We start from the raw sequence: 139,839 nt of genomic DNA, 5'->3' as shown, positions 1-139,839 counted from the left end.
GATTAGGCCCTCAGTTATTGAAACAATCAACAAAGGGACTGCTTAGCACCAAGGAGTGCTTATTTTGTGATCAGAAGATCTGTCTGCTAGCAAGTTGGCCATTTACATGGCCACTGAGCAACTGTTAGATGGATAATGATTTTTGAAAACTATTGACCTGGCTTGAACAAGTGATGTATAAGTGAAGGGTCTGAATCCTATTCCACTTCCTCTTAAACTTTAATATCTATTTGATGTATTTTGTAATGGATAAGTCCTCTGCTGTACCTTGCCTGCTTTTGTGGCATATATGGATCAGTAGCTGTCCCTCTTTGGTCATTGGGATAGCACAGAACTGCACTAGTGCTTCTTCTAATTTTTTCCATCCATGTGCAGAATAAATGTTGTTATGTGCACCAAAGTATGTGTGGAGGTGCACCACCAGTAGAAACACATGCTGACTGCTGTGGTTGCTCTGCTAATCAGCTGAGCAGCACCTGAATCTCTCCTGTGTGGTTGCCCAAGCGCTCAGCTTACAGGGAACACTCAACTGCACTGTTCTGGAAGGTGGGCGAACAGGTGTCACAAAAAACACCCAATTTTTTATGTGGATTATGTAATTTTTGTGAGACTCCTTTTGTCTCACTGCCTGGTCTGTGCAGATGTGGGGCTTGCAGAGGTGACAGCTGTGACAGATGCTTAGAGTGCAAGAGAAAGAGAATACCTGCAGGTAAGTAATGGAGAGCAGACGCGCGCACAGAGATGTCCATTACATGTGTACACATTGGCGCAGACACCTCAAACGTGCACACAGCCATCGTACCCATCCCCTCAACACATGCATGCAACTGCAGAAGTATGTATAAAGGTACACACACGCCTGCACGCATACTCACTCTTGCTGTGTAGCAGGGGTTCTAGTGGAAGATTGTGTCCTTGTATTGGTTGTCAGTGGTGAATGTGGCATCTGGTTGGAATAGGTGAAAGTGCCCTGAGAAACATCCTGTTAGAAGGACAGGTCTCCTGGCATTTGGTAACTGGGACATTCAGTGGCTCACAGCTCCACCGAACTTAAGTGCATCTGATACACTGTACATGGGATTCCAAAGTTTAATTTAGCTTAACTCTTGGCTGCAATCAACAGCTGATAAATTTAGTTGGGGGATTAAGGAACCTTTAAGACTAATAGCTCCTTAAAAGGAGCCTGAAGATGGGAGAGCAAAACACTGACATCTTCTCAAAACCTGCCTTGAAAAGTGATGCACAAAGCTATCCTATCTTCCTGAAGGAAAGGGGTTGTTCTGGGGGACTTTGCAGGAGGCCAGCATGCTCACAGAGGGGGAGGGAAAGGGAGGTTTCGAAGTATGGACCTTTAAGCCAATTGTTTCCTTTGCAAAGCTAAGCCAAGGGCATTCCAAGTGGAATGGGCTGGATATAGTAAACATCCTCCTCCCAAAGGCACTCCAGCCAACACTTTGCAAGTCAGCTGTTTCCTTCAGTATCAGCCCAACCATGATCATGTTATATCAGGGCTGATCTTACCCTACTTGCCCATTGTAACATCTAAGCAGTCTGGCCTGTCTGGGGAATGTCTTTCTCTGCCCTCCTTCTGGGGCAGCATTGAGACAGGTGTGCGTGAGTGAGTTCTCAGCAGAGTGGCTGAACCCTCTGAACACTGCTGGTGTGTAGCAGTGACTAGCACTGCGTGTGTGCCATCAAAAGTAAGGACACTCACTACATCAGATCTAGGGGGAGGCTCAGCCAGACAGTTCATAGGCAAAGGGACTGTCTTTGATCAGAGATCTCTGTGCTGCTGTTTTTGCTATTTTTATTATGTTATAGTGGGACTTGGAGGTGGCAAGCAAGAACAGGAACCTGTTGTGCTAATCATTGTACAAACACATAAGAGACAGTCTCCACCATGAAGAGGCCCCCAGCCTGCACAGACTCACACACATGCGCTATGAATGGCCCTTTGAAGTAGGAGATAGGGCCTAAATGATAAATTAAGGATTGTTCCATGGTTTGATATTATCTCTTTGCTTGTGTTCACTCTCAGTCTGTATCACCCAAAGGAAGAAGGAAAGGAGCTGGGTGAGAGGGGAGATTCTAGAAATGTATAAAATAGTTAATGGAAGTGAGACGACTGACTAAACTCTTCCTATTTAGCCCTAGCCAAAAAAAGGAGGGACACATGACAAAATTTCAATTTGCATGAAAGGAAATGCATTTTCCCCACAATGCTTAGTTAGCTTGTGGAACTCACTGCTGCATGATTCTATTGCAGCATGCAACCTAGTGATATTTGAAAAGGATGATACATTTATATGTGGACATATAGTAACTGTCATTGACACTAGTGGGAGGTATCCAGTCTTTAAGGCATAAGCCGATTGCCAGCAAGGATTAGAAATTTACTCTCATGTATAAATGTACCCTCTATTGTACTGCAGAAGTGTGTAGATGCATTTTGTTCTTACCCTTGCTCTGAAACATCTGGCATAAATCACTGTTGGAAGGGGGGTACCAGAGAAAGAGAAGAGATCTGCTTTGAAATGTCAAAAAGGGACATACTGGACTGCTTGCACCAAAAGCATGTTTTGATGTAAGAATTCCTGTGCAATTAAACTAGTTGTCTGATTACATGGATCACAAAACTGCACTGGTCAGTCCTAGCTATGCTATTCAGCTGTGTGCAATAATAACTTTTCCATAAGTGACAACAAAATCTCAAGAATCTCTCAGCCAGGAACTTGGAAGTAGAATTCCTATTTAACAGGACAGCTGGCTGGTGCATGTATTGATGTCCTTATGCTTCTTGTTGCCTGATCAATATATATGTGTGACCCTCTGCTGCTATCCTGTGCCTCACGGATCACTGGGCATGAGAGGTCAGATCACATGGAATTTTCGCCACCTCTTTTCTGCTTCACGGTTGGAGTAGGCATGTAATTTGACATAGCCAGACTCCATAGAAACAATTAAGGAGCAGTGTCTTCAAATGTGGCAGTTTATTTTGGCCCTTTGAGGGCTGGGTGCAATGGGTTTAAGATGGATCTGTGAGTGGCGTGGGTGGTGGCTAAGCTCCTGAGACAAAAGAGAGCCACACTCACTGCTGGTAAAAATAAAGCACTTCTCTGCTTGCACTAGCAATAAGTTTGGTCCAAGGCTTCATGTTTGTTGTGTCTGTTCCCCTATTCTCTCTCTCATTTACCAGCATTGAACATGTGCAGTACTGAGCAGTATTTCAGGGCATAGGGGACAAGATGCTCCAGACACTGAAGTCTGCTGCTTATTTTACAAGACTCACTAATGCATACCCAGCTTTCACTAAGATTACCAGGTCAGCCTGTGGATTTCCTGGCTCTCATTCCAGAAGCTTCCTCCCATGCTTGGCATGCCAGATGACAAGAGAGAGCCATCAGGGCAGGACTCGGACAAAAGCCAAGTCATTAGCTGCTGTTAGGGAAGGTGCCTTGAGGAATTCCATTCTCTCTTTCAGGGTACGTCTAGACTACATGGCTCTGTCGACCGAGCCATGTAAAGTAGTTTACTCGGCATAGTCAAAGAAGTGGGGATTTAAATAATCCTCGCTTCATTAAAATAAAATGGGTGCCGCGCTGTGCCGACGATCAGCTAATCTGGCACAGTGCGGCAGTCTAGACGTGGTGCGGTTGACAAGGGAAGCCTTTGTCGACCGCTCCAGTAAGCCTCGTTTCACGAGGCATACCGGAGTGGCCGACAAAGGCTTCCTTTGTCGACCGCGCCATGTCTAGACTACCACGCTGTGCCAGATCAGCCGATCGTCGGCACAGCGCAGCACCCATTTTTATTTTAATGAAGCGAGGATTATTTAAATCCCTGCTTCTTCGATTATGCCGAGTAAACTACTTTACATGGTTCCGTCAATAGAGCCATGTAGTCTAGACGTACCCTAAGGGTCAAAGATACAGTACGGCGTGGAGAGATGGGTAGGATGGGTAGGGTGGAGAGGGGAGGAATCAATGATAGAAAGGAAGGAGTGTGGGGAGGAAAGTAGGTCAGGAGGAGGAGGATGTGGGAAGGGAGCAGGAAAAGGGGAAAGGGGAGATAGTAAGGAGGGAGAAGATTAGACTGGGGGAAAGTTCTTGGAAGCCTAGAGGATATATTCAAAGCAATGATTCAAAGTGAGGGAGGGTCTGGGTTCTGACTCATTCAGCTCTCCCCCTCCCTCTTTGCACAAGGAGTTCCGCATGGCTCAAAACCAGAAGTGATTTACAGCCTAGTTGCTACCTGGTCCAACTTCATGCCTCTCATAAATTAGAAGTCGAGACATATCTAGTTTGGTTTGGAAGTGCATCACATGCCTTTGGAGAAGTGGATGGATTCTCCACTTCCTTCTCTGTTCTTTACCTTCCCCCACATCATGGTCTTTCTTCTCCATTCATGTTCTTCTTTCCTGCTTCCCAAGGTTTTTCCTTTCTCCCTGTCTCTCCTTCTCTGTCTTCTTTTATTCATTTGTGGACAAGGTAGTAGGCACAAGCATTTATCTGTCTAATCTACTCCACTCTGCTCCACTCTAATCAAATCTATCTCAGACCACTCTCCAGATGAGGAACGAGTAACGATATTCTTCACCCTAACCCTCTTCTCCCTTGTCACCAGTCCCGGTTCAAAGTTCACAATAAGGGGAATTACAATGACTGTGTTTTGAACTCTAAAATTCATTACAATACCTTTGATCCCCACAGATGCACTACGTCTCACTTAGAGAATGGTCAGGGGAGAGTGTGTTTGGTCTGTCAGCTCCCTGTACTCTAATTCCTCTTCTGTATTGATGCCTGGGACGCAGTTTTCTAAGGCCTTGGTGCCACAGGATGGCATCAACCCTGGTATAAGCTATGCTGGCAAAAGAACTCTTTTGCTGGTATAAACTGCATCTCCACTACAAGGTCTTGCCAGTATAGCGATACTAGCAAACCCTGCCTAGTGCAGACAGGGCCTAAGTGATCGCCACTTTTTCCACGTTCCAGCATGATGGCTGAGACCAGCTGGGGGAATTTTCCTTCATGGTTCTTGGGTATTATTTATTCATGGCCAGTGGCAGGGCATTGTCAATTGATGGTTCTGCTTTTACAATTCACTTCCCTGATAATCTGTCAGAGTCTGCCTGGGATGCTCTTCAGATAAAACTGCAAAACAGCCAAGCCTTTTCTGGGATTTATTTCTTTTGGGAGGGATGTTTGTGGTAGGTGAATTCTTAGTAACTTTGGGACACTGATGGCTTAGTGGGTTTGTGATGGATAAGAGGAGTGCTGGCCAGCACCCGCTGACTAAGGGGTTAAACTAAGGTAGCTAGCAAGGGTGTCAGAAGGGGCCAGAAGAACCAATGGGGATACAGTGCTGAAATTTGTATTGTATTTAGATATCTTGCCTGCTCTTTTTGAAAGAGCATTCTAAGTTAGGGGCTGGAGGGAACAGATGCAGTAATCAGAATTACCATGCCTATAAGAAATTGAACATGGGAATGAACTGGGCCTCGAAGTACGGATCAGCACGGATCATGAGTAGAGGGAAAAAATGTACTCAGTTGCAATCAGGCTATTTTTCTTGTTTTGGTTGTTTGGTTATACTTCTCTGTGTGAATCTATGCCTTCCTTCCCCCATTCTCTATCTAAGAGCGTACCCAGAGACGTTTTCTGTGTTTTCTTTTCATCAGTTGATCTGTAACACCTAGCAACCAAGTATGCTTTATCAAGTATATATTTTTGTTTTGTTAATAAAATCACCTTTTCTAAGGTGGTGATTTGAGTCCTGTTTCCTGGAAAGAAACAGGTGGTTTCTCTGTGTGTGTGCATGCATGCCTCAAACTAAGAGGTCAGCTACCACAAACTGCAGTTTTCTCTTTGTTTTCAAGCTCTCTTGTGGTAAAGGAGCTTGGGGGTATCCCTCTGGAAGAAGTCCAAGTGCTTTCCTCCTGGGTTCAAGAAGAAAAGGGTTATTCTTTTATTTCACTTGGTGGTGGCAGGTACCCTTCCCCCCAAAAAAACCCCCAGTGAATGTGTGACTCTGGGGAGTTGTTGTAAGCAGAGCCTATAGAGGCAAGATATTTAAGGTCTCTTGTAGGGCCCCCATCTTCTGCACTCGGAGTGCCAGTGTGGGGAACAGCCCTTAAAGGGTCAATGCCTGATGATTTATGGATTTTATGGAAAGTGCTTATCTATTATGCTAAGCTCTTTTGAAGTCAACAAATAAGTAAAAAAAAATACTTGGTAGGATTTTCTCGTACTCATTAGTTTCATCCAAGGGATATCTCACCATCTTTCCTTTTCCTTGAGCAAAAGTTTGCACTAGGTATTACTATTTATTTATTTGTATTACGGTAGCACCTAGGAGCCCGAGTCATGAGCCAGGACTTCATTAGGCTCTGTTCAAACACAGAACAACAACAACAAAAAAAGTCTCAGCCCCCAAAACCTTCTAATCTAATCATAACACAAGTGGCAACAGATGGATATAGAGAGACGGGGCAGTACAAGGTAACAATGAGACCATATTGGTTGGTCAGCATGATAGACAATGGTTTCAGTGCAAGTGGCCTAACTGTTGTCAAGTTTTTTGTAGGTGTCACAGCACAGAAGAATTTTGAGGAGGGATTTAAAGGTGGCTGATGAGGTGGTTTTGCAAATGTTTATGGGGAGCTTCTCCCAAATGTGAGGACAGTATGGGAGAAAACACAAAGGCGCTTGATTGAAAACTTAACAAGTGGGTGATGGAGGCTGGTGTCTTGGGCCAGTCAGAGGTCGGAGTTGACATTTCAACACCAAATGAGAGATGGTAGGTAGGTTGGGGGAAAGGCAGTGAAAGACCTTGACAGTGAAGACAAGCAGCTCATGTCTGAGGCAATAGAAAAAGGTGATCCAGCAAAGGGACGCCAATAGAGGAGAAACATCATCAAGGCAACAGGCAAAGAAAATGATCATCAAGGCAGAATTTTGAATGACTATGAGCAATACAAGTTTGCATTTGTGAAAGCCAGGGAGAAGGATGATGCAGTAATCAAGATGCTGAGAGCAAGGGGAGAGTTTTAGCTGTGTGGTTGGATAGGAAAATCTATACTTTTGAGATGTTAGAGAGAAAAATGGGCAAGGTTTAGCTGCAGCATAGGTTCTAGTTAAAGATGAGGGCCAGGTTATGGAGGTGCTGTCCACAGTGCTACAGAAAGAAGGTTGGGGGAAGCTTGTGGGGAGGAATTGTCATCACAAAGACGTTGTCTTATTGCAGAGGATTCACTGGGATGGAAAAAGCAGGAATAGGTTGGTGTTTTGCCTCAGAAGTACATTAATTTGATTTGATTTTTCTCCTGTGAAGATGGGGAAAGGAGAGGCAGGGTGGATGTGCCTGGGCATGGCAGCTTGCAAAAGAGGCTGGCTGAGAAAGAATAAGAGAGATGATCTCCTTCCGCCATTTCTGCTGGCTTAGCTGCAACACTGTTGTGTCTGCGGTGCTCAGATCTGTTTTTGGATTGGCAGGGCCTAAAAGGCCACTGGCTAGCCTGGAGGTAGCAGGTCAGAGCCCTTGTAAAGCCCTGTAATCCACTTAATACTTGGTTGATCACCCTCTGAAAAGTGACTCCTGCATTTATTAACTCAAATGGTATCACTTGCAATGCACAGCCCCATATCGATAAAAAAGCAGATATTTTCTGTGCATCATCATCATTTAAAAGAATTTGCCAGAATGCCTTAACTAAATCAAAAGAGCTGAGATATTTAGTTTTGCTTAGGAGATCCAGAATATAATCAGTACTAGGCACAGGATAAGCATCTGGCACGGTGACAATGTTGCTTTTCTTACAATCAACACAAAACCTTACAGTGTTGTCTTTCTAGGGATCAAGACCACAGGTGCTGCACAAGAGCTAGAAGAGTCTTTAATTACTGTCTGGTCCAGTATGCTTTGTATTTCTGTGTGAATTTTCTCTTGCACCTTGCTCTGCTGGGAGAGGTCTGTGATCCTCCAGTAATGATTTTATGACAAGTGGGTCTTCCTTAGCTTGCTAAAAAACACTTCTCTGGGTTCTTGTGGCACACGGAACGCCTCTGCCTTTTCAACTGGTGTTTGCTCACTGCAGATATCCATGCTTTCCAGAGATGAGTCAGTTTGGCATTTAGCCATTAAATCAACGAGGTGACATACATCAGTTTACCTGTCAGTTTAGAACAGATGATGTTTACCATGGCTTCCCTGCTGTGATAATCTTTGTTTGTTTACATATACCAGCGGAGGGTCAGCATTAACATGAAGCCTTTTAATGTGATATGTATTTTCATTCACCTCTTCTTTCACCTGTAAAGATCCTTCCCAAGAATTTTGCATTTTGAATTTTTTCCCCTCAGGGCTTAATACTAACACTAAGTCCCCTAATTCAAAAGAGTGTTTACAAGTATGTTGGTCATACCACCCCTCTTGTTTGGACTGACTATTCTTGAGGCTAGTCTCAACGATGCCGGTAATGTCTTTTAACTCTTTTCTTAACCTTTGCACATATTCAGTTACTGGCTCTCCCTGAGCCTCAGTGTCCCCTTTTTAGGAGGCTGAAGAGATCTAGGGGCTCCCTCACTTTCCCTTCTGTGCAGGAGATCAAATTGGGGAGAACATGGCTGATTCTTGGGTCACCTCCTATAAGTGAATAGCAGCTAGGGCAGCATTTCACCCCAGTCTTCAATTTTCTTATTTGCATAGATTTCAGCGTTTCATGGAACTAATCCATTTGTCTCTGGGTGATGTGTGGCAGCTTTTAGTTCTTTCACCTCACACAACTTCCATAACTCACTGAACAGCTGAGACATGAAATTTGACCCACCGTCAGATAACATCTCATTAGGGAAACCCACTGTGCTAAAAATAGTGAAAGGGGCTTTTGCCACAGAATTAGTCCTTGTGTTAGTTAGGGCAAGTGCTTCAGGATATGTAGTGCCAAAGTGTGCTACCATGAGGACATATTTCTTCCCCTTTTCAGTAGGATGTGGCTCCCTGTGATACTTCACATAACCTTTCTTTAATACAGTCTTCATTGTATGAAGGGCATGATTTGCCCCAGATGGGGGTTTCTTGGGTATGATGGAACTTTTCTTGAGGTTTGTCCAGCCTTAGTTCCCCTGTCTTGTTTCCACATTGGCATTTCTTTTTGTTCTCTTCCACTTTCTCTTCTCATTCATTTAAAACAATGAATAGTCCTGCAGCAGCTTAGAGACTACCAAAAAATGTAGATGGTATCAGGAGCTTTCCTGGGCACAACCCACTTCTTCAGTTGGAGTTAAGGGGTCTAGGGTACAAATAAATAGCTGAGAAAGAGAGGGGATGGAGAGGGAAAGAGAAGGAAAAAAATGCTGAAACATATTGGCTGTGTCTACATTGGCACCCCTTTCCGGAAAAGGGATGCTAATGAGACACTTCGGAATTGCAAATGCCGCGGGGGATTTAAATATCCCCCGCGGCATTTGCATGAACATGGCTGCCGCTTTTTTCCGGCTCGGGGTTTTCCTACTTTCAAGTAGGAATAAGGGATCTTCCGGAAAAGGGCTTATTTTCCGCAAGATCCCATCTTGACTGGAGCTTTTCTCTGGCAAAACCCCGAGCTGGAAAAAAGCAGCAGCCATGTTCATGCAAATGCCACGGGGGATATTTAAATCCCCCACAGCATTTGCAATTCCGAAGTGTCTCATTAGCATCCCTTTTCTGGAAAGGGGTGCCAATGTAGACACAGCCATTGTCAATTAGAGTGTCCGTGCTACACGAGTCTAATAGAGTGGGCTCTAAGTACCCAGTGCTTAGCTTTTAATGTCATTAGAATGTGGAATGTAGCAGCCCATCCAGCTCAGGTCTTTGTTCAGACCTTGATTCCAGGTGTCAAACTTATAAATGAAGCCAAATTCTGCAGCTTCTCTCTCAAGATGGATTTTGAAATTGCTTTGTAATAATATAGTCTTTTTAGATCTATTAGTGAGTGCCTGTTGGAAAACATTAGTGAAATGTTTTCCAACGGGTGTCTGTTTGTTACCATGTCGAATATCTGATTTGTGTCCATTAATCCCATGTCATAGAGATGGTCCAGTTTGGCCAATATACATGGCAGAGGGGCACTGCTGGCACTGGATGGCATAGATCACATCGGTGGATGTGCGGTTATATGAGCCTCTGATGTGGTGGCTTATGTGGTTAGGTCCTGTGATGACATTTCTTGTATAGATGTGTGGACAGAATTGTTACTGGGTTTGATTGCAGAGGTGGGTTCCTGGATGATTATGATGGAGGTGTGTGCGTGGTTGCTGGAAAGAATTTGTTTCAGGTTAGGGGGTTAGGGGCAGTGATAGCATAAGTGGGGCAGTTTGAGGACAGCAGTGTTACTGCAGCAAATTGGGGAGGACTAACCTCATCCATCCTCCCCCCTACATCACCGCTTTCCAGGGGCGACTAAAGCACTGCAAAACTCTAGGGGGTTTTGGCAGATAATTTAGCAATTAACCAATGGGAGCACTGTATCTAGTTCCTATATAAAAGAAAGACAATTAAATAAATATTAGAGCCACTCAGCTCCAATATTAACATATTCTGACATCTTGTGGCAGCTCACTTAGGGGAAGCTGTTTCTTACCCCTAATAATTTCTGTTGCCCTTTCTGTACCTTTTAAAAATCCAATATATCTTTTTTTTAGATGGGGTGACCAGATTTGCACGCAGTATGGAAGATGAGAGCATACCATGACTTTCTGTGGAGGCAATATCATATTTTCTGTCTTAGTATCTACTCCTTTCCTAATGATTCCCAATATTCGGTTAGCTTTTTAGACTGCCTCTGCACATTGAGCAGCCGAACATTTATCACTGATGGAGCAGGAGACCTGTCAGGATGCCACACCAGGGAATCCTGAATTTACTACATCACTGTCCTGACGTACTACACTATCCACCATGATTCCAAGATCTCTCTCTTGAGTGGTAACAGCTAATTTAGAACCCATTGTTTTGCATATATAGTTGGGATTATATTTTCCATGTGCATTACTTTGCATTTATCATCACACAAACTCATGTCCTAAATGCTTCAGAATGAAGCTGATGATGGTGGCTAAGTTGGGTGAGAGACTGCATGTGAGGGTAGTACCTGCAAGTGAATTGATAGTTTAAGTGAGAGAGCGCTGTGGTCACTCCTTGAAGGACACCTGCCCAATCCAGCTTGGTTAGTCAGCTGGTTAGTCTGGTGGCTCCTCAGGACTCGCTTTGGGTACAAAGAGGCCTCCTGAGGAAAATGAAAAAGACATACTCCCCGTGCAAAGCTGTAGCTGCAATGATATAAATGCTACTACTTGCCAGTTGCTCCCATATTTCCTCCTCATACTGTGAAAAGGGCTTTGTGACCACAATCCTAAGTGTGCCTTACAGCCGCCTGATGGAACCTGCCCTGCAAACAAAAGGTGATGATGTGTATGGAGGAGGAGGAGGTGATTAGCTAGGCTGCTGCCAGGTGATCTGGGCCAGATCCACTTAGCTAGCTGGACACAGTCAGAGGAGGTGGAGGCAGAGTGAGGGCAAAGGAGGATCCCCAGGCAGAGGAGCGGGAGGCAAAAGAGGGGACACCGGGGGACTCCCCTGGCAAACGATAGACTGTAATCAGCCATACAACACTACACAAATGTAGAGGCTTATCTCTGTCTCGCTCCTTCCCCTCCCCCACTCTTCAGCAGCAGGAGCCGCCTTGGAAGTGGTGTGCACCCTGGCTGGCAGGCTGCTGAGAAGTCTGTGGCCTCAAGTTACACAGCAACAGAAGCCTGGGCATAAAATTAGCAGCAGAGTTTTGTGTGAGGCACCAGGCAAAAATGTCACATTCAGCAGAACTCTGGGCAGAGGGAGAGCGAGAGAGGGAGGGAGCTGAAGGGAGTGGGGGAGGGGAGAGACCATATGCCTGTCCCTCAACTCTCACTTCCCTGTGCTAGGTGTGACCACTTCTCAGACTCGAGAACCCACTGGTTTGGAATAAAGCACTTTTGGGGAGGAGTCGTTTCCCTGTGTGCTTAGAAACAGGATTATTTTGCCTTTTCTTTCATTTTCCCTCCACCCCATTCATTTCTCTCTTATGCTGAAAGCCTCTCTCTCTATTCACATACCTGCTGTACAAAGGCTGCCCAGCACCAGCATGGAAGCGTGTGCTCCATGGGAACTCAGACTCCACAAGCTGTTTGCCATGAAATCTGGAAAACTAAATAAAGCATTGGCAAGAGGGGTGAAGGCACCAAAGCAGAGACTGGCAGCCACTCAAGGACCGGTTCTTCAGATACTGTGCCAACTACAGATGCCTCATTCAGAAAATGTCCTGGTTTGAGTGGCAAATTCCACTCCAGCTCATCTGATGAAATAGGTTTTACCCATGAAAGCTCATGATACTACATGTTTTTGTTAGTCTCTAAGGTGCCACAGGACTACTCGTTGTTCATCTAAAGCTCAGTTTCCATGGTAGTGGCTCAGGGTATGTCTACACTACCCCCCTAGTTCGAACTAGGGGGGTAATGTATGCATACCGAACTTGCTAATGAAGCCCGGGATTTGAATTTCCCGGGCTTCATTAGCATAAAGCCGGCTCCGCCATTTTTAAAAGCCGGCTTGTTCGAACCCCGTGCCGCGCGGCTACACGCGGCACGGGCTAGATAGTTCGAACTATGTAGCCATTCCGATCTATCTGTACACCTCGTTCCACGAGGCGTACAGATAGTTCGGAATAACTACATAGTTCGAACTATCTAGCCCGTGCCGCGTGTAGCCGCGCGGCACGGGGTTCGAACAAGCCGGCTTTTAAAAATGGCGGAGCCGGCTTTATGCTAATGAAGCCCGGGAAATTCAAATCCCGGGCTTCATTAGCAAGTTCGGTATGCATACATTACCCCCCCAGTTCGAACTGGGGGGTAGTGTAGACATACCCTCAGTGAGTCTGGTGCTCCAAAGACAGTCCATTCCTTCTTTTGAACTGAAGGTCACTATGAGTGTGTCCACACTACATCCCTTTTTCAAGAAAGGGATGTAAATTAGGCACATTGACATTGCAAATGAAGCCGGGATTTGAATTTCATTTTTTGAGGAGTACAGTGTCTTTCAAAAAAGGGTTTTATTTTCGAAAGATCCCCGTCTAAACTGCCAGGGAAAAATAGGGGGAGGGGTGGGAGAGGAAGGGGATTGTGCTGAGGGGAGGGGGGCAGGTCAGGAGAAGAAAGGGGAAGGCACCAAGGGACAGTGTGGAGGAGAGACAAATGCCAGGGGGCCAAGTAGAGACAATGAGGAAAAGGGCAGGAAGGGAGGTACAAGTGGGAGGGGGCACAGGGTGATGCTGGGAGAGGAGAGGGGAAGGGCATTGGGGGCTAGAGGGAGGGGGGGAAGTGCTGGGAGAAAGCTTGAATGAAGGGGTGGGCATGAGGAAGGTGGGGATGGAGCAAGTCATGTGTGAGGCCACAGGGGCATGAGGGGAACGGGGGGCAGAGGGTGGTGAGGAGGTGGGCATCAGGGAAAAAGGGGGCAAAGGGGGCAGAGGCAGTGAGGGAAGGGGGGCACCAGAAGGGTGCAGAGGTAAGGGAAGGTGCAGGTGCCAGAGGATGCTGTGGGTGAAGCCAAAGGGCAGACACCTGCAGGGGAGGGACCAGCACCAGAGGAGAGAGGCAGGGCAGATGTATAGAGGGAGGTGTTAGGAGAGGGGATGAGGAGGAGTAGCTCACATGATCACAGTGGGGCCACTGGAGGAGTGGGCACAGGAGGGAGAGAAGGGCTGGTGGAGGGGGGCAGGTCTCAGGAGGGCTGAGGGCAGTGAGAAGGGCAGGAGTCCGAGTCAGGACAGCAGAGACTCCCGAGAAAATGCAAGCCACTGAGGATTATTGTTCAAAGAGTGTTTGGTTGTTTCCATATTCAAAAGAGTATTAATAATGTTGATATTCTTAGTTAAATAATTTTTTCTTACGATAGTGATATTGTGCAATAAAGGGAAACAGTTAAACGCTTACGGTTTCCAGTCTATTTTTACATTATTTAATAAAATATATATTGGCTTACAGGGTGGGTGGGCGAGTGGCGGGGTGGGGGGGGGGGGAACGACTAGACCCATTCTGGGCACCACCAAAAATTACACAAACCTGCCAGCCCTGCCACTAGCTGCATTGCACGCTGTCAAAGCGATCTTGGAAACTGTGCCCTATCTCAACCCAAAGCAAAATTCCATCTTTAGTATTAGTCAATATTCCATCATGTTTCCTCCTCTTCCCTGAATAAAATATAAGATGGAAAGGATAATGCACTGATGTGATTAGAGTCATTAAACATTACTTGGTGAGGACAAAACCATTCAGCTTGCTTGATCAGCTCTTTGTCTCTTTTGGAGCAGCATAAAGAAAATAAAGCAGCTTCAAAAGCATGGAATCACTGGAAATCTTTAAATCAAGATTGGATGTTTTTCTAAAAGATATGCTGCCTAGGCACAGATTTCCCCCCGGTCCCACCCCCACTCCACTCCTCCTAAGCTCTGCCCCTGCCCTACCTCTTCCTGCCCCCATTTCACCCCTATTCTACCCCTTTCCTTCAACCCCATCCCCAAACTAACTGCCTCTTTCTCACTTCCTACCCGAAGCATGTTCCATCTCTGCTCCGAATGCCTCAAAACAGCTGTTTATGGTGTGGAGCTGTGGGGGAGGGAGAAGAGTTGGTCAGTGGGGAGGTGCTGGGGAAAGGGGGGAGATTGGCTGCCAGTGGGTGCTGCACACTTGCTGTTTTTTTCCCCATGGGTGCTCCAGCCCGAGAGCACCCACAGAGTTGGCACCTATGAAATGCTGTAGTTCAAATGGGAATGGACTCAGGAAAAGTGTTTTACAGAAGATCAGACTAGAAGCAACAGTGGTCCCTTCTGGCTTTAGGCTATATGAATGTGTGATTTCTTGGTGGACATTTTCAGCTTACCAGTGTACCAGTGAAAGCCTATCAGACCAGCAGTCCTGGGCAGAATGTGGTGCAGCTTCTATTGAAGCAACTTGCAAAGCAGCCAGCTGGCAAGACACCTACTCCTGTACAGAGTATTGGAAGGTAGGCATTGGCACCTGGGCTAATGCAGCTTTTGTCCAACACATGCATAAAGGTGTAATTCAGTGATCAAATAAAACAACAATAATAAAGATCTTCTATACCTAGTTGGATGTGAAAGACCTTTTATATATTTCATGGAACTTTGGGAGCTAAGGCTATCTGTAGCTAGAAAGTACAAAGTATGGGAGATGAATGGCTTGTGGGAACGTAGTTCCAAATCTCAGGACAGAGGGAAAAAACATAGTAATTGAGGTAAATCAGAGGTGACTTATAGGAAATGATTCATCTCTGAATGTATGCTGACAGCACAATGTGCTATATCTCATAGTGTGGTAGATGCGATATTATTTTGGCCATGCATGCTAGTGAGTGCTGGGATGGTGGCTTCTCTCTGCACCTGTTGTTAGAAAAGCAGCATGTGGCTATATTCAATCACCCCATAAAGAGTCAATATGCTCAGCAACAGAATGAAATGAACAGGGATCACATTCATAAAAGAAAGGCGACCCATTCAGAGACCAAGCTGTAAAGAGAACAGTGCTCCCACATTCAGTTCCGTATAGGTGGCATATATCCAAATGAATAGTGGTTCCTTGTCATATGCTAAGTCAGTAGGATATCAGATTGACAAGGGAAACTTAGGTGATATTAACCACCATACATCCTGTAAGTACTCAGTCTACGAAGGACCCCAAGCTAGCATTAATAGTGGCGGCAGAGCCATATACAGAGTAGTAAAGGTACAGACTACAGCTGCTTTGAGTATCCGTGTCTTGTTTTTCTTTTTCATTTACACTATGGCCAGAGATTATTATATTGAGTAACAGATTTGGCCCTGATCTCACTCTGCTCTTGTAAGGCAACAGGCTCGCCAATAGGGGAATAAAGGGTGTAATTATCCTGGGGTCCAGCAATTCACGGTAGTAGTGGTGGTGGCCGGAGTTCTGGGCCCTTTCAATTGCTGCTTGGGTGCTATGGTGACGCACCGGACCACGTGTTCCGAGAAGAGCTATGGATTGGGGTTGGGCACTGTGCTTCGGGCAGTACTGAGGGCTGGCTGCCTTCAGTCCCGCCCCTTTCACATTCAGTCCTGCCCCTTCTGGGAGGGCAGAGACCCTCGGAGGCTGTTGGCTCCGCTGGAAGGCAACACCCTACCGCACCGGTGAAAACTGAGCAAGCCATCATGCCCTCATCAAGCTCCTTTGTTCCCCTATCTTACATGTCTCTTTTACATACCCTTTGAGAGGATAAGATGTGACTTGTATGGATTTTTTTTTGCTAAGCATGGTGCATTCACCAGATGAGGCCCAATGATCTAAAAAATACTCCATCAGCCCGCTCATTCCTACCAATGGAGAATGCCCTCTGCTGGTGTCACTCCCATTCTTTGCACTCAGCCCTGGGGGTTCCTTTCCCAGTGTACACTATGGCCAACTTAGGTGCCCCTTTCATTTTTCCTGAGCCAGCAGAGGTTGGGACTTGTGACTAAGGCTTGTGTTCAAGGTGACCTGGCCTCATTTCCCTCCAGCTATGAGGAAGAAGCAAGAAGATGGTACTGAAGAAGCTCTATTAACAGGCGCCTCGGGGGAAGGGGAGGGAATGCTGTGTCTGCCTCTTCGGGTTACATGAGCGCTACACACGCAGCAGGGCTTGCAGAGAAAATGGAGCAAGCAGCAGAGCATGAAGTTCCAGAGGGATCCTTATGTCCAACATCTCTCCCCTGTAGTCATTGTACTCTCTGCTCGTGGGAGCGAATGTCAGGGACAACTCAGCAACGAACCTGGGGGGGTCTCCTTTTGCAGTCCCCAGGGATTAGCGGCCATCACCCTCTTCTAGCTAAAATACAGCACAGTCCAGCTCAAACTCTTTGTAATGATGTTTCCGCATTCACCTCTGGGAACTGCACACAGAGTTCTCTACAAAGCAGATTCAGGCTTGACTGTACCAGAGTTGAGCAGGTTTCTACTCTAAAGCAAGCGGGCTGGGTCCATGCAAACCACATGCTTCCTGTCAGCTGGCCGGACGAGAATGAGAAGGAGCCAGATTTGTACTGAATTGGGAGGGAACAGAGAGATCAGGGTTGAAACAGAAAGGGAGGCGGATGCGGGGTGAGAGAGGCTATGCGAGGAAGCTGCTCAGTCAGAGAAGGTCCAGCATATGCGTCCTGCTGCTGGAGTATTATTGAATGACAGTATCTTCCTTCTCTTTTCTTGCTAAGGCTTTGCCAATCCACCGACTGCAGGTGGTGTGTCAGTATCCTGTGTGTGGCAGCCACAGTCGTCTTGGGGTGACAGGAATCCTTGTGGCTAGGAGTCTCAGCAACAATTGTTGCATTAGGCCTACGCAACTGCTTAGTTCCCTGCCCTCCTGGAGATCCTATTTCACTCCCACCAACCCATCATCCCAGGCCCCATCCCTGGTCCCCTGTCCGTGGTCCTGTTTGAGTCCTGCACCAAGGACTTTGGAAGAGGGTGAATTTCTAATGGCTCTTCCTACCCTTGCTCAGAAAGCTGCGCGTTGGCTCCATCTCCTGGACCCTACAAGGGAGAGTCCCTAGGAGGTGCAGCATCTCACTCAGAGGGAGGGATTTACTAGCGCCTGAGGGGGTCACAGGCAGGAGGAAGTGTCTGGCTGGGGTGCAGCAGACACAGGGTTGTGTGGGAATTTGGACATCAGTAGGAAGGGAGCTGGACTGGCCCCTACTGGGTTATTTCTTCTTCGAGTGCTTGCTCCTATCTGCTCCACGTGAGGTGTGTGTGTGCGGTGTGCATGACTGCCGGACAGTTTTTACCCTAGCTGCTGTCCATTGTGTCGGCTGTGGAGCCTCCTGGAGTGGCACCGGTGTGGTGCACTGTATATGACCCTGCCCCTCAGTTCCTTCTTACCTCCAGCGATGGCTGTTGGAACGCATGGCTCTCTTGCTTTGCCAATGCCGCGTCTCCCTAGAGGTTAGTGCTTCCAGCTCTTTTTTATGGAATTAGTTAGATTAGTAGTTGTTAAAATGGTGTTAGAGTTAGGAGGTGGGGGGCGGGGGGGAAGGGTTCCTTTCCTCCTGCCCATGTTCCCTTTGGCCCTGGGGCATGCCAAACTCCCAGGGCTTCAAACCCTGCAGGCAGGGCCGGCCCACAACATTTTGGCATCTGAGGTGGGAAGCTCAAATGACGCCCCTGTGATGACGCAGTCGGGGTTCCCCCAATCCTGCACCCCTGTAGCAGCAAGAACAGACTCTGTCAGCAGTAGACTAGAGAGGGTTTTTTGCCACTCTAGGATACAGCACAGCACAGGCATGGTAAGATTACAGGATTCGGGGGCAGGATGTTTCAGACCCCTTGGGTTATGGGTCCATCATCCCTGGCCCTCAGCCCCAGCAACCTTAGTCTCTCTCTCTCATGGTTCCAGCCCAAGACTCACCCTTCCCCTGAACACTCACTTCCCTAGTTCCCTGGCTCCCCAACTCGTCTGACCGGTTGGGTCTTTGTCTACGTCTCACAGGCAGAGGCCAGTAGGGGTCATTCACAGCCCACAACCCAAGCATAGCAACTAGCAAGATACTAACACTACATCACAACATGTGGGTGAGTCAGTGGGGATCACACATCACAGTGCAGGGGGACCCCAGGATACAGAGCAGACAGAACCCCCACTATACCACAGCCCCCATATCCCCTTTTTTCCTGCCTGCCTGTTATGTCTCTTGTGCCCTCCTTTCTCCAGCACAGCACTCCACCATCTCTGTGCATCTAGAGCAGAGAGAATACAGATGCACCAGCAGCAGACACAATTTTCTACACTCTGGGTCCTAGTGGCGCTCCCTTCCCTCCCCCCCAGTCTGGCAACTGAGACGGCCGCCTCAGTTCACCTCATGGTAAGGCCAGCCCTGCCTGCAGGTCTCGTCTTAGCTCAATGCCCTCGAGTGACCCCCCCACAACTCGTGTCTCCAGTGCCTGGGGGAAGTGCCACTCCAGGGGACTCCACAGCTGACCCAATGGGTAGCAGCTGAGGAAAAACTGTCCGGCAGTCGGGCATGCAGTGCGCGCGCACCTCAGCTGGTATAGCGATGAGCAACACATCTCGAAGAACAACAGTTACAAAGTTTTTTGTACAGAGTAACTGGTTTTTCACACAGAGCCACACCAACCTAGGCCCAGCTCTGTTCTCTGGGTTGCATGTGTCATTATCCAGGGAGGCATGCTGGGAGTGGGGAGCTGGATTGCCTTTTGCCAGGCCTTGCCATCCAGATTTCTGCACAGTGCCAGTCAGCCTTGCCCTGGGGTTTTTATCAGGCCTGCTTCCCCCACTACGCTGCACTCGATTGGCAAGGATACCGGTGCAAAGAGTGTAAAATGCCACCAGCCCAGCCTGGCAGCGTGTGACCGTTCCTTTGCACAGGGGCTGAGCTGCAGTGCCTGTGCAGTGTCTGGCCGTAATGAATCTGGCTTGTTGTTCCTTTTGACGATCTGTCTCTCACTTCTCTAATGAGGGGGGAGGAGGGCGGGGCAATTTCGCCACACATGCTGCAATCACAAAGCTGCCCATCTTACCGGCACTCTTTTGCTAGCACTTCCTCAATCTGGTGGGAGCAGGAAACGACAGGCTAACGCTGACATATTCAGAGTGAAATCCCTGAGGCCCTGCAGAGAAGTCCCAGTACATCCAGACTCACAGAGTCAGAGGGTGCTCCCAGTCCGCTTGCACTGCCTGAGGAAAAACGGAGAGAAAGGGCTGGCCCTTTCCGCGGCTCCCCTGAACTCCAAGGAGCTGAAAGGATGTCTCTTCCCCGTCAGCTGCGCGACAAGAGGTGAGTTCCCCAGACACTACTGCATGAACACTCTACTCCTCCCTTTTGCTAGGACACAGGTCTCTTAGCAGGGCCCCACGAGACACTGGCTGGGTGTGACTGCAGCCACCAAAATATTGGGCTTCCCTTGTGTACGTTTTTGAATAGGAACGAGCCCCTTTGTGCTATCACATGGAAGGCTCCACATCCCGAGGACAGCAGATATTTGCCTCTCTGTCCTCCCGGCAGTTCCACCACAGGAGAGTATCTGTAAACTGCGGTGGAGGCTCCTCAGCATCGGCATGTCCCACGGCTGCTCTTGCCACCTCCCTCCCACAGCAGGTGGTGGTGCCTCCCAAGTTTGGATTGGCACTGACTAACTCCAGTGGGACAAAGGGTCGTGGGCAACTTCTACCCACAACACCTTTCTGGATGGGCTCTCCATTGCCAGAGGAGGCTCCCTTGTTCAAGAGTCTGACGGTGGAAGAGTAAATTGATCCCCCTTCCATACTCTTTGTGGAATGGGAAACTTCCATTTACTAGAATTGGAAACCACCTTCTTCCCATTCCTGCTGCTCCTACACTTCCTCCTCCAGCACTTTTCCTTGAGGATTAATGCAGAGCGAGCCCTCACAGGTGAGGCAAAGTGACTTTGTGCATCTCTGTTTAGGTCAAAAGGGTCGGGCAGAGAAGGGTCTGAAAAGAAAGTGAAAAGGATCTGGTCAGCTCTGTGAGCCTATTGCTATTTATTGTGTATACAGACAAAAGTGAGATAGACACCCAGGCTTGCCTCAGGCTGGTCTATAGGTATTATCCTAATGTAAGCAGGGGAATGGTCCTGCTATTGTTGGGAACTTTCTTGGCTTATATACTATCCCAGTGGACTTAGCAGAAGGATCAGAGTCCCTGCTCCCACCTCCTTTACTCAGGATGATTTGAAGACTCCCGGTGTACCCACAGCTCACACTGATGTCAGTTGGTGTTACTGTATATATATTCAGTGCTCCTAAAAATCAGACTTCAGAGTTCTATACTAAGGGTGGGGAAACTTAGGCCCAGGGGCTGGATGCAGCCCCTGGCTTGCTTGGATCCAGCCCACAAGGCTCAGGACCACCCTCCAGTATTGGGGAGGCTACACTAGCACTCCAGCCCTTCGCCATCCCACAGCGGGGCTGGAGCGCACAAAATCTACTAGCTGGGGCCCCTGTAGGCTCTGGTGTGTGAGGGGAATGTGGGGAGTGTCTATTTGCTTCTTGGTTAGGGCCCATGTCAGTGAGGGTTTGTGATTTTTTTCTTCACTTCTCACGTGTGTGCAGCCCCTGGCTGATTTTTCTGTGGGTCAGTGGCCCCTGAACCAAAAAAGGTTCTTCACCCCTGGTATTAGAATCAGCCTTGTAGTTTGTGGGGGACCCCAGACAACCAAAAACATAGAAATCGAGTCATGAGTTGCCTTCTTCTTGCCTCTGGTGCCTGCAGCAAGATGCTGCCTCTCCTCCCTGGCTTTACTGCCTGCGAGGGAGATAGGATCAGCCATGGGGTTGCAGAGCTTACCTGGAACACAGAGCTTAATGGAGTTGTGAGCTTGTGTGTACCAAAGCCCAACCCCATCTGCAATAACCCAAGTCTTTTTTTTTTCTTTCTTGCCTTTCAGTGACTTTGACCAGCTTCCAAACGACGTGCCCATCTCCGCTAACATTGCCGATGTCCAAGAGAAGAGCGGCTTCTCCAGTTACTATGTAAGAGAGGGGCATCCGCGAGGTGCTCTCAGGTGTGACTGGCCCAGCATTGGGCTGGGAAATAGGATGCAACCTGCCTGGCCTGATGCTGGTAGGCATGGTCCTGCTGCCTATCTAGCCCTTTCTGGTCTCTGGGTACGTCTAAACTACATTGCTCCGTCAACGGAGCCATGTACATTTGTTGTTTTGGCAAAGGCAAATGAAGCCGCGATTTAAATGATCGCGGCTTCATTTAAATTTACATGGCTGCCGCGCTGAGCTGACAAACAGCTGATCAGCTGTTTGTCCGTTCAGCGCGCTAGTCTGGATGCTCCCCTGCCGACATCAAAGCCCTTTGTCGGCAGCCCCGGTAAACCTCATCCCACGAGGAATAACGGGGCTGCCGTCAAAGGGCTTTGATGTCGGCAGGGGAGCGTCCAGACTAGCGCGCTGAGCGGACAAACAGCTGATCAGCTGTTTGTCGGCTCAGCGCGGCAGCTATGTAAATGCAAATGAAGCCGCGATCATTTAAATCGCGGCTTCATTTGCCTTTGCCTATGTGTCTAATCTACATGCCTCTGACGACAGAGGCATGTAGTCTAGACACAGCCTCTGCGTTGCTATGTGGAACCTGCCTTCCTCTGGAGTGGAGAGGTGGCTGTCACAGGTGTCTCCCAACAAGCCTAGTACTGGTGGGCGTGGCCTGACAGTGATGGGCTTTTTGGCGCTGCCTGTTTCTTAAGTCTTTCCATAGCCTTGTTTAGGAGATGCGATGGGGATTGAGAGTCTGAAAGGGAAAAGCCCCTCTTGGCACGTGCAAATTAGGAAGCTCCCTCCTCCGCAGAAGAGGATGTCAGATCTGGAGAGTGAATCAATGGAGCTTCAAGGAAGAGAACAGGAGGGAAGGAGAAAAGAGGGGCATGAGATGAGTAAAGAGTGAGTTCTGGATGGAGCCTGCTCATTGTGCCCTCTTCTGTGTAGACTCTTCTCACCAAAGGTCTTAAGACACCAGTTTCCCACAGGGGGCTGTAGGGTTCAGACTCGGCTGTAAAATGTTCTGGCTGCTGTAGCTTAACTCTCCTTGGAGTATCTGGGTGACACTTGGCACAGGATTCAGTGCTTGGGGGTCAGGCCATCCATTAATCACAGCCAACCAATCTGTTTGGGAAATGGGCCAGAGTATGGTTTGGTAGTTAGAGCAGGGAACCTGGAATCAAGAGGTCTGGCTACTGTTCCTGCTTTGCAGCTGACTTGCTGTGTGACCACTGACAGGTCCCTCTAGGCCAGAATGTGTGTTGAAATCAGCAAACATTATGGGTGCTTAGCACCTCTGAACAGCAGGACCCTAAATTAGGGGCCTAAATGTAGATATAAGATGTTCAAGGCACCCAAGCTTGAAGATCTTGGCTTTAACATCTTGGGGCATTAATGTCCCCCTGTGTCAAATGGCAATACGATGAAAAGGGGTTCTATGAGAGTTAAGTATTATCGTTAGCATTATCAAATGCCTCCCAGAAACAATAAGTAGTCCTGTGGCACTTTAGAAACTTACAACAACATATATATCATGAGCTTTTGTGGGCAAAACTGAAGAAGTAGGTTGTGCCCATGAAAACTCATGATACCATCTACATGTTTTGTTAGTCGTTAAGGTGCTGTTAGACTTTTCGTTGTTTTTTAAGTTTTTCCAGTTTGGACTAGGGAGGCAAATGAAGCATACCGAAGTTGCTAATGAAGCGCGGGATTTAAATATCCCGCGCTTTATTAGCATATTCGCGGCTGGTCGCCATTTTAAAATGCCGATCGCTTGATTTAACTGACCGCGTGTAGACGCGGTAGTCCGAACCAAAACCCTTCCCTCGAACTAACTGTTACTCCTCCTGCAATGAGGTTTACATGATCTTTCGAAAAAGGCTATATTTTTCAAAAGATCAGCCTCTAGACTGCTGCTTTTTCTCAGCAAAGCTCTGTGCCGAAAAAAAGCGGTGGCCATGTTTATGCTAATGAGGCACGGGATATTTAAATCCCCACTTCATTAGCAATTTTGACATGTCTAATTTACATCTCTCTGCCAATAGAGAGACGTAGTTTAGACACACCCTAAGATGCCACAGGACTTCTTGTTTCTAAAGTTACAGGCTAACATGGCTACCCCTCTGAGACTTTCAAATCCTCCCAGGTTTGCTGTTCACTTGATGGTCATGGCAGGAAACAACCACAGAGACTTGATCCATGGGAAACTTGGTGACAAAGGCAAAATCAGACCAATGGGGTTATTATTTTATGGCAACCAAAAGTGTGCCAGGTTTTTAACAGAAGGCTTACTTTCTACTCCAGGCTCCTAAGAAAGCAGCTCAGACACTGGACAGCTGGCTATATGCATCCGCATTGTGCCTCACTTGCAATTTTATATATCTGTGTGATCCTCACTCCCTGATCTCCTTCAGGTGTTTGTCATTGAGGTGAAGACAAAAGGAAGTGGCAGATACCTGATCTTCCGCCGCTACCGTCAGTTCCATGCCCTGCATGGCAAGCTAGAGGAGAGATATGGAACAGAGAACAAAAGCAACATCTTTGCCTTCACCCTCCCCATGCTGCCAGGTAGGCTGTCAAATGCAGCCCTGTGCCTGCCCCCAGACATCCTTGGTACTAATTATTCCAGTCCTAGCTCCTCTGAGTGGGGCTTGCTGTAGGGAAGAGTACAGGAGTACTGGCTGCGTTCTCAGCAATGGGTGTTGTAGAGACCTGTGCTGGGCAGAGGTGAAAGTAAGCAGGTGCACCCTGGTGTGCAGCTCTGGCAAAAGATGGCAGAGCTGTGGCAAAAGCCAGCAGGGAGCTATTTAAAGAGCTGGTAGGGACCTGGGTTGCAATAGGACAGTACCTGTAAGAAATTATATATATATATATATATATATATATATATATATATATTTCACTGCTTGTGCTGGTTCATTGGCTGGGGAATCTCCTCCAGCAGAGGACAGGAAAGGTGGGAACTTGAAATCCTTTTGCTTGTATTTCTTGTCCTGGATGCTATGGACATGTTGCAACCTTCCCATTTTCTTTTGGTATCTCTTATGCTTTGTTGGTTTTATGCTTTCCAGGAAAAGTTTATGTTGGTGCAAAAAAGGAGATTGCAGAGAGCCGGATCCCTATCCTCAATATGTACATGAAGGTAAAGCTACAGTAGCTGTGGCCATATAGAGTCCATAGTTTGGCTAGTTACCATTTGAAATCATCTTGGATAGCTGTGTTCCTCCCAGCAGGGGGTCCTTGGTGCTCTCTATGGCACTCACAAACACCCAGACACCCCACGCACACCATAACACTGGGGAGAGAACTCCTTTGTGTGCAGGTTGATTATGGCCCCTGTATTAAATGAGTGACTGATTGGGACCCCAGCAGCTGAATGAGTGAGAGGCAGTGGGTGGGGAACCTTCCACGGCCTGGGTCTGCCCTCTCCCCACAGGGATCACTATGATTCTGGGGTGGGAGGATGGCAGGGAGAGGGAGAACATCCCTGGAGTAAATCAGACACACAGGCGACACATTGGCCAAGGCCAGCAATGAACGCTCTACCCTGTCTCATCTAGTGAGGGATTTCTGACACACGCCTCCGTGTGTCAGTAGTTTGGAGAGGTGTTTCCATTACCCCAGTAATACACACAGGGGCTCTCCCACACTGCTTGCTACTCTGTTCCCTTGTCTCCCCTGCTACAGAAGCTGCTCTGCCTGCCCAGCTGGGTGCTGATGGATGAAGACCTACGGCTGTTTTTCTACCAGTCAGAGTTTGACCTTGAGCAGGTGCCGCGGGGGCTGCGGCGGCTTCGCCCACGCACCCGACGAGTGTAAGCCTCAGATGCGTTTTCTCCTGCCTCATCCTGGCTTGAGGGGAGGGCGTCAGACCCCTTGTGCCAAGCCCCTTGGGGACAGGGAATTGGGGATTCACAGTATGTGTCCTAAATGAGTCAGGCAAGTCCTATTCCACTGCCTGTTTGTGCTATGAAAACTAGACTTTTCCCACTCCCCATAGCTAAAAACTCTGCAGTATCCAGAGCACATTCCATCTAGGCACGGGAAATGCTGGAAGGCCATTAGCACTGCTTGAAAATGGGGCCTTGCTCACTGCACTAGTGACTCTGTATGGCTGGTGTCATAGGGAGCTGGGTATGGAGGGGGCAGGTCAGGCCTCAGGCCTACTGAATTCAATGGGAGTTTTGCCATTGACCTCAACAGCAGCTGGATCAGATCTTAAATGAATGTGGAGACCCAATTGGTTCCCATACCTCACCTGAGCAGGGGACTATCCTACAGAGCAGCACTATCCCACTGGATAACTGTGCTGGGAAGAACAAAGAAAGGAGAATGAAGCCCAGCAGAGAGAGAGAGAGAGAGTGTGGGGATGGCAGGATGCCTAGATTGAATTAACACAATCCTTAAGGCTGAAATTTTTCAAGGGAACTAACCAATGTTTCCTCTAATCTTTTCCATCCACGTGCAGAATAATTTTCTCTATATGCACTGAGGCATGTGTGGCTGTGCACCACCAATAGAAACACAAAACCTAGCTGTGGGCACTCTGCTAATCAGCTGGGAAGCATTGGAATTTCTCCTGAGTGGTCACGTAAGCGCACAGCTTAAAGGGAACACTGGAACTAACTAGCTCCCCCCAGACTCCCCAGGGCAAATCTGACTTCCCTGCTCAGCACAGCAGGAGGGAGGTGTTCCTCCAAGGTTCATTGTTTTAATTCCCCTCTGTGGTCAGCAGAGGGCTTTATCAGGGAGAGTTTGCTGCTGCGACACATGAGAACTAAGAACTCTGAGGTTAATGGCGTCATGTCTGTGTCTATTTGCTCGACTTGCATGTCATGCACAGATTCTCTGGCACTTTGTAAAGTGACTTGTGTCTTGGATCACCTCGACACCTGCCTCCTAGATGGTGAGGAAGCAAAGACTGTGCTGCTGAGCTGCTTTGTCTGTAGAGAGGGGTGTTTACTTTCTTGTCTCCTTCCTTTGCAGCAAAAGCATTTCACCCCAAGAGCGTGGTTTTGATCGCCTGGCTGCTCCACGGGCTGAGGTGGGTATTATGTGCAGCAGGGAGCAGGTTGTAAACAAGGGGGCATTTCCACTGAGGGATCTCTCTGATTACAGCTGTGGCTTTCTTAGGAGAGGTTCATTGTGGGAGGAGGGAAAATGGAATAAGCCAAAGTAAGAAATTCCTTTTACTCCAGAGCAAGAGAGGAGAAGGGCCTGAGAGACAAGTGGTGGGGCGAAGCAGAGGACTGAAACTATATATAGATGGACTCTCCTTCTCACCTGAATAACAGGGGCTTATTGGAGGATCAGTATGAGCTGAATCTCAGAACTGTCTGAACATAGGGAACTCACTGCCAGCATGTCTGCATTTGGAGGAGGACACCCACAGACTCACTTTCAGGCCCCGATTCAGCAAAGCACTTGAGCACATGCTTAGCTAGAAGTATGTATGTAAGTCCTATTGTGTGCGGTAAATTAAGTATGTGCTTAAGTGCTTTGTATCAGGGCTTGCAGCATTCTCACCCCCAGGACTGGACAAATGAAAAGAACCAACATGATGCTCCTGTTCTGACCCTGGAAGACCCGAGTTGGGAGAGGGAAGCTCTTATGAGCGGAAAGGGGAGCGGGGAGAGAATGTGAAAGGGTGGGGGAAAGGATGGAGTGAGATGAAACGTGGAAGGTAGAAATAGATAGAACAAGACTGAATCAGCCAACTGTTGGGTGTGTCAGCCAACAGATCTCAATGGGAGAGTGTAGCGTGGGGAGAAAGAGGAGAACTTTCCAATAATCTGCAACATTTTTAAAGGGGGAACACTTACAGAGTGAATAGGCCCAGGGAAAAATGGGGCATGGGGAAAGATAAGTTCTGCATCAGGGAAGCTAAATGGAAAATAAGAAATGCCAAGGAAAAGGATGGAGAAGAACACAGGAGAGGGCAAGGTTCTATTCCCAACCCAGCCCCTTGAATTGGATAAAATGTTTGTTTGACACAAGATTTTAAATCTGTCATTTGATGGCAGTTTGGATATTTCTGGCTGATTTAAAAATAAACTTTCCCGGCTTTAGGAATGAAGAATTGACGCCCATAGCCGCAGGCTCCTTTGGGTCCTTGTAAAGCTGATTGCATTCCCTTCTGTTAATTACAGGAAGGAAGTGTATGTTGGGGGGAGGGGCACGGGACTCTCCAGGGCATGTGTCTGAAATCCTGCACTTTCCTATTTGAGTAAGCAGAATTGGCTCAGAGTCTTCCTGAGTGGAAGTGGTTATTTCCGTTATGTGAGACACTTGCACTCTGAAGCTGGTTTGGGAGCTCCTTTTTGTGAGATCCACTAAGCTCTGCTTTTGGGGCCTGTAACCGGGTCGGTAGTTCAGGAGTCCTGGGGCACCCCCAGTTCGTGAGCCCTGGCCGCAATGGGTCCTGAGCTGCCCCTGCTCCCGGCCTCTACCTCACTGCTCCCACGGTCCTCTCTCTGCTGTCGGCTCCCACCGAGCTTGCTACTCTGCTGTCCACTCCGGTCGTCCCCTGGATCGTGGGGCCACCGGCCCCCAACTAGCTGCCCGGCGACCGCTACTGGCCCGGGACTGCGCCGTCCCGTCCTGCTCCTCCCTGGTCCGGCCGTCCGCCTTGAGTGCTGGGATTCTGGCTTTGGGTGCCGCACTGCCTCCCACGGAGTCTCTGGCGTGCCCTGCGGAGGAGGCTGAGAGCAGAAACTGCCCTCCTCTCCCCAGTCCTCCCCCCTTCCTGTTCCTCCCGCCGCCCTTTTGAATTCCCCGCTTGGCGTCTGGCCCACCCCTCTGTCGGCCGCCCTGGGGTCTTAGTGCCCACCAGCTATCCCCTGGGCCGCCCTGCGCATGTGCGCCAGCCGTGCCGGTTTCCCCCGGCTCCTCTGCCTGTGCCGCCGCGCCGCGCCTGACTCCCGGCGCCAGCTGATCGGCCGCACGGGGTGCAGGGCCTCGGCTCCTGGGGCCGAGAGTGCAGGGGTGAGTCCCCCTGTCACAGGGCCTAAGATTGGAATATATGGGTGTATTCCTGTCTTTTGTTTGGGTATCCTTTTGTTTCTCTAAGACACAGGAAAGGCTTCAGACAAGGGGAAACGCCATGGAAAGTGTCCCCCAGACTGTGTTCTGCAACATAGAGCTTCCATCCAGACTTTGCCCTTAAACGGCCTTGCTCTGCGGATGCACACTTGCATTCTGGGGCACTAACAGGTTGGAATTGTCTCAAATGCAGAAATTGGTAGGCCACAGTTTTCTCTCTGGCAAATCTGAATGTTCAATGCAAGGCAATTAGAAACTATGGGTTCAGTTGCTTTGAGATCCCTTGAAGACAGCTGCTCTTGCATCAGTCATTCTCCACTGCATCTATACCCTTTTTATGATAATAGTTACTGTAGGTTTATAAAAGCTTATTAAAAGAGCTATTTATATCCATCCCTGGGTAGGGTTGCCAGGTGTCCGGTATTGACCCAGACAGTCCAGTATTTTCGCCTCCTATCCAGTAAAAAAATTCAGAAAATACCAGACACCTAAAATGTCTGGTATTTTCTGATTTTTTTCCCGGCCAGGAGGCGAAAATCCCGGGTGCTTACTGGGTTCCGCAGAGGAGCTGTCCAACACAGAGCAGGGAGACAAGATGGTGGATGGCAGCCTATTAGGGCCAAAAAGACTCAAAAGAATTTCTTAAAGGGGCCATGCTGTTTTTTACAATTTAAAAAATTTTTTTTGCTTAACAACTCTTAGGGTACTTTTTTTGCTCAACAACTTTGGTCTCCCCCCTTTTTTTTCTCAATAGATTTTTTTCCCGGTGTTTTTTTTTGGGGGGAGGGAGGGAGTGGGGAAGGGTGTTTGGTATTTTTGGTTAAACCATCTGGCAACCCTATCCCTGGCGAGAGGGGATCTGGTATCTATCCTCCATCTTCTGAGCTTTCAGTCTTTATTTGCTATTCTAAATATCTGAAAGGAGCAGAGGGTTCTGGGTTTTGGGTTCAATTTCCTATTTGGCTTCGCACAAACATTTGAAATCTGTGACTGGAAGTACACGATGCTCCAACTCTTACTGCTTTCCTGATTGCTTGGGCACTCAGTGTGCCTCTGAGCAGCAGGAATCTGTTTACGCAATGTACTTCAAGAATGTGAGCACCGGAAGTAGCCAGTCCCCATGGGTTAGCAGGACAGGAAAGCAGGATCCTAGAATTCTGAATTCATCATTTGAATGGTGATTACTTTCCCCAGGCATTGTTTGACTTTCTTGGAACCAGTACCCTGGAGCTGAACTTCAAGAAGGGAGACTTGATCTATCTACTCAGCAGGATCAATAAAGACTGGCTAGAGGTAAGACTGAAGTTATTAGGGTCATGCCAGTTTCTGAGCAGGCAGGTACATCCAGCATTAGTCTTTTAGGGTATGTCTACACTGCCACCCTAGTTCGAACTAGGGTGGTTAATGTAGGCATTCGAAGTTGCAAAATGAAGCCCGGGATTTAAATATCCCGGGCTTCATTTGCATCTTGCCGGGCGCTGCCATTTTTAAATCCCCGTTAGTGTGGACTCCATGCCCGCGGCTACACGTGGCACGGAGTAGGTAGTTCCACGAGGAGTAACGGTAGTTCGAATTAGAAAGCCTAATTCGAACTACCTACTCCGTGCCGCGTGTAGCCGCAGGCACGGAGTCGGCACTAATGGGGATTTAAAAATGGCGGCGCCCGGCAAGATGCAAATGAAGCCTGGGATATTTAAATCCCAGGCTTCATTTGCAACTTCGAATGCCTACATTAGCCACCCTAGTTCGAACTAGGGTGGCAGTGTAGACATACCCTTAGAGACTAAGGCCCAGATCCTCAAAGTTATTTCATCTCCTGACTTCCAGTGAGTTCAATGGAACTTAGAAGTCTAAATCAATGCCCTCTCTATTTTTTTCCATCCATGTGTGGAATAAATTTTATGTGCACCAAGGCATGTGCAGATGTGCGTCACCAATAGAAACACATCCTGCCAGCTGTGGGAGGCTGTGGGCACTCATCTAATCATCTGGGCAGCATCTGAATCTCTCCTGACTGGCTGCTAAGCACTCAGCTTACAGGGACCTCTGGTCTGAATACTTTTGAGGAACTGGGCCCAAGCATCTATTCCAGAGTCCTTCCTTTCTGGATTCTGTTTGGATATCTGGTCTCTTCTCCTCTGACATTTGGGCTTTTCACATGTACGCTCCTTATCTATAATGAACTCTGGAATATGTAGATGTGAATAGAACACTTGCAGGCCATAGAAATGAGAAGGAAACCACTGTTCAGATGCAATGTCTTGTGTTTGCATGACTTGTGACACACTGTACTCCATCCCTGCCTGCCCTGCCTTATTTTGGGGGAACTTGGGCACTATGATGAAATTATGAGAATGGGTTGCAGGATCATGTGGGATATCAGCTGCTGTGGTATCACTGCTTTCTAAAAGAGGAGAGCCTTCATGGGGAAGTATCTGATGTTTATATATCGTACAGTACTCCAGTCCTCCTGTAGCCAGCCACCCAATCCAATATTCCTGTTACAGGTATGACATCAACTCATGCCCATGACACACATCTCCTTATCTTGATATAGTACACTTGGATTTTCAGAAAGTCTTTGACAAGGTCCCACATGTAAACAGTCAGGATAATGAGGGACAGTCCTCTCATGGATCAGTAGCGAGTTAAATGGTAGGAAACAAAGGATAGGAATAAATGATCAATTTTCACAATAGAGAGAGGTCAATAGCGAGATCCCCCCAAGGAGCTGTACTGGGACCAGATCAGATCAGCATATTCATAAATGATTTGGAAAAGGGGGCAAACAGTGAGGTGACAAGTTTGAAAATGATACAAAATTATTCAAGAGATTGAAGTGCAAAGCTGATTGTGAATCTCACAAAACGGGGTGATTAGGTGACAAGTTAGCAGATGAAATTCAGTGTTGATAAATGCAAAGTAATGCACACTCTGGAAAACATATCTCCAACTATTCATAGAAACAGAAGGTCTAAATTAGCTGTTACCATTCAAGAAAGAGCTTTTGGATATCCTCATGGATAGTTCTCTGAAACCATCTGCTCAATGCAGCAGCAGTCAAAAAAGAGAACAGAATGTTAGGAACCATTAAGGAAGGGATAGATAATAAGACAGAAAACATCATAATGACATTATGCAAATCCATAGCATGCCCACCCCTGGAATCCTGCTTGCCATTCTGGTCACCCCATCTCAAAAAAGAAATATTAGATCTGAAAAAGCTTCAGAGAAGGGCAACAAAAATGAGGCAAGATTAGACTGAAGAGACAACTAAGGGATGATATGGTCTATACAATCATGAAACACGTGGAGAAAGTGCATAGGGAAGTGTTAATTACCTATTCACAGAACATAAGAACTGGGGGTCGGGGTGGTCAACCAATTACATTAATAGACAGCAGATTTAAAGGGGGGAAAAAAGGAAGTACGGACTTTGGCAGGGGGAGGAGGAAGTGGCTCTGCATGCTGTTGCTCCCCCTTCCCCATAGCTGGGGGAACAGCAATGCAGGGATGTGCTGCTATGGAAGCTTTTCCCTGCTGCTCCCATAGCAGGGGGAAGGGGGCAATGCCTTGGAACCCCACGGGTGCAGAGCCGTGTGTCCCCAAAAGCAAGACACGAAGTAAGTGCTCATCTCCATTCCCCTCATGCACTTTCTCACCCTGCATCATCCAAAAAATTCCATAGTCTGTCATGCCCTGTTTCCCAGGCTTGCCGGATTACAGAGGTTCAAATGTATTTCCCACAACGCACAGTTAATCTGTGGAACTCACTTCTAGGGCATGTGATGAAAAAAGTACAACTGGCTTCAGAAAAGAATTAGATAATTTCATGGAGGATGGGGTCATCAGCCAAGATGGCCAGGGGTGCAACCCCATGCTCTCAGTGTCCATAAATTTCTGACTGCCATAATTTGACAGTGGATGACAGAGGATGGCTTTCATCTCAATAATTGCCTTGTTCTCATCATTCCCTCTGAAACTGTCCCTGGGCACTGCTAGAGACAGGAGACTGGACCATATGGGCCATTCATCTGACCCATCATGGCCATTCTCACATGACCACATCTGGGGACTTCTGGTGCTCATCTTCATGGAAGTGACTTATATTGCCACAGAAGATCACATGTAACAAAAACAGTTCCCCTTTTATCATTGCCTTCCTTCCTCTTGTCCCAGGGAACTGTCCACGATGCCACTGGAATCTTCCCGGGTGCTTTTGTGTCGATCATTAAAGACTTACCACAGGAGGAGAGCACTCTCAATTGTCTGCGCTGCTATTTCCATGATGACACTGTCAGCATCATCAGGTAATGAGATGATGCTTTCGGGTGACGACTGGAAAGATGGTCTGACTCCTGCAGCCCAATCAGGGATCGTCTCTGTGCATGTCACGTGATGCTGTCTTTTCTCTCTTTTAGGGATATAACAGTGGAAGAGGACCTGAACAGCACCCCTTTGCTCATGGACCTCCTGGGATTAATGAGGTACAGCACAGACAGATGGAGGTATAGGCACTGTTGCAGGCCTGGGCAAAATATAACCCGTGAGCCAGATGTGGCCCGCTAAGCCACTGGATCCAGTCCACAGATACAACGGGGAACCCTAGCAGGCTTCCCTACTTGCCCCGCAGCCCTGCACACCGCTTACAAAAGTGGCTGTGGCACTGCTTCTTTTTAAAAACGGTGACCCCAAAGGGGAGGAGGGAAGGCTTAAGGCATAACTCCCACCCCCAGCACAATCCCATTGGCCAGCTTCTGGCCAGCAATTGGCCAATGGGAGCTGCCTGTTTGAATAACAGGAAGCACAGAAAGCACCACACCTCCCTCCCCTCCACCTTAGTTATTCAGAAAAGCACATGGCCCTGCAGTCTGTTCAGGCATGGGGCAGGCAGGCTGGCTGAGACACTTTTTAAGTTCTGCAAGCATTTAGCTCAGCAGCAAGGCAGGCTGGCTGGACTGCTGGCTAGTAAGTCTCCTGGCCAGAGCCTGTCTCTGGCACCCCAGCCCCTCCCTTCCCCAACTCTCTGCACCTACTCAACATACCCAACCCCCCTGCCCACTTCCTGCACCCATATCCCCTGCCAGATCTGGCACCCAAATCCCCTGCCCCAGATCACAATCCCCTCCCTAGGCCACAACCCAAACTCCTGCACCTCTGTCCCCTCCCCTAGGTCCCAACTGCCTCCTTCACTCAAACTCCCTCTCAGACCCCACTCTCCCTCCTGCACCCCAGTCCCTTACCCCAAGCTCTCTTCTGCACCCAATCTCCATCCCAGACCCTGCATCTTCTCCATTAATATCATGGACGAGTGCGGCCCTCGACCACTTTTCAAAATCTTGGAGTGGCTCCCCATATTGCCCACCCCTGCACTACTGGATGTAGCGATTCACTCCCAGGCGTATTTCCTGAGTTTGTCCCACTCCTGGCTGTGTCAGGGTCTGTCCAGCCATCCCACTATTCTAGCCTGACATACACTTCCCTGTGACCCTGGGAGTTGGCAGTTGTCATAACCTGGCCCTGTAGCACTTTATATGGTCCCCAGTCTGTTGTGAATGGACCCAGTGTCTGGGTCCCACTCCCATGTGCTTCCAAGCCAGCTGGGCCTGGGCAGAGTCTAGTCATTGCTTCTAGCTCTGAGACTCTAGGACTCACTGGCAGGCTCATTCCTGCACAGATCACCATCCTGCTCTCAGACAGACCTCTGTCTCCCTCCCATGTGCTCCACTGGGAAGTTCCAGCTCCTCTCAGTTACTCTTGTCCCACCCCCACGTAGGCCCTTGTGTAGAATTCCCACTGTTCCATTGGCTAGGCCAGAAGTTGAGAGGTTATCAGCATGGGTGGCTACAGATTGCAGTTTGGATGGCTTCTCAGTGGTGATCCTCCAATAAGATGTCCAGGCCCCTTCCTGAGCAGGGCAGTTTTCGAGTGGAGGGAAAGAGACCCCAGCCTCAGCTTCATATCAGTATAATGTTAATACACCGCATAGTATGGGGACAGCAGATACAGAAATTCTTGTTAATGATCTGACACCTCTCATTCACTGGCTGGGGCAGGGTTATATAACTTCACAAAGCTGGGTCTGCTCTCATTCTAGGGCTGCTGTCTCTAGTACATCCACGTTCAGCATCTTCCTTGCATTGTTCGGACCCCAGGGTTTAATCCATTTTTCCTCTCCTAGGAGAGAGTTTAACCGTGATGACATTGTTCTGAATTACCGGGACTCTGAGGGTGACCTGATCCGTCTGCTCTCTGACCAGGATGTCAAACTCATGGTGTCTCAGGGCAGGAGATGGTCCTCCGAGAAACATTTCTTCCCCTGGAAGTTGCACATCACCCACCAAGATGACTTCAGTGTCTACAACATCAGCCCAGGAGGTGGCATGAGTCGTCCTCTAGCAACGAAAGCACGGTGACAGCCCCAGGCAGCTGTATCAGCAAGGGACTGCACCCCTCCAGCCACTCTACTGACTGCTTCTTTTTGCTAGGCTTGAGACAAGCAACAATCACAGCCCGGTGTGAGACAAGGGTGCCCCCGGACATGGAACAACCCGACCAAGTGGACTTACTGCCCTGTGGGAGCAGAAATGCTGAGGTGTCAGCCCAAAGTTCCAGGCACCTCACAAACTCAATGGACATTGTGAGTAAAAGCAGATAGTGAGCTGGCGATAAGCAGCTGTACCTGTGTGTTAGTGCTGGGTTTGAAGTGTTGTTTTGATTGGAAAGAGAAGATGTGCTATTCTGTACTGTGCCTTTAAGGGGTAAGCTCCCCGGTGTGAGATCTGGGTGGACGGAGTAAAGCAGAAGCTCCAGTTGTTGGCATGGGGCCGACTGGCACTGGTCCTGGAATAAAGCAGAGCTCAGTCTAGCACCTTCTGCACTGGGCAATCACTGAACACCACAAAAGGGAGCAGGAAGGCTGCTCGGGGACCCTGAATGGCTCCTGGGATTCCCCAGGCTGCTCCAAGGAGGATCATTTCTGGAGCTCTTAGAACAAGCTGTTCCTGCCTGTCTACACCCAGTATCCTATAGCAACAGCTTTTAGGGGGCAGGAAGGTTCTCAGCTTTTGCATGGTGCTCTGGTGTCAGGTGCACTCCACAAAATGTAGATCCAAATGGGAATGAATCCGTCAGGAGGGAGGAGAAGAACCATAGTGGCTAAGAGGGTGTCACACCCTGGATGGGAGGGAGGAGAAATGGTAGTTTGGGATCTGCTCAGAACTGGCCTGTCTGACGGCTCCTAAGAGCACCCAAGGGCTCTAGTGCTTGCGCCTTCCTGCTGGTCCCACATGATGCAACAATTTGCTGCAAAGCATCTGCAAGGGAAGAGGGGCCTGCTTTTCCCCCAGCTGTCCCACCCACACCTACCAGGCTTGGAACTGCTCATTCATTTGCCTACAAATGTGAACTGATTCTGGGTTCGACTGAGGGCTGTTTCCCCATTCTCCCCCCATGGGATTAGGTCAGAGGAATTCCAGGGCTGGCACTCTGAAGAGGTTACAATGTAACTAGTAGTGACTATGGGATTGTCTCCCACCTTCTATAATTAACCAAGGCAGGTTGGGCTGTTCCAGGGCACAGGGTGTGCAGGAGAAATAACTGCTCACTGACTGAAACGAGAGGCCAAAATGCAGGCCACAGCGCTCTCCTGTTGGGCTTCTTTCTGCTTCAGTAAGGAGTAGCACAGGCCTCAGCATGCAGTGGCCCATCTCCATTCAGGTAGAAAGACACCCTATGTGTACGTACAGCGCCTAGGCCAATGCGGCTCCCCTGAGGTGCTACCACAATATAAATAAGGACAAAATGAACAGAGCAGAGGTGAAAGGCAGCTGGTGGGGGCAGGGGGGGGGGGGAAGGTGTACTCCCCAACATTATTGCTCTGGGTCTTGGGGTTGCAAAGAATGGGAGGTTTGGGTCCACTGGCCTGGCCCTGGTTTGTTGCTGTGCCATGATGACAGGGGTCCGTGCTCCTGAAGAGCTTTGTTTGCTTCACTAATTAGGCCTCCTGCAAAACACAAGGACCCCAGTGGAAAGACTCAGATCATGTCAATGGGCACTGGGATCAGCCTCATATAGATTATTTGGGATACAGAAAACAGGGCGTCTGGGGATGCGCAATGAGTTGATGCACATCCAGGCACCTGGGTGCATGGGCTGAGCTAATTCATGGAGTTATATGGTCCCATTCTAATGCCTATATAGACACATAACAAAACCACAGCCCACAATGGCACACACAGGGTCGTGTCTCTTCGCAAAAGGTCTGGGCCTGGATTAGCAAGTCAGGAATGAGTTGGGCTGAGAACGCTTGGATGGCATTTACTTCCTCTCTGGTCAGTCTGAGGCAGTGCGCTGGGCCATTTGCTTTCAAGAGCAATTAATTCACTTTTCTCCCATGGCCTGTCATCTTTGCTCCCAGGTATATATATACATGTACATTTTAGCTGCATTAAAGAGCATATAGTTTGCTTGTGCCAAGCTTAACAAGTGATCCACGTGGCTCAGAATTAGAGACAGAAGAGACCAATTATATTATGGCTTGTCTATCTTAAGTGCCTCTTCCCCCTGGTTTTTCCTGCAGTAATGTTCTCCAGGCTTTTCTCCAATCTGGGTTTATGTGTCCTGGTGATGGGTCCTTCTTCACCATTTTTCTAAGCACATTATTCTGCAGAGCGTTTTCCTGCTGTTCATTGGGGGGGAAGAATTTTGTTGGCAAAAGTACCAACAAAAAGCATTCACACGTGCCAGTTTTTAGTGACCTGGCCATGTCAACAGGCTTGTTGCTAAAAGCTGTATAATGTAGACCCATCTTCAGTGACAGCGTGGAGCATCCACAGGAAGGCCAAGCCTTTTTCCAGTCCCTTGCCCATACTGATGGGCCATCAGCCCTGTCTGGTTTTTCCATTATAACACGTGAAGTGCTAGCAGTGGGTATGACCCAACAAAGCATAGTTGAAATACAGATACTTTAGTCAATATTCCTAACTTTAGGTACACAAATGATACATGCCTACAAGGAGGATGGTCATTGTAAACGTGCCCCCCATCACCCTCGGGGGTCTGTCTGTTATCCCCCCTTCGGTTACCCTTGTCCCATGATCCCAACACCCCCAAGATCACCTCCCGGCGTCCAAGTTAATTGTACTGTCACTCCCCCGGGTCTCCGCCGAGATGCCGGAGGCTTCGCCACTCGCGATGGGGAGAGGGGGGTCCGGGCCCGCCCCCTATCACGGACCCCAGCCCAGAGCCCTAAGGACTCGGACGTGATTCTCGGCCAGTCTGACTGGCGAGGCTGTGGCCGAAACACGCCAGTCCGCAGGCTCCCTTCACCCTCCCTGGGCTGCTTCCTCTCCCCACGCAGGTCTGGCCCGCTGAGTTGGGGCTTACCTTCTCGGCTTGGGGCCCATCCGTCGACTTCCACAGGGGGAGGAAGCTCTTGGTACTTCTTCCTCGTCTTGCTCCCGATGAGCATTTAAATTCCCGCGCCGCGTCCTGCCAGCATGGCCCTGCCCGGCGTGGCAGGGGCGCGTTTCCGATCCGGCGCCACGCCTCGCCGGTGACGTCACCAGACTGGTGACATCCCAGGGGATCCCTGGCATTCCCGGCCGCCGCGCCGCCGCCGAACAGCAGCTGGGGCAGCGGTTTGCGGCTTGTGCGGGCGCCGCACGGGTGGACGTTCGCGGCTTGCTCCGCTCAGGGCTCCCCAGCTTTCCCCCGAGAGCCGCTAAACAGGCGGTCACCTGGGGGCCCTTAGTGCGTGGCGCCTCTGCCCCGTCACAGTCATATTCAGTAAATCATAACCTTTGCAATGATACCTTACATGCGTTATCTTGCATAAAACATATCTTAGTAATGCCATATTCATATCATAAACATACATATAGTAGCCCATTGTCTGTGTGTCTGTAATGCTGACGTACACGGCCACGCCCCCTGGCCGTGTACGTCCATGCCCCGCCCCCCTTTCCCTCTCTCCCTGGTGGTTTGGCCCAGTGCTGCGCCACTCAGCTGGGCCCCAGCAGACCCCAAACGGCGGTACATCACCGCCCTGAGCTGCCACAGAGGGAGGGGAAGGGGTGGGGTGGTGACGTACATGGCCAGGGGGTGGGGCCGTGTACGTCACCGTCCCCTTCCCCTCCGGCTGTGCCACTCAGCTGAGTGCTGCGCCCCTCAGCTGGGCCGCCAGGGGAGCCAGCAGTGCAAGGGGCTGTTTGGGCTCCCCCGGGGTGGGAGACGAAGGGAGAGCGGTGACCTACATGGCCCCACCCCTGGCTGTGTAGGTCACTGCCCCGCCCCCCTCCTTCACGGCAGCCCAGCTGAGCAGGCAGCACTCAGCCAAGCGCCACGGCAGGAGGGAAGGGGAAGGGAAAGAGGAAGGGGAAGGGGAGAGACGGAAGGGAGAGAGAGGCAGGAGGAGGAGGAGAAGAGAAAGAAAGAGACGGAGAGAGAGGCAGGAGATGGAGGAGAGCTGAGAGAGAGAGGGGAAGGCAGTAGGAGGAGAGATAGAGAGAGAGAGACAGAGCGAGAGAGCTCAGGAGACAAGACCTGAAAATCTCATCTTATGACAGGCTAATTGGCTAGTATTTCATAAAGACTATGGAGTGTAATGTCAAAGTCCCATTCTCCGCAATTTCAGTCCCTCTTTCGTACCTACACCCTTCCAATACCGGATCTCCCGAGTCCCGGATGACATTTATATCTCTAAATAAGCTAGATCTGTTTTAAGAATGGGAGACATTTCATTCCAGGGGCTCGTGTCATCATCTTGTCCGTGACATGAACTTTGATCATCCATGATAGGAAATTTTTATTCAACTCAACATTATGTTCTGCCCTAGAACCATAGCAAGATTAACACGGTAATGGCAGGGGGCTTACTCTGTGTGTCACATACAGATCACTCCAAGGCTGGTGTATTTCCTGCTTTCGGTATCCAAATATACTAATACAGCTGAAGAGGACGTGGTGATGATCAATGTCTTCCACCCCCTTTGGCAGGGCAACAGGCTGGAAAGCAGAACTGCAATTTTTGTTTCCTGTGTATGGGAGGTGGGGAACTGGGGGAAGCAATAGAGGTGACATGCTTTGAATGATGGAATTCTCATCCAGTCACCTGCTCTATTGTTTTCACCAGTACTCTCATGGAGCTAGCAGAGTTCCCTGGCCCTGACAGCTGATTCTTGTTCTTCCCATAGTGGCCATCTGAAGTAAGCATCACACTTCAGAGTTTGGATGAGTGGAATGGGCTGCACAGGGTTTGAGGCTAGGAGAGAAGCAGCATTCCTCCATCTAGTGTAGAAAAACTGGCCCAGTGCCATCGGGGTGGAACATGGGCATGTTACTCTCTTGCCCAGGCTCTGCAGTAGAAGTATGACAGAATGGGGGAGGAAACAACGATGGATTCTGGGGTGCCACAGAGTATCTTGGGGTGCCTCGGGGAACATCATACAACTCCCAAATGCTTCCTGATGTGCTCCTAAGGGAGAAGCTGATGCTGGAGAGGGAACTGGGACAAAGTCACCAGGTTTCTCAGGAGCTAGCGCAGGGCTAGGGGTGTGCTCTGTAGCATGGGGCAGGCATGGGCTGGACATCAACACTCCAACATCTCTGAGCACCCCCCCAGCGGGGCCTGTGCAAGGGAGAGATGAGCAGAGTCACTTGCTGGCATCAGTGACAGACCTTCTGTGGTGACGTATCCCATTGGCCATTTCTGACAGGAGTTGTTTGGGGTGGCAGCAGTCAGTAACCTTTGACCTTCGGCGTCCCCTTGCACCGCTTCCCCAGTCCCCCTGCACTGGCCTTGTGGCCCTTCTTGCCCTCCAGCAGGTGGCTGCTTTATCTCTTCCTGAGCAGGCCGCGAGACGGGGCGGAGCTGAGCTGCTCCTCTCGCCTCCCCTGCTAGCGGGGTCTGGGAATTGGACCCCTCGGGCAGGGACACATACTCCAGCGACACCAGCCTCCCCCTGCTGAGGAATGGAGCAGCGTCCGAGTGCTGAGGAATGTCAGGCAGGGAACACTCGTGGGGGAGGTGCAAGTAGGGACCATTGAAGTCAAAGCAGGACATGGGGGCCTGAGACGCAGGGATCTCAGCACTGCTCCTGCAGGGGAGCATGGCGGGCATCACTAGCTGACTGGTGGCCTGACTCGAACGGCAGCCAGCCGGGGCTGAGGGAGGTGGAGCAGGAGCTGCCGTTTCCAGTGTTTGATACGGGTTCTCTGAGTCCAGCGCACTGAGGAAGCACTTCATCCTCTCATCCATGGCTCCAGGGAGCTCTGCTGAGCTGACCTTCATCAATCTGCAAGGGCGTGGGGTGGAGAACAAGAGGAGACAGAGGAGTCACCCAGCAGAGAGCACCACACAGACAGTGAGTAGAGCTGAGGGCCCCCTTGGAGAAAGGTCTCCTGGGATTAGCAGGAAACTTTCCCTGAGGGCAGATTATCCCATAAGTGCCTATGGCAGAGTTCTTGCACCTCCCTCTGAAGCAACAGGCACTTGGCAGGATACTGGACTAGATGTACTCTTGGTGGGACTCAGTCTCGCAGTTTCTAGGTTTCTGGAGCATAGGGAGCCCAAGTAGCACATCTCCCTTCAGAGACCTTGCTGACCTCCCTCCTGCCCTTCCCCCCACACTTATATAGCACCAGACTTTTCATGGCACTTGGCTGAGAATATAAAAAGACGTGGTCCCTGCCCCCAAGGAGCTTACAGCCACTGAGGGTAGAAGCTGGTGAAGGGAGGAGGCAGGCAACGGGGGAGGGTAGCTCAAACAAATACAAACAACGGCCTGAACTTTGCAAAAATCACCAGTGGTGTTTGGGCAGGCATCCACCTTGACACACTGTAAGGTACGTTTACATTGGCTCCACATTTCTCCTGCAATGGGGGAATTATCCTTTGCCCTACTGCAGCTGCCCCCCGGCTCTTGTAAGCTGCCAGAGCCAGAAATGGCCACAGGGGTGGCATGGGCCTCACTGCCAGATGACAGGGAGATGGGGGGCTAAATGCATGTGTGCTGAGGGTGCTTATTCACCTGCATTTCCAGATTGGGAAATCAAGGACATTGAGATAAACCCATTTCCAGAGGTCAGGGAGGAAGGGGCAGGGTTTGGAACTGGTATTTCCAGCCAAGGAGACGAGGGGCTGCAAGTCCATCCATGGATATTTCCAGATGGGCATGTGGTGGGGGGGGGGGACGTGCCAAGGTTTATCAATTATGCCAGTTACATTTGCCCTCATCCCCTCAGGGATCAGCCACCACAGGAACTGAGATTCCCCCATCACCACATAATGTCTCGGAGAGTCACACCACCAAGCTGTGCACCAACCACTCACCCTTCCAGCACTTGGATGCTGCTAGCCTGGTCTGTCTTCTCGGAAGGGCTCTTCTTGCCAACACCCCCCATCCCGAGCAGTCCTTTCTGAGGAGGGACAAGGGCCGATAACAGCACTCTCGGCAGAGAGAAGGTGATTCTCTGAGGGCAATGGGGAGCCAGGAGTCCCGCAGTAGGGATACCACAGTTTGTAGTAACTCTTTAACCCCTCCTGGGGGCACCATTGCTCCTGGAGACTGGTGGTGGGTTTTATTTCATTCTCTACCTGCCTTTCATTTCCCCACTGTAGGTCTGTCTCATGTAACTCCACCCTGTGTCAGGCAGTGCTGGACATGTGGGAGCAAGTTCTGCCCGAGAAGCTCACGGGAACAGTGTGGGCAGGTGCATCCGGGGAGCAAATCAGCCACTGTGTGAAATGGCAGCCCTGCCCCAGGAGATAATGGGAACGACACAGAATGGGACAGGGCCCAAGACATCAGCCTGTGTGGATGGCATGAGAGCTCTGCACTTCCCTCTCCCCCAGGCTGACCAGGGACACCCCATTTCCTGGGATTTCCAAGCACCTTTGATTGGACACCCCATCAAACATGACAGATGCTTAAAACCACGGGGTAAGGAAGAGAGTCCGACTGTGGAATGGAAACCAGTGACGGAACTGGGAACAAGGAGCATTGGGAATAGCTGCTCCTCAGGGCACAAAGAAGCTCACCACAGAGCTGGCCTGGTGCCTGCCCTGGCAGGTGTGTGGGTTATGGATTTGGAGAGAGAACGGGGCACAAGATGGTTTCAGTGGGCACCAGACAGACATGAGGGCATCTGCAGATGGATATGAACCTACCAAGGGAATGAGCAACACAGTAGTAGGTGCAGTTCAGATTGCACACGTGTGAGGTAAAACACTGTGGTAAAGATACATAGGATACAAAGACTCACAGGCAGGGTCTCTGATGGACAATGCAATGGGCTAGTGATTCTCCAGGTGCTGTAAAGAGTAAAGGCTTGAGAGGCTAATTAATCTGCCTGCTTGAACCTGGCAGATAGGTCAGGCCTCAATAGAAATAAAGCCCAGCTGGGGAGCAGGAGTGGCCACAAAGAGCTGGGTGAATTTAGTTGAGGGAAGGAGACACAAGGGAGAGGAGGGGAAGTTGCCTGAGAAGAGGCTGAGATGGGGGAGGCGGAAGACAGGCTACTCCAGGGCTGAATGGGGAAGCCTGACTGGGGGAAAAGGAGCCTGACAAGCACTAGCCTCTCTGAGGCCCTGAGGAAGGGGAGGAGCATGCAGGCCCTGGACAGTGGGGCTGTAGAAAGCACAGGGCCCAGAGATAAGCTGTGGGGATAAGAAGGGCATATGAGGCAAGCTGTGAGGACGAGGTGGCCAGCTGAGCCCCACCAGGCTGAGGGTTTTGTTTTGTTTTGTTTACACTCCTGTTGGAGTTTGGTAAAGGCTGCTGTTGCCCAGAAGAGGCAGGACCCGGTCCAGGGTCTGACTGGAGGTCCAGGGTACTCTTATGGCTGGAATAGGCCAAAGATGAGTAGCAGAAAACTAAGGCAAAAGTTGCTGAGCTGCCCCAGCCAGCCAGAAGTGGGTGTGCTGGGGTGGCTACTTGATACAGCCAAGCCTCCAGGAATGGTGTAATGGAGGGATCTGCCAGGTGGGGAGCAAAGCTCTAAAAGGCTGCTGTGGAGCATTACAAAGGGAATGGAAATGTGCCTTGTATCAGGCAAGGGGAGGCGCTTCCCTTGGAGCACAACAATTCTGGTCTCTTCCCAGCAGAGAGGGTTTGGCTGAGACAGAAGAGCTTCCGAGAAGGCCAGTGGAGGTGGGTCAAGCAGCTCCAGGACAGAAACAGTGACAGATTTAACAAACTGGGGAGAGGGGGGAATAGTGTCTAGTGCCCGGTGTGGAAGCCCTAACTTTAGGTTCCTGTTCCTCTGTGTGCGTGTCCTTGGGCAAGTCCTTTCCCCTCCTTGCCACAGTTCTGAATCTGTGAAATGGGGCGATAGTGCTGCCCTGCCTCACAAGAGCACTGCAAAGAGAAACGCACGCAGGGTTGTGAGACACCCAGTACTGTGCTGATGGGGGCCATGGAGGCACCTGGCATAGATGTGGCTGACGTCTTTGGGAATAGGAGCACTGCTACTGCAAGATACTTTGGGGAGGGATTGCGTCTCCTGGGGAGGGACTTAGGTAGGTACCTCCATCCTGCAAGTTGGTTAAACGTGCTCACCATAGTGCAACTGGACCGAGGCTGGGAAGGATCACGACTCAGCCTCCTGCCATCACCGGGCCCAGCCCTTTGGGGCTACAACAGGGGAGTAAATCAAACACTGTGACTGGCCTGTGCTCCTGCAAATGAAACCCTCTGACTGACCCTGGAATAGAAATGCATGTGGTGGGAGCTTGCCCTGGAAGACTGTTACTAAAGGGACAGGGCAGACTGAGTGGTGACTCCTTTTCCCCTTACCCATATAAATAAATGGAACAGCTAGTCATGTTGAGGGGAGAGGGAGAAGAAATAGATTTGCTCACACTCTACAGGAAACCTCCCTGCTACAGAAAGGCAGATGGCTGTGACCAATGTTCCCTCTAATTTTTTCCATCCTTGTGTGGAATAAATATTTTTATGTGCACTGAGGCATGTGTAGACATGCACCACCAGTAGAAACACATGCTGTAGGCACTCTGCTAATCAGCTGGGCCGCATGTGAATCTCTCCTGGGTGGCTGGCCAAGTGCTCATCTTACAGGGAACACTGGCTGTGACTTTATAAAGAGGTAGCTGGTGACATGGCTCACAACAGCATGGGTTGTATTGCAAGTTACATTATGCATGAAGGCCTAGGAAGTAATTTTCCTATGCAGGATGCTGCCTGCCTGACCAGACACATTGTAGGGAGCATCAGATTTTGGCCACTCGGAGAGGATGAGAGATGTGAGAGCCCAATGATTCTATCCACTGTTTCTGCTTTGCCCCACACTGGTCTTCCATCCCTGTTGGGGGAGCAGTGGTTTGATCAGATTGTACAGAGCTCACATGGGTGAGCAGCCACACATTCCTCAATAAACCCCAGGGCAGTACGCCCCCTTTCTTTGGTCCATACAGAGCTTCCACTGCCCTTGAGCCAGCCTGGGCAGGGTGGGGTCAGTTCCTCCTTACCTGGAGGTAGCTCTGGATCACCTGACTCTTGCTAGGATTTGGAATCTTTTCTTCCCACTTTTTCTTCTTACTGCAAAAACAAGACAGAGTTTGCAGGGTCACCAGACACAGCCTTACCCTGAGCCTCTTGTCAACACAGAGGTCCCGAAAGCCCTATACTTAAAATGCAGCTCGACATGGAGAGAGCTCTGCTCTGCGCCCCAGACATATTCACGGCTGAACAAAGTCCTAGATCAAGGATAGACATATGCCCATGCAGCACCTGTTCTCTGTCCCTCCCTGCACTCGCTCTACCAATGTATCTCCCACTCCCAGCGCAGACTTACCGCCGTAGGCCACTACAGCCCCACCAGGTAAATGTGATCAGCATGATGGTGAAGACTGGAACCAACAGTGGGAGTAACAGTGGTGACAAGGCTGAGCAGATAAATAAGAGAGAGAGAGAGAGAGAGAGTATGAGAACAACCGGAAATTGCTTAATTCAATATGGACCCTTTTGTTCTGGATACTCTTGAGGGATAATATTGAGCTCAGGAAAATGTAGGCTACCTATCACATCACACGTCCTCCTGACTGAGGTCTGTTAAGATCATGGAATAGTTTCTCTTGTGGGATAGACTAGATGGCTACGTCTAGACTGGCATGATTTTCCGCAAATGCTTTTAATGGAAAAGTTTTCCGTTAAGAGCATTTGCAGAAAAGAGCGTCTAGATTAGCACGGACGCTTTTCCACAAAAGCACTTTTTGCGGAAAAGCATCCGTGCCAATCTAGACGTGCTTTTGCGCAAAAAAGCTCCGATCGCCATTTTCGCGATCGCGGCTTTTTTGTGCAAAACAAATCTGAGCTGTCTACACTGGCCCTTTTGCACAAAAGCTTTGCACAAAAGGACTTTTGCCCGAATGGGAGCAGCATAGTATTTCCGCAAGAAGCACTGATTTCAGACAGAAGGAAGTCAGTGTTCTTGCAGAAATTCAAGCGGTCAGTGTAGACAGCTGGCAAATTTTTCCACAAAAGCAGCTGCTCTTGCGGAAAAACTTGCCAGTCTAGACGCAGCCAATGTGACCTCATCAAGACAATGAATCTGTGAACACATTTGCTAAATTCAACTCATGGTTTGATCTGGTCTGGGCTCTTTTTGTTGGGTTTCCCATGAACTTCTGGACAAACAATTTATGTGTGTACAAATATCTGGTGCTTGGCTTGCATTTAGTTGAGTGCTCATATGCCCATAGACCTCATATGTTCTCAAGAAACATTCACAATTTCAAATTTAGGGTCTCCCAGGAGGTCATGTAGCACTGGCGTTTCCCTCTATAGATTTCATTAGGTCAGCCCCAAAGGAGATATGATCCACAAGCCCCTACTTTTTTTAGTCCCAAGCTAGGAATATTAAAAACAAACAAACAAACAAAAAAAACCCCGAAGAAATCACCACATCAAATACTTTGTTAAAGTTAAGTTCAGACTGAGAGAACTTCAGGGTGAAATATCTTTACAAAAACATTGCAGATATCAACAAAAAAGAAAAAAACATACCAGTCATTAGACATGCTAGGAGACTTGCAGTTAAGTGTAAATTTACAAGAAACACAAACATTTGAGAGCCTGAAAATTCACAATTAAGGCCATATCTCCAGTTTGTCCTGGTCGGGAACCCAATCAGACACCAGGAACAGCGCCATAACACTCAGTTATCCAGACTGAATTCCAAATGTTGAACATCACACCCAAGACAGAATGCTTTTCTGAATGACCAGAGAAACCTCTGGAGGTTCCAACAGGTTTGCTTACCATCAGACATGAAAAAGTTCAGATTGAGCAATTCAGCTAGCTCCACTGATTGATCTCTTTCTTCCCTTAATATCTTCCCACATGGATCATTTCTTCCCTTCTTTAGCCCTCCACTTAGATCCCTGAATTTCTCTAACGAGCCTCCAGTCCCATGTTCAGACTGACCAAATCCAGTGGGACCCAATCTTCCTGGTTCCTTTTAAAGTAAGCTGAACTCCTCAAAGGCTGCAGTGCAGAAATACAATGTATAGGTGTGATGGGGTCGTCTAGGCCCTGAGGCCCCATACTGGGTAGGCATATGATCATGTCACACCTCTCCCCAGAAAAGGGGCAGTAGAGAGGTCCTCCAAGCAGACTAGAGTGGCTGCAGGAGAAGCAGCCAATACAGGGCAAGTAGGGCTATATAAAAAGAGCTTAATACTACAACAATAATTAGCTGCTGTGTGGAGTGAAGCCTGGGTGGCTGGCTAGAAGAGTGGTAGTTCTGTGGACAGCTTAGTGTGGAGAGCTCATGGCAAAAAAGACAGAGCCCTGAGGTAAGAGCAAAGATGATACAGAGTGTGTGGAAATGACCCAGGGAATTAGCCCAGCAGCAGAATGGACATAGCAGACAGTTGCCACCTACAAGGTCCCAGGGCAGGAACCAAGAGTAGAGGGTGGGACTGGATCCCTTCCTATCCCCACAGGTGGAAGTGGCCCGAATCTTGAGATATCCCAGAGAAAGAGAGAATTTGACTCAAGTGACCCAGCCAAAGGTCTGGAACCAGAAGGGCCCTAAAAGGATGAAGATGTTGCCTCCAGGAAGGAAGCCCTTTGGGCACTGGTCTATTCCAGGGGGGGAACAAACTGAGAGACAAGAATTATCTTTCTGGGACCTCTAGGGCACAGCAGTGCTCCGTTCACTGGACTGCGCAGACAAACCATCGCTGTAGTTAAGCTTGGATCGAGAGAGGACCTGTTGGACTTCTACATTTTGCAGATACACTGTGTGTGACTCGGATGGAGGGCTGGGTCACCCAAGTGCCACCATAAACAGAATGTCAGGCACACGCAGTTGACATGGGAGGTGGGTATGAGTGCAACTCTATTACAGTTTACCCTCCTCCCTCATTTTTCGGGGAAGCATGGAACTAAAACTCCTGTAAGACGTTCTGAAAATGCTGGCACTTCATATTTCAGAGCTTCCTTGTAGATTGGCTGTTTCCCCTTCCCATAGTTCATTCACTACCAACCCCTGATTCTCATACTGCTTTCTTGTTGCTGTGGAGAATGGCAGCCCTGTGATTCCATTCAGATAAATCAATTATTTTCTTACCTGGGAACTGAAATGTGTAGCCAGATAGCAAGGGAACCCTGGTCAGGCTTTTAACTTAATGAAGTGTATGAAACCCCAGTTCTTCTGAAACCTGAGCCAAAGGACCTGACCCCCCCCCCCCCCGCCTCCAAACACCAACACAGCAGCACAACTGGGATGTACCACTCTCAGTTTCCCAGGTGCACTCCTCACTCCACTCGCTCCAGGGCCCCTCGTAGGATGAGATTGCATGCACCCTCGCTCGCATTTTTCCTTTATAGCGTGTTGAGGGCTCCAGCACTGGCAGGATGAAGGTGATGGGAGGCTTGTCATTGCTGATGCTTACACACTGTGCATTCTGGGAAGAGAGGAGGAGAAAAGATGGAAGAGGAGTGAGGAACTTTCTATCCCATCCACCCACCTTCCAGGAGTCCTGGACTCCCAGCAGTAACATCACCTACCTCCTCGGGGTCTGTAGTCTTCCAGTACTGGAATTCATATCTCTGGGTTATATAGTCAAAGCTTAGAGCCTGTTTGGTCCACCTCAGCTCATAGTCCTCGTCTTTCGTCTTTGTCACTGTCACGTTGACAGGCACAAGCGGCTTGACTAGAACACAAACAACACTTTGGAACATGCATCCATCCCCCAGCCTGTCTCCCTGCCCTTGCCCTTTCCCACTGAGGGCCGTTGGCAGGACTACAGATACGCTGGTGCACAACTTGCTGCCTCAGCAGATTAGCACCAAGGATTGCTAAGAGCCTGTGGCTCCGGCTGACATATCTGCCCTCACACCCCCATTCTGTACCTCCTCACAGCAGTGCTGTGCCGGTGGGGAGCTCCAGTGCTAGGAGCTTCCTTTACCAGCCACCTGTCCACCCCACCCCACACATCACACTCTAGCTGTTCTGTTAACCATTGCACCTCTCTGCCAACCCAAGCGTTTCCTAGGCCAGATGAGAGAGCCCCAGGTGAGCCAGGGCAGAGTATGCAGATGGGGTCTCACTGTTTTTGTAGGCTGCAATCAGTTTCTCCTCCTCCTTGGGCCGGACAGTTATGAGGTACTGGCTCAGGATGCTGGCGTTGGTGACGTTGATCTCACAGCTCTGGAAGAGGTAGGGGCTGTGAGGCAATTCCTCCTCGTGCACTGGAGAGCATTCCGTCTCCCTGGGGGAGAGAGCAGCGAGGCCTGAGCGAACAGGAGGGATGGTCAGACACAGGGGGACAGACACACGCTGCCAAGGGAAGGTCACTTACTGTGATGCCGGCGTGGCTCTGTAGAAGAGCGTGAACAAGACAGAGCTGGCGACCTCTCTCCTCACTTCCCAGCTGCACGTTAGCTGGTCCACCCCATTGAAGAGGCAGCGAAGGTTCTTGGGCTGAGCCTCATCCCCTAGTGAGGAGCCAGTGGTTAGTGTACGTCTGGGAGGGGCAGGGTGGGAGGACAGTGGATGAAGTAGGGACTGACTGTGGATTGAGGGAGGAAGGGAATCCTTTTAATTTCAGGGTTCTATAGGGTAGTCAAGAGCATTAGACTGGTCCACTCATTCGGGGGATGCAATCCTCCCATCGCAAGAAACTGGCAGACTGACCTCTCTTGAGCCCACATCCCCAAAACCACCATAGCCATTGGCCTTATTGCTGAGAGGCTGAGCCCAGCTGACACACCTGAGGGCTCCATTCAGTTGCCTGCTCTGAGGTGCAATGGTAGGTGAAGTGTGTGGAAGAAGTTTGTGCCAGTATAGCACTGCCAGTATAGCACTCAGGTTTCTATAAACTTAAAAAACAACAAATAGTCTGGTAGCACTTTATAGACTAACAAAACATGTAGATGGTGTCATGAGCCTTCATGGGCACAGCCCACTTCTTCAGATGACCGGAGTTTTGAGTTTAGGATGTGCAGACCCAAATAAATAGGAGGGAGGGGGTGGGGAGAAAGAGGTGGGAGGGGCGGGAAACAAGGAGCAGAGGTATGGAAATATCAAAGGGAAAGACAGGAAGGCAGAACTGGGAATCAGTGAGCACCTGAAGATTAGGTAGTTAAAACAAAGCAGATAAGAATACAGAAATCCATCAACCTCCAGTTATCACCCCTAATGTCATTACCTCACAGACACTAACCTTCCCCACTCACCCCCGCACCCCTGTTCTATAATTTGATTTGTCAATTTTATGTGTTCACTTTTTTTGGTTGTATCACTTTGGTATATATGGTTGTGCCAATTTTCTTCCACATATTGATCTGAGGAAGTGGGTCTGGCCCACGAAAGCTCATCACCTAATAAACCATCTTGTTAGTCTTTAAAGTGCTACATAGTTCTGTCTTTTGTCTTCCTAACACAGGAATTGTATCTGTTGTCTTGCTATAATCAGAGCACTGTGGCCTCCACAGCTACTGCTTTGCTACCTGTCATCGACACTATATGCACTTTACATGAGGATACAAGTGAAACTGCACAATTTTCGTCACATTCCAGAAATTTCCCAATGTCATTAGCTCAGCCTCCAAATCCCCTGGCAGTGAAGTCCAATATCCCTCTGCAGCCAGTAACTAACACGTCCCTCCTTCCCCTGGGCCCTCAGCCTCCAGAATTACCTTCCTGGGAATTCTGGGACACAGCAGGGCTCCGTTCGCTGGACTGCCCAAGCCAACCACTGCTTTGGCTCGGCTTGGATCCCGCATGAGCAACGGAGGTGCTGCTTGGCACAAGGGCATCACATTTCCCTGAGCTGTCGGAGGAACTTGTAACTGACACGGAGGAAGAATTCTGTCAGTGGGGAAGAGATAGTGAGGGGTTCCGGGAGGTGGAGAGAGAGAGACTTGTTAGGGAGTAGAAGGAGGACCCTTTGCTTTTATAATTCTGCTTAGCCAAGCACAGCCAGAGCTGTGATCTGGTGGTAAGATAGAGTCAGATACTGCTTGTGCTGGACCTATTGCTCTCTTAGCGCACAGGCTGCTTTTGACTTGTTAGATCTCTGGCCATGACCAGGCAAGACTGGCATGCATAGATAGCGTGAGGTGAAGAAACAGCCAGCTGCAGCGTGTCTAGATAGGTTTCAGAGGCTTGGCTGGGTTCAGCAGTAGCCAGGCAGGCTAGAATGGCTGCAGGAGAAGCAGCCAATCTGGGACCAGGAGGGTTATATAAAAGGACGTGGAGAATGGAACAGCAGTTGGTTGCTGTGTGGAGCTCAAGGAATGATGTCTCAGTGGCTGGCCAGAAGAGTGGTAGTACTGTGGACAGCTTAGTGTGGAGAGCTCATGGCAAAAAGAGTCCTACGAAGACATGAATTACCTTCCTGAGACCTGCAGGACACCCCCCCTTGTAGGTTACATTGAGCTCCGATGCATTGTCCAACCAGTCACTTTCCTTTCTCCCGCCAGCAGTTTTCCAGGCCTGCAAGAAGTTCCCTGCTTTGGTGACATTGATCAGGTGCATCTGATGAAGGAGAAGCTTGTCTGGAAATGGGAAGGGACAACACGGGTTGTGGTTATTAGTGGATGGGGAGAGGGCAGAGGACCTTTCTAAGTCTTATCTCCATAAGGAAGGAAACAAATCTTCCCAACACATATTTATTGCTAAGTTTTAAAGACTGGCAGACCACTGAACTGGAGGAATTCAGTAATTAGGAATCGGGATTTAGAATTTGTTACAGTGCTAAAAGCAGCTTTTAACAATAGTAGCTTCTTGTGTTGGTACCTAGAAAATATTTTCTTCCTTCCTCTTTATTCAACTAGTTCATTTCACTCCACATTAAGAAACCAACTGGAGTCGAAAAAGCAGGACAGCTTGTTTTCTTCTCCCAGTCTGCACGTGGTCCACAGCCCACGGCCCATTTATTTGCAGCCAGTGGTGCAGTTTGGGTTTATGCGGGGCTTAACACGTGGCCTGCAGGTGGGAGCCAAAACAAAAAAGTTGCCAATATAATGGTCTTCTTTTGATATGCATTTTAGCAGTTAAATTCCTGGACTGTCATTGCTCATTAAAAGTGCTGTCACATGGGTAGAAATTGGGTAAGTATTGCATTTTATTAATATTGGCAGAACTGACTGAAATGGGGCCTGCGTGTTGTATAGTCTTGCCTTAATCTTCGTATTTATGCCCGTCAATGTGAAAGAAACTATTTGCATATATTTGCATAGATATGCAACCACACTTAAGTTGCGGCCCTTAGCATGTGCTGTGAGTATCACTGTGACCCCTGGAGCTTCCAAAGTTGAGTTGCCCTGCTGTAAGGTATAATTATAAAGGTATCTCCTCTGAACTAGTGTGCTCAGATGAGAAGGGTGGCTTCCCTTGCCTATGCAGGTGGACTGTCAACATTTAGTGAACCATTGTAGGACAAAATGTGCTGATTGCCCTGTCCGCTTATAGAGAAATTGGAGCAGAAGACTACGTTCCATGCTGGAGGAGGGAAATAAATATAGTGGAAAGGAAGGTTTTTCATCTCTGCTGTTCTGAATCTGGCAAGGGATGGAGCTAAGAAACAAAAGCAGAGGTTCCCTAGGGTTAACCTGGGATTAGCCCTAAAAGATATTCAGTGCTGACAGATTACTACATCTGTTACCTTTTGAAAGGCTATGTTTAGTTGCAAAGCAACACATGTTAATAGTTACCAAATAATGAAAATCAACATCTTTTGAGAAAAATAACTGGAAAGTACAAATACAAAACAAAAATTCAAATGGAGGATTTAAAGCAAGGTTTGCTGCTTGCTGATTTGTATCATGATTAAAATTTAAATGGGTTTGATTTCGACCAACCCACTCTGACTTGGGATCAGGATTCTTGGTTAGGATTGGAGGGGGGAAGACCTGTGTGGAGGAAAAAGTATTCATTTCAGAGGCTCAAAAAACCAAGAGTTGAAGCTAGCGGTGGGGTCTTGCCTTTATCATTCTGGAAGAGGCTGATGTTCAGCTTGGCCTGCAGCAACCGATCAGGTTTGAAAGTGAAATTGTGTTTTTCCTGAATTGTAAAAAGGGTGCTTTTCCTGTGGCAGATCCAACAGATACAGGAGTCCTGGCAAACCAGCAATCCCTTGGCTTCCTGACGTTCACATGGGACTGGTGTGCTTGTCCTATGTGCAGAGAAGAGAGTAGGGAGCAACTGACGTAGATACAGTAGTAGACTTAGATACTGGTGGGTAGGCAGTGGCTGGCCTGTGAGAACATGAAGTGGCCTTAGGCTGGGTGGGAAGAGGCAACGTCAGGTAGGAGGAGAGGCAGCCGTATGTGTGTGGGTAGGGGGTGAATCTGAAAGGCATTTGGGAGGGATCACTGGGTGCTGATGCTGAAACCCAAAGCCTGAGCCCTGGCGTTCCCCCTGGGGCTAAAGCAGGAGCTGTGGGGCTGAAACCTTGATCCCCAGTGCTCACCACTGGGCTGAAGCCCCATGCTTGGCGTTCCCCCACTTTCTTGCCGCGGAAGCTGGGAGCTGTGGGGTTGAAACCCTGATCCACAATCATCGCCCCTCCCTCCGCTGAAGCTGGGAGGAGCCTGGCAGGATCCTGGATCCCCAGCGCACTCCCTGTGGCAGAAGCCTGCTGAGCTCATGGGCAGAGCTGGAGGGCACCGGGATGTTGCCCTGCATTCTCAGTCCCAGCACTCAGCAGTGCAGCTGCAGGGTAGCCCATGGACAGCCCCACATGCCCACACCCACACCTTCTGTCCCTGCCCGTTGGCCAGCTTGCAGGTGGGAAGCCAGAGCTTGGCAGCGCGGGGCAGCTGCTTTGGCGGGTGCCATGGCACAGGCAGCGTTGCTGTTCCCTCCTCTCCTCCTGCAGCTGCTGCTGGTGCAGGGGGATGAACTGTCCCTCAGCTCCTAACCCCCTTTTCTCACACAGCTGGTGAGAGCTGCAGGGGTGTGGGACCCAGGTCCATGGATGGCAGAGCCCTCAGGGAGGAGGGGATTGCAGGAGAGCCCTCCTGGGCACACGGTGTCTAGTTACCCCCCCCGCTCCCTGAGCTACCCCGTCTGCACACAGCCCCTAGCTACACCTTCCCTGCTCCCTGAGCTACCCCGTCTGCACACGGCCCCTAGCTACACCTTCCCAGCTCCCTGAGCTACCCCCTATCTGCACACAGCCCCTAGCTACACCTTCCCTGCTCCCTGAGAGTATGTCTACACTACCCCGCTAGTTCGAACTAGCGGGGTAATGTATGCATACTGCACTTGCTAATGAAGCCCGGGATTTGAATTTCCCGGGCTTCATTAGCATAAGCGGGGAGCCGCCATTTTTAAATCCCCGCTGCTTCGAACCCCGTGCAGCGCGGCTACACGGGGCTCGAACTAGGTAGTTCAGACTAGGGTGCCTATTCCGAACTACTGGTACACCTCGTTTCACGAGGAGTAACGGTAGTTCGGAATAGGAACCTAGTCCGAACTACCTAGTTTGAGCCCCGTGTAGCCGCGCTGCACGGGGTTCGAAGCAGCGGGGATTTAAAAATGGCGGCTCCCCGCTTATGCTAATGAAGCCCGGGAAATTCAAATCCCGGGCTTCATTAGCAAGTGCGGTATGCATACATTACCCCGCTAGTTCGAACTAGCGGGGTAGTGTAGACATACCCTGAGCTACCCCGTCTGCACACAGCCCCTAGCTACACCATCCCAGCTCCCTGAGCTACCCCCTATCTGCACACAGCCCATAGCTACACCTTCCCTGCTCCCTGAGCTACCCCCTATCTGCACACAGCCCATAGCTACACCTTCTCTGCTCCCTGAACTACCCCCTGTCTGCACACGGCCCCTAGCTACACCTTCCCTGCTCCCTGAGGGTATGTCTACACTACCCCGTTAGTTCGAACTAGCGGGGTAATGTAGGCATACCGCACTTGCAAATGAAGCCCGGGATTTGAATTTCCCGGGCTTCATTTGCATAAGCCGGGCGCTGCCATTTTTAAAACCCCGCTGGTTCGAACCCCGTGCAGCGCGGCTACACGGGGCACGAACTAGGTAGTTCGAACTAGGCTTCCTAGTTCGAACTACCGTTACTCCTCGTGGAATGAAATTCAAATCCCGGGTTTCGTTTGCAAGTGCGGTATGCCTACATTACCCTCCTAGTTCGAACTAGGAGGGTAGTGTAGACATACCCTGAGCTATCCCGTCTGCACACAGCCTCTAGCTACCCACCAGCCCACACACAGCCCTTAACTGCACCTCTTTGTACATCTTGAGATACCCCCTCCCTGCACCCTGAACTGTTTTCAAACTTTTTGAGCTGAGCCCCTGCCTCCAACCTTGAGTTATAATTTTTGGTTGAGCCACCATTCCCACCACAACCAAGACAGGATGGGTGGCCTGCTGAGGTGAATTGGGGGACAAAGGTAGCACGGCCTCCCTAACCTGACATATGGAGCTGGCTCGAGCCCTGCTGTTTCCTGCACCCCAAATAGAAGTCATAATATGCCTATGCCTGAGCTCTTCCCCTCACCCTGGTCCAGCTCCCCTCTTCTGCTGGGCCCTAGAATTTTAATAGCATATTGGGGTAGGAGGCTACTGCAGAGTTCAGACTGATTGCCATTGAACTCACGTGAATTGGAACATTTTTACCAGATGTCCCATATTCAACATAAATAAATAGGTCACCCCAGTAATGTGACTTTCTCCACTCTAGGTGCTGTGATTTAACAGGCCCTGCCATCACTCACACCTGGGATCCCCAGAAAAATAAGGGAGAGAGATAGGAAAGGTAATTAAAACAAACTGAATAATGCAACCTCCTGTATCTCCCCATCCTCCCAGTGTAGCTCCAAAAGAGTCACCAAGTTCCACCCTGTATCAGGTCCTGCCCAAGTGCTCCTCAATCTGTCGGCTCGGCTCCCTGTCCTTCCTCTCACTCCCACCCGTGGGTGTTGGGTGAAAGCCCAGCTAGGGAAGGCAAGCCTCAGCCCTACTCCATCTGCCCAAGGCTCCGCCCCTGGAGACAAGCCCCACCCACTCCCAGCCTAGCCCTACCAGGCAACCCTGTGGAGAGCTGGGGCTGCCCTGCTGCAGCCTCTGCCTGGCCCTCCCCAGTGGTGGAGGGGAGAGCAGAGGTTACCATGCTGCGGCCTCTGCCTTCCCCGGTGGCTGGGTGGAGCCAGGCTGTCACGCCCTGGCCTTCCCTGGCGGTGGCCCCAGCCTTTAGGCACACAGACCTGTAGGCAGTTTTGGGTCTTCTCTTGCCTACATTGCCGACCGCCCGTGCTCCCAGCTCTTAGGTTCAGCAGCCGCAGGCCTCTCGTGTCCTGCGGCAGAGCAGGGGGCAGGCACTTACTTGTTTATACTGTTCTTATGGTGAAGAGTCACACTGAGGAAGCGCTGTGCAGCTCTGCACTCCTGCCACGTGCAGGTGGTCTGGGAGGTGTAGTCGTTGTAGCAGTGCAGGCTCTGCATCGGGAGGCTCTCTGACAGGGGGAGGGAAGCACAATGCAGCTGGTGGCTATTAAGGAACATTGGGCAGTGCTCACTGGGGCCATGGTAAGAAGGGTGGGGGCAATGCCACGTGAATTGGAGAACTCTCTGGGGAGTCCCTGGCATGTCAATCAGCTCCCGAATCAGGAATAAAATCTTCCCCCTCCCCAATCCTCACACTCCAGAGGCTGGGCAAGAGGGTTGCATACCAGGAGCTGTGGTAATGAGAGAATCATCCCTGAGCATTCACCGTCAGGCCAACTGGTGTGAGTCTAGCAGGAGGGTCGGGCTAGTGAGTGTTTTTCTGACAGCCCCAGCATCTGCCTTCAGGTTAGTACCTGGGACTCTCACTTTCCAGGTACAAAGTGTGAGTATCTGACATACCCGGCTGGGAAGAGAAGCTTGAAGGACGAGCCCTAAACCCGTCAACACCAAACAACAAATCAACCCCTCCCCCGCATTCTACAGGCATTCTCCTTCAACTCTCCACATGTGCCAGTCACTCGCGGGATATTTTGGGACCTCACCCCTGCTTTCTGAAGGCTGGGGCTTTGCAGTTCTGGCTGGCATTGTGGGAGGGGTGGAGCATACAGATCCCTCATTGACCGCTAGGTTCATGGGGGGTGCACGAGTATCCTCATAGCATCATGGGTCAGATGACCTGCTCTGCAAATGGGAGTGTCCGTACCAGCTGCCTCCATTCCTTCTCCTGAACGGCTTTATGATGATGGTTACACTATGTCATGAGATGTCACCAGCAACTGTGCACCAGCTGCCATGTCACACCATGTCCAGCCACTGGGGACTTTCTCTCTGCTTCTCACATATTGCTCCCCCCCCCCCCCCCCCCGCCACTCCTCTGTCTCTCCCACACACCTCACACAAAGTCATCCTCTTATTTGTCTACTCCTCCAAGTTTACTTACATTCCCACCTGAATCTACCTGTCATTCTATCCCTCCACTCACCTGCTAAGTCTGTCTATCCCTGCACTTCCCTCTCAGTTCATCCATCTACTCACCATCCACCTTGTTCATACATTTGCCTAAAAGTCCACTTGTCCATTCATGCTCTCCTGCTTTTCCATCCATTCATCCATGTTTTCATCCTCTTACCTTCTACTCATATAACCAATTGCCCTCTTGCCTGTCAGCCCAGTCACCAAGATACTCATTTGGAATGGCAGAGGGAGGGTGGGAGCAGAGGAAGGGGCGGGGGAATGGAGAAGGTAAATGGGCTGGAAGGAGGGGAGGGAAGATGAAGAAAAGGGCAGGAAAGACAAAAGAAGAGGAAATGAATCTGAAACTCACCTCGTGATTCTCCCCTGCTGAAAGCCCAGCACAGAGCCAGCAGAGCACTGCAGAACGTCTGCATGTCCACGCCAGCCTGTGCCCGCCAACTCAGTCCTGTTCTCTGTGCTCTGCGCTGGGCGCCTGCCTGGGGTCCTTGTCACTTGCGGAATGTGGAAACCAAGCTCTGATGATCACATAGAGGAGGTTGGGACTTTCTGAGAGACACAAAATCTATCACGGTGAGAAGGGACCATTAAGCCACCCAGTCAGACCAGTAGTAGGAGACAGGCTGGTGAAGAAAATTTACTTCTGGAATCGATTAATTGCAAAGCCAAGTCCCCACGTTCTGGGGCACTGCAGAATGCCCAGAGAACTGAGAAGCAACTGTGCTCGATTTGAGTAGCACAGGCATTGTCCTTATTAACCTCTCCAGCAAGAAACTATCCTTGGCTGTTGAGGAAGGGGATTTCATTCTCCATGTTCCTTCATCTCTATGTTTTTCCCTGAACACAGGGACACACACAGACACCCCCCCCCTTCACTCTTGCTTCCCATGCGGGTTCTGGAGACACAGCATCCTACCCTGCCCCACCCGTCTCCCCTTTCTTGGGCTGAGTCTTCATGTTCCTTCAGCTCTGGGCTTCTCCTCCACATGTTTTTCCTCTAGCAAGAGCCAGGAGCTGGACAAGTGTCATTCACCACAGAGAGAGACCCCACTGGGACTGGTGGCTCCAGAGCTCACGAGCCCTCGTCTGCCTGGGGACGAGCTCTCTTGGCCATGGACCCGTCTCTCAGCGAAGGCAGAGTTTCCTCACCTGAGCCAAGAGCTATTGGTGGCACAGCTGCCCCAAGCAGGTGGGTCACTGACCCTCTCCGTTCTCACTCCCTGGCTGCTGCAGCATCTTGACACATCCAGGAATCAGCAATGAGCACGGCTGCAATGGATCCCTGTGAGGAAGCAAAGAAGCTGAGGTGTCCCCTGTACCTTTTGCCCGTGGACTCAGTCTGCATCCGGGTCCCGCATATGCTTCCTTTCTGGGAGCAGCCCCAGCCTTGAATTCTGTGGAGCTGAAGTGTGACACACAGACTCTGAACTTCCTACTTTCAGTGTGTTCTGATGTTGTTCTGATGTTGTTCTGAAAATCTGAAAGGGGGGGAGGGAAAGGAAGTATTTCTCATTTCATTGCTATATTATAGTGTCTCTGACTGACCAGTTTCCAGGAATCGAGGCACATTTCTTTCTTGAAATCAGTAGTAACATACTACCAGCTCCTTGCTCCGTATCTCCTTCCTGCCACTGCCCGCTCAAAACGGAGAGGGTCAGTGACCCACCATCTTGGGAAGACCACTGAAGGAAAAGGGAAGCAATTCCCTCTCTTCCTCTCCCTCCTTTGTTGCATCACTGGCTGTATCGCCCCAAAAGCTAAACTGTAGATCTATGGGGGCAGGAACTTCTTTTTACTAGATAGACCCTGGGCCTCCCAGTGACTTCTGTGAGCTTTGACTGAGACTTTAAATCAGCAGTGGGGAATCTTGGGCCCGGGAGTCAGTTGAGGCCCCCAAGGCTCAGACCCTCTCCCTTGCAATGGGGAGCCAGTGCTGGCGCCCCAGCTCTCACCCTGCACTGCCCCGCCATGGGGCTGGAGCACACAAAATCTACTGGGCTGGGCACTCCTCGACTCTGGTGTGCAAGGGGAATAAGGGGAGTGTCTGTCTCCTTCTCAGACAGGGGCCACATCAGTGAGGATTTTTTGTATTCTCACTTGTGTGTGGCCCCCCACTGATTTTTCTGTGGGTCAGTTGCCCCTAACCCAAAAAAGGTTCCCCACCCCTGATTTAAATAATAAAGAGGAGGTAAAAGAAAAATAGAGGGTAAAGGTGTAGGATAACTCACCCAAGAATCCCGCTTGGTTCACATCCATATTAGTGAACATAACAAAATTCATCCCGCACCTGGACAGGATGTGTTGGGGCTGGAGCTGAGAGGTTTGCAGTGTGGGAGTGGGCTCAGGGCTGGGGAAGAGGGCTGAGCTGTAGAGCATGAAGGTCCTGGTTAGAGTGAAGGCTCAGGGGTGGGGCTGGTGATGAAGGATTCGGGATACAGGAAGGAGTTCAGAGATGGGGCAGAGAGTTGGGGAGCAGGGAGGTGAGGGCCTTAGTTTCACACTCACTGGGTGCCTGCTGTAGAAATAGTTCTTAAAACCAAGGAGGGGAAGAAATATTTCTCCTTTCATTGTTACTTTTCACTAATTCTTAGTAAATGGTTTGGCGTAATCAGGACATGTTATTTTCTAGGAATCAAGAGTAATATGTTGCTTCAGCAAGGTATGTCCACACGGAAGATTGAAGTTGCCGCAGTTGATCTTCCAGGTTTCCATTTAGTGGGCGTGGTATAGACCCACTAAATCGATTTCAAAGGGTGCGCCCGTTAGCTCTGGTTCTCCTATGGTTTGCTCCCATTGAGCTCCCACTGGGTGGATGGGATTTAAGATACATCAACTCCAGCTACGTAACTTAGCTGGAATTGCATGTCTTACTTCGACCTTCCCATGTAATGTAGAGCAGGCCAGAGGTTGGCTTTTGCTTTCCATTTCCTTGCCCCCACATCCAGTCAGACACTTGAGAAGAAGAGAGAAAGAAAGGGGAGGTAGCGCTAGCAACAGCAGTTCCATATTTATCTCCCTCACTTTCTGTGTCTAACCATAAGTTAGATGACAAGATTTTGGAGGCCATGGCTGCTTTTCTCAGCTTGTGTGTGCAGTACCTTGCCTCCTGGACTCTCAGGGCATGTCTACACTACAGAGAAGATGGACCCTCCTCCTTAATCTTCTTGCATTTGATTTAGCAGGTCTAGTCTGGACCCATAAATTGAACACCGAGGACAACCTCTGCTGGCGTCCTGTACTCCTCCTTCTGAGAGGAGGAAGGGGAACCAGTGGGAGTGTGTGCTCCCATCATCAGCCCCCTGCATTGTGGACATGGCGGCGACTCAGCTTAAAGTAATCCGAATCCAGCCACACATTTTACGTAGCTGGATGGTTTATCTTTAGCTGCTCTGTCTGATCTACTATAGACAAGGCCTCAGTCTCTTCAATCAGCTTTGCATCATGATGCCAATGATAACTCAATAGCATGTTTTTTCCTTCCCTTCTAAAATTTGCAGACAGTGTCACCTATTCCTCTTTCGTATGTGCCCATGAGGGAAGAGAAAGTCACTCCTGTCTATGACCATTGTATTCTTCCATTTTCATGATGTGGTCACAGCCCTTAGGCCCCCCGCCAAATTATAGTGATTTTAAAAAAATTGCCTTGTTTCTCTCTATGCTTCTCTAACATCAGTTTCTAGCAGGGCAGGGATTCTTGTTTTCAATTTCCCCTTGAACAAAGTAGCAGCAAGGTGACAGCCTGTGCTACAATGGTGTCATTCTGTAATTAAACAGCTCTACGTAGGATCGGAGTCTGACTCTATAGCTTTTTTCAGTAGGCACTTGATTGTTTTGATACTATTTGCCAATGGTCCATTGGATTGGGGATATTACCTGTCACCCTCCGCACTTTATGAAAATTGGCTTATAAATATGCATAGCTCAAAGATGCCTTATGCAAAACAAAGACCTTTTAAGACTACACTTGAAAGAGAATCCTCTGAACTGTCATTCATGCTTAAATTCGACACTTTACATCTCGGTCTAAACAAAGACATTAATTATCTTACTCATTACAAAGATAGCTTCCCTGATTATCACCTCTAATATCATTAACTCACAGACATTTACCTTCCCTCCCCCCCCCCCGATTCCCCTTCTGTTCTGAAATTTGATTTGTCCTTTTTTTATGTGTTCATTTTTTAAATTGTATTCTTTGATTTATATGGTTGTGACAATTATCTTCCACTATTTGATCTGAGGAAGTGGGTCTGGCCCACGAAAGCTCATCACCTAATAAACCACCTTGTTAGTCTTGAAAGTGCTACATAGTCCTGTTTTTTGTTTATGCAAAACAAGTCATTTAACTTATGAGCCCCTGAATGTTTCAACTCTGTTTATGTGCATGTATCAGTCTTGTATGTGAAGTCAGAAATATTAAGTGGGACCCTGTTTTATTAGTCCAGGTCTTCTAGTAAAAGCCATGACTGACACTTTAGGATTTTAATGACTCAATGATTATATTAAGGACTTGTGAATGGTTTTGTTTTTCTTGTAAGCCCAAACTGTGATTGGTCCTGGAAAGACATGTTACCATACCACCTGGTACTAGAATCCATCTTTAATCTGGTGTTTTTTTCATGGGGATGAGGAGACAAAACAAAGGTTTCCCACCCTGGAAAATGTTTGTTTAAGAAATGGAAAGCAATCAGGCTTTTGCATTCAGCTGACTTTTGAAATTAAGAAGACACACACAAAGAAACCTGAAAACAAAGAATTCTAAAAGCACAGAGCTGCACACCCAGGCCAGAGTAAAAACTCAACTCTGCCTTGAAGCTTTTTACCTAAAACAGGGATAATGGGTGAGGAATATATTTTGCACATAACATGTTTCTTTGTGCATTAGGATTAGTTGGCATGTGTTGTTTATTTTGGCTTACCAATTGACTTTGATCTCTTTTTACTTAAATGCTACTTTTTATACTTAAAACACTTTTGTTTATTATCAAGCTCAGTATAAATAATTGTTATGGGGGAGCAATCACTCTGCATCTCTCTTTTTTATTGATAAAGAAAGTGAACTTACAAGCTTTCTCTCTGTAAAACTTTTATAAAACAGAATAAAACAGATTTATTTGAGGGTGTGGGCCTGTTGGGGCTGTGCTATCAACAGCCTTATAACTACGTCCTCCCAGAAATGAGCTGGTTCAGTGTCTCTGTTTGCTTTGCAGGGGGTGGGGTGCAACTGAGGGCTGGAGGGGGGTTCAGTGGCACAACAAGCGCACTGGGTGACAATCCCATGGGGACACCTGTGATCCAAGCTGTCACAATAAGGATGGGGTCACCCACTAAGTCTCCCGACTTTATTGCAAATTACTTAAACTCATGCCCACTAAACTTGGCACACAGTTGTAGATTGTGATTAGATATATCCAAGTGCAGCACAAATGTGGTTGACGTGCACAACCACCAATTTAGCTGTAGTATGTTCTTGTTAGGATCTCTCAGGGCAAGAAGATATTTTTCCTAATCCTAGGATTTGCATGGCCAGTATACGCCAAGAACGTGAGATCCAGGTAAGTAACTATTTTTTTGTGTGGTAGCAGGACAGGAAAGCAGGATGTAGTTGCAAACCCTGAGTTTCTCATGTAAATGTTGGTTATTCCCCCTGGGCACTGTATGACTATCCTGGAATCAGTGCACTGGAGCTGAACTCCAAGAAGGGAGACTTGCTCTAGAATGATCACAGAGCTGTCGGATTGCACAAGACATTAGCCCACTAGGGACTAAGCTTCCATCTCCAGTGTCCAGGGTTCTTAGTTTCTGGGCTGTGTTTGGATTCCAGGTTTTCTTTTCTCTGGCATTTGGGTTTCACTTGTGCGTCTTCCCTGCAACACCATCTGGACTCTGCCGACCTGAGTAGCACGCTCACAGGCCACAGAAAGCAGAAGGAAACTCCTGTTCTGATGTGATTAGATTACTCCTGTTTACATGACTAGATACATGCTGTATGTCATGCACTCTCATGCTACCCTATCTAAAAGGGGGCTTGGGCAATATTGCACGGTTGGGGGTGCATGCAAGGTATTGGCTGATCTGCGGTATCTGTTTCCTAAGAGAGGACAGACTCTGAGGGAAGGCATCTGACTTGTGTCTGTGCGGCACTGCCCCAGTCATTCTGCAACTGTTTGATTGCCCCAGACAGGATTTCTGTTTTAGGGATGGCATGAGGTCACCTCCCTTACACTCATCTCTTTATGTGAGCACTGTCACAGATCCAAACACCTCCTCTTGGACCCCTCCAAATTGGTGTGAGGGGGAATCCAAACTTCTGAATGTCTGGCTGATAAAGTTCCCTGAAACTTAATGAAGTCCAGGCGCTTCCCCAGTCTTGTGGCCTTGTGACAGACTCACCCACCAGTGAGCCCCATTGTGGCTGGGTACAGGGTTGTGGATAAATGTAAAGTAATGCACATCGGGAAAAATAACCCCAACTATATGTACAGTATGATGGGGGCTAATTTGGCTACGACAAATCAGGAAAGAGATCTTGGAGTTATTGTGGACAGTTCTCTGAAAACTTCCACACAGTGTGCAGCGGCGGTCAAAAAGGCAAATAGGATGCTGGGAATTATTAAGAAAGGGATAGAAAATAAGACCCAGAATATCTTACTGCCCCTGTATAAAACTATGGTACGCCCACATCTTGAATACTGTGTACAGATGTGGTCTCCTCACCTCAAAAAAGATATTTTGGCCTTGGAAAGGGTTCAGAAAAGGGCAACTAAAATGATTAGGGGTTTGGAATGGGTCCCATATGAGGAGAGGTTAAAGCGACTGGGACTTTTCAGTTTAGAAAAGAGGAGACTGAGGGGGGATATGATAGAGGTCTATAAAATCATGAGTGGTGTGGAGAGGGCCGATAAAGAAAAGTTATTTATTAGTTCCCTAAATAGAAGAACTAGAGGACACCAAATGAAATTAATGGGTAGCAGGTTTAAAACTAATAAAAGAAAGTTCTTCTTCACACAGCGTGTAGTCAACCTGTGGAACTCCTTGCCAGAGGAGGCTGTGAAGGCTAGGACTATAATAGGGTATGTCTACACTAACCCTCTAGTTCGAACTAGGGGGGTAATGTATGCATACCGAACTTGCTAATGAAGCCCGGGATTTGAATTTCCCGGGCTTCATTAGCATAAAGCCGGCGCCGCCATTTTTAAAAGCCGGCTAGTGCGAACCCCGTGCCGCGCGGCTACACGCGGCACGGACTAGATAGTTCGGATTAGGAAGCCTAATCCGAACTATCTAGTCCGTGCCGCGTGTAGCCGCGCGGCACGGGGTTCGCACTAGCCGGCTTTTAAAAATGGCGGCGCCGGCTTAATGCTAATGAAGCCCGGGAAATTCAAATCCCGGGCTTCATTAGCAAGTTCGGTATGCATACATTACCCCCCTAGTTCGAACTAGGGGGTTAGTGTAGACATACCCATAGAGTTTAAAGAGAAACTAGATAATTTCATGGAGGTTAGGTCCATAAAAGGCTATTAGCTAGGGGATAAAATGGTGTCCTTGGCCTCTGTTTGTCAGAGGCTGGAGAGGGATGGCAGGAGACAAATTGCTTGATCATTATCTTCGGTCCACCCTCTCTGGGGCACCTGGTGCTGGCCACTGTCGGTAGACAGGATACTGGGCTAGATGGACCTTTGGTCTGACCCAGTACGGCTGTTCTTATGTTCTTATGTTCTTACTCTTAAGGCACCCAAGTGTTACAGCGCTCTGAAAATCAAAAGTCCCGAGATGCCTCCTTCCCTGGTGTGAGCTCTGCCCTGCTGTGACTCTGAGGTTTGTCAGTGTTTCAGGTGCACAAAGACCTTCCTTCAAGTTCTTGGTTGGTGTGAGTGCGGTGATGGTTGGCCCTCCTGCTCAGAGCAGCATCCTGCTCTCAGACAGACCTCTGTCTCCCTCCCATGTGCTCCACTGGGAAATTCCAGCTCCTCTCAGTTACTCTTTATCCCACCCCCACGCAGGCCCTTGTGTAGAATTCCCACTGTTCCATTGGCTAGGCCAGAAGTTGAGAGGTTAGAATCATAGAACCATAGAGCTGGAAGAGACCTCAGGAGGTCATCAAGTCCAGCCCCCTGCCCAAGACAGGACCAATCCCAACTAAATCAACCCAGCCAGGGCTTTGTCAAGCTGAGACTTAAACACCTCTAGGGATGGAGATTCCACCAGCTCCCTAGGTAACCCATTCCAGTGCTTCACCACCCTCCTAGTGAAATAGTTTTTCCTAATATCCAACCTAGACCTCCCCCACTGTAATTTGAGACCATTGCTCCTTGTTCTGCCATCTGTCACTACTGTGAACAGCCTCTTTCCATCCTCTTTGGAACCTCCCTTCAGGAAGTTGAAGGCTACTATCAAATCCCCCCTCACTCTTCTCTTCTGCAGACTAAACAAACCGAAACCCCTCAGTCTCTCCTAATAGATCATGTGCTCCAGCCCCCTAATAATTTTGGTTGCACTCCACTGGACTCTGTCCAATACGTCCATATCATTTTTATAGTGGGGCGGAAGGGGGGAAGAACTGGACACAGTCCTCCGAATGTGGCCTCACCAGAGCTGGATAAAGGAGAATAATCACTTCTCTAGATATGCTGACAATGCTCCTCCTAATTCAACCTAATATGCCATTAGCCCTCTTAGCTACAAGGGCACACTGTTGATTCATATCCAACTTTTCATTCACTGCAATCCCCAGGTCCTTTTCTGCAGAACTGCTACTTAGCCATTCGGTCCCCAGCCTGTAACAATGCTTGGGATTCTTCCATCCCAAGTGCAGGACTCTGTACTCGTCCTTGTTGAACCTCATCAGATTTCTTGTGGCCCAATCCTCTAATCTGTCTAGGTCACTCTGAACCCTATCCCTGTCCTCCAGCATATCTACCTCTCCCCCAGCTTAGTGTCATCTGGAAACTTGGTGAGGGTGCAATCTATCCCCTCATCCAGGTCCTTAATAAAGATGTTGAACAAAACTGGTCCTAGAACCGATCCTTGGGGCACTCCACTAGAAACCGACCACCAACCTGACATCAAGCTGTTGATCACTACCCATTGGGCCCGACATTCTAGCCAGCTTTCTATCCATCTTACAGTCCATTTATGCAATCCATATTCCCTTTACTTGCTGGCAAGAATATTGTGGGAGACAGTATCAAAAGCTTTGCTAAAGTCAAAGTATATCACATCCACTGACTTTCCCATATCCACAGAGCCAGTTACCTCATCATAGAAGCTAATCAGTCCTTTGTGAATCCATGTTGACTATTCCTGATCACTTTCCCCTCTTCCAAGTGCTGCAAAATGGATTCCTTGAGGATCCCCTCCATGATTTTTCCGGGGACTGAGGTAAGGCTGACTGGTCTGTAGTTCCCTGAATCGTCCTTCTTCCCTTTTTAAAAAATGGGCACTACATTTGCTTTTTTCCAATCATCCGGGATCTCTCCCAATCTCCACGAGTTTTCAGAGATAATGGCCAAAGGCTCTGCAATGACATTTGCCAACTCCCTCAGAACCCTCGGATGCATTAAATCCAGGCCCATGGATTTGTGTATGTTTAGCTTTTCTAAATAGTTCCTAACCTGTTCTTTCCCCACCAAGGGCTGTCCACCTCCTTCCCATACTGCATTGCCTAGTGCAGGAGTGGCCAACCCATTAGAGAGAACGAGCCAATATAGAGATGGACAGAATGTGAAGAGCCATGTTCTGGGGGGGAAAGTTGTTGAGAAAAAAAACCAAAACAGCTGCACCGGGGGAAAATAGGTACCAGTATGCAGTCCCAGGGAGGGGGCTCCAGGCTGGAGAGTGTTGGGGTCAGGTGTAGCGGTTGGGTTGTTGAGCAAGCTGCAGGCTTGTGGCTGTGAGGGTGCAGAAGTTTGGGCTGGGGTGTATGAGGGGCTCAGGGCAGGGAGGCTGGGAGTATGATGGGCTCAGGACATAGATTTGCAGTGTGTGGATGGTGAAGGAGTGTTGTGGCATAAGACTGGGGATGTGGGGATGCAGGAGTTTGGGGATGTGAGAGGCTCAGGACAGAGGGTTCCAGTGTATGATAGGCTCAAGTTTGGGGTCTGGGGGGTGCAGGAGTGTTATGATGCTGCGGCCAGATGGGGGCTTGGCCCCAACTGGGGATTTGTTGGCCAGGCTTCATTTTTAAATAAAATATTATGTCAAATACAACATGTTTCAGCATTGTCTTTATTTATGAGAGGGGCGGGGAACCTGTTTTGAGTTAGGAGTCACTGACCCATAGAAATAGTCAGGGCCACACAAGTGAGATGCAAAAAACAACCCCTCCAAAAAAAAACCCAAGCCTCACTAATGTGTCCCTAACTGTGGTGGTGGGGGCAGGGGACAGAGTGCTGGGGCAAGGTGCTGGTGGGTGCTGGAGCAGGGGACAGGATGCTGGTGGGGGAGTCTGGCCAGGGGGAGGGGACATGGACCACTCGGCCAGTACCTGGGGATCCTGGGTCTCAGGAAGCGCACAAGCTCCTCCTCCTCTCTTCTCCCTTCTCCCATAAACGGCTGGTGCACTTCCTGAAACACCGGGTCTGTGGCTCTGCCAGGGATTTCCTTCCTCCTGCTGCCTGCCTGTGCAGGGTGTATGTGTGTGTAGGAGTCCTGGGACTGCATGCCAGCTCCAACTTCTCAGGAAGCATGTGTGTTCTTCCTCTGCACCCCATGACAGCCGTGTGCTTCCTGAGAAGTTGGAGCTGGCATGCAGTACCGGGATTCCTACTCCCCCCGCCCTGCTCTAACCCAATCCCCATCCCGCTCCCCTTCCGCAGAGCCAGGCCCCCCTCCCTTCCCTCACCCAATCCCCCTTCCCCCAACCTTATGCCTGGGTCCCAGCGCCAGAGCTGCTATTGCCACTGCTGCTGCCACCATGTGCATCTGAAGTACATGTGCTGAGGCGCTGGAGTACACGTGCTGAGCAGCTAGGTTTGAGCATGTGCTGGCCAGGACGCCATGCACACCCCTCACCAACCCAATCCCCCTCGCCTCCCCTTCCCCAGAGCCAGACACCTCCCCTCCCCACTCTAACCCAATCCCCTTCCCTCCCCCCAACATTATGCCTTATGCCTGGGTCCTGGATCCAGAGCTACCACTGCTACTGCCACGTGCATCTCCCTATAGGTGCTGGGTGCGTGTGCTGAGCACCTGGCTTTGAGCATGTGCTGGCCAGGACTCTATGTTCACCCCCCCACCTGTCCCTCTCCCCTCCTCCAGAGCCAAGCATCTCTCCCCAACTCTAACCCAATTCCCCTCCCCCCTCTAACCTTATGCCCAGGTCCTGGAGCCAGAGCTGTCACCGCACCTGGAGTTGGAGCCACCACCGCCGCCACTGCCTGAGCTCAGCAGCTGGCTGCTAGCATATGCAGGCTGGGACGCTGAGTGCGACCAGGCCTGCACAAGCGGGATATGACGCAGTGTGCTGTGGGCCGTGAGTGGAATGGTGCGGCCCATGAGCACGCATGCAACTCAGAGCAGCCCGGCCGTGAGAGTGGCTGACCTGAGCGGTTCCGGGTTCTGTCCCAGTTCCGTCAGGCGCCGCAATTTTTTGCTTTGTGAGCCGCATGCAGCTCGCGAGCTGCGGGTTGGCCATTGCTGGCCTAGTGCATTAGTCTGGGAGCTGACCTTGTCTGTGAGGACAGAGGCAAAGAAAGCATTGAGTACTTCACCTTTTCCCACGTCATCTGTCACTAGGTTACCTCCCTTATCCGGTAAGGGTCCCACACCTTCTCTGATCACCCTCTTATTGCTAACATGCCTGTAGAAACCTTTCTTCTTACCCTTCACATTCCTTGCTAGCTGCAATTCCATTTCCGCTTTCGTCTTCTTGATAACTGCCCTGCATTCTTGAGCAATATATAGATGACTCCTCCCTAGTCATTTGTCCACGTTTCAATTTCTTGTAAGCTTCCTTTTTGTGTTTAAGCTCACCAAGGATTTCCCTGGTAAGCCAGTCTGATTGACTACCATATTTGGTTTTCTTACTGCCCCTATCCTCCCGGTCTGCACAGCCCTGAATCCAGGAGGGCCAACTGGCCTGAGGACTAGGCCACAAGGCTATATTTGCCCCCAGAGAGGGGACTTCTAAAGACTATGCCAAGAGGCTGTATTTACCCTAGGAGAGGGGAACTCTAAAGACTGTGCCAAGAGACCGGATTTACCACAGGAGAGGGGGACTTTAAAGACTGAGCCATTGGGCCAATATGGGAAAGATCCCAACCAAGGGGGGGGGAACCCCTCGACACCCAGTAAGCCAGTCTGATTGCCTACCATATTTGATTTTCTTACTGCGCTTCGGGATGGTTTCTTCCTGTGCCTTCATTAAGGCTTCTTTAAAATTAGCCAATTAGCCCGTCATAAGACGGGATTTTCAGGTCTCTCCTCCACTTTGGTCTTCTCTCCTGAGCCTCCGGTCTCTCGCTCCATCTCTCTCTCTCTCCTCCTCCTCCTCCTCCTGCCTCCCCCTCTCTCTGCTTCAGCTCTCCTCCGCCTCCTGCCTCTGTCTCTATCTCTCTCTTTCTCTTCTCCTCCCCCTTCTGCCTCTCACTCAGGGGACCACGGAGTCCAAATGGCCATTTGGGTGCCGCACTCCCCGTGCTGCATGAGGGGTGTGGAGCCCAAACGGTCACTTGTGCCACTTGCTCCCACGCGGCAGCTCGGCTGAGCAGCGCAGACGTCAGCCGAGCGCCACGGTGGGAGGCAAAGGAGGGGCGGGGCGGTGACATTCACAGCCAGGGGGCAGGGCCTGGAGCCACTGTCACGCCGCAAGTCACTGCCCCGCCCCTCTTTGCCTCCCACTGTGGCACTCGGCTGACTTCTGCGCCACTCAGCCAGGCTGCCGTGGGGGAGAAAGCGGCACAAGTGGCCGTTTGAGCCCCGCACTCCCCATGCAGCATGGGCCGTCCAGAGGGAACACCCTCCCTCCTGGCCCCACACTGCACCTTCCCTTGCTCTTGCCCCCTTACCTCTGGCCAGATACCCTACTCCCAGCCTGCTCCTGCACCCCACCTCCCACCCAAACCTTTAATCCTCACCCCCATCTGCATCCCGGATCCTGCACCCCCAGGAATGGTACAGGTTTCCTCTCTCCCAGATCCTGCACCCCCATTCCTATTGCACTCACTGGCAGCCTTGTCCCACACATTGCACCCCTGGTTTTTCTCCCCACCCCAGAGCCTTGGGTGAGGGGTCTACAAAATCCACTAATCCTGAAACCCCAGAAAAGTAAATCTGGCCCATGGGAAGCCCTGAACTTCAGTCCTCCCTGTCCCTCCCTCTCCCCCCATGGGGTTGGAATGCCAGAGGAGTGAGGGGTCTCAGTTGGGGGCCACATCAGTGAGGGTTGGGAGTTTTTGGAGAGGTTTTTTTTTTTTGCTTTTCACCTTTGTGGTCCCCAACTGATTTTTCTGTGGGTCAGTGGCCCCCTATTCCAAAACAATTCCCCACCACTGCCCCCAAATAAAAGAATACATTAAAACCATTCATGTTGGACATAAATTAATATTTTACTTTATTTAAAATGAAGTTTGATAAACGAACATGAGAAAATTAAAACACTTAATGGCTGTGTCCAGACTGACATGATTTTGCAGAAATGCTTTTAACGGAAAAGTTTTTCTACTAAAAGTATTTCCGCAAAAGAGCATCTAGATTGGCATGGATGCCTTGCGCAAAAAATGCTTTTGCGCAAAAGCATCTGTGGCCAGTCTAGATGCGATTTTGCGCAAGAAAGCCCCGATCGCCATTTTAGCCATCGGGGCTTCTTTGCGCAAAACAGTTCTTCCCTGTCTACACTGGCCCTCTTGCGCAAGTATTCTTGTGCAAGAGGGCTCTTTTCCAAGTGGGAGCGTGAAAGTATTTGCGCAAGAAGCACTGATTTTGTACATTACAAAGTCCGTGTTCTTGTGCAAATTCAAGCGGCCAGTGTAGACAGCTGGCAAGTTTTTGCGCAAAAGCAATTGCTTTTGCGCAAAATCTTGCCAGTCTAGATGCACCCAATCTGTTTAATAATTTAATGTTTCCTTTCTTGCTGGTTAAATTAAACCATTCTCTTGTGCTGCACCACTAGCAAAATGGCTATGGTGTAATTATGTAATTAATAGCAAGTTTCCATGAGTAACTGGTGGCCCATGGAAAGGTTTGCATTGAGCCAAGTGGGCCACTGACCAAAAAGTTTGAGAACCACTGCTGGAGTTCTGCAGCCCCATAAGAAAGATTGCAAGGGACCAGACTGAATCACACTCCAGTGCAGAGCTCCACTTCTTACATGCTACACATGCTCTTCAAGCTAAGATGTGATTTCCAGTTTAAGGAGACATACTAATGCTAGTTAAAATTATAATGCAGACAGGGGCAGGGTTCCTTCTAGTTTTTTAAGTTCCTCTGAGAAATGCATTTTGTTCTGTGCACCAATTTGGAGATGAGGCATGACACAGCACGTCCATATTGGTGAACATAGCAACATTTATCCCGCATCTGGATGGTACAGTGTGTTGGGGGTGGGGCTCGGGTTTGAAGTGTGGGAGTGGGCTCAGGGCTGGGGCAGAGGGCTGAGGTACAGAGCATGAGGGTTCTGGTTAGGGGTGAAGGCTCAGGGGTGGGGCCGGGGATGGAGGATTTGGTGTATAGGAGGGAGCTCAGGGATGGGGGCAGAGGGTTGGAGAGGGGGAAGGCCAGGGCTGTGGCTGGGGGTGGGTTGGGCCGGGCCAAGGGAGGGGTGTCTCTCCATGGCTACAATAGCTCAAGCAAAGCTGGGCCAAGGGAAGGTACCTCTTCATGGCCATGGCAGCTCTAGCGGGGCTGGGCTGGGCCAGGGGAGAGGCACCTCTCCCTGCTTGCACAGCCTTCAATAGCCAGCTCTGTGGCCACACAGCTTACTTTTCATCATGCTGTGCTAAGTTCCCTGTAACAGAGAGGTAGCCGTGTTAGTCTGATCTTGGTAAAACAAAAAAAGGGCTTTAAAAAAGTTAGTCTTTAAAGTGCTACATGACTGCTTTTTTTGTTTTAACACAGCAGTGAGAGCAAGGGGAAGGGCTAGCAGCCCCAAGTGTATACCCATCCAAGACCCTAAGCACAGTGAAAGTGGATGGGAACAAGATCCAGGGAATGGTTCCCTGCATAGATTATTGGAAGGGACTTTTGTGACCATCTAGTTTGACTGCTTGTCTAACCGGTAACAGCACTTCCCCGAATTAAATTCCTCTTTGAACTAGCGCAGACCTTTTAGAGAAATATCTAATCTTGATTTTAAAATTTCCAGTGACGCAAAATCTGCCACAATCCTTGCTAAATTGTTCACTGATAAAAATGTGAAATAGTGTAGGCCCAAGCACCAACACCTATGGGTTTGACAAGCAATGCCCCCATCCAGTGGTGATTTCTCATTAACAGTTATGTTCTGAGACCTAGCCATTAGCCAGTTTTTAATCCATTTATTGTGCTGTGTTGATTTTGAATTGGTCTAGTTTCTTAATCAAAATATCCGGCAGTACCAACTCAAATGCTTCATAGACAGTAAAGTATAATACATCTACCTATACCTTTATCAGCCACACTAGTAATCTTAACAAATATCAAGTGAATATGGCAAGATTGATTTCACATAAACCCATGTTGATTAATATTCATTATATTACATTTAATTCTTCACTAATTGAGTCTCATCTCTGCTGCTCCATTAATTTAGCTGGGATGAATGGCAGACTGGCAGGCCTATAATGTCCAAATCATTCCATTTACTTTTTTAAATTATTGGCTTAACATTAGGATTTCTTCCAGTCCTCTGAAACTTTTTCATGGTTCTAAGGCTTATTTAAATTCAACATTAATAGCCCACACATCTTCAACCATCTCATTTAAATTCCTGGACCAGCTAATTTAAAGATGTCTAACTTCTGTACCTACTGTCGAATATCCTTTTGAGTTCCTATTAGAAAGAGAATCTATCGTCTTCATCACACAATATGAATATAGCACCCTGCTGTTCCCTCCAGCCCCGGAAATACAGAACAGAAATGATCATAGAACACATCTTCCATTTCTGTATTGCTGACAATTCTACCGTTTCTGTCTAGGAATAGTCCTGTACCATTCCTAGGACTCCTTTCACTATTGTAGCAAGGATTCCACAGGATTTCTGCACTGTTCTGAGGATCTGTGAAGAAGGCAGTGAGGGTCTGTGGAAGAGTGGCTGTGAGTGCGTGTAGAGGAAGGTATGTGAGCAAGGTGCAGAGTGGAGAAGGAGGTTTTCTTTTGTATCACTCTGCAGAATAAAATGTTTCTCTAACTATTGTTCTCAAAGTCCAGCGTGATTTTTCCTAGATATGGGTTTCCTGTTTGCCAGAAGTCACTCTCCCTCCCTTTCCTTCCCCTGAAAAACAACCTCACTTCCCAAACTGGCTTGCAGGATTGGTGGGGGTGGGATGCCTCTGCAAGACAGAAAGCACCTTCAGGTTTCCTTTGCTCCCTGGCCGAGAGAGTCTCACTCCACAGCCCTGCTGGGCATACTCCAGCTGAGGACAAGTATAAAGGCCAGTGGAACTGCTCCATCAGGGCTGACCACTGTGGAGGAAGGCGCTGCTGCCAGAGTGCTGCAGGAAGAGCTATGGAGGGACTGATCCGTGGAGGCCGGTCAGCAGGGAATACCCAGAGAAGCTCTCAGCCTGGAAGAAACTGGAGAAGAAGCTGTTGGCCATGAGTCAGGTAGGAAGTAGCCCGGGGTGGGGAGGTAAATCTCTGAGTGTATGTCTACACTACAGCGCTAATTCGAACTAACTTAGTGGCCAACACCAGGGAAACTCTATGCCCCCCTCCTGGCCCCGGACCCCTTAAAGGGGCACGGGCTGGCTACAGTGCCCGTGCCAGGTGCAAGCCTGCCAGCACCCAGCCAGCAGACCCTGCACCTGGCACGGCACAGAGCTACCCACCCGATGTCCCCCAGCCCACCCCCTCTTCCCGGGACCAGGCTGGCGGCTCCCGGGAGCTTACCCTGGATCGCAAGAGGCGGGCACCTTCCTGGGCTAGTGCGGACATCGTGGACCTTGTCCACGATCTCCGCACTAGGCACAGGAAAGTGGCCGTCTAGGGCAGGAGAGCTGCCAGCCTGGCAACCCAGGAGCAGGTGTGCATGAAAATCAAGGTGGTCCACTGAGACCCCCGACTCAGAGCCCTGAGCTTACAATGGCCGTCCTGGGTCAGACCAAAGGTCCATCTAGCCCAGTAGCCTGTCTGCCGACAGCGGCCAACCCTAGGGACTCTGGAGGGGATGAACCGAAGACAGTGACCAAGCCATTTGTCTCGTGCCATCCCTCTCCAGCCTTCCACAAACTTTGGGCAGGGACACCACTCCTACCCCCTGGCTAAGACTACTCCATGGACCCAACCTCCATGACTTGATCTCACTTCCCTTTCAACTCTGTTCTAGTTCCAGCCTTCACAGCCTCCTGCAGCAAGGAGTTCCGCAGGTTAACTATTTGCTTTGGGAAGAACAACAACTTTCTCTTACTAGTTTCAAGCCTGCTACCCATTCCTTTCCTTTGGTGTCCTCTAGTCCTTCTTTATGGGAACTCAGGAAGAACTTTTATGAATGCACCCTCTCCACCCAACCCCTGCTTTTAGAGACCTCTATCCTGTCCCCGCTCCGTCTCCTCGGGTGTGTCTAGACTACATGCCTCCTTCGACGGAGGCATGTAGATTAGCCAGATCGGAAGAGGGAAATGAAGCCGCGATTAAAATAATCGCGGCTTCATTTAAATTTAAATGGCTGCCCCGATCTGCCGATCAGCTGTTTGTCGGCAGATCGGGGCAGTCTGGACGCGACGCGCCGACAAAGAAGCCTTTCTTCATCGGCACAGGTAAACCTGGTTTCGCGAGGCTTACCTGTGCCGATGAAGAAAGGCTTCTTTGTCGGCGCGTCGCGTCCAGACTGCCCCGATCTGCCGACAAACAGCTGATCGGCAGATCGGGGCAGCCATTTAAATTTAAATGAAGCCGCGATTATTTTAATCGCGGCTTCATTTCCCTCTTCCGATCTGGCTAATCTACATGCCTCCGTCGAAGGAGGCATGTAGTCTAGACACACCCCTCTTTTCTAAGCTGAACAGTCCCAGTCTCTGTAGCCTCTCTTCATCTGGGACCTGTTCCCAACCCCTGATCATGTTAGTTGCCCTCCCCTCTCCCAGCCTTTCTCTTCCCCTCTCCCACCTCCTTTTCCCAGTCTCCCCCAGTTTTGTTCAATAAAGACAGAGTCAATGTTGGAAGAAACATTATCTTTATTTTGTACATCAATAAGAAGGAGGGCTAGGGAAGGGTAAGTGGAAGGAGGTGAGGGAGGAATGGGGCACGAGCCCCCGATGGGGAGGACTGGGCTGGCTCTGCGGGCTTCTGGGGGTGGAAGCTCTCCTGCAGCCCCCCGATTGCCCCCTCTCCCCAGATGGCAGCCTGCGGCAAGTGCAGCCGGGCTGATGGCCGAGTGGTGTGATGTGCCCAGTGTGGGTACTCCGGGCAATCCAAGCCAGGACTGCTTTGCAAGCGGGGCACCCCTTAGAACTGTCTGTCCGGGGTGGGGGTCGGGACCCTTTAAGTGCAGCCCTCAGCTAGCCTGAGACAGCATCTCCACGCTCTAAGTCCTCCTCTGATGCCCTGCCGGCACTGCTTCCGGCCATCCTTAAGCCCTGTTCAGGGTCCATTCAATGTGGACTTGCTAGTTCGAATTAGCAAAACGCTAATTCGAACTAGATTTTAGTTCTAGACACGTTAGTTCGAATTAGCTTAGTTCGAATTAACTAATTCAAACTAAGTTAGTTCGAATTAACGTTGTAGTGTAGACGTACCCTCACAGACTATATGAGCCAGCAAGTAACGCCACTGGAAAGAAAAATGAATGTATTAGTAGAAATGTTGCAAGCAAGACACAAGATATAATTCTTCCACTCTCCTCAGCACTGACAATGACTCAACTGGAAGACTGTGTCCAGTTCTGGGCACCACGCTACAGGGAAGATATGGAAAAACTGAGATGGTCCAGAGGAGGGCAACTAACACGAGTTAACATGAGCTGTGGGGAAAGAAGGAAAAAATGGGATTTGTTTCTTCTGGAGAAGAGCAGATTAAGGTCTGTGGTAGGGTGCCAATTGGGAAGTTCTTAATCAGCTCTTACCACTGCAGCTCCAATCAAAGGGGATGGATGGGGGTGGCTGAAAACCTATGACTACCTGGTAACTAGCAACCCCTGCCAGCCTCATTAGCTCAGAGTTATAAAGGCTGGGAGGAAGCCAGAGAAGAGGAGGAGGGGAAATAGAAAGGTCAGGCAATGCACGGCATGGGAGGGGAATTGAGCTAAACTGAGCTTCCTAGTCTATTGCTGGCCAGGCCTGTTGTAGACAAAGTAGATGTGAAGCCTGTACATAGCAGAGAACTGGTGGTGGGAAACTTCTAGAGAATAAAGAGCACAGGTTGCACTCAGAGCCATTCCAACCATTGGTTGGCTCGGAGCAGCCACTCCTGACCCTGCACCTTGGGGGCCCCACAATGCATCTCTTTAAAATTACACATGTAATCTGCATCCTGCCCATTGGTGCAAGCACAGTTCAGTCTATCTCCAATCAGATGATCCTTAGGTTATATACAAATTATGATGCATTTGAAAAATATGGTGGAAACACAAGTAGCCCTTGTTAAGGAGCACAATATATGGCTTTCTGGGAGGAATTTTTTTAAGGGCCCTGCAACTGAAAACCAATGATTGCAAGAATTTTTATAAAAGTGTTTTCTTCCACCCAAACTCCCCATGCTAAAAAAGGCTAAACAGATTTTGCTCAAACTTTCAAAAATGTAATTGACTTCAAGGCAAAGACCAAGCTTTGCAAATTTCAGCCCTCTAAGTGAAAGTTATAGAAGTAACTGAGAAAAGGGAGTTAAAGGTGCATAATAGCTTCCACTGTAAGGGTGCGTCTACACAGCAGGGCTTAACTCAAAATAAGCGACCCAAATTGAGCTATGTCAATTGCGTAGCTCAGAGGTTCTCAAACTTGTGATACCGTGACCCCCCTTTCAGTTGTTTGCGACCCCCTCCCTCCGGGGGTCGGGACCCACAGTTTGAGAAATGCTGGCGTAGCTTATTTCAAAATTGAGAGCATCTTTACAGAACTTATTTCAAAATAGAGCTCTCTTCCTCCAACATCCCTTATTCCTTGTACAATGAGGGTTACAGGAGTCGGGGTAAGAAGTCCTCCAGCTTGACAGAATTTCGCAGTAACTTAGTCCGCGTCTACACAGCAGGCAGTTATTTCTAAGTAAATGCTTGTTTTGAAATAATGTTTCTGTGTAGACATACCCTAACTCTGTCAGGATTTGATATATAAGCAATGTGATGGTGTCATCTGAGGCTTCAAAAGTTGGTTTTAAAAAAAGGAGGAAGTCAGCAACCAGAGAGTGAAGTTTGACCAAGCAATAACGTCATGGAAATGATCAGTCACCACGGGTCCCATTTCCTAAAAGTGGTAAGAGTTACAGAAAGCCATGGGATTTAACACAGTCAGGCGGAACTTTGATAATCTGATTTTTATGCTAGGGACTTTTAAATATTTTGGCCTGGAGAGGACCAGAAGGAAAGTGAAGTTGCACTCTTTGCACAGGAACAATACATTTCCCTTAGTGTTTCCAGGAGAAACCCTGGGTTCTCATCTGGTCCACTGGTAACATTCCCACCCCCCGCCCTCTTTGGACAGCAAGCAAGACATCAAATATATAGTAGCCCAGGGTACGTCTACACTGCATCCCTAGTTCGAACTAGGGATGCAAATGGAGACAACCGAAGTAATTAATGAAGCGGGGATTTAAATATCCCGCGCTCCATTAACATGATCTCGCCGGCGCGCTAGTTTGAATCACGGCTGATTCGAACCAGGAAGTGCGCGCCGGGACGCGTTAGTTCGGACTAAAGCCCTTAGTCTGAACTAATGTTACTCCTCAAAAAATGAGATCATGTTAATGGAGCGCGGGATATTTAAATCCCCGCTTCATTAACTACATCGAACTAGGGATGCAGTGTAGACGTACCCCCGGTGTCTGTGCGTCTGTAATGCTGACGTCAGCGCCCCACCCCCTTCCCCTTCCCCTTCCCCTTCCTCCGTGGCAGTTCGGCCAGCCCCACGGCCCCCCGGAGGCCCCCATCTTGCCAGCGCTGCTTCCCTCCCTCCTTCCTCCGGCCTCCCCTCCAGTCCCACAGCCCCAAATCCCCCTCCCCCGCAGATCTGCTTTCCACCCCCCTTCCGGCCAGCCCCCACCCCCTTCCCCTACCTGTGTTGCGGGGCCAGGATACTTCTCTGCTTCCCCACCCACAGACCATGATTGGTCTGAGGGTGGGGGAGCACGTGACGTTTTTGCCCCCTCCCCCCGAGGTTCCCTGTAGGCACCCATGCCCCTGGTGGTGGGAGGAGACTTTGCATGCTCCCCCTTTTGCCCCCAGGCCAATCAGGGTTTGGGGGGAGGGGGTGAGGGACTGTGCTGCCAGGAGCCCGTGAGGCTTCTAAGCACCATGCACTCCTGGCAAGGCGGAGGAAACTTTGGGCGCTTCCCCAGGCCCTGATTGGTCTGGGGACAGGAGAGCAACAGGGCCTCCATGGGCTGGATCAACCCATTTGATGGGCTGAATCCGGCCCACGGAGGCCCTTTCGCCCACCCCTGAGCTAGCCTGTAGTTGAGCACTGAGGGTATGTCTACACTACCCCCCTAGTTCGAACTAGGCGGGGTAATGTAGTCATACGGAGTTGCAAATGAAGCCCGGGATTTGAATTTCCCGGGCTTCATTTGCATGAAGCCGGCCAGTGCCATTTTTAAATGCCACGAGGTGTACAGCTAGTTCGGATAGGAAGCCTAATCCAAACTAGCTAGTTCGTGCCACGTGTAGCCGCCCGGCACGCAGTCCGAACTAGCCGGCATTTAAAAATGGCGCCAGCCGGCTTCATGCAAATGAAGCCCGGGAAATTCAAATCCCGGGCTTCATTTGCAACTCCGTATGACTACATTACCCCCCCTAGTTCAAACTAGGGGGGTAGTGTAGACATACCCTAAGATCTCAGGAAGGGATTGTCATGGGTTCCCCCTAGGATGCCACCTGGAACTGGGGTATGACTGAGTCCCCCAACCCAGCAGCCGGGGCTCCCTCTCACACTGTGTTGCTGTGGCAAGGTGCCGTACAAACAGGCAGAGACACACTCAGCTGCAGTTACATGGGAGGCTATAACTAGGTAACTCCCAACTCCTCTGGTACACACTCCCTCTGGAGTATAAGCCCAGAATTATATTGTCTTGTGCCTCACAGGGAACTGCACAGTGTAGGCTCAGAAAATTTGCCCCACCCTAAATGCGGAGGGGAATACGCAGCAGCCTTTTGCCCTAAGCATACACTTCACTCCAACACATTGGTTTAGATAAAACAGAACCACGTTTATTAACTACACAGAGTAGATTAAGTGATTACAAGAGATGGCAAACAGATCAAAGATTATCTAGCAAATAAACAAAAAGGACAAGTTAAGGTTAATGAACAAAATTGATTGGTTATGAATAGATTGGTTATGAGCAAGCCCAACCGATGATATAAGCGGGCTGCAGATTCTTAGGGGGAAGTTGCACTCGCTTTCCAGCTTGGAATCCCAGGTATTTCATTCCCAAGCTAGAAATCCCTTTAGCCTGGGTCCAGCACTTCCTTCAGTTCAGTCTTTGTTGTTTCCAGGAGTCTTCTTGGGTGGGGAGGGAAGAACCCCAGATGATGATGAGATTGGGTCCGGACCCCCTTGAGACTGTTACCTGATGTGCTGAGACTGCACTGAGCCTGTTTTCCCTTCCAGCTTGGGTCCCCAGGACTCTGTCTTGAGTCAGACACACTAGCCTGCTGCAGCATAGATGCAGGGTCTGGGCCACTTTGACATTTTAACTTGATCCTCAAAGTGATACATGTATGGCAGAATCATACCCAATATCTCATGTGATGTATTTTGCATAAAGCATATTCTAGTTATGTTATATTCATGAGCATATTTTCATAAAGTGCATGGAATGCCCCTTCCCAAGTGTCACTCCCTGCCTTAAACAACTTTTGTGTAAGGCGAGAGCTCTTTGTTTCAAAGCATGGTTTCCAGACCACTCTATAGAAAAATACTGACATCCCTAGATAGAGTGCAGCATCATGTGACTCGGTCACATGTCCTTGTAGCGTCATAGCAGCCATTAGGCAGAGTCTGTCTCTAGTGTTCTCGGGAAGGCTCCCCAGGTGGGAGATAATTTCTGCTAAGGCCTCTTGATTGTCCATAATAACCCATTTCCCTGAACAGGCCCTTCCTCGCCCACTTTCTGGACTGAAAGCATCTTTTCTAGTGGGTGTTACCCACGTGTAAATCCATTTAAAACACGGATCCATAATCCATATTTATAACTTCAGATACACAAATGCTACAAGCATACAAAGAGCATAAGCATAGTCAGCAAAACATCACTTTTCCAATGCCACTTCACATGACTTACCTTGCATAAAATGAATCCTAATTGTGTCCTAACCAAATCATAATCCTATCCCAGGGAAGAATAGGGGGCACAGTGCCACAGAGATAACACAGAGCCTGCATCCTGGAAGATGCACCTAAGAATCTCGGGGAGTGCAGATCCCTCCCTCGGCAAGAAGATGCCAAGAGCAATAAGGTACTTGAGCATCCCATCCCACCACATCTGTTAGGAGTGCCATTCTTGAGGAAAAGCCTTAAAACAGGAGACACCTAGCTCAGAAGGAACACAGACCTTTCCCCATTATTTCCCAGAAAGGAACATTGTGGTGGATGAAGCTAATAGAGTCCCTGCAAATAATGCAAAATAGTCCTGAGGATGCTGAGCCAGGCTTCTCCTAAAAGGAAGAAGGCCAAGGACACACATGGACTTTTTCTGTTGCACTTTCCTTTGTAACTACCTGAGTACACCTGGGGTTCCCTCTAGCCCTGTGCCCCTAGCAGAGACTTTGCATGCTCCCCTGCACCCAGGCTTTGATTGGCCCAGGGGCGGACGGAGTGCGCGAAGTCTCCTCCTGCCGCCAGGGGCATGTGGCACCTAGAGAGAACCGCCAGCTGTTTTGAACAAAGGAAAGCACAACACACAAGAGTTGTGAACAGCTGTGGTTCCCTCTAGGTGTCACAAGCCCCTGGCAGGGCAGGGGTGGGGGTAGCAAGTGACTTTGCACACTCCAAGGCCTTGATTGGCTTTGTGCCCTCCTGCTGCCAGCAGCAGGCACCCCCAGCCCTTTCTTGCAACCGTGCAATATTGCTTAAGCCCCCTTTTAGATAGGGTAGCATGAGTGTTCATGACATACAGCATGCATCTAGTCATGTAAACAGGAGTAATCTAATCACATCATAACAGGAGTTTCCTTCTGCTTTCTGTTGCCTGTGAGGATATGTCTACATTGCACCTCTGATTAGCATATTTCCACACTTCAGTTGCATAATTAATTAGGGGCCGTTTTTGTGCATGAGGCTTTTATGCAAAAAGGAGCTGTGTAGACGGCTCCTTTTTGTACAAAGACCCCCTCTTGCACAAGAGCCGTTCTTCCTAATTTTTTCAGGTAGAACGGCTCTTGCACAAGAGGGGGTTTTTGTGCAAAAAGGAGCCATCTACACAGCTCGTTTTTGTGCAAAATCCTCTTGCGCAAAAACAGCCCATAATTAATTATGCAAATGAAGAGTGGCAATATGCTAATCTGTGCTTCATTTGCATAGGCTTTTGCGCAAGAGAGGTGCAGTGTAGACGTATGAGTGTGCTACTCAGGTTGACAAAAGTCTAGATGGTGTTGCAGGGAAGAAGCACAAGTGAAACCCAAATGCCAGGGAAGAGGAAACCTGGAATCCAAACACAGCAGCTATGTCTACACTGGCCCCTTTTTCGGAAGGGGCATGCTAATTTTGAAAGTGGGAATAGGGAAATCCGCGCGGGATTTAAATATCCCCCGCGGGATTTAAATAAAAATGTCTGCCGCTTTTTTTCCGGCTTGGGGAAAAGCCGGAAAAAAGCGTCTGGACTGGCCTGATCCTCCGGAATAAAGCCCTACTTCAAAGTAGGAATAAGAGATCCTCCGGAATAGGGCTTTATTCCAGAGGATCGGGCCAGTCTAGACGCTTTTTTCCGGCTTTTCCCCAAGCCGGAAAAAAAGCGGTGGACATTTTTATTTAAATCCCACGGGGGATATTTAAATTCCCCGCGGATTTCCCTATTCCCACTTTCAAAATTAGCATGCCCCTTCCGAAAAAGGGGCCAGTGTAGACGTAGCCAGCCAGAAACTAAGAACCCTGGACATTGGAGATGGAGGCTTAGTCCCTAGCGGGCTAATGTCTTGTGCAATCCAACAGCTCTGTGATCTAGAGCAAGTCTCCCTTCTTGGAGTTCAGCTCCAGTGCACTGATTCCAGGATAGTCACACAGTGCCTGGGGGGAATGAGAAACTCAGGGTTTGCAACTACATCCTGTTTTCCTGTCCTGCTACCACACAGAAAAATAGTTACATACCTGGATCTCACGTTCTTGGCATATACTGGCCATGCAAATCCCTGCTAGTGAGATGCACAGTGACAGCTTGAATCATCAAGAAAGTGTAGATCTGTTTTTATTGGCGGGGGGGAAAAACCTATTTTCTTACTCTAGGGATAGGAAAAATATCCTCTTGCCCTGAGCGATCCTAACAAGTACATACTACAGTTAAACTGGTGGTTGTGCATGTCAACCACATTTGTGCTCCAGTTGGATATATCGTGATTTTTTTGTTTAAAAAAAAAGGTGCCAGTACTCTAGGGGAAAAGTTGTTTAGCTCTAACTGGAGATGCAGTACTGCATCTGAAGGTGCTGGTACTGCGTACCGGGCAGTACCATCTGTGACGGACCGGGCCGTGTCTGGGCACAGCTGAGGGCATCCGCTCAGGGCGAATTGCTCAAATCCGGGGCTCCTTACAGCCCCCCCTGACTGGTGACCTCTCCAAATAGGCCACAAACCAGTCTCACAGAGCGCTTCAGCTGCCTGCCTGAAGCCTCCCGAGCAAAACCCCTCCGACACCCCCGCAAAATCCGTGCCCCAGATGGCCCCGGGCCTCATACACAGGTGGGGGGTCCTAGCACCCAATCCCACCTACCCCGAACAAGTTCTGTCCGGTTCCAAGAAACCAGCCACAGATCTCTGGTCAATTTACCCTCTGGATCTTACCCACAAATCACGCTGGGCCAATCCTTTAGAATCTATATCTAAAGGTTTATTAACACAAGAAAGAAAAGCCTGAGAGTAAGGTTATTAAAGTACAGTACGTTACATGCACCGAATCTCCCAGTTCTCGATGCAGGCTCTAGCAGAGATGTTACAGCTGCTGGTTTAAAAGTTCTTATTGCACATCCTACAATCAGGATGGGTTCATAGGTCTTCCGGGCTCTTCAATCCCTGCAGTGCTGCCTCTGGGATGAAGTGCTGAGCTGAGAACAAAATGGCATCGACCATATGGCCTCTTTATACTCCTTCCTGGCCTCTTCTAGTATGTAGCAGGTCACCTGGTCCTCAGCCTCTCTGTGTTCCCTGCTGGCTGCTCTCAGGACAACCCCCATTCTTTGGGTGTGTCTTTGGCCCATTGAGAACCATTGTTCCACAGGTAATTAGCATGTCCACAGGCTCCACAGGCTCGGCCCTGCCCAATGCTTAACCACATGCAGGGAAATCTTCAGTTTCCACACAGATTACAGATCTACACACACAGACATTATACACTCACATAAACAGTGTACACAGGATCAGAAAACAACAAGCTCCCATTCAATACCCCACATGGCTCCCTTTCATACAGATTTCTGGGGCCAACACCCCCACCTAGGGGTGCAGCAGCGATCTGGCTGCTTCCCTCCAATTCGGTAATGTGACACCATCACAAAAAAAGCACTGGATATATCTAATCGCAATCTACAACCATGTTTAGTGGGCATGAGTTTAAGTAATTTGAAATAAAGTTGGGGGATTTAGCGGGTGACCCCATCCTTATTGTGACAGGTTGGATCACACATGTTCCCTTGGGATTGTCACCCAGTGCGCTGGTCGTGCCACTGAACCCACCTGTGGCGGATCTCCATATGCTTTATGAAATTGCCTTATAGCTACATATATGCAGAACTCGAAGATGCTTTGGACAAAATACCTCCTGTAACCTGTAATTGTAATGTCTCAATCTGCTGGGTCTGTATTTTGGTGTCTGTATCATTCCTGTGTGTAGAGTTAGAAATATGGGGCATGGAATGCTTTATGGTTTTAAATGTGCAAATTAAATTTAAATGAGGGTGTTTCCCTCAATGTTTGGGTGATCACCTGTAAACAGTCTCCTTTGTTCTTTAGGTCTAAGCAGTAGTTGGTTGTAGGAAGAGATGTGACCTTTCCAATTGGTAGGGTCTGACCAGGTAATTTTCCATTAAAGGGGGGAATATAGAAACAGAATTCCCTCCCAAAAGGAATTTTATTTAAGATGCAAAGATTTCAGATTCTTTGTCTTTGGCTGGCATGTCACGCCCAAGAGAATAAATCAGAGACCCCTGGGAAAAAGATCTTCCCTGGCTTGGAGGTCAGCCGACATAAGAACAATTTTAGGGCAAATTGGCAATAAGCTTCAGTATGTTAGAACTAGCTATATGTTTTTTGTTGTTATAAATTTGCAATTTACTTTGCTCTGCCTGGCTTCACTTGTTACCACTTAAATCCTACTTTTGGTGAATAAAAGTAATTGTATTAAGTACAACCAAGCCCAGTGTAAATAATTGTTACCTAGGAGAGCAATAAGTGCATAGAGTCTCCTTTCCTTGTTAAACAGGGCTTCCCTAAATAATTCATTTGGGGTTCTGACCTCATTTGGGGAGTGGGTTTCTGGAAGCTGAGCCCAAAACTGCATTTTCCTTGGAGCTGAAGAGTTTCTGTGTCTGTATTGTTCTCCAGAGGGGTTGTGATCTCAGCTCTGTGCCTTGGCTAGAGGAGACCAGGTGAGCTGGCCGGGTAGGACAGGGTGGTAAGAAACTCCAGAGAGGAAGAGGGCGAGTGTCAATGGCTCAGTTAGCAGTTTGGGAAGCATCCCGAAAGGATCTTCTGTGACCGCACCGTGTCACAGCTGGGACTTTTTTATAGTAAATAAAAGTGATTTTATTAAGTACAAACAGTAGGATTTAAGAGGTTGCAAGTAAACACAAGGATTAATTCAAATGAATTTAATTCGGGGGAAGTGCTGTGACCGGTTAGACAAGCAGTCAAACTAGATGACCACAAAAGTCCCTTCCAATAATCTGTGCAAGGAACCATTTCCCTGGATCTTGTTCCCATCCACTTTGACTGTGCTTAGGGTCTTGGATGGGTATACACTTGGGGCTGCTAGCCCTTCCCCTTGCTCTCACTGCTGTGCTAAGTTCCCTGTACGCTGTGTGGCCACAGAGCTGGCTATTGAAGGCTGCACAAGCAGGGAGAGGTGCCTCTCCCCTGGCCCAGCCCAGCCCTGCTAGAGCTGCCATGGCCATGAAGAGGTACCCTCCTTGGCCCAGTCTTGCTTGAACCATTGTGGCCATGAAATAACACCCCTCCCTTGGCCTGCCCTGGCCCAGCTCAGCCCCACTGGAGCCATCATGGCTGTGGAAATGCTCCTCCCTTGGCCTTGCCCAGCCCACCTCTAACCAAGGCCCTCATCTCCCCGCTCCCCAACCATCTTGTAAGCGGGGGAATGATCCCGCTATTGTGGGGAACTTTCCTGGCTTCTATACACCCCGGTGAAATGAACCAGCGAAAGGATCTGAGTCCCCGCTCCCACTTCCTTTACCCCATGGCTCCCTGATCCTGAGGGCTCCCTCTCCACTCTCTTGAGTAGCAGAGCCCTTGAAACCCCAACAAGGCTGGGCCCAGGTTTCCTGGGGCTTAATCCCTGACCTTGTAGTCACTAGGGCCGTGTCCAGACTCAGGGGTTTTTTCGGGAAAAGTAGCCTTTTCCCGAAAAAACTTCCCCTGCGTCCAGACTCAAGCCGCGTTCTTTCGAAATTATTTCGAAAGAACGTGGCTTTTCTTTCGATGGCGGTAAACCTCATTTCACGAGGAAGAACGCCTTCTTTCGAAAGTTCCTCTTTCGAAAGAAGGCGTTCTTCAATGTAAAGAGGCCGTCTTCGAAAGAGAGCATCCAGACTCGCTGGGTGCTCTCTTTCGAAAAAGTGGATTTCTCTTTCGAAAGATCCGCCTGCAGTCTAGACACGATCTTTCGAAAGAGGCTCTTTCGAAAGAAGCCTACAGTCTAGACATAGCCTAGGGGCAGGAGTTAGGGTGTCCCCACTCCGAGGTGCTCTCTTTACACTGCAGGCTTTCTTGGCCCAGTGATCACTTCACAAGGTTCAAAGCAAATACAATTTATTAAACATCAACTGGTTAAAGAGAAAAGAATAAGAAAAAATGAGAATGGTTAAATGAGAACACACAGCCCTGCTCTGTAGCACAGGGACATCAAAACAGCAGTCTGCAGGGTGTAAGGACAGTCCACAGTCTCTTCCTTAGAGGCCCTGGATATGCTGCAGGGGGGGCTACAGGCTGGACACGCTAGCTCTGGTAGTGACCACACAGTCTCAAGCTCGAAGTGGCCAGACCCCTCTCCCAGTCCAGAGCCTTTCCCCACACTTTGCTGGTCCCAGGTGCTCACCACATCCAGCTGCAGGCTGTGCTGCTTGGCCAGTTCCAGCTCCTTGTGTTGCTTCTCTGTTCCTTTTGGCTCTCTGAGCACTGCCAGTCTGCTGCTCAACACAGGGTCTGCACTCCTTGAGCTGTGTATGCCTGGCTCTGCTGCTGGCCTGGCGCATGGGGTGATAGAAAGTTCACTCTGGCCTACGTGCAAAGACAAAAAAGCTGAAATGGTTTCTGTTATACAAGATGGCTTCTAGCTAAACATAAACTAACTTCATCACCTCTTTCTCCCCTGCCCCCCCGCTTCAGATTTTTAGAACAACATCAGTGGGCGCCCTGTGGTTGTGAAACACTCTGAAAGTAGGAAGTTCAGAGTCTCACACTTCAGCTCCACAGAATTCGGGGCTGGGTCTGCTCCCTGAAAGGAAGCACACGCGGGACCCGGATGCAGTCTGAGTCCGCGGGCAAGAGGTGCAGGGGACACTTCAGCTTCTTTGCTTCTCCATAGGGATCCATTCCGCTGCTGGGCAGCCGCGCTCATTGCTGATTCCTGCATGTCACAAGACGATCCAGCAGCCAGGGAGTGAGAACCGAGAGGGTCAGCAACCCACCTGCTCGGGGCGGCTGTCCCATCAGCAGCTCTTGGCTCAGGTGAGGAAACTCTGCTTTCGCTGAGAGAAGGGTCCATGGCCAAGAGAGCTCGTCCCCAGGCAGACGAGGGCTCGTGAGCTCTGGAGCCGCCAGTCCCAGTGGGGTCTCTCTCTGTGGTGAATGACACTTGTCTAGCTCACTGTATCCCATCAAAGTCAATGGCATTTAGGAAGCTGGGGGCTGTTCTGGGTGGATCCCCTGTTCCACACTCAGCCATAGATCAGACTTCCCCAGAGCACGGCCACTCGGCTTTGGGGCTGTGCCCCCAGCGGGGTGGGTCTGTTCCACTTTTTAGAAAGCAGGAATCCGGGGCCACATTCTCCAGCGGTGCAATCCACTGGACTTCAGCGGCGTTAGGCCAGTGGAGCATTGGGCCATTGTCTCTGCACCACTCCGTTCAATGCTGGGTCCCACAAAGAGACAATAAAGCTAATCTGGTCTCATGCCTGTGGATCAGGTTCCCCAAGCAGCTCCTGGGCGCTGGCTGCACACTGCCAGGGGGAGTGCAGGGCAGGGCAGCAATTCTCTCCAGGCTCTCGCTGAAGGAGAAAGCCCAGAGCTGAAGGAACATGAAGACTCATCCCAAGAGAGGGGAGATGTACATGCTTGGGGGAGACGGGTGGGGCAGGGTAGGATGCTGCGTCTCCAGAACCTGCATGGGAACCAAGAGGGGAAGGTGGGAGTGTGTGTCTGTGTGTGTCCCTGTGTTCAGGGCAAAACGTGGAGATGAAGGAACATGGAGAATGAAATCCCCTCTCTCCATAGCTGAGGACAGTTTCTTGCTGGGGAGGTCAATAAGGACATTGAGCAACTCAAATCAAGCACAGTTGCTTCTCAGTTCTCTGGGCATTCTGCAGTGGCTCAGGAAGGAGGTGGGGACTTTGCTCTGCAATTAATCGATACTGGAAGTAATTTTTTTTCACCAGCCTGTCTCCTACTACTGGTCTGACTGGGTGGCTTAATGGCCCCTTCTGACTATGATGGATCAAGGCAGAGAGGGGAGGTTTTGTGTCTCACAGAAATTCCCAACCTCCTCTATGTGATTATCAGAGCTTGGTTTCCACATTCCACAGGTGACAAGGACGGAGTTACCAAGTGAGTGCAAGGACCCCAGGCAGGCGCCCAGCGCAGAGCACAGGGAACAGGACTGAGTTGGTGGGCACAGACTGGCGTGGACATGCAGACGTTCTGCAGAGCTCTGCTGGCTCTGTGCTGGGCTTTCGGCAGGGGAGAATCACGAGGTGATTTTCAGATTCGTTTCCTCTTCTTTTGTCTTTCCTGCCCTTTTCTTCATCTTCCCTCCTCTCCTTCCAGCCCATTTACCTTCTCCATTCCCCCGCCCCTTCCTCTGCTTCCACCCTCCCTCTGCCATTCCAAATGAGTATCTTGGTGACTGGGCTGACAGGCAAGAGGACAATTGGTTATATGAGTAGAAGGTAAGAGGATGAAAACATGGATGATCTTACATGGTGGGAGGATGGATGGATGGAAAAGCAGGAGAGCATGGATGGACAAGTGGGCTTTTGGGCAAATGTATGAACAAGGTGGATTCTGAGTAGGTGAACGAACTGGGGGAGGGGGAAGTACAGGGATAGACAGACCCTGAAGGAGAGTGCGGGAATAAAATCACAGAAAGGCGAGAAGTGGAATTGATCACATGGGATTATAAATCACCAAATATCTCTGTTGTAAAGCAAACAAATGGGAAGGCAACTCTGTGTGAGTGTGTGTGTGTGTGTGTGAGAGAGAGAGAGAGAGAGAGCTCAGCACAAACATCAAAGGATCCCTATGAACTACCCGTCTTTTCTATACCACAGCAGAGATCAAATGGGATCTTCTGTCATGCCCAGGGACTGTTGCTGTTTTTAGGTTTAACCTCCCAGGGGCGCACGGGCAGAGCTGTTTGTTTGTTGATTAGGTCTAGTTTAGCCTCTGGGGTGTGAGGATCGGGGAGGGGGAGGATTTTATCCCTGACTCAGGAGCTGACTGACATGCCAGGGACTCCCCAGAGAGTTTACCCATTCACGTGGCATTGCCTCTGCCCTTCCCACCATGGCTCTGGTGGGCACTGCCCATTGCTCCTCTCTGCCCATCTCCATGAACCACAGACTGCATTGTGCTTTCCTCCCCCTGTCAGAGAGCCTCCCGATGCAGAGCCTGCACTGCTACAACGACTACACCTCCCAGACCACCTGCACGTGGCAGGAGTGCGGAGCGGCACGTCACTTCCTCAGTGTGACTCTTCACCATAAGGACAATATAAAAGAGTAAGTGGCCTCTGCTCTGCTGCAGAAGGACACAAGAGGCCTGCGGCTGCTGAACCTGTGAAGTGGGAGTGAGAGGAAGGGAAAGGAGTGGAGCTGACAGTCAGGTTTGAGGAGCACCGGGGCAGGCCCTGATATAGGATGGAACCTGGCAATTCTTTTAGATCTCCTCTGGGAGCCTGAGGAGAAACAGGAGGTTGTACTAGTCAGTTTATTTTCATTACCTTTCCTATACCTCTCCCTTATTTTTCTGGGGATCCCAGGTGTGAGTGATGGCATTTCATTCCAGTGAGTTTCTGGAGTGGAGAAAGAGGCATTACAGTACAGGTGGGTTGGGGTCCATTCATCAACAGAAGAGAGAGGAATGGTTCTTCATTCTTTCAACTTTCCTCTGGGTCTTCTTGGTAGCACGGTTATAAGGAACATAGCTCTAGTGAGATCATGTCCACAAAATAAGGGCGGGTGGAGAGGCTGTGAAAAGAGAGAAGTGGTTATGTCTAAGGCTCTGCAATCAGATTTCCTCCCCGAGTCACTGGGCTTTGCACGTCGGTATTTTGCCTCCGCATCTGTTTCCTTCTGAGAGAGGAACTGAGCCATCATCCGGTCCAGAGAGATAGGGTGGGCAGAGATGGAGAGGGACAGAAAGGGAGCAAGAGATGGGGAGGAGAGGAGAGGGCCAGGGTTTAGGAGTGATGCAAAGTGGGAGGGAATAGGAAGGAATCATCTCTGGTATTTGGGGAAGAGATTATTAGTGGTGTGATCCCACACCTTTTAAAGGAAGGACTGCTGACTTCACTGAGTTTAGATTGGGACCTAAAGGAGGCCACCACATCTGGAAAAACAGCCCGTGCAATGACTTGGCCCTTGAGAGAATGTCCCAGAGCCCAGTGTGAACTTGATCTATGAGGATGGATCCTGGGATGAGCGTGAGCTAGACAGAGGACCTGTACATGAACGCCAGCATTATGCTGATGACACACAACTCGCTACCATCCCTCACCACAGACAAGTGCACCACTTCCACCCAGATGGCCCAGCACTTGGATGAGATCAGCTCGTGTGTGAAGAGCAGCTGGCTGAAGTTGAACCAGAGCAAGGGAGAGGAGATGCGGGTGGGCAGGGGAGACCACTTTGAAGAGTTTGCAGCCAGGGTACAGTCACTTTTGGCTGATGTTGCACAGCCACAATCAATCAGTCCATCGTTGAAGAGTACTCTTGGATTTCTCACTGAGCCTAAGCTCTCATGAGGAAGTGCCACCAAGTAACACATTTTATCTCCTCTGCTTGGCTAGGAGACTTAGCCCCATCTAGATGGGTCCAGCTTCAGTTATTCACACCTTGGTCACTTCTTGGCTGCACTTCAGCAACACAATGTACCTGGGCATGAAGGCTTCCAGGTGTAGGAAACTCCAGCTAGTTCAGAACACAGCAATGTGTCTCCTAGAATAATAGGGGTGGAAGAGACCTCAGGAGGTCATCGAGTCCAATCCTCTGCCCAAAGCAGGACCAACCCCAACGAAATCATCCCAGCCAGGGCTTTGTCAAGCTGGGACTTAAAAAACTCTAGGGATGGAGATTCCACCACCTCCCTAGGCAACCCATTCCAATGCTTCACCACTCTCTTAGGGAAATAGTTTTTCCTAATATCCAACCTCGACTGTATCTTGAGGCCATTGCTCCTTGTTCTGCCGTCTGTCACAACTGAGAACAGCCTCTCTCCATCCTCTTGAAACTCCTTTTCAGGTAGTTGAAGGCTGCTATTAACTCCCCCTTCACGCTTTCCTTTTGCAGACTAAATAAGCTGAAATCCCTCAGCCTCTCCTCGTAAGTCATGTGCTCCAGCCTCCTAATCCTTTTTCTTTGTCCTCTGCTGGACTCTCTCCAATGCATGCCACATTCTTTTTGTAATGGAGGGCCCAGAACTGGATGCAATACTCCATATGTGGCCTCACCAGTGCCGAATAAAGGGGAATAATCACTTCCCTAAATCTGCTGGCAGTGCTGCTACTAATGCAGCCCAATGTGCCCTTAGCCTTCTTGGCTACAAGGGCACACTGTTGACTCATATCCAGCTTCTCGTCCACTGTAATCCCCAGGTCCTTTTGTTCTGCACTGCTGCTTAGCCATTCGGTCCCCAGCCTGTAACAGTGCTTGGGATTCTTCTGTCTCCTCAGCAACACAAGCTGCCGTGACCTCACTACTGCCCTCTGCTCTCCACACAGGCTTCCTGCAGAATTTCAAATCCAGTTAAAGGGTCTCCTTATCTTCAAGGCTCTCCATGGCCTGGGCCCAAGCCTTCTCATAGGCCATCTAATGTTCTGGAACAAAAATTGTGGTTGACAACACTCCTGCTCCTCTGGCACAATGAACTCTGATGAGCCACTAAGCCTAAAGCTCATCTGTGCTGGAGGCAGAGCTTGTCCAAGGGCCAGTCGGAGGCTGTGGAATCAGTTTTAGTGGGGACTTCTCAACAATCACAACTTCACTGCTTTCCACTCCAAGCACAAGGTGATCTCTCTCACGGGCCTCCTCTAATATAAATACACAGCAATACGCGTATACTTAAAAGCCAATCCCACCAAAGAAGACACTGCATTTCACATGCTTTTCCCACTGGGGAGAGGATGAGACCAAACCACTGATGACTGATGTGAAATCTGTCCCCCTTTGCTTAATAATCTACTTTGACGGTGCCCATATGGTACGGTGATGGGCTCAGTGTAAGAATCTGCATTGAATAGAATGTGGAGAAGGTTTTAGGAGCCTAATTTTAGATTTTCTACCTGTACTTAAAGCAGCTTCTTCTAGGCCTCTCTTTTTACACACAGGATAAGCACACCGATACCATGTGAGCCTCAGGGAGCCAATGGGTTCCCGGTTTGCCAGGACTCCTGTATCTGCTGGAGCTGCCGCAGGAACAGCACCTCTTTTGCAGTTGGGGTGAACGACTATTACAGTTTCAAACCCAGTCGGTTGCTGCAGGCCAACCTGAGCATCAGCCCCTTCCAGAACGGTAAGGGTGAGACACCACTACTCTCCACTTGCCAGGAATATTTGAGATCCTTTGAAATGAAAACTTCTTCCTCTGCTCTGATCCCCTAACCAAGAATCCCGATCTCTAACTTTTAACCCTACTTCTGCATGCCAGGCTATTATCTTGCCAGGAATAGTTTAATTCCCATTGTGCGGCCTGTGCGTCTCACTTAGAGGATGATGGGTGGATGGATTCTTCCTCTCCTGCCTACAGTGGAAAAGCCAGATGTATTCCTCCCTGTTGACCCACTCCCTTGCTCTGGCTGCCTGTCTCTGCCATTAGGGAAAAACTGATGCCAAACAAATCTCTTTGCTAAGAAACACAGTGAAATGTTTTCACCTTTCAATGAAGATAGCACTCATTTCCCCTGTAGCCTTGGTGCCCCTCTCTGTTGCATGGCTTTTTTTTTTTTTTTTTTTTTTTACAGTCCCAGAAATCCCACACAAGCCTGATGTTAGGCAGATCTGGGTCCTTCCTTATGGAGATAAGACTTCACTATAGGACCTCTGCCCTGTCCACATCCCCATATACTAATAACCACAGTCTGTCTTATCCCTTCTTATTTTCAGTCCAGCCCCTCCCACCTCAGAAGCTCCAAATTAATGTCACAGAAGAGGGTGACTTCTTGCTGGCCTGGGAAGCAGCTGGAGGAAGAAAAGGAAGCCACTGGCAGCACCATGCACTGGAGTTTGAAGTGGCCTACAAGCGGGAATGGGAATCCTGGGAGGTAGGCATGAGAGATGCTTTGGCATTGGCACATGCTGGTTTTGGGTGCACCTTTTGGAGGGCAGAAGACAGTCCTTTGCAATCCTCTGAACCCTGCTTGGCTGCCACTGAATCCAGACCATCCTCTGAAACCTGGATGACCTAGAGGGTGGCGGGGGGGGGGGCATGCTGCAGCCAGCTATGTGTGCTGCTTACAAATCCCTTGCTGTCCAGCCATGGCTGGGCATGGAGAGAGATTTAGTAAGTAAAAATCACTCTGTGCACTATGGGAGCAATGAACCCCACACAAGCATCTGTCTCCAACTTCACCCTGGGATCAGAGCGCTGGCAGTGCTTGGCTAAGCAAAATTGCCCGAGAAAAGGGTCCTCCCACAACTCTCTAACCAGTCTCTGTCTCCAGCTCCCCTGACTCCTCACTATCTCTTCCTCACCGACAGAAATCTTCCTCCGTGTCGGTCGCAAGCTCCTGCCACTGCCTGCTAAGGCGTAATGCCCTTGTGCCCGGCAGCACCTATCTTGCTCGTGTGCGAGCCAAGCCGAGCCAAAGCGGTGGCTGGTCTGGGCAGCCTAGCGAATGGAGCACTGCTGTGTCCTGGAAGTCCCAGGAAGGTAAGAGGGAGGGGAGGAATAGGGACCATGATGAGCTGCCAGAAGAGGGATATTGTGCTTCACCGATGGATGATTTGGAAGCTGGGTTGATGACACTGGGGAATTTCTGGAATTTGCTGAAAATGGTGCAGTTTCACTGGTGCTCTCTTATACGAAGTGCATTTGGTGTCGGTGACAGGTAGCAGAGCAGTAGTCATGGAGACTGCAGTACTCTGGTTAGTTGCCCAGCACAGTCCCAGTGCAAGCCAGTCTTTCTGTCTGTTGCAATTTATGTATCTTCTGGGTGAATGGACCAGCATAATGCTCTGGGCTCCTCTAGAAAATCCTGAGACTAAGGGCATCTTTACTGTACTAAATGAGGTTGACCTAAGTTACGTTGGAATACAGCCTGCATAGTAATTAAATCACTTTTGTGTGTCCACGCTATGCTTCTTGTGCCGAGGGTGCGCATCCTTATTAGCAGCATCTGCATTGATGCAGAGAGCAGTGCACTGTGTGTAGTTCTCCCAGTGTGCAACTCACCACCCTCTAGCATAGGGAGTTTGAGGAAAGTTTTGCAAAGCCTTGTGGGATTGAAATGAGTGGCACAGCTGTGACTGGGATCACGATCTCAACATCCAGAAAGCAGTGTTCTTCATCCCATAATTTTATCTGCATCCCATAATGTTTTGATCATAATCCCCCCCCACACACACCCCAAAAAATCTGTACGTCTCTCCTCAATGTCCATTATCTGTGTCAGAAGCATGGATCCGCCACAGCTCTGCACTAGTGTGATGAGTGTTGAGCACTGGGTGCTTGATGTTGCAGTATTTGCAGAGCTGCAGGAGAAGCCATGTGGAAACCTAGAGCCATGGGGTTAGTTAGAAGGGACTGCAAGGATTATCTAGTCTAACCTCCTGCCAAGATGCAGGATTTGCTGTGTCTGAACCACCCAAGAATGATGGCTATCCACACTCCTTTTGAAAACGTGCAGCGAAAGAGCTCCCATTACTTCTTTATGCTGTTTCTTCCACTGTCTGTTACAGTTTTTCCTGAGATTTAATCTAAATCTTCTATGATGTACTTTGAACCTACAGCTTCTTCCTTCAGTGTTAGCTCACAGGGTTTGCATTCCACCCCTTTGATCATCTCTGTTGTTCACTGCTGGCTCCTTTTCAGGTTCTCTCCATCCTTTCTATACTTCGGTAACTAAAACTGGACACAGGAATCCAGCTGAGGCCTGAGCCTAGTAGAAGAAAATGTCCCCTCCATTATTTGCAAGCTGTGCCTCTGTTAATGCAGCCTAAAATTGCATTAGCTTTTCTTTTGGTAGCTTCATGATGATAACTCATGTTCAGATTGGGGTCTACCACCACTCCCTGCTCCTTCTCATCAATGCTGCTGCCACGCTAGTTATTTCCCAGACAGTATTTGTGCATTTGGTTTTTCTTCCTTACGTGTAGCACTTTACATTTATCTTCATTGAATTACATTTTGTGTTCAATAGCCAAATTACCAGGATTCATCTGCATCTGAACTGTTTGCTTGCAATCCCCCTCCAAAGTATTGTGACATCTGCAAATTTGATCTATATGCTCTCTATTCCTACATCCAAGTCATATAGAGAAATACGTTAAATAACGCTAGACCCAGAACACATCTCTGTGGAAGCCCACTTGAGACTACTTTCCAAATGGATATAATTCCATTAATGGTTACTCTTTCTTTGTGGTTGTTTAACGAATTAAAGCTATCATTAAGTGGATACCTGAGTCCACATTTCTCTAGCTTCCTTACCAGGTTGTCATATGGGACTGGCTATAGCCTTGCTAAACTATAGGTATGTCCACCATATTCCCTCTATCCACCTGTCGTGGGGTGGTCCTCTCTTATTTCTCCCAGGGGGTAGGTCCTCTCTTATTTCTCCCTGGGGCTGTCTGAGGCTATGTCTAGACTGCAGGCTTCTTCTGGAAGATGCTTTTCTGGAACAGTTGACTTCTGAGTGGGGTGAGAAGTGTCCTACCATAGTGGAAGAAATATACCTTCAGCAGAGGATTGCAGATCTACCTCCAGGAAAGTTTCCTCAAGATTTCTATGGATACTTCCTTGGATATCCCAGTGCACATAAACTGGGTGTTCCACAGCGCACATTCCTTCCCATGTCAAATTAGGCAGAACAGCAGATAGCAACTCTACTTGTATTGGTTATTTCACTACCTCTTGAGTAAAGAGTAAATCAACACACTTCTTCTGTTCCTCCTCTGCCTCCTCTTCACTGTTCGTGACACGGACCTGTTCAGTTGGGTTTCTCTGAAGTATCCACTGAGCTACTGGAGATGGTAGTAGCAGTGGAGTCTCCATCAAGGATGGCACAGAACTCTTTGTAAAAGTGACAGATCTGTGACTCCACACCAGAGTGATTTTTAGCCTTTCTTGCGTTCTTATACAGCGCCTTGGCTTTCACATGGCATTGCTGCTGGTCCTTTCTGTAGCCCTTCTCTGTGCCCTGAGTGATCTTCACCTAGTTGTTGACATTTCTACAGATGAATTGAAGCTGTGCCTGCACTACCTCTTCTTCCCATAGACCCAGGAGATAACTTCTCCCTTTCCCCTGGAAGCACATCTGTGGCATATAGCCAGCACGGTCAGCTGGAGAGTAGTTAGGCATGCTCTAGAATTGCTACGTGTGGTTTCCAGAGTGAGCAAATAGGAAATGGAATTTCAAAAATGCACAGTTTTGACTTCTTGTGCACCTGGCTGCTGAAGAATGGAGCTAAAAGTTGTGATCAAAGTGGTCAAAACTGGGGCATTGTGGAACAACTCCGGAGTCTAACAGCCAATGTAAGTAATGCAGTGCCTTCCCGGACACCTTGTCTAGGTTAAGTCAGAAGAGAGTGAAATTTTAGTGTAGAAATTTACACGTCAACCTTCCATCAACACGATTTTGTGTATAGACAAGGTCTAAAAGGATTCCCTTCCTCCCTCAATCCACAGTCAGTCCCTACTTCATCCACTGTCCTCCCACCCTGCCCCTCCCAGACGTACACTAACCACTGGCTCCTCACTAGGGGATGAGGCTCAGCCCAAGAACCTTCGCTGCCTCTTCAATGGGGTGGATCAGCTAACATGCAGCTGGGAAGTGAGGAGAGAGGTCGCCAGCTCTGTCTTGTTCACGCTCTTCTACAGAGCCACACCGGCATCACAGTAAGTGACCTTCCCTTGGCAGCGTGTGTCTGTCCCCCTGTGTCTGACCATCCCTCCTGCTCGCTCAGGCCTCGCTGCTCTCTCCCCCAGGGAGACGGAATGCTCTCCAGTGCACGAGGAGGAATTGCCTCACAGCCCCTACCTCTTCCAGAGCTGTGAGATCAACGTCACCAACGCCAGCATCCTGAGCCAGTACCTCATAACTGTCCGGCCCAAGGAGGAGGAGAAACTGATTGCAGCCTACAAAAACAGTGAGACCCCATCTGCATACTCTGCCCCGGCTCACCTGGGGCTCTCTCATCTGGCCTAGGAAACACTTGGGTTGGCAGAGGGGTGCAATGGTTAACAGAACAGCTAGAGTGTGATGTGTGGGGTGGGGTGGACAGGCGGCTGGTAAAGGAAGCTCCTAGCACTGGAGCTCCCCACCGGCACAGCACTGCTGTGAGGAGGTACAGAATGGGGGTGTGAGGGCAGATATGTCAGATGGAGCCACAGGCTCTTAGCAATCCTTGGTGCTAATCTGCTCAGGCAGCAAGTTGTGCACCAGCGTATCTGTAGTCCTGCCAACGGCCCGCAGTGGGAAAGGGAAAGGGCAGGGAGACAGGCTGGGGGATGGATGCATGTTCCAAAGTGTTGTTTGTGTTCTAGTCAAGCCGCTTGCGCCTGTCAACGTGACAGTGAAAAATATGAAAGACGAGGACTATGAGCTGAGGTGGACCAAACAGGCTCTAAGCTTTGACCATATAATCCAGATATATGAATTCCAGTACTGGAAGATTGGAGACTCTGAGGAGGTAGGTGATGGTATTGCTGGGAGTCCAGGATTCCTGGAAGGTGGGTGGATGGGACAGAAAGTTTCTCACTCCTCTTCCATCTCTTCTCCTCTCTTCCCAGAATGTACGGTGGGCAAACATCAGCAATGAATCTCCCATCATCTTCACCCTGCCGATGCTGGAGCCCTCAACATACTATAAGGGAAAAATGCGAGCGAGGGTGCATGCATACTCATCCTATAAGGGGCCCTGGAGCGAGTGGAGTGAGGAGTGCACCTGGAAAACTGAAAGTGGTACATCCCAGTTGCGCTGCTGTGTTGGTGTTTGGCGGTGGGGGTCAGGTCCTTCCCTAGAGAGACAGGTCCTTGGCTAGTGTTTCAGAGGAACTGGGGTTTCATATACTCAATTAAGCAAACAGTCTGACCAGTTTCTCTTGATGCCTGGCTACTCATTTCAGTTCACAGGAAAGGGTATAACTATTGTATCTGAATCGAAGCCTGTTCTCCATAGGAATGAGGAAATTATGAAAACCAGAGGTTGGAAGTGAATGAAGTAGGCGAGCAGGGAAGGGGGTCTCCACAAGGAAGCTTAGAAACATGAACCACCTACATTTTCAGAGTGTCTTACAGAGGCTTAATTTCCATGATTCCCAGGAAAATTAGGAAGGTCACTTGACTCTAAGTTTCTGCTACACATTGTAGCTCTGCACTGCAGCCTTTGAGCTGTCCAGGTTACAACTTTTAAGGGGCACTAGGCAGACTTTATCCCACTGGATATGGTCAGACTGGAAATGGTTCTGGGCTAGTGAGAGAAATTCATGAATCTAAGCAAAGGGTTGGAAAAGGGAAGGAATGATCCATGGTAGAAGGTGGAAAAAGAAGAAAGGGATCAATTAGCAGAGCTAGTTGTACTGTTCATTCTGGAACCACTTTCATATTTCTGAAACAGTCTCATTCTTTTCTTTTTAACTAATTTTAAGCAAACCTGTTGGAGCCTACAGAGGTTTCTCTGGTCATTTAGAGAAGCATTCTGTCTTGGGAGTGATATTCAGCATTTGGAATTCAATCCATGTCACTAGGTCTCATCTGTGATCCATGCTCTCTGTTCGATTTTCCTGAACCTGTTTACAAACAGGAGATGTGGCTGAAGAATCTATTAATTGTGAATTTCCACACTATCAAATGTTTTGTGTTACAAGTGCAAATCTCTTGGCATTTATACTAGGTTGTTTGTTTTGTTTTTGTTTTTTGTTTTTTGTTTGATATCTGCAATATTCTTGTAAGGATATTCACCTTGAAGTGACTGATCTGTTCTCAGAGGACTGGTCTACACAAATGCTATTAGTTGACATCAGTTATACTACTTTAGTTATATAAATTCCATGAATGAAGTTGATATAACTTAGATCAACTTACAGCAATGATCAACCATGCTGTTTTGACAGGGGATGTTCTCTTGCTGACTTACCTTCTACCTCTTGCAGAGGTGGTAGAGTAGAGATGTCAATGGGAGAGCGTACTCTCATTGACTTAGCAGGTCTTCACCAGACCCGCTAAATCAACATTGCTGCATTGATCACAAATATACTGATAGACGTAAGTATAGACAAGCCGCATTCTGATCTTCACTTTAACAAAGCTCTTTGCTCTGGGAATTTCTTTAGGTTGTTTTTGGCTTTTTTTTTCAATTCCTAACATGGGACTGGGGAGAACATGGACTTGAGAAACATCCACTTCGGGACTGACCTAATGAGATCTGCAGAGAGGCACTTCACTTTCCCTGCACCCCTTGAGACTCTGTCCTTTGGAATTGAGTAGCAGAGTGAATTCTTTCTTGGGAAAGCATGACATATGTGAGCATACTGGACTCACAGAAATACAAGCTCATCCCCAGATAGTTTCTCAAACATAAACTGAGTGTCCAGATGTTCATGGAAAAGCCAAATGAAGGGGCTCAGATCAAATCAAATACATTGCCCTGATACTTTTGCCCAGGTCTGCTGATAAGGTCACATCTACTCTATCCCATGCAGATGAGGAGTCTTCCATGGTCTAACTGATTTGCCAGTTAGGATACGTAACTTGCTAGGCAACCTACATTTCCTTAACCTCAGTGTCATCCCTCAAGAGCAACCAGAATGTGAAATGTGGTACAGAACGGAGCCATTTTTGTTTCTGCATTTTTATCTCTTTCTCATTTATCTGCTCAGTCCCCTCACAGCTGATTCTCCCACTGTTGATCCCAGTCATCACCATCATGCTGATCGTATTTGCCTGGTGTGGCTATAGAAGCCTACTCCGGTAAGTCTGCGCTGGGAGTGGGGGACACATTGGTAGAGCGAGTGCAGGGAGGGGCAGAAAACAGGTGCTGCATGGGCATATGCCTGTCCTTCATCTAGTCCAGCTGGGGATATGCCTGGGGTGCCAAGCAGAGCTCTCTCCATGTCGAGTTGCAGCTTGAGTATAGGGCTTTCAGGACCTTTGTGTTGACAAGGAGCCTAAGGTAAGACTATGTCTAGTGTAGCCTCCCTGCAGGAGAAATGACCCTGCAAACTCTGTCTTGTTGCAGTGTGAAGAACAAGTGGGAGGAAAAGATTCCGAATCCCAGTAAGAGTCAGCTGTTCCAGAGCTTCCTGAAGGTAGGAAAGAACGGAACTTTCCCCTTTCATTTGGCCTATTCTAGCCATAAAAGTACCCAAGCCTTATGGTCAGACCACGAGAGAGAGAGTCCTGCTCTTTCTGGCCAACAGAGACACTTACCAAAGTCCAACAGGGCTGTCCACAAAATCAAACCCTCAGCCTGACTGGGTTCAGCTGGCCACCTTGTCCTCACAGCTTGCCTCATACGCTCCTCTTGTCTCTGGGTTCTGGGCTTCCTAAAGCCTTGATGTCCAGGGGCTGGCACACTCCTCCCCTTCCTCAGGGCTTCAGGCTGGTTACTGCTTTTCAGGGTCCCTGTTTCCAGTCAGGCTTCCTGTTCAGCCCTGGAGTAGCTGGTGTTCTGCCTCCCCCATCTCAGCCTCCTCTCAGGCTACTTCCCTCCTACCCTTCCCTGGGTCTCCTTCTTCCAGTTAGCCTCACCCCGCTCTTTATAGTCACCAGCTCTTCTCTTCCCCACCTAGTCTCTATTTCTATTGAGGCCTGGCTCATCCTCCAGATTCAAGCAGGCAGATGAATTGGCCTCTCAAGCCTTTACTCCAGGCATGGGGAATTTGGCCCCCAGCTTGCTTTGATCCTACCCACAAGGCTAGTCCGCCCCGCCACACACTGCAGTGCGAGAGAACAGCAGCGCAAAGAAATACTTGCCTGTAGACTCCTTCCTCATCACTCCCATTGGCTGGGAAGGGATGGGGAGAAGGGAATAGTCCTCTAGGTTGCCTGGACGACTTCTCCTCTGCTCTTTTCTGGGGCAAAGTGAGGCCCATTCCAGACCTATTCAACCTCATCCTGCCACCAGTCCCCAGGAGCAAAGTCATCCCCAGGAGGGGTTAAAGTGTTACCACACACTGTGGCATCCCCACTGCAGGACTCCTGGATCCCTATTGCCCTCTGGGAATTGCCTCTCTCTTTGGAGAGTGCTGTTATCAGCTCTTGTCTTTCTACAGAAAGCACCACTCGTGATGGGGGGCTTTGGCAAGCAGAGCCATTCCGAGAAGACAGACCAGGCCAGCAGCATCCAGGTGCTAGAAGGGTGAGTGGTCAGTGCACAGCTCGGTGGTGTGACTCCCCAAGAGATTATGTGGTAATAGGGGCATCTCAGTTCCTGCGGTGGCTGATCCCTGTCGGGGCAGGGGAGGACAAATATAAGTGGCATAATTGATAAACCTTGGCGCATCCCTCCCACCACATGCCTATCTGGAAATGTCAATAGATGGACTTGCAGCCCCTCGTCTCCTTGGCTGGAAATACCAGTTCCAAACCCTGCCCCTTCCTCCCTGACCTCTGGAAATGGGCTTATCTCACTGCCCTTGATTTCCCAAGCTGGAAATGCAGGTGAATAAGCACCCCCAGCACACATTCATTTAGCCCCCCATATCCCTGTCATCTGGCAGTGAGGTCTATGCCACACTTGTGGCCAGTTCTGTCCCTGGCAGCTTAAAAGAGCCAGAGAGCAGCTGCAGTAGGGCAGAGGATAATTCCTCCACTGCAAGAGAAGTGTGGGGCCAATGTAAGGAGCCCAAGACTGCCCTTCTTGTAGCTCCCAGTATAGGAAGGTTGTAGGGTACCCCCTTTTCCCAGGGCTTAGAGGTCTGCAGCCAGGTATCCTATCCCCTTCCAGGCTGGAAAAATGGTTCCAGGGGCTCTTCACATCCTCTGTCCCTTCCCAGACCAGGTGCTGCAGAGATGAGCGGAGGAGCTGCCCCCTCAGAGGGGCTTCCCTGAGCTGCTGGGGTCTTTCTGCTCCTTCCTACCCATCCCTTCCTGTGAGAATGATGTCTGCTCCTGAGGGGAAGGGCAGGGAGCTCTGTCTGACTTCTGCAGCGGCCTTGGCTGGATGCTTTTCCCCAGGAAGCAGGCAAAAGAGGGAGGGGTTTACCTCAGACAGAGTTGAAATGTGTGTCCCAAGCCACGGCTGCTTTAGACGTGCTATATCCCAACTCTGCATTCTAGCACATTGTAAGCGCTGGGTGCAGCTGTTAACGACCATCGGCTCTTTCAGGTGTCTCAGGGTGGGTGCCCGGTCACCACTGGCGACTTTTGAAAAGTTCAGGACATTATTTGTATATATCTGAGCCCCACCTCTCCTTGCCTGCCCCCTCCTTTCTCCAGCTTCTACCTCAGTGGCTGTAAGATCCTTGGGGCAAGGATCACGTCTTTTTATAAGCTCAGCCAAGTGCCGTGCAAAGTCTGGGGCTATATAAGTGGGTCAACGTGGTCTCTGAAGAGTGATGTGCTGCTTGGGCCCCCTGCACTCCAGAAACTGCCAGACTGGGTCCAGCCCAAAGGTTCATTCCAGTATCCTGCCAGGAACAGACGCAGGTTTCAGGGGCTTGCCGGGCTTCTGTCCGAAGTGGGAGGAGGCCAAGGTCTGTGCCCTTCCATGGGGCAGTAACCAGAAGGGGCAGGGATGGGGCTAGCCTCTCATAGCCAGCTCTTCAGGGGCGCCTGGAGCGTGTTGTACAGGGCTTCGGTGACGATTTAAAGATCTGGGGCTCCAGCCCCTGCCATTGGTGCTGTAGCAGCGACCTGGAGACCCAGGCCCTTAAAAATCACCAGGCCCAAATGCAGCTTTTCCCTTTGTGTTTCCCTGCTCCCCATTGGCAGCCCTGGCTGGTGCTAGCTGCTTCAGAGGGAGGTGCAAGAACTTTACCATAGGCACTTATGGGATAATCTGCCTCAGGGAAAGATTCCTGCTAATCCCAGGAGACCTTTCTCCCAGGGGGCCCTCAGCTCTACTCACTGTCTGTATGGTGCTCTCTGCTGGGTGACTCCTCTGTCTCCTCTTGTTCTCCACCCCACCCTCTTGCAGATTGATGAAGGTCAGCTCAGCAGAGCTCCCTGGAGCCATGGATGAGAGGATGAAGTGCTTCCTCAGTGTGCTGGACTCAGAGAACCCGTATCAAACACTGGAAACGGCAGCTCCTGCTCCACCTCCCTCAGCCCCGGCTGGCTGCCGTTCGAGTCAGGCCACCAGTCAGCCAGTGATGCCCGCCATGCTCCCCTGCAGGAGCAGTGCTGAGATCCCTGCGTCTCAGGCCCCCATGTCCTGCTTTGACTTCAATGGTCCCTACTTGCACCTCCCCCACGAGTGTTCCCCGCCTGACGTTCCTCAGCACTCGGACGCTGCTCCATTCCTCAGCAGGGGGAGGCCGGTGTCGCTGGAGTATGTGTCCCTGCCCGAGGGGTCCAATTCCCAGACCCCGCTAGCAGGGGAGGCGAGAGGAGCAGCTCAGCTCCGCCCCGTCTCGCGGCCTGCTCAGGAAGAGATCAAGCAGCCACCTGCTGAAGGGCAAGAAGGGCCACAAGGCCAGTGCAGGGGGACTGGGGAAGCGGTGCAAGGGGACGCCGAAGGTCAGAGGTCACTGACTGCTGCCACCCCAAACAACTCCTGTCAGAAATGGCCAATGGGATACGTCACCACAGAAGGTCTGTCACTGATGCCAGCAAGTGACTCTGCTCATCTCTCCCCTGCACAGGCCCCGCCAGAGGGGATGCTCAGTGCTGTTGGAGTGTTGATGTCCAGCCCATGCCTGCCCCATGCTACAGAGCACACCCCTAGCCCTGAGCGAGCTCCTGAGCACCCTGTTGCCATCCAAGTCCCCCCTCCAGCATCAGCCACTCCTGAATTTGGCAGCTATGTTATGTTCCCCAAGGCTCCACATGGCATACCAGAACCCAGCAATGTTTCCTCACCCATCCTCTTGGAGGAGGTTGATTTTCCAAAAGAAGAGTCTGTACAAGAGGGTCATGTGGTCATGTTCAACCCTGATGGCACTGAGCCAGTTTTTCTACGCCAGGTAGGGGAGTACTGCTTCTTTCCTGGTTGCAAACCCGAGGAGAAGACCTCCGTGGGTGAGAAAAGCCTCCTAGCTGATCAGACATCAGAAGCCAAACAGGCATTTGGAAAATTGCCCTGTGATGGAGAATCTGTCAGTGGGAAGAGGGAGCCTGCACTTCAAATGCAGGCCATTCAGCTCTTCAAAACCCGGAAGTTTGGCGATTACATTGCTTTGCCTTAATGAGCAGGACAGGAACTAGCTGCCAGGACCAGAGAGCTATCTGAGCACTGCGAGAGAAGTGGCAAAGACAAGAAAGCAGGTGAATGGATGGAAATTCCACCGGTTGAAACATGTCTCTTGTTGTCCCCACTGTTTGCTCTCCCGATCCCAGGCAGGAAAAACACAGAGGACCATTCTTCTTCCCAGAATGGCAGATGTGAATTAGCACTGTCCTCCTCAGCTGTATCAATATATTGGAATAGAGAAATCAGGAAACTAAGCTCCCTTGGAGAGATCTGTTCATTACAAAGCTCTAATCCCCCGTCATTATTATGTTAGCTTTGCCTTGGTCCTGCTGTAATGTTATGTTGAGTTGAATGCAGACGTCACAGAGTGAACAATTAAAGTTCGTATTATGGATAAGTCTTTGGCACAAATACCAGGAATGAAATGCCTCACATTCTAAAAACTGTTCTAGTTTATCTAGAAAGATAATACTCATCCAGAAGTATTAAGTGTTGGAAGGATGTAGATACCTAGGAAAGATTGGAACGGTTAATGACGGGACAAGGTGGGTGGGAGGAAAGGGATGAAAGAAATGGAAAAACTTGGCTGCAACTGGAGAAAACTTTCCTAATTGTGACTCTGTCCTGCAGAATAATGTTTCTAGGAAGCCTTATCACCAGGACACAAACCCAGAGTGGACAAATATCAGAGAATATGGATTAATACAGGGAAAACTGGAGTTGGGGTAGGGGGGAAAGTTGTGCAGGTGGACAAACTATGGTTAATGGATCGCTTATCTCTAATTGCTCAAATACTATCATGTACGGGATTCCTAGTGAACTGGCTGTTTGTAGAAGATGGTAGCAGCTAATGAGAGGTAAATGTGCTAGAGAAAGAACTTCACAAGCCACATACACAGGTTTATTCACAAGTTTATTTTGTATGCCAACGATTTGAATCCTGGATGGCTGGGACATTATCTACCAACCAACCAACAAAGGTGCCAATGGTTCTTTGTGTAGATTCTGAGGTTAATATGCTTCCTCTCTAATTGCTAACTAAGGGTACGTCTACACTACAATGTTAGTTCGAACTAACGGATGTTAGTTCGAACTAACATTCATAGCCGCTACACTAGCGCTCCGCTAGTTCGAATTTGAATCGAACTAGCGGAGCGCTTAGTTTGAACTAGGAAAACCTCATTTTACGAGGATTAAGCCTAGTTCGAACTTACTAGTTCGAATTAAGGGGTGTGTAGCCCCTTAATTCGAACTAGTAGGAGGCTAGCCCTCCCCAGGTTTCCCTGGTGGCCACTCTGGCCAACACCAGGGAAACTCTATTGCCCCCCTCCCGGCCCCAGACCCCTTAAAGGGGCACGGGCTGGCTACGGTGCCCGTGCCAGGTGCAAGCCTGCCAGCACCCAGCCAGCAGACCCTGCACCTGGCATGGCACAGAGCCACCCACCCGATGTCCCCCAGCCCACCCCCTCTTCCCGGGACCAGGCTGGCGGCTCCCGGGAGCTTGCCCTGGACCGCAAGAGGCGGGCACCTTCCTGGGCTAGTGCGGACATCGTGGACCTCGTCCATGATCTCCACACTAGGCACAGGAAAGTGGCTGTCTAGGGCAGGAGAGCTGCCAGCCTGGCCACCCAGGAGCAGGTGTGCATGAAAATCAAGGGGGTCCACTGAGACCCCCGACCCTGAGCCCTGAGCTTACAATGGCCGTCCTGGGTCAGACCAAAGGTCCATCTAGCCCAGTAGCCTGTCTGCCGACAGCGGCCAACCCTAGGGACTCTGGAGGGGATGGACCGAAGACAGTGACCAAGCCATTAGTCTCATGCCATCCCTCTCCAGCCTTCCACAAACTTTGGGCAGGGACACCACTCCTACCCCCTGGCTAAGACTACTCCATGGACCCAACCTCCATGACTTGATCTCACTTCCCTTTCAACTCTGTTCTAGTTCCAGCCTTCACAGCCTCCTGCAGCAAGGAGTTCCGCAGGTTAACTATTTGCTTTGGGAAGAACAACAACTTTCTCTTACTAGTTTCAAGCCTGCTACCCATTCCTTTCCTTTGGTGTCCTCTAGTCCTTCTTTATGGGAACTCAGGAAGAACTTTTATGAATGCACCCTCTCCACCCAACCCCTGCTTTTAGAGACCTCTATCCTGTCCCCCCTCTGTCTCCTCTTTTCTAAGCTGAACAGTCCCAGTCTCTGTAGCCTCTCTTCATATGGGACCTGTTCCCAACCCCTGATCATGTTAGTTGCCCTTCCCTCTCCCAGCCTTTCTCTTCCCCTCTCCCACCTCCTTTTCCCAGTCTCCCCCAGTTTTAAAGACAGAGTCAATGTTGGAAGAAACGTTATCTTTATTTTGTACATCTATAAGAAGGGGGGCTAGGGAAGGGTAAGTGGAAGGAGGTGAGGGAGGAATGGGGTACGAGTCCCCGATGGGGAGGACTGGGCTGGCTCTGCGGGCTTCTGGGGGTGGAAGTTCTCCTGCAGCCCCCTGATTGTTCCCTCTCCCCAGATGGCAGCCTGCGGCAAGTGCAGCCGGGCTGAAGGCCGAGTGGTGTGATGTGCCCAGTGTGGGTACTCCGGGCACTCCAAGCCAGAACTTCTTTGCAAGCGGGGCACCCCTTAGAACTGTCTGTCCGGGGTGGGGGTCGGGACCCTTTAAGCGCAGCCCTCGGCTAGCCTGAGACAGCATCTCCACGCTCTAAGTCCTCCTCTGATGCCCTGCCGGCACTGCTTCCGGCCATCCTTAAGCCCTGTTCAGAGTCCACTCAATGTGGACTTGCTAGTTCGAATTAGCAAAACGCTAATTCAAACTAGTTTTTAGTTCTAGACGCGTTAGTTCGAATTAGCTTAGTTCGAATTAACTAATTCGAACTAAGTTAGTTCGAACTAGCGCTGTAGTGTAGACATACCCCAATGGTCCTTATCTGCTCCTTTTAACTATCCAGTATTTAGGTGTCTGTTACATACCACCTCCGTTTTCCCTTTGATATTTATATACCCACTTCCTCCTTTTGTCCCCCACGCCCCTATTTATTTTGGTTTTGGACATATAACACACCAGTCATCTGAAGAAGTGGGCTATGCCCACGAAAGCTCATGATACCATCTACATGTTTTGTTAGTCTATGAGGGTATGTCTACACTACAAAGTTAGTTCGAACTAATAGCCGTTAGTTCGAATTAACTTTCATAGGCGCTACACATGCAAACCGCTAGTTCGAACGTAATTTGAACTAGCGGAGCACTTAATCAAACTAGGGAAACATCATTCTATGAGGACTAACACCTAGTTCAAAGTAAGTAGTTCGAATTAAGGGGTGTGTAGCCACTTAATTCGAACTAGTGGGAGGCTAGTCCTTCCCAGCTTGCCCTGGTGGCCACTCTGGGCACCACCAGGGAAACTCGTCTGCCCTCCTCCCAGCCCTGGAGCCCTTAAAGGGGCACGGGCTGGCTATGGTGCCCGTGCCAGGTGCAAGCCTGCCAGCACCCAGCCAGCAGACCCTGCACCTGGCACGGCACGAGCCAGCCACCTGCTGCCACCCAGCCCTTCTCCTCTTCCCGGGACCAGGCTGGCGGCTCCCAGGAGCCTGCCCGGGGCCGCAAGAGGTGGGTGCCCGCTTGGTCTAGTGCGGAGATCGTGGACCTCATCCAGGTTTGGGGGGAGGCCTCCAACATCCACAGCCTCCGCACTAGGCACAGGAAAGTGGCCGTCTAGGGCAGGATAGCTGCCAGCCTGCCCACCAAAGGCCACATGCAAACCCAGGAGCAGGTTTGCATGAGAATCAAGGTGGTCCAGTGAGACCCCCGGCCCTGGGCCCTGAGCTTACAATGGCCACACTGTGTCAGACCAAAGGTCCATCTAGCCCAGTAGCCTGTCTGCCGACAGTGGCCAACATCAGCTACCCCGGAGGGGATGGACTGAAGACAATGACCAAGCCATTTGTCTCGTGCCATCTCTCTCCAGCCTTCCACAAACAGAGGCCAGGAACACCATTCCTACGCCTTGGCTAATACCACTCCATGGACCCAACCTCCATGACTTTATCTAACTTCTCTTTAAACTCTGGGTATGTCTACACTACAAAGTTAGTTTGAACTAACGGACGTTAGTTCGAACTAACTTTGATAGGCGCTACACTAGCGCTCCGTTAGTTCGAACTTAATTCGAACTAACGGAGCGCTTAGTTCGAACTAGGTAAACCTAATTTTACGAGGATTAAGCCTAGTTCGAACTAGCTAGTTGGAATTAAGGGCTGTGTAGACCCTTAATTCGAACTAGTGGGAGGCTAAGGCTTCCCAGGTTTCCCTGGTGGCCACTCTGGCCAACACCAGGGAAACTCTATTGCCCCCCATCCGGCCCCGGAGCCCTTAAAGGGCCAAGGGCTGGCTACACAGTTTGTGCAAGTTGCAAGGCTGCAAGCACCCGTGCCAGCAGACCCTGCACCTGCCACAACATGAGCCAGCCACCCGATGACACCCAGCCCTCCACTGCTCCCCAGGACCAGCCTGGCGGCTCCCAGGAGCCTGCCCGGGGGTGCAAAAGGCGGGCGCCCGCTTGGTCAAGTGCGGAGATCGTGAACCTCATCGAGGTTTGGGGGGAAGCCTCCAATGTCCATGATCTCCGCACTAGCCACAGGAACGCGGCCGTTTACGGCCGCATGGCTGCCAGCCTGGCCGCCAGGGGCCACCAGCGCAGCCGGGAGCAGGCCCGGTGTAAAATTAAGGACCTGCGGCAGTCCTACTCCCGGGCCTGCCAGCCAGGGGCCGACCCGGAGGCCTGCCCCCACTTCCACGCCCTGGACCGCCTCCTGGGGGCTCATGCCGTCCCTGCCCCCCGGGACGTGATAGACCCCGGGGCAGAGGGCCCGCTCCTGGAGACGGAGGAGGAGGAGGAGGGCTCTGAGAGCCAGGAGCCTGCCGCCAGCCTGCCCAGGACCCGGGACCCCCGAGGCACCCCACAGAGCCACTCGCCTGTGTCGTCCGAGGCCGGGGAGGCGTCCACCTGTGAGTACCATCATGTTCCCCTTATGTGTACGGGGGGCTGGGGCGAGAGGGAGCCCCGGGACCGTGCGCCTGGGCCTTGCCCACCAAGGAGCAGCAGCTGGGGATCCTGCAGGGGCCCTGGCCTTGCAGAGGGGAGCTGGGTTTCACACACCTGGGCCCCTGGGGTAATTGACCGCTGGTCTTGTTGCACCACAGCTGCAGCACCTGGGCCTGCAGGGTGCACCACACCTCCTGCAGCAGCTGCCCGTGCCCGGGCAAGCAGGAGAGCCAGGAACGAGGAGGAGTACCAAAGGCGGCACCTCCGGTTCATGGACCACCAGCTCCGCACCCAGGACCACTGGGTCCAGGAGGACCTGAGGCTGCGCCGGAGGAGTCTGGAGGCCCTGGAGGAGCAGGGCCGTGCCCTGCGAGGCCACCTCCAGAGCCTGCTCGACCGCTTCCCATTTCCTCCTCCCCCTGCTCCTCCTGCTCCCCCTGCTCCTCCTGCTCCTCCTGCTCCCCCTCCTGCTCCCACTCCTGCTTCCGCTCCTGCTTCCTCCACACCCCCTGTCCCTCCTGCCCCCCCCTCCACAACCATTTCCCACCATCGCCCCCGGACCCGCAGTGTGGCGAGACGGGAGAGGCAGCCGGACTCCCACCACTGAGCTTTCCTTTCCCTTCCTCCCTTCCCTCCCCTTCCAGCTCCCTCGTCCCAGGTTTCCCCCTCCCCTCTCCCACCCTCATTCCTCCCCCCCCACCCCACTTATGTTAAATAAACATACATTTTTGTTTGAAAAACAGGTGTCTTTATTTTACAGTAGGTAGGGAGGGGAAAGGGGAAGGGGGTAGGGTGGAAGAAGGCCCCAGTGGGGCATGCAAGGGAGAGGTCAGTCCTCCTCCTCCACCAGGAAGCTCTCCCGCAGGGCTTCCCGGATCCGGACGGCCCCCCGCTGGGCTTCCCGGATGGCGGTGGTGCGGGGCTGACCGTAGTGTCCAGCCATGCGGTCAGCCTCAGCCATCCAGGCTGGCAGGAAAGCCTCCCCCTTCCGCTCACGGGAGGGATGTTGTGCTCGGCCAGGTCCAGACGGGCGAGGAGGCATCGAAAGTGGGCTTTCAGTCGCCCGAAGGCCCCCTCCACCACGATGCGGGCCCTGGTCAGCCTGGCATTGAAGGCCTGGCGGGAGGGATTGAGGTGCCCCGTGTAGGGCTTCATGAGCCAGGGCTGCAGTGGGTAGGCGGCATCCCCCACCAGGCACACGGGCATGTCCACGTCCCCGACCCTGATGTGGCGGTCGGGGAAGAAGGTCCCGGCCTGCAGCCGCTGGCACACGGAGGAGTTGTGGTACACCCGGGCGTTGTGTGCTTTGCCAGACCAGCCCACATTAATGTCCGTGAACTGTCCCCGGTGGTCACACACGGCCTGCAGGATCACGGAGAAGTACCCCTTGCGGTTGACGTACCGGGACGCCTGGTGTTCCGGGGCACGGATGGGGATGTGCGTCCCGTCGATGGCCCCCCCGCAGTTGGGGAAGCTGAGGGCGCCGAATCCCCGGATGACGGCGTCCGGGTCGGCGAGGCGGACCACCCTGCGGAGCAGCACCCGGTTGATGGCCTTGACCACCTGCGGAGAGAGACACAGCAAAGCGCCAATCAGTGGGGCGCCCGGGTGGCTGGGAGCGTTCGTGTCCTGGCAGTGCCCCGCGCCCCACTCCCGGAAGCAACCCCCCTGGCGGCGTGTAGTACGGCCGGGACAGCCCGACCCCTCCGGTGCAGGGCGCTTTCGCCTCTTTCCGCCCCCCCTTTGTCCCTGGGGCGGCCCATCCCCTCCTCGCAGCCCCCCCCCCCCGGCTCGGTGGCCGACGAGTGCCATACCTGCATGAGCACCGCTCCGACGGTGGATCTCCCCACGCCGAACTGGTTCCCGACGGACCGGTAGCTGTCCGGTGTGGAGAGCTTCCAGAGGGCGATGGCCACCCGCTTCTGGAGGGGGATGGCGGGCCTCATGCGAGTGTCCCTTCTGCGCAGGGCAGGGGCGAGCCACTCGCAGAGCTCCAGGAAGGTGTCCCTCCTCATCCTGAAGTTCTGGGTCCACTGTTGGTCTTCCCAGCGCTCCAGGACGATGCGGTCCCACCAGTCGGTGCTGGTGTCCAGACGCCAGACGCGGCGGGGCACGCCGGTGCCGGGGCGCTGCCGCGGCTCCTCCACGACCCCCAGGGCGGCCAGGCGGAGAGGCAGGGGGCTGACGTGCACCAGGTGGTGCCAGGCAGCCTCGAGCCATTGGTGGCAGGCTTGCAGCAGCAAGTCCAGAAAGTGCACCAGAAGGTGCAAGGCGAGCTGTGGATCCATGTTGCCACCTGCGGCGGCCCCCCCGAAGGGAAGCACCAACACAGAGGGGCACAGAGACCAACGCTTTGCTGTCCCTCGGCGAGGTTGGCAAGCAAGCAGGAAAAGCTGAGAACCGGCTGTCCGGGGGGGTCCCTTTAAGCTCGAGCCTCAGATAGCCTCAGACAGCAGCCACACAAAGCAGCTACTGACCTGATGCCCTGCCAGAACCGGTTTCAGCTGCCCTTAAATGCCGCCCTGCGTCCAATCAGTGTGGACGCGCTAGTTCGAATTAGCAAAATGCTAATTCGAACTAGTTTTTAGTTCTAGACGCGTTAGTTCGAATTAGCTTAGTTCGAATTAGCGCTGTAGTGTAGACGTACCCTGTTATAGTTCTTCACAGCCTCCTGTGGCAAGGAGTTCCACAGGTTGACTATTTGCTTTGTGAAGAAGAACTTTCGCTTATTAGTTTGAAGCCTGCTACCCATTCATTTCATTTGGTGTCCTCTAGTCCTTCTATTATGGGAACTAATGAAGAACTTTTCTTTATACACCTTCTCCACACCACTCATGATTTTATAGACCTCTATCATATCCCCCCTCAATCTCTTTTCCAAACTGAAAAGTCCCAGTCACTTTAGCCTCTCCTCATATGGGACCTGTTCCAAACCCCTGATCATCTTAGTTGCCCTTTTCGGAACCCTTTCCAAGGCCAAAATATCTTTTCTGGGGTGAGGAGATCACATCTGTACACAGTACTGAAGATGTGGGCGTACCATAGTTTTATACTTCCCCTCCTCCTTCTTCCCCTGGCTTCCCCCTTCCAGCTCCCTCCTGCCAGGTTTCCCCCTCCCCTCTCCCACCCTCTCTCTTCCCTTCTCCCACCTCCTTTTCCCAGTCTCCCCAGAGGTTAATCCCCACCACCACCCGCAGTTTTGTTAAATAAAGAGAGTTTCTATTTTTGAACACACGTGTCCTTTATTTTGTACATCAGGAAGGGGGGCTAGGGAAGGGTAAGTGGAAGGAGGTGAGGGAGGAATGGTGTACAAGCCCCCGATGGGGAGGACTGGGGTGGCTCTGCGGGCTCCTTGGGGTGGAAGCTCTCCTGCAGGGTCTCCTGGATCCTGACAGCCCCCGATTGAGCCCCCCCCCCCGGATGGCAGCCTGTGGCAAGTGCAGCCGGGCTGATGGCCGAGTGCCGTGATGTGCTGAGTGTGGGCACTCAGGGCACTCCAAGACAGGACTGCTTTGCTGTCCCTCATCGAGGTAGACAAGCAAGCAGGGAACCCTGAGAACTGTCTGTCCGGGGTGGGGGTTGGGTCCCTTTAAGCACAGCCCTTGGCTAGCCTGAGACAGCAGCTCTACACTCTACATTCTAACCTGATGCCCTGCCGGCACTGCTTCCGGCCAGCCTTAACTTTGGTTCAGGGTCCACTCAGTGTGGACATGCTATTTTGAATTAGCAAACCACTAATTCAAATTAGTTTTTAGGTCTAGATGCACTAGTTCGAATTAGCTTAGTTCGAATTAATTAATTCGAATTAAGTTAATTCGAATTAACTAATTCGAATTAAGTTAGTTCGAATTAATTCTGTAGTGTAGACATACCCTAAAGTGCTACCAGACTATTTGCTGTTTTTTTAAGTTTATCCTGTATAGACTACGTGGGCTACCCTTCTGAAACCTTAGTTCTTGCTTGTTCCTTTCTACAAGGGAACACTGGCTCTGAACTGCCACCCAGTGATCAGACCTAGCAAAATCACCTCTCAATCCATGGGTGGATGTGTCAAGTCGGCTTATTGAGTCTGTGTGACTGGCTGACGAAGTGAAGAAAGGGCTGTTCTGAGTGTATGGTTGTGTTTTTTCTGTGATGGTAATTGGATGCTGCTAGGCCTGCATTGAGCAGTGTCATTCCTCCTTTAGATAATGTGAGCTCCGATAAACGTGTTTGTTTTTAAATGGGGAGATAAGTGAATTCATTGCTTTTGAAAGCCAGGGGCTGACAGCACTGCCTCAGGCCGACCAGAGTGGAGAGAGACGCTCTCCAAAGCATTTCCAGCCCAACTCATTCCTGACTTATTACACACCTTGCTATGCCAATCCTGAGCTTGTTGTGACTAGCGTAGGCCACATGTGCCAGTCTGTGCTTTGGTTTTGTTATTGTGTCTATGTAAGCAGTAGAATGAGACTGTAAAACCCCCATGTATGAGCAGCCCATGTACACAGGTGCCTGGATGCTTATCTACTCACTGTGCACCTCCAGCTTCCCTGCTTTCTGCTTTCCAGCTCATCTCTGTAGGCCTGGGTACTGTACACACACATAAGGTGACACCGCCTGGGCTATGAAGTGCTTCCAATGTAATTTAAGGCAAGGTTGTACACATGTGAGACTAATTAAAGGCAGGAGGGAGGAACAGACCAATAGTAATATAAGTAAGCAGTTACCTAGACCAATGACGGGGGGCCAACAGAATTGCTGGGCCCATAGGAAAGGTGGGGGGCTGGTTCCATGGTCCTAGAAGAGGTGAGGCCCCCGGCAAAACGGCTGGAGCTAGCCTCCCTCTGCCAGCCCTTCGGTGCTGCCCGGGCTTTGGTGGTGAGGTTAAAGGCTTGGGGCTCTGGCTGCCACAGGCCCTTTTGAATCACTGGGCTGCAGGGCAGTAGTCCCCTTAACCTTCCTCCTCCCTGGGGACAGGCCTGGCCAGTGGTGCACATAACTAATCATTGGACCTTTTCCTTATTTATATGAATGAATAATTAACAGCAATTCTCACTGCGGCTCCAGCCGGCTCTCAGGCATGGGCAATTTCCTGTAGGCTGCCCCGAAGAGAGAGGTTTTATTGTGCACATCTCCTGGCCTCAAGCTACCAGAAATGCCCAGCCTCTATTTGCATAAAGCACAGGGCAGCATCCTTGGCTGGCAGCAGGCTCCGTTCTGACGGTGGTGGGTGCTCGTTGGAGGTTCTGCTTGCACCGCCCGGGCTCACATTGTGTGGCGCCAAACCCAAGGTGCCGTTCAAAGGCACTGAATGGCAGGCTCAGGCGCTGAGGCTTTCCAGTCAGAATGCTGAGGCACCAACACAAGCTCCATCACTAACTGGGCGCCTTGAGGGCTGCACTGAACTGGCACGTGGAGCCTCTTTGTGCATCAGCCCAGGCACGCAGTGTGAATGGTGGTGCTTTGCTACTTGGAAGCATGCTGGGTCTTGTGCCGCTCCATGTGGAAGCAGAAGGAAGCCTAATAGGAGACCTCTGTGACCTGCATTTTGGTCTCCCTTTTTAGTCAGTAAGCAGTTTTTGCCCCCCCACACACGGTGCCTTGGACCAGCCCAACCCCTGTAATGGTTAATGATTGAGGGTGGGAGAGTCCCACAGGTATTGCTAGTTATATTTTAACCTCTCCTTGCAAAACCCTGGAATTCTGCTGCAGTCGGCTCCCTCTGACCTAGTCCCACAGGCAAACAGCCCAACTTTGTGCCCAGAGTCAGAGGGCAAAATAATCAGCAGTTCCAAGCTTGTGGGTGTGGAGTGAGGCTGAGGCCAGGGGTGCTGGAATAATTTGTACATGGGGGTGCTGAGAGCCACTGAACCAAACTGTAAATCCTGGATATGATGGAAACCATTTCAATCTAGGGGGTGTGGCGGCCCCGTAGGACCCTTAGTTCCAGTATCTATGGTGGGACAGCTGGGGAAAGAGCGGGCGCCTCTCTCCTTGCAGACTCTTTGTGGCAAGTAGGCGTTCTGTGAGAAGCCAGCAGGAAGGTGCGAGCACTAGAAACCCCTGGGTTCTCTGAGGAACTGTGTCAGACAGGACAGCCCTGAGCAGATCCCAAACTACCCCTGCCCCCCAAGCCCGGGATAAGTGTTACTGTGTGACACCCCCTTGCCCACCACATTTCTTCAACAGAAATCAACAGAATCAGAATTACGAGAGGGAAGGAAATTGCCTCCCCCTCTCAGCCCCTGATGGGGACCAGAGTTGCACCCTGATGCCGTATGGAGAGCGACTGGCCCCTTACAAATACCTGCAAGAGAGCCTTCCCACAAAGTGCCCACAGACAGATAGCTTTCTGCCTGGTTTGCATCTCACCAAGCCAGGTCCCCACGGAGCTTCCTGCTGTTCAGAACGGTGTACAGAATCCAGGGGGAGAGACAGACAAAGAGGCTGGCAGCCTTCAAAGTGCCGTCCATGATCATTCAGTCATGGGGGTGGGGGGTTTTCCTCTGCGCCCATGTGCATACATTCTCTCTCCACAGTGGAAACCCCATCCAGCCCTGCTATTTCCTAAATGCTAGCCCCAGTCTGCTGGACAGTCAGTCTCCTTGTTCATTCGGTCCCAGATTTCCTTTCTGCACCCCCACACGGCACACTTCAGTGGGCCTCTCCGCCCCCCACTCTCACCCCACGGGGATTCTGTGAGAACTGCTTCCATGGCTACTAAAGTCCCCTCACAGGCTGCTGCCCCCAAAGACTCTCCCTCCCTTTTCCTGGGAGAAGAGGCTTTGCCATTGTGTTTCTGCCAGCTGACTGCCCAGTTCTCTTCCTGCCACTGGTATCACTGACGCTCAGCCAGCACACCCATCGAGCCTGCACAGAGGTTTATTCTAAGCCGAGGCAGAGAAGGATTCCAGCTGGAGTGTGCTTCGCTTCTTTACCCTGGGCCTTCTAGGATTTGGTACCTTTGTTCTTCTCTCCATATTTCTGCTCCAAAGCTTTTTGCAGGTTAAGGTTTAGGGCATTTTTCTGATGCCATCGCCCTAGAAAGAAGACAAACTACAGTTCATTCACTGCTTCGTTCCTAATGATACCGCTCTCCCTGTGGGCCTGAAGGATTTCCACCTGCCTGTGGGAGTGCTCAGCCCTGGCTCAATGGCTCTTCTCCTGTGACAATACCCACCTTTAACCCATCAGCTCCCTTTCTTAATCTCTGAAGTGCATCAGTTGCCTGCTCACGTGACTGAAGACTTACCTAGCTCATCGGTTTTCCTTCCATGCCAATGCTTGGGGTCTCTGACTGCCCTTTGAATCACATCTGGTGTATAGGAATCCTTCATCAGGCTCTTACTCTCTAATGGGCCACCTGTAAGAAACAGGATGTGCAGGAATTGTTACCCTGAGCCACTCTGCTGCTGGCACCTGTGATGCATCCCCACCATCACAAAGGACAGAGAAAAGGGCTCTGAATGTGAAATTAGCATTTTCATTTAGATTTGACTTAGCCCTGTGTTCTGCTGGGGTCTGTGATCACTTGGGCTCTGTCCAGCGAATTCTTGCCCATTGTCTGCTAGGACTTCCTGTCCTTAGGTAGAGCAGGCCCATGGTGGGGCATCATTTTTAGTCATGGCCCAAGGCCTACTTTTCCCTCAAGCACCTATGTGTGGTCTCCCCACCTGCTCTGATGCCTGGGTGTAACTCACAAAGCCACCGTTTCACCCTCTTAAATCCCTCCCTAAAAAATATCTGAGCCACCTCCAGACCACTCCCATCCAGCCCTTGCTAGGCAATAGCAAGTTGTGACTTCAGACTTGCTCAGCTCTTCTTGGCTTCATTGTTACCTCATTCTCCCAAGTCACCCGGGCTTGCTTTTGGTCACTGGCTGAGGCCAAGTCTGACCTTCCTGTTGGAGATGGACTATTTTCATTGTTACCCGCCTATACAAAAGTCCTAACTCTCCACTGAGGTTCCTGCATGCTATGCCAGGCACATCACACAATAACCCCAATCCAACTCCTGGGGGCTTGTAGAGCCAAGGCCATAACAAGGGGAGGGAAAGCAGGGCACTCACTCTGGGAGCATCATAATGAGGGATGCAGAGGCGCAGTAAGTAAAAATAATCAGCTACAAAAGTAAAAAGAGTGACGCGTGCTAATCTAAGGACAGGGGGCACATAATTAATATTTTGCCCTGGGTGCAAAAAAACCTAGTTATGGCGCTACATAGAGCAGCAGGGGGAGGGGTGCCTGCAGAAAAGGCTCTCGGATACCAAGCTGGCAAGAGCAGTGTGAACACCTAGCTCACCAATCGGATTAGATCAGCAATCAGTTTAGACCAGCTAGAGGGATCGCGGAAGACTTGAGGCACAGAGGCTTGGGGAAGAGGCTTCAGACCAGAGTATCTGCAAAGGCCTCAAAGAGGAACAGGAATTACGATTTGAACTGGGGCTTTTAATGTGGGATGTTTGGTTGCAAAAGCTACCCGCTAGGCAGCTCTTGGATGGTGGAAAGATGGGTGGCTGCACTGGACCCTCATGTCTCACTGTTGCTGGTTGGAAAGAAGGAAGAGGGGAAGATAAAGAAAAGGAGGAATGGGCAAAAAAGGGACCCACCGCCATGCCTCATTTAACCCCCAGTTTTAACACTGTATCCTGCTAAAGGCGCATTCTGAATCCAAGGGGTGAGCAGAGGAGGAGTGGGAGGGAGGAGGTGTAGTTAAAGAGACACAAACACTATTGCAGGAGCCCAGGGCAGTGCAAATAGTACAGGGACAGCTGGAGGTAGAAATGAAGGGCCCCTCACCTTGGAAGATGTTTGACCTCAGATTGTAACCCAGTTCAAAATAATCAGCAAAGGGTGTGGTGGCCATGGGGTTCTCTGGTATTTTAGGTGTCAGGTTGCTGAGTCGTTTCTGCCCTTCAATCAAACCAGCCTCACACAGAGCTCGGCGTGCCTGGCAAGCACAAACATCATGGAGTCAGTCTTGCCCCATAAACCCCATGTGCACCCAACTCCCTGGAGGCACCTCCAGCCCTCATTGCAGGCCCAAGATGTACCCTAATCCCCCCCGGCAAGCCCTGTTCCTGTGTACCTCTGCCACCAGCATGAAACCTGATGATTCGGTGCACCCTAAATACACAGGCTAATTCACACCTGCTGTAAATGAGTGTAGCTTAGCTGAAATCAATAGAGTGTCATCTTCTTGCAACAAGTCTGAATATGGCCTGTGGGTGGGTGCTGCCCACCCCCCCCCAGCCTCAAGCCATCTAGCACTACAACACTATTGTTGTCTCTAATAGTCTTCACTTTCTGCTTCTTCGTTGTGAGTGTAAGGAGAGAGAGGGAATTTTCCCCTGGAGTAACTTGACCTGCCTCCAGTTGCAAAGTCCACATGCCTCCCCCTAAAAACCCCTCCTCCAGATGCCATATTTGTAATCACTGAACCCTCCCCCAAAAGTTCCCTCTCCCTGCCTCCTGCACCACTTTTTCCACAACCTGCTCCTCGGTGACAAGATCCTCCACGATGCTGCTCCCGAACTTGTGTTTGATGTTAACTGGGATTATGCTGCTTTCCTTCTCCTGAAAGAGCTTCCCCTCGGCTTTCACGTCTTGCCCTATGGATGCTAAGGACTCCTTAGCACGTAAGCCATTCCGGAATTCCCTGGCTTCCTTATGGCTGGTGTTGGAGGTCTTTCGGAGAGATCCAGGCACCCTGAGTCCCAGCGGTCGATGTTGCCCTGCTCCTGGTTCTTTGCCACCTGAGTAGGCTTGGACACTTTCTGCCTCCTTCTGGGTGGACTTTGCAAGATGTAAGAGACTTCCTGTCCTCCCTCTTTGATGTTGCCCCACTGCCAGTTCCTTAGAACTTGAGACATCCCGGGCTGCTTCTCCTTCTCCGGTGAGATGACACCGCGCAGGAGTTTTGGGTCGGAGATTCTGTTTGCTATAACTTCTGGTGTAGAGATGCTGTGCAGAGGGGGACGCCTGGGATTTGACTTGAGGAGAACTTGTGGGTGTTCCACTCTCTATAGGGCTCTTGGAGACCTTCCAGGAGGTTCTACTGGAACTTTTCAAGGAGGTTCTCTTGCTGCTGGCCCTTGCCCCTGCCAGGATACGTTCCTTGTTGCCATCTTCAGGTTCCACTAAAAAAAGAAAGAAGGAAAAGCTCCACAGATTTGCCATCCTTTTGATAGAGGATGGTATTTTAAATGCAGCTGCCTATGCCTAAGGATGGCCCTGCTTGCATACACACACACGCCTGCAGCATAGGCATGTCTGTGAGTAGGGATATCAAAATGGTTAATCAGTTACATGCTAGAGCGTAAGTGGTTAACCATTTTAAATTAGTGCCTGCTTCATGGCCCACCACCTGGCCCTATCACAGCTGCAGTATTGGGATTCTGCTGACCCCATGAGCTCCCACCTACTCTCGGTCCTGCCTTAGCCACAAGGTCCCACCACGGCAGTGAGGTCCCACTGCCCAGCCCACTGGTCTCTCCATGGCCACAGCTGCTCTGGCTCAGCGCATCTAGCTGCCACTGGAGTTCACTGGCAAGGGCCAGTTGACTCATTCCCACAGGTGTAGGTAGCTAATCAGTTCACAAACCCATGTGGTCATCCTTTCGTACACATGTATATCTAATCAACACGTACTCATGCAAACAAGCAATCACACAGGAACCCAAATAGCGTGTAAAAGGATGGAGGAAAACTCCCATGGAATTTGGGAATTACGTCAGCAAGACTGAATGCAAAGTTGTGGCTAGTGAACAAAGCAGCCATTCCATTGTGTCTCATACCTGATGAGCCATTGGCTAGTATAGACTCATGTTTTCCTGCAGCAGGTGAAAGGGAGGCTGAGGTCATAGGCACCTCCTTGAAAAAGAAACAAAGGCTGTATTAGGTAGGCAGAGAGCAGGAGCTCGGAATTTGGGTTAGGCCAGATGTTTATCAGAAGTTAGACAGAGCCCAACCAAACTGAGGGGATGCCACACCAGCTTAAAATAGAATTTGCTGCACCTGATCAGTCTAGGAATTACCATGCCAGAGCAGCCGTTTGGTCCATCAATCCTCTGTCATAAAAAAAAAAGCACTAGAGTGTTCCACGGGAATGGTCCAAAAAGCTGCAGCCTGGAGTGTTGCATAATCAATCCCTATAGAATACTATTTGCCATGGGGAGAGGGCATTAACATTTTATTATTGTGTATATTAAAGTGGCACTTCAAGGACTCACCCAAGATTAGGACTGCGTTGTGGCAGATGCTGCACAAACACAGTGCGAGACTGCCCTTACTCCAAAGGGCTTAAGGTCTAACTAGACAAGACCGACAAAGACGGGGAGGGGACGTGACTAGGACTCCTTGCAATGCTGCACATAGGGAGGGAAATCCTTCTTGCACAGCGCAGTGATCATTATATGCTTTGTTCTGACCACCCTCACCCAAATTGTACTAGCTAATGCTATTTAGCCAGCCCTTTTGTTTAAAAAAACAGCTAGGCTACGTCTACACTGAAGGCTTCTTGCTCAAGAACTGTTTGGCGCAAGAGTTCTTGTGCAAAAGGTCTTCCACAAAAGCATGTCCACACTACCATGTACTTTTGCGCAAGAGCTGTGCTTTTGTGCAAGAGGGTCCATGGCAGTGTGGATGCTCTTTTGTGCAAGAAAGCTCTGATGGCCATTTTAGCCATAGGGGTTTCTTGCTCAAGAAAATCATGTTGCCTGTTTACACTGCCTTCTTGCGCAAGAGAGGGATTATTTTCAATCCCTTTTAAGAACAGCCAAGCATTTTAATTGTATTTTTAACAGACTGCAGGACTTTACATTACCAAATGGATCTGCCCCACTTGGTACCAATGTTAACTCCTGCCTCCCACCTAGGACTAAATCAAGCTACCACCATTATTGTTTCCATGTTTATGGGCTGAAGATGGTTTGTTTCCCAGCTCTGCAGGTCTCCCAGTTGTGGGTCACCCTTTGACTCAGAAGGCTTGAAGTATTGCCTCCCTTGCTTTCCTTTGGTCACAAAGCAATTAACTTAGTCACTCGGAGGGTACGTCTAAACTACATGCCTCCATCGACGGAGGCATGTAGATTAGCCAGATCGGCAGAGGGAAATGAAGCCACGATTAAAATAATCGCGGCTTCATTTAAATTTAAATGGCTGCCCCGCTCTGCCGATCAGCTGTTTGTCGGCAGGTCGGGACAGTCTGGACGCGACGCGCCGACAAAGAAGCCTTTCTTGATCGGCACAGGTATGCCTCGTGAAACCAGGTTTACCTGTGCCAATCAAGAAAGGCTTCTTTGTCAGCGCGTCGCGTCAAGACTGCCCCGATCTGCCGACAAACAGCTGATCGGCAGAGCGGGGCAGCCATTTAAATTTAAATGAAGCCGCAATTATTTTAATCGCGACTTTATTTCCCTCTTCCGATCTGGCTAATCTACATGCCTCCGTCGACGGAGGCATGTAGTCTAGACACACCCTGATTGCTCCAGCTTCTGATAAGCTGAGTGACTTTACAGTTCACAGGCAGATCCTCTTTTCTGGGATGTGGACTAATTGCATTATCATTATTGCTACTTAGTATTTTTCTTACAGCAGCTCCTAGAGGTTACATTCTTTTCTGAATTATTTTCAATCCCTTTTGAGAACACCCAAGCATTTTAATTGTATTTTTAACAGATTGCAGGACTCTACGTTACCCCACTCAGGGGTGGGGAACCATGAATAGTGGCCTTCCTTCACCTCAGTGGACCACAGCAGCCCGCAGCCCACTGGGGTGCCACCTGCAGCCCCCAGAGCTCCTGTCCACCCCCATCCACCTCTCACATATTGGGATACTGGAGCCCCACACTTACCTGCTCCTCCCCCTCTCTCCCAGCCCTTTCGGAGCCTCTCTCCCAGAGTTTGAACAGCCGCGAACAGCTGATTTGCAGCATTCTGAGAGGAAGGGGGAGGAACGGGGACAGAGCCCGAATCAGGTGATTTATGGTCCCCTCCTGCTGGAATGGAGGGGGAGGAGCAAGAAAATGCAGGACTTCGGTGTCTCAGAGCGTGAAGCGTGTGGGGGAGAGGCAGCCGGGGGTCCGCAGGCCACAGGTCGCCCACAACTACTCTAACTGAACTGAAGGCCCCATTCACAAATCAATAGCTCTTGAGACCAGAAGAGAACATTAGAGCGTCTCGTCTGACTTCCTATATAGCACAAGCCACAGACTTTCATCCAGTGACTCCTACGCGGAGCACATTGTGCTCAGCATGTCCACACATATATATCATAAAAAACAACTCCTGGCCAAAGAGCTATACAATCACCAAACCATTTTCTCTGCCTTTTCCTAAAGACAATTACTAGCACAGTTCCTCCGGTATTTTCACTGTGTCCCGGCTCTCCTGTCATTCTGGCTCCCACTGACCAAGGAGAAAGAAGCGAGTTGTCTCTATGGAGCTAAAAAACTAACCTTCTCAGGCTGCTGAAGGTACTGCTGTGCCATTCTTACAACGCCTCTGGCTGGGAAAAGCACTATTATTATTACAGATGAACTATACACCTGCCAGAAGTGGCCTGGTATCTCCTGCCAAATGGGGCTCAGTATCAGCTGCCAGAGGTGACCAAGAATAGCCCCGCACGCCTGCCACATGTGGCCTGGACGGGCATAAAAAAGATAGTGCGATCAATGTGCTGGCTCAGGCCTGACAAGCACTGTGGCAGCACCTATGAAATGGTGTCTTTGATTGGCTCATCCTGTCTTTGTTTTGTGTGTCTGTCTGAGTTTCTTTGTGTCTGAAGGGAGGTGGCAATTGGGCTCAGCTTCCAGGAGGCTCAGAGGTGAAGCTTTTCTCATAAATGTCTCGCTCACCTGTTCCATGGTCTCAGTTGAGATGACAAAGTGATTCTTCTAACCAGGCAGGTCCTGCTGAACTCCAGAAGTGCAGGCAAAGAGGTGGAACTGAGAGCAAGCTTCAGGGATGGTTGCTAGGGAACAACCCTCCCCATCTGTGAGCTGTAGTTACCATGGGAACCAAAATAAACAAGGCACAGTTGGGTGTTATCTTTGGGGATGAAAAAAGTTCGCGTCTCAGAAAGATCACAGGCCCTCGTGTGTGGGGTTCCTTGGTGGCTCTCATAATAAAATAACAACAATTGATAGGACTTGGCACTTCTACTGCATCTTCCACCCAAACATTCCTCAGACACTTCCCCAGGAGAGAAATGTCATTACCTCCCTTTTACAGACTAGGAAAAGGAGGTTAAGTGATTTGCCCAAGGCCACACAATGAATCCATGGCAAAGCCAGAATTAGACCCTGTCATGCTTGATGCCTAGCCCTATGCTTTCACCCCATTTCTTTGGGGGTGTTGGTAACTTGGTTTCAGTAGTTCCCAATCCAGCTGGGATTTCTCAAAACCTCTCATGGGACAGTGTAACTTTCCCCCTGCATAACGTGGCTATTCTTCCTTCAGATGCACAGAGTAGCATCACAGCATGGCGAGCTCCCCAAGTCACTGGGGAGGATAAGAGGCACACACAGATGCACAATCAGAAGGCAGAACTTTTATTCAGAGGCATAATTAAAAAAGGAAGATAGCCTGAAAGCCTATGATTTGGTCTTACAAAACTGGACTAGCTACAACACAGAGAGAATGCAATGCTGCCCCTGCCCTCGTTCCCAGTTCCCCTGAACAAAGACCGTTGACAAACCCCACTCCCAATGAATGCTAACGGACTGCGATGCAGCCTCTGTCCCTTTATGCCTTATTGCGCTTCCACTCAGAGAGCTTGTGCTCTGGCGGGGCTCGACGGAACCACTCTGACCAGGATCCGTCATAGATGGCCACATCTGGCTTGCCACAGAGGTACGCCGCCAGGGCAATGTGGCACGCTGTGATCCCTTTACGGCACGTGGCAATGAGTGGCTGCGAGAGGTCCACCTTCTTCTCCTGGAACATGCTCCGAATCTCCTCTGGGCTCTTCTCGAAGCCAGCTTCAGTGAGGAATTCAAAGAAGGGCATGTTCAGTGAGCCAGGGATGTGACCTGGGTCAAGCCCTAAAACACCCCCCAAGAGAGAAAAAAGAACGTGTGAGGAGAACATTCAAAGAGACATCCCATAACAAAACACTAAATCCCTTCAGGAGAATGCTTCACAAGCTGAGATGACACTGGGGGTACAGAGTGACAAGCTGGAAGCTACAGAAGTAAAAGCCTTGGCTAAGGCTAAATTCTCAAAGATATTTAGGTGTATCAATTGCAATGGGAGTTAGGCACCTAACTTCCTTAGAGAATCTGGGCCTAAGAATTTTCATGGCCAGAGGTACCATGACTGCTGAGATTCAAGATCAGACTAGAGCAGATATGTGTGGGACTGGCGTAAATAGAAACTCAACAAAATAGGTAAAAAGAGGATCAGGTTGGAAGATCCAGTAGCCTCTACCATTTACTATATGGGTTAAATTATGTAGAGGTACATGTGCTTATGTCAGTGGTGAAAATCTGGCTCCAAGAGTTAATGAAATTATCGCTGCTGCCAGCTATGTTGGGTGGGGTTATGTGAACATTAAGAAGCCAGGACTATCATGAAAACTGTTTTGAGCCCAGCTTTTGGGTGTGTCACACTCAGATGGTTTCCTAGAGAAGGGAGAAAATTGTCAGGCCTTGAGCATTTAGGGTCACCACTGACTAGTCAGTTACAGTGGGGTCAAAGTGAGTGGAGAACTTTTGTAGCTTTTTAAATCCACTCCATTTCAGTATAAATAAGAGTCAGACTTTCTGCTGGTGTAAACTATTTCAGGGAAATTCTGCTAATTTGTGCCAGCTGAGAAGGCTTCAAAAATGATGAATGAGATTTGAAATGTTTCGCTGAAACACACAGCAAACACCGTGGCTACGTCTACACTGGCCCCAAATTCCGGAAAAGGGATGCAAAGCAGGTAAGTCAGCATAAGGAAATCCGCGGGGAATTTAAATATCCCCCGTGGATTTAAATAAACATGGCCGCCACTTTTTTTCCAGCTTGGGGAAAAGCCGGAAAAAAGCGTCTAGACTGGCGCGATCCTCCGGAATAAAGCCCTTTTCCGGAGGATCTCTTATTCCTCAGGTAGGAATTCAGGTAGGATTCTTCAGGTAGGATTCAGGTAGGAATAAGAGATCCTCCGGAAAAGGGCTTTATTCCGGAGGATCGCGCCAGTCTAGACGCTTTTTTCCGGCTTTTCCCCAAGCCGGAAAAAAAGCGGCGGCCATGTTTATTTAAATCCACGGGGGATATTTAAATCCCCCGCGGATTTCCCTATGCTGACTTACCTGCTTTGCATCCCTTTTCTGGAATTTGGGGCCAGTGTAGACGTAGCCCGTCACAAGCCTGTTCCAAAGCCCACTGAAGTCAATGAGAGTCTTTCCATTGTTTTTAATGGGCTTTGGATTCAGCCCTATAAGAGTAGGAGACTTTAAACACTGGCTTGAAACAATTCACCAGTGACAGAGACAGGTTTACATTTCTAAAGAGCCTGGAAGAGACAAGTCATGGGACAATCAGATAAATGAGAACCTAAGTCTTAAAGACAGATTGGCACCAACGCCCAAAACAGTGGGATGGTCCTGATGGCCATAGATTTGTCCCCCCTCTTACAAAGCCAGATTAAAGAGTTACCAATTAATTTCAGGCCTCACAATACCATGACCATGTATCATAATGCAGCATCACAATGTTGTGTCTATATGTGATGATGATGCAGTTTCATCACTCATGGATGCAGCATCATAAGGGGATGCTGCAAAGTCTGTAATTTGTTATTTTGTCCCACAGGTAAAACTTGAGGGCTGGGAGGCAGAATCTATAACAATGCTAGGTCTCTTTGGAAGGCTGCTCAGTGATTGTGTGATAACCCACTGCTCCAGACGGACATTATTCGTCTCATTTGCTTCTCGATTTGTCTCCTCTGAGCGCCTTAGAAACTGGCTCCAGCTCCCAGCAGTATCCACACACTTCCCTTGGAAACAATCTCAGCATTCCCTGGCAGGTGCTGAGCTGAGAATAATTTTCACTCCTAGCTTTTTTTTGTAAATTATGCTGCTGCTTCATTCCTTCGGTGTCTCCAGACCCAAACCCACAGGTTGCTTACATTGCAAAGATTTGATTTATTTTTATTTACGTTTTTTATTATTAAAAGCATATCCATCAGAGCAGGCTCAGTGTGCATTCACATCTAACAAAAATAACATAAAGTGAGTTAATCAAATGCTAGCTGAATACAGACACTCAATCATCAAGGTGCCATAAAGCATAGAAATGTCCTCTGAGTTCCATCCCTCTCTCCTACCCGGGTCTTTCAGGGTGAACAGAAAACAGTCGGTGGAGAGCAAGGAACAATGGAATTCAGGAGGATGGGAAGAGCAAGAGGGCAGAGGAGTCAGAGAACACAAGGGATGAGGCTGTAGATCAGCAGGAGAAAAACAAGGTGGCAGGGATCTGGGCAGTAATTCCTAACAAACAACTTATTGGGAAAGTTGACTCTCTTTTTCTGCTGCCTGACAAGAAACTGAGAGACTCTCTCATGTATTTATTCACAAGTTTTTCATTAAATGACTCTTGCTGGGCAGATGGTTTGTGCCTAATATTTTAAATGTGACATGGCTTATAATGTAGTCATTTATTTATTTGATTATGGTAGCACTGGGAGCACCCACCCAAGATTGGAACCCATTGTGCTAGATGTTATTTCAAAATAGGTAGAAAAAGAAACCCCTGGGTACGTCTAGACTACAGGCTTCTGTCGACAAAGAGCATCTGGACTACATTCAGGTCTGTCAACAAAGCAAGCTGCTTTGTCGACATGGTAGTGTAGACGCAAAGGACAGTTTACATGCAGTAACACCTTCTGTTGACAGAACTCTGTTGACAGAAAGCGTTATGCCTCGTAAAATGAGGTTTAGCAGCGTCGACAAAACTGCTGAGTTCTGTCGACGTTATGTCAACAGAACTCAGCGGTAGTGTAGACGCAGGTATAGTTTTGTCGACAAAAGTGGACTTTTGTCGACAAAACCCTGTTGTCTAGACACACCTCCTCTGTCCCCAAGCAACTTACAACTTGAACAGATCATAGGTGGGAGAATCATAGAATACTAAAAAGACTTTGAGAGGTCATCAAGTCCAGTCCTCTGCCCTCACAGCAGGACCAAGCACCTACTAGAACATTCTTGACAGATGCCTATCTAACCTGCTCTTGAATATCTCCAGAGATGGAGATTCCATAACCTCCTTAGGCAATTTATTCCACTGTTTAATCACCCTGATCACTAGGAAATTTTTCCTCTGGCCAACCTAAATCCCGCACTTCATTAGCAATTTCGGTCATCCTCATTAGCCTCCGTAGTTCCAACTAGGGGGCTAGCGTAGACGTACCCTAAGTTTCATGGTCTCGTGACCTTGATTGGATGACGGTGGCAAAGAGCCTAGTGCCTATAAAGGGGAATGAGGAAATGAGCAACAACCGTGCCGTAATTAATTAGTTGCTGCCCACCCTGAGGGAGTAGAGTTAAAATGGTCAGGTGATAGCTTAATGAACACATAGGCCTTATAAAAGGATTGAGAGCGCTCACTGTGCTGGTGGAAACTCAGGGGCTACTTCTACACTGAAGGCTTTTTATTGCGCAAGAACTGTTTTGTGCAAGAGTTCTTGTGCAAAAGGTCTTCCACAAGAGTGAGTCCACACTGCCATGTGCTTTTGCGCAAGAGATGTGCTTTTGTGCAAGAGCGTCCATGGCAGTATGGATGCTCTCTTGCGCAAGAAAGCTCTGATGGCCATTTTAGCCATAGGGGTTTCTTGCGCAAGAAAATCATGTTGCCTGTCTACACTGCCCTCTTGTGGAAGAGCTCTTGCGCAAGGGGGCTTATTCCTCGTGGGGAGAGGAATAACTCTTCCAGAAGAAGCCCTGTTTTCTGACGCTGTACTGTAAATTTACTTGCGCAAGAATGTGCATGCAGTGCAGACACCTGGCAAGTTTTTGCGCAAGAACAGCTGTTCTTGTGCAAAAAGCCTGCAGTGTAGACATAGCCAGGGAGTGGATAGGCCTTGCCTCTATGGAAGGCCCAAAGCTAGCTGCCTAGCTGAGGCTAGGAAAGGATGCAAGGAACAGAATCCAAAAGGGGTCAGAGAAGAGTATTTCAGGGGGAATCAGCCTGAGGGTAGAGTACACTATGCCAGAGCCATAAAAACTGGCACAGGTAGCCCAGAGGAGGGTTGGGAAGAGAGTCTTGGCTGAAGAACTGCTCCTGAAAGGCAGAATACCCTTTTTTGTTTGTGGGATATTTTAGCTGGTTTTTGCTACTCTGTGATTTGGACAAAGGGCTCCGCCACCTCTCCAGAACAGATGGAGGTATGGAGAACTGAGGAAATCCACCCTGGCAAAGGGAACTGAGGTGGGGACTGCTGGCAGTGCCACACTTTGGGACTGTTGGGTGGCTACTCCCTAGGGCAATGACCTATGTAATCAGCCAACCACAACATGCATTTCAGATTGCATATCCGAGTGTAAATTCTGCATTTTACAATATGCAGTTTGCATTTGGGGTGGTAATTGATTTGAAAACAGCTTTTAGCAGCTTACTGAGCGCACACTGCTGTGGGCGTGTTCCTGGAAGTCTCCTCTGCTGGGATACATGCACAAACACAAAAGGGGCACCCATGCTCCTGGGGAACTAATTCAAACGTAAAAATGAACAGTCACTGAAATGCTGGAGTTCTTGCAGCATTTGCTGGCCAGTGACAACTCCCTACTTCCACTCCAAGAGTGTGGAATCCACGTGCCACCAGCAAGGGGTATTTTGTATGGCATTTCAGATTGAATTTCAACCTCTGCTTTAGTGAACTAAAATGCAATCCCAGCTGTTAATACACTTAAAAAGGGAACTAACCACGAGCACATCTCATGATTTTTTCACTCCTCTAACCCTTGTCATGCCGTACCTCCTCTTCCATCCTCATCTGACCTTGTGTTTCGTTTAAATCCCAGTCCTGTCATTGGTTCTACAAATGTGGACCCTTCAAACCATATACAGCCCCACCAAAGTCAATGGAGCTCCGGTGGGGTTCAGGGGTCTGCCTGCAGGGATTTCACTGGAGGATCAGGACCTTAGCCAGTAATCTTTTGGGGCAAGCCCAGTGCTTAATTTGTAATGAAAAGATGCTGGGACTCAAGCAGTGGTTTTTTTTTTTTTTTTAACTTTCATGACTGATGCAGCAAACTCAGAGGTGCTGGGCTCTGAACTGCAAAGCTCTGGCACAAATGAAGCACTGGACAGGCGTCTCTCGTGCTTTCTAACTGTAAAACCCCTGGAACACATATGGTGCTCTAGAAATAAGAATGACAACAATCTGGGTGCACACATACAATATGGAGTGAAGACAGGCTGTCTGCTGGGTGTTCAGAAATCAGAAGAGAGAATTAAAAAAATCCTGGGATTTAAAAGGATCTCGTGTTTTTAAAAAAGAGTGATTCTGTAGCGCCTTAGAGACTAACAAAACTCTCTATATTTATCTAGATAGTATCATGAGCCTTCATGGGCAAAATCCACTTCTTCAGATGAGCAGAATGGAGAAAAAAGTGAGGGGTTGTTTTGTGCTATGTGAACTCTTTGATTTAGCAATAAGGGAGTTTGCCTTTAACTTCCAACGGAGCAAGATTCCATTCCAGGCATGCTTCTATAGAAACTCCAGGCACAATGTTCCCTGCCCCCGCCATGGTTGAGAAAGTTACTGTTGTACAAGCAGTTTGTCAGGGAAAGGGAAGGGGGGAGGGGGAGCAAATGAGACCCTGAGACAGAGTTTGGGACTCTCTCTTTTCAAAATGTTTGGATTTTTGGTAAGGATCCAAAGGACAACGATACAGTCAATCAAGTTCTCTGCTGATTAGGGAACTGGATTTATTCACCAAGGGAAAACAGATCTCTCAAATTACAAGGAAAAATGAGCTGTGTTTACAGCCGCTTGGCCTTTTGCTGGTATGTATAAGGAAGGCAAAGTGCAAGTATAAAAACCAATCATGTGCATCTGTTAACATTAGATAAGGAGGCCCTATTCTCCCACATCTGCAGTATGATTAACTCTATAAGGGGCAGTAGGACACAGGAGACAAGCACTGACTTCAGGGAATATTGTGACAGGATCTAAACTTCACAGTTACCTGCTTTTATAACAGATCCAAAGATTTAAACACCCCCGAATTCTGAATGGGTCAGATCTGTTTGTTGAAATTTAGGCCCTGTTAGTGTGCATGTCAGTGAGGAGAGGGGTGTATTAGTGTAACCTGATACACTACTGCAAAGTGTATTTGTTAGCAGGCAGGAGAAGTAGTGCCTGAGCAAACCTCCACCTGAAAGAGACGCCATGTACTGCTCCTACCTTCATTCCCTGGTTCTGGTTCTGTCCCCCGGTACCTCCCCTCAGACCTGGAATCCACCACCTGGAACCGCTTGGATTCCATGTTCTCTACCATGTCTGCATAGGTCTTCAGCAGGGACCTGTCCAGGGTGGCTTTAAACACTGCTGGCTCTGGCTTGCTGATCTCTGATGTCACAGGGTGACCATCCTTCACCCAGTTCTTGAACCCGCCGTTCAGCACGGAGACTGTTCTGTGCCCGAAGACTCGGAACATCCACCAGGCTCGGGGGGCATAGAAGCTCCCCAAGTCATCCCCATCATACACCACTACATGTGTGTCATTGCTGATCCCCAGGTGCCCAACGTAGTCGGCGAAATGCGCCTCACTGGGCAGCATGAGCTCATAGGGCGACGTCTTGTCTTTACACTCCTCAATATCAAAAAATGAGGCGCCTGGTATATGCCGGTCTCGGAACTCCTGCAGGGCATCCCTCTCCCCAGGAGAATACCAGGATGCATCTAGCACCCGCAGGCTGGGCCCAATCCGGTTGGCCCGGACACATTCTGAGAGCCACTTGGTGGAGACCAGAGCTCTGTACAGTACTTGCTGCACCATTGTGTCCAAGACTGTTTGTGTAGTGAACTGAGAGCTTAGCACTCTGTGTGCGAACAGGAACTGTACCACCAGAAGGGAGGGAGGTGATATGGGGAGGAGCCAAACCTACTGGAATCCCAGCCTCTGGTGTCTGGTTCTCAACCAATCAGCTGGTTGGATTGAGACAGCTCTAAAAACTCCACCCTCCTCTTTTCCCTCCTCCTCTTCTCCCCGCAGCTGTCAGGTCCAGAATAGTTTTGCAAGAGACTGGCAGATTTGCTCCTTATTCCTTATCCCATGCTGCCAGCTCCTTACTTAAAAGCCAAAATCATTTTTAAAACATATCAATGTAAACATAAAGTTTTAGAAATGTTATCAAATTAATGTGATGGACTGTGATAAAAAATTAAATTAGTAACTAGTACTGGCTGTATATGACAAACATTCCAGATCACCCCAAAGTGACTCGTCCTGTGACCATCAAACTTTTACGAAAGAGCTGGGGCCTGGGACATGCCACCACCCAAAGGTGGGGGCAGCCGTGAAGTTCAGATCCAGATACAACCTTCCCTAACATCTGGAGGTGTTTGTCTCCTGTGTCCTGAATGGAGGGTGAATAAGAAACTGGGGTTTTGATTGATTCTACATGACAAAATATGTTTTGAGTCACCTCAAGTATCACATCCCTGTAATAGTTATTTCATTATGAAGAGACGAGGAAATGCCATTCCCAGAAGTGACCCTTTAGTTTTGGTCTTACAACTATATTACTGCAATTTATTTTGTGTTCTCTTCGTTAGTGAACATACGATATGCAGGTAAAAAAATCAACAAAAAGCAATATTCAGTCAATGTGTTGTACATCAAGCTGTGATGTTATTGAATAAATTATCTGATAGTTACAAATGAAGAAATCTGTCGGAACTTTGTTTTGATGTCAGAGGAAGTAGAAAATTAGCTAAATGTATCAAAATTCATTTAATTGGATTACAGATATAAAACATTTCTTATGATTAGCGTTTCATCTTTTGCTCATTCCACAACAATAATACGAACATGCTACTTGGGCACAGTTGGCTCCCAAAAAAATCATGTTTATTACTTGCAAACATAGGAGCTCACCTAGGTTAATATTATCCTGCTGCTCTGAGTGGTTTCTTATGGCTTCTAAAACACAGAAAACAGGGAGCACCATTAGCATGCTCACAAACTACTACAGGAGGCAACCAGACAACTCTCCAACACCACATTTTACAAACCTCTCTCCTCTGATCCCACCTCGGAATACCAAAAGAAACTACACTGTCTCCTTAAAAGCCTCCCTACAGCTACCCGGGAACAAATCCACACAGAAACACCTTCTGACCCCCAACCAGGATTGTTCTATCTGCTTCCCCAAATCCATAAACCTGGACACCCTGGACGTCCCATCATCTCAGGTATCGGCACGCTCACTACTGGTTTATCCAGCTATGTAGACTCTCTTCTCAAACCCTACGCAACCAACACTCCCAGCTATCTCCGAGATACTTTCCTAAGGAAACTACAAAACATCAATAACCTCCCCGATAACACCATCCTTGCCACCATGGACGTAGAAGCTCTATACACCAACATCCCACATGAAGACGGATTACAAGAAATTAGAAACAGTATCCCAGAGGACACCACTGCCAATCTGACAGCATACCTATGTAACTTTGTTTTCACCCACAATTATTTCCAGTTTGAGAACAACTTATACCTCCAGATCAGCGGCACAGCCATGGGTACATGCATGGCCCCACAGTACGCTAATATCTTTATGGCTGACTTAGAACGTTTCCTCAACTCCCGTCCCCTTTTACCCCTTCTCTACTTACGCTACATCGATGACATCTTTATGATCTGGACTCATGGCCAAGAAACACTGGAGACATTCCACAGAGATTTTAACAACCTACACCCCACCATCACACTCAGCCTGGACAATTCCACTCGAGAGATCCATTTCCTGGACACCACAGTACAAATCAGCAATGGAAAATTAGACACCACTCTCTACAGAAAACCCACTGACTCATACAGTTACCTACATGCCTCCAGCTCCTATCCAGAACACATCATACGATCCATCATCTATAGCCAAGCCCTTTGATACAACCGCATCTGCTCTATTCCCACTGACAGAGACCAGAAATTTCAGGATCTCTACCAAGCATTTATAAACCTCAGCTACCCACCCGGAAAAATAAAAAAGCAAATTGAAAGAGCCAGACGAATACCTAGAAACCATCTACTTCAAGACAGACCCAAGAAAACCAACAAGAGAACACCACTTGTCATCACCTACAGCCCCCAACTTAAACCTGTCCAACACATTATGGCTGTATCTACATTGGCACCCTTTTCCGGAAAAGGGATGCTAATGAGACCAGTAGGAATTGCAAATGCCGCGGGGGATTTAAATATCCCCCGCGGCATTTGCATGAACATGGCTGCCGCTTTTTTCCGGCTCGGGGTTTTGCCGGAGAAAAGCGCCAGTCTAGACGGGATCTTGCGGAAAGTAAGCCGTTTTCCAGAAGGTCCCTTATTCCTACTTTAAAATCAGGAATAAGGGACCTTTCGGAAACGGCTTTATTTTCCGAAAGATCCCTGTCTATACTAGCGCTTTTTTCCGGCAAAGCCCCGAGCTGGAAAAAAGCGGCAGCCACATTTATACAAATGAAGCGGGGAAAATTTAAATTCCCGCTTCATTTGCAATTCTGACTTGTCTCATCTGCATCCCTTTTCCGGAAAAGGGGTGCAGTGTAGACACAGCCCAAGAGGCTCTGGGAGACAGACCCATAGTCTCCTATAGACAACCACCTAACCTCAAGATGATTCTTACCAACAACCACAGAACATACCACACTAATACCAACCCTGGTACCTTCCCTTGCAACAAACCCCATTGCCAGCTTTGTCCACATATTCACTCTGCTAATACCATTACTGGACCTAACCAAGTGAGTTATAAGATCAAGAACACATATTCCTGCTCATCCAAAAACATGATCTTGGTAACTAATTGACCATTCATTATCACTGGGAAATAGGTCAATGGAGGGATGATAGGAGTTATTACAGAGAACTTTCTGGGTGTCTGGCTGGTGAGTCTTGCCCACATGCTCAGGGTTTAGCTGATCGCCATATTTGGGGTCGGGACGGAATTTTCCTCCAGGGTAGACTGGCAGAGACCCTGGAGGTTTTTCGCCTTCCTCTGTAGCATGGGGTACAGATCACAGCTGGAGGATTCTCTGCATCTTGGGGTCTTCAAAGTATTTGAAGGCTTCAATATCTGAGATATAGGTGAGCGGATTATTCTAGGAGGGGTGTGTGAGATTCTGTGGCCTGTACTGTGCAGGGGGTCAGACTAGATGATCATAATGGTCCCTTCTGACAAAGTCTATGAGTCTATGAGTCTATGAGAAATATAATTTATGCTATCATGTGCCAAAAGTGTCCGTCTGCTAGGTACATTGGACAAACATCTCAGACACTTCGCCAAAGAATCAATGCCCACAAAACAGATATTAGACAGGATCACAAAGAAAAAACAGTTTCTTGCCATTTCATCCAGAAAGGACATTGTCTCAATGACTTGATTACCTGCATCCTGCTTCAAAGACCTTTTAAGACTACACTTGAAAGAGAATCCTCTGAACTTTCATTCATGCTTAAATTCAACACCTTACAACTAAGCTTAAACAAAGACATCAATTATCTTACCCATTACAAAGATAGCTTCCTTAATTATCACCTCTAATATCATTAGCTCACAGACATTTACCTTCCCCCCCCTCGCATCCTCCTTCTGTTCTGAAATTTGATTTGTCCTTTTCATATGTGTTCATTTTTTTTAATTGTATCCTTTGGTATATATGGTTGTGACAATTTTCTTCCACTATTTGATCTGAGGAAGTGGGTCTGGCCCATGAAAGCTCATCACCTAATAAACCACCTTGTTAGTCTTTAAAGTGCTACATAGTCCTGTTTTTTGTTTCAGCTACACCAGACTAACACGGCTAAACTACTTACAGGAATCCATGCAGCTGAATCAGCCAGTGTCTTGAGAGTTATTATGAAACTTATGCAACAAAGCAATGTGGCTGGTACATTTTAATGTACTTTGTGGGACTGGATTCTTTATCTACACTTAATTTCCTTTTTAATTCCAAAATTCCATCATAGAAATGCCAGCGTTCAGTTTGACCAAGTTTGTGGAAACATACAAAATGGTTCCCAATGTTTTACGATGTCCTAACAACTCTGTACCTATAATTACACCAATTTTGCTTTAATAAATTTTACTATTTATGCAAATCATTTTGATGCTCTCTACTAATCAATATTTCATATATTTTAAATATTAATGCTACATTCAAGTTACACAGAAAAGAGCAACAGATAATGAGCTCTTCTGAAGTAGAGGCAATTCATTTTTGTCTGAATAGTCTGTGAATGGAATTTGAAAAGACATGGGTCACTGCTTTGATTTGACCACCAAAATGCATCTTGTTTTCTTTCAAGTTACCTGCTATCATGCACAGAAATCTCTGGTGCAAACAGCCAAGGGTTGCATTTTGAATCTTTCTATGATCATATTGAATGCAAGTGTAATGAACTTGATGTACAGGCAGTCCCCGGGTTACGTACAAGATAGGGACTGTAGGTTTGTTCTTAAGTGGAATCTGTATGTAAGTCGGAACTGGCGTCCAGATTCAGCCGCTGCTGAAACTGACCGCCAGTTCTGACTTACATACAGAATCAACTTAAGAACCCCAAGCGTCCCCAAGTCAGCTGCTGCTGAAACTGATCAGCGGCTGATTCCAGGAAGCCCGGGGCAGAGCAACTCTGCCTCGGGCTTCCTGTAGTCAGTGCTGGTCAGTTTCAGCAGGAGCTGACTTGGGGACGCCTGGGGCAGAGCAGTTGGGGTGCTGCTGGGTTGCTCCAGTAGCGCCACTCCTCAGATCTGCGTAAATCGGGGACTGCCTGTATAGTTCACCATTAATGAAATGTCGTGTACAAAACTGGTGCAATCCATTGAATTTGTGCACTGTGACACTGACTTTGTAAAGTAGGTAAAGAAGTTGCTATTTATTATAAAAATCATTTTAATTAATTGAACAACTGGTTCAATTAATTAATTGTTGCTACTGGTCTCTGGTGACAGCTATATTTAAGCATTCCTAAAGCTTTGTATAATAAACCCTTGTTTTGCACAGAAGGGAAGTTTCTTTGTGAATTTCTGCTTAGAATTGCTGCATAATTTGGTGCTGCTTGCCTCTCAATATGGAGTTTTTTATAGTCTGTAATCCTGACACAATCAACCTGAAGCTTCCACGCAGAGGGGGAAACTTTGATAGGGGTGTGCAGTGTGCAGAAGGGATTGTAAAAAGGCTTCATAAATTCATAGTTTTTAATGCCAAAAGGGATCATTAGATCATCTAGTCTGCCTTCCTGTATAACCGTAGAATTTCAACCTGCACCCTGTATTGAGTCCAGTAAAAACTTGTATTTGACTAAAATACAACTTTGAGAATAACATCTCCACTTGATTTCAAGAATCTGTCAATACCCTTGGTAGTTTGTTCCAAAATTATTCATTAGTGACTAATTTCTAGTTTAAATTCATCTGGCTCCAGTTTCCAGCCATTGGTTCTTGTTCTATTTCTCTTTGCTAGATTAAAGAGCCCTTTAGTAGCCAGCATTTTTTCCATGTGAAGCACAAATGGTTCCCAGTGTTTTATTATGTCAACATGCCCCAACATGCCCCAGATCTGATAGGATCCAATGAGAAATGTCAAGTTTGGGTGAGGTCAGACTGTAAATCAACCTGATCCTCTCAAGCTTGGGTTGGGTCCGCTCTGCTTCTCTTTTCCTGTCCATGGGATTAACGTGACAGAGGCTACATGCCTCGGTCCTGCCAGTCATCATCACCTTGCACCTGCATGAGCTTCAGAGTGAGCATGCCAACAGTCACAGCTGCCCTTACATCAACCCCATAGATTGAAGGTGACACCGTCTCATGTGCAAGGGGTTAGGGTGGGTTGGAATAGTATTTGACCCTCTTCGGCTCAGATCAGATAGGTTTGGATCAAGTTCAAGTCCTGTCAGGTTTAAAATTTAGGCTTGTGCAGCTCTTCGTTATGAAGATATGTATATACACCATAATAAAGTTATGTCTCAATCTTCTTTTTGATCAGCTACATAGACTGAACTCTCTATGGGTATGTCTACACTACCCCACTAGTTCGAACTAGCGGGGTAATGTAGGCATACCGCAATTGCAAATGAAGCCCGGGATTTGAATTTCCCGGGCTTCATTTGCATAAGCGGGGAGCTGCCATTTTTAAAACCCCGCTGGTTCGAACCCCGTGCAGCGCGGCTACACGGGGCTCGAACTAGGTAGTTCGGACTAGGATTCCTATTCCGAACTACCGGTACACCTCGTGGAAGTGGTGGAAGTTCTCCTGCAGGGCCTCCTGGATCCTGACAGCCCCCGACTGAGCCCTCCGGATGGCAGTCTGAGGCAAGTGCAGCCAGACTGATGGCTGAGTGCTGTGATGTGCCGAGTGTGGGCACTCAGGGCACTCCAAGACAGGACTGCTTTGCTGTCCCTCATCGAGGTAGACAAGCAAGTGGGGAACCCTGAGAACTGTCTCTCCAGGGTGGGGGTCGGGTCCCTTTAAGCACAGACCTCGGCTAGCCTGAGACAGCAGCTCCACGCTCTAAGTCCTAACCTGATGCCCTGCCGGCACTGCTTCCGGCCAGCCTTAACTTTGGTTCAGGGTCCACTCAATGTGGACATGCTAGTTCGAATTAGCAAAATGCTAATTCGAACTAGTTTTTAGGTCTAGATGCACTAGTTCGAATTAGCTTAGTTCAAATTAACTAATTCGAATTAAGTTAGTTCGAATTAGTGCTGTAGTGTAGACATACCCATAGTCTCTAATTGTAAGGCATACGCACCTCTTTTACTCTACTTCCTAAACAGATTCTATTCAGTCATGTCCCACAAGGCTTTGGTAATTCCAGTTATGTATCTTTTTCTCCTTATCAAGAATTTTTACTTCCTTTTACTCAGACACCTAACATTTGTATACAAGCAATTGAAAAATGTCTTCTTTTTCCGTTCTTTGCCACATCCGTTCAATTTTTTCAGCACAAGAAGTTTGAGTTTTGTACTGCATTTGTTTCTTTAGCACCTTCCCCTTGCATTGGTGATTTAATAACCTCCTAACTGGTCCAGCTAATCTGCATCTGAGAGGGTTAGCCCTTTATCTATGAGATGCAGGCCATCCCATTTGTATGGCTCCTCTCCCACTGAAAGTTTCAACAAAACCAATACCTTCAGCTTCACATTAACTATGCAGCCAACAATTCACCTCCAGTATTTTCTGCCTCATGGGACTAGTAGACTCTCTGAGAAGATTACTTAAACTTTACTTTTCTTCCACTCACTTCCAAGATGTCTAAGGTCTTCTATAATCCTGTTAGCTCTGTGTGACGCTTGTAACCAGCACATCATCCTATTGTTATTCTGTCCCTTGTTTAATTTTCTGTCTGCTTTCCTTCGTATGGAGTTTGCTGATTATTATTTGCATTCTTAGGAC

General features: G+C 49.4%; 6 protein-coding genes across 11 annotated transcripts; 3 read left to right on the top strand and 3 right to left on the bottom strand.

Annotated features, from left to right (window-relative positions):
• The first annotated feature begins 19,633 nt into the window (after nucleotides 1-19,633).
• NCF4 (neutrophil cytosolic factor 4) lies at nucleotides 19,634-35,503 on the top strand. Of its 2 annotated transcripts, none has more exons than XM_075937720.1 (10): nucleotides 19,634-19,867; nucleotides 21,498-21,582; nucleotides 24,009-24,162; nucleotides 24,666-24,736; nucleotides 25,282-25,409; nucleotides 26,581-26,638; nucleotides 29,830-29,928; nucleotides 32,815-32,945; nucleotides 33,057-33,122; nucleotides 34,896-35,503. In XM_075937720.1, exons 1-10 carry the CDS (start codon nucleotides 19,836-19,838, stop codon nucleotides 35,020-35,022), a joined length of 951 nt encoding a protein of 316 aa, XP_075793835.1. In that variant the 5' UTR covers nucleotides 19,634-19,835; the 3' UTR covers nucleotides 35,023-35,503. The 2 variants fall into 2 exon arrangements, with proteins under 2 accessions (XP_075793835.1, XP_006133863.1); XM_006133801.4 differs by having other exon boundaries at nucleotides 34,817-35,503.
• Nucleotides 35,504-38,995: 3,492 nt separating this feature from the next.
• On the bottom strand, nucleotides 38,996-57,438 carry LOC106732727 (cytokine receptor common subunit beta-like). The gene is made up of 13 exons (XM_075937708.1): nucleotides 56,462-57,438; nucleotides 53,094-53,284; nucleotides 51,502-51,665; nucleotides 50,805-50,976; nucleotides 49,466-49,601; nucleotides 49,215-49,375; nucleotides 48,672-48,817; nucleotides 48,394-48,568; nucleotides 45,451-45,541; nucleotides 45,125-45,194; nucleotides 44,196-44,270; nucleotides 41,969-42,054; nucleotides 38,996-40,931 (listed from the first exon to the last, which is right to left on the bottom strand). Exons 1-13 carry the CDS (start codon nucleotides 56,722-56,724, stop codon nucleotides 40,226-40,228), a joined length of 2,436 nt encoding a protein of 811 aa, XP_075793823.1. The 5' UTR covers nucleotides 56,725-57,438; the 3' UTR covers nucleotides 38,996-40,225.
• Nucleotides 57,439-73,998: 16,560 nt separating this feature from the next.
• CSF2RB (colony stimulating factor 2 receptor subunit beta) lies at nucleotides 73,999-106,338 on the top strand. 3 transcript variants are annotated; one of them, XM_075937689.1, is made up of 15 exons: nucleotides 73,999-74,298; nucleotides 87,800-87,942; nucleotides 89,016-89,183; nucleotides 90,080-90,209; nucleotides 93,035-93,219; nucleotides 93,810-93,967; nucleotides 94,404-94,575; nucleotides 97,626-97,761; nucleotides 97,852-98,012; nucleotides 98,410-98,555; nucleotides 98,656-98,827; nucleotides 100,744-100,834; nucleotides 101,103-101,172; nucleotides 102,139-102,224; nucleotides 104,004-106,337. In XM_075937689.1, the coding sequence occupies exons 3-15, from the start codon at nucleotides 89,120-89,122 to the stop codon at nucleotides 105,211-105,213; spliced, it is 2,781 nt and encodes a 926-aa protein (XP_075793804.1). In that variant the 5' UTR covers nucleotides 73,999-74,298; nucleotides 87,800-87,942; nucleotides 89,016-89,119; the 3' UTR covers nucleotides 105,214-106,337. The 3 variants fall into 3 exon arrangements, with proteins under 3 accessions (XP_075793804.1, XP_075793808.1, XP_075793814.1); XM_075937693.1 differs by lacking the exon at nucleotides 73,999-74,298 and having other exon boundaries at nucleotides 87,633-87,942; XM_075937699.1 differs by lacking the exons at nucleotides 73,999-74,298; nucleotides 87,800-87,942 and adding an exon at nucleotides 89,320-89,378 and having other exon boundaries at nucleotides 89,114-89,183; nucleotides 104,004-106,338.
• A 1,751-nt stretch (nucleotides 106,339-108,089) lies between these two features.
• Nucleotides 108,090-110,950, top strand: LOC142830768 (uncharacterized). Its single transcript, XM_075937667.1, has 2 exons — nucleotides 108,090-110,219; nucleotides 110,415-110,950. Exons 1-2 carry the CDS (start codon nucleotides 109,670-109,672, stop codon nucleotides 110,861-110,863), a joined length of 999 nt encoding a protein of 332 aa, XP_075793782.1. The 5' UTR covers nucleotides 108,090-109,669; the 3' UTR covers nucleotides 110,864-110,950.
• A 6,154-nt stretch (nucleotides 110,951-117,104) lies between these two features.
• On the bottom strand, nucleotides 117,105-124,244 carry CIMIP4 (ciliary microtubule inner protein 4). 3 transcript variants are annotated; one of them, XM_006133798.4, is made up of 6 exons: nucleotides 124,094-124,244; nucleotides 121,034-121,109; nucleotides 119,730-120,376; nucleotides 119,037-119,187; nucleotides 117,491-117,601; nucleotides 117,105-117,278 (listed from the first exon to the last, which is right to left on the bottom strand). In XM_006133798.4, exons 1-6 carry the CDS (start codon nucleotides 124,100-124,102, stop codon nucleotides 117,187-117,189), a joined length of 1,086 nt encoding a protein of 361 aa, XP_006133860.2. In that variant the 5' UTR covers nucleotides 124,103-124,244; the 3' UTR covers nucleotides 117,105-117,186. The 3 variants fall into 3 exon arrangements, with proteins under 3 accessions (XP_006133860.2, XP_025045780.2, XP_025045781.2); XM_025189995.2 differs by lacking the exon at nucleotides 124,094-124,244 and adding an exon at nucleotides 123,695-123,906; XM_025189996.2 differs by lacking the exon at nucleotides 124,094-124,244 and adding an exon at nucleotides 123,092-123,187.
• Nucleotides 124,245-124,768: 524 nt separating this feature from the next.
• TST (thiosulfate sulfurtransferase) lies at nucleotides 124,769-132,286 on the bottom strand. The gene is made up of 2 exons (XM_006133797.4): nucleotides 131,629-132,286; nucleotides 124,769-125,281 (listed from the first exon to the last, which is right to left on the bottom strand). Exons 1-2 carry the CDS (start codon nucleotides 132,221-132,223, stop codon nucleotides 124,983-124,985), a joined length of 894 nt encoding a protein of 297 aa, XP_006133859.1. The 5' UTR covers nucleotides 132,224-132,286; the 3' UTR covers nucleotides 124,769-124,982.
• Between the last annotated feature and the right edge of the window lie 7,553 nt (nucleotides 132,287-139,839).

Source organism: Pelodiscus sinensis, chromosome 1 (genome assembly GCF_049634645.1).
Source record: "Pelodiscus sinensis isolate JC-2024 chromosome 1, ASM4963464v1, whole genome shotgun sequence".
NCBI lineage: Eukaryota > Metazoa > Chordata > Testudines > Trionychidae > Pelodiscus > Pelodiscus sinensis.
This window is presented reverse-complemented; position numbering and strand designations above follow the sequence as displayed.

Excerpts from the sequence above, each read along its gene's own strand:
- TST (XM_006133797.4), bottom strand. The coding sequence starts at position 132,223 with ATGGTGCAGCAAGTACTGTACAGAGCTCTGGTCTCCACCAAGTGGCTC. Across the intron at positions 125,282-131,628 it reads ACCAGAACCAGGGAATGAAG|GGCTTGACCCAGGTCACATC; the intron begins GTAGGAGCAGTA and ends GGGGTGTTTTAG.
- CIMIP4 (XM_025189995.2), bottom strand. The coding sequence starts at position 123,874 with ATGTGGCAGGCGTGCGGGGCTATTCTTGGTCACCTCTGGCAGCTGATA. Across the intron at positions 117,602-119,036 it reads GAGGTCAAACATCTTCCAAG|GTGGCCCATTAGAGAGTAAG; the intron begins GTGAGGGGCCCT and ends TGTTTCTTACAG. Across the intron at positions 117,279-117,490 it reads AAGGAAAACCGATGAGCTAG|GGCGATGGCATCAGAAAAAT; the intron begins GTAAGTCTTCAG and ends TCTTCTTTCTAG.
- LOC142830768 (XM_075937667.1), top strand. The coding sequence starts at position 109,670 with ATGAGCCAGCCACCCGATGACACCCAGCCCTCCACTGCTCCCCAGGAC. Across the intron at positions 110,220-110,414 it reads GGCCGGGGAGGCGTCCACCT|CTGCAGCACCTGGGCCTGCA; the intron begins GTGAGTACCATC and ends GTTGCACCACAG.
- CSF2RB (XM_075937689.1), top strand. The coding sequence starts at position 89,120 with ATGCAGACGTTCTGCAGAGCTCTGCTGGCTCTGTGCTGGGCTTTCGGC. Across the intron at positions 90,210-93,034 it reads CATAAGGACAATATAAAAGA|GATAAGCACACCGATACCAT; the intron begins GTAAGTGGCCTC and ends TTTTACACACAG. Across the intron at positions 93,968-94,403 it reads GGGAATGGGAATCCTGGGAG|AAATCTTCCTCCGTGTCGGT; the intron begins GTAGGCATGAGA and ends CCTCACCGACAG.
- LOC106732727 (XM_075937708.1), bottom strand. The coding sequence starts at position 56,724 with ATGCCAGGGACTCCCCAGAGAGTTCTCCAATTCACGTGGCATTGCCCC. Across the intron at positions 45,542-48,393 it reads CACCTGGGAAACTGAGAGTG|CCTTGTCACCACTGTTACTC; the intron begins GTACATCCCAGT and ends TTATCTGCTCAG. Across the intron at positions 42,055-44,195 it reads CTCGGTCCAGTTGCACTATG|AAAGGACTGCTCGGGATGGG; the intron begins GTGAGCACGTTT and ends GTCCCTCCTCAG.
- NCF4 (XM_006133801.4), top strand. The coding sequence starts at position 19,836 with ATGTCTCTTCCCCGTCAGCTGCGCGACAAGAG. Across the intron at positions 24,163-24,665 it reads CACCCTCCCCATGCTGCCAG|GAAAAGTTTATGTTGGTGCA; the intron begins GTAGGCTGTCAA and ends TATGCTTTCCAG. Across the intron at positions 25,410-26,580 it reads CGCCCACGCACCCGACGAGT|CAAAAGCATTTCACCCCAAG; the intron begins GTAAGCCTCAGA and ends CTTCCTTTGCAG.